General features: G+C 43.6%; 5 protein-coding genes across 6 annotated transcripts; 2 read left to right on the forward strand and 3 right to left on the reverse strand.

Annotated features, from left to right (window-relative positions):
* Positions 1-20,182: 20,182 nt before the first annotated feature.
* Positions 20,183-42,203, reverse strand: LOC139918737 (semaphorin-4G). The gene is made up of 15 exons (XM_071908172.2): positions 42,130-42,203; positions 37,531-37,866; positions 31,787-31,935; positions 30,530-30,592; positions 30,307-30,405; positions 30,037-30,130; positions 29,842-29,955; positions 28,487-28,641; positions 27,159-27,334; positions 25,586-25,730; positions 24,391-24,613; positions 23,849-23,964; positions 23,253-23,407; positions 22,702-22,760; positions 20,183-22,156 (listed from the first exon to the last, which is right to left on the reverse strand). Exons 2-15 carry the CDS (start codon positions 37,736-37,738, stop codon positions 21,147-21,149), a joined length of 2,766 nt encoding a protein of 921 aa, XP_071764273.2. The 5' UTR covers positions 37,739-37,866; positions 42,130-42,203; the 3' UTR covers positions 20,183-21,146.
* Positions 42,204-48,694: 6,491 nt separating this feature from the next.
* On the reverse strand, positions 48,695-52,140 carry LOC139918749 (TIMELESS-interacting protein-like). The gene is made up of 7 exons (XM_078288615.1): positions 52,005-52,140; positions 51,725-51,818; positions 51,306-51,381; positions 51,049-51,171; positions 50,882-50,945; positions 49,823-50,089; positions 48,695-49,110 (listed from the first exon to the last, which is right to left on the reverse strand). Exons 1-7 carry the CDS (start codon positions 52,138-52,140, stop codon positions 48,695-48,697), a joined length of 1,176 nt encoding a protein of 391 aa, XP_078144741.1.
* Positions 52,141-53,102: 962 nt separating this feature from the next.
* LOC139918751 (polymeric immunoglobulin receptor-like) lies at positions 53,103-57,164 on the forward strand. The gene is made up of 5 exons (XM_071908196.2): positions 53,103-53,160; positions 55,388-55,708; positions 56,355-56,684; positions 56,844-56,943; positions 57,071-57,164. The coding sequence occupies exons 1-5, from the start codon at positions 53,103-53,105 to the stop codon at positions 57,162-57,164; spliced, it is 903 nt and encodes a 300-aa protein (XP_071764297.2).
* An 819-nt stretch (positions 57,165-57,983) lies between these two features.
* tp53bp2a (tumor protein p53 binding protein, 2a) lies at positions 57,984-92,002 on the reverse strand. 2 transcript variants are annotated; one of them, XM_071908169.2, is made up of 21 exons: positions 91,871-92,002; positions 91,420-91,574; positions 80,122-80,269; positions 78,821-78,934; positions 77,185-77,255; positions 75,718-75,819; positions 73,957-74,131; positions 73,552-73,733; positions 73,185-73,349; positions 72,882-72,920; positions 71,122-71,169; positions 70,059-70,242; positions 66,741-66,863; positions 66,423-66,544; positions 65,199-65,607; positions 62,155-63,008; positions 61,063-61,200; positions 60,691-60,824; positions 60,304-60,470; positions 59,511-59,710; positions 57,984-59,384 (listed from the first exon to the last, which is right to left on the reverse strand). In XM_071908169.2, the coding sequence occupies exons 2-21, from the start codon at positions 91,444-91,446 to the stop codon at positions 59,343-59,345; spliced, it is 3,444 nt and encodes a 1,147-aa protein (XP_071764270.2). In that variant the 5' UTR covers positions 91,447-91,574; positions 91,871-92,002; the 3' UTR covers positions 57,984-59,342. The 2 variants fall into 2 exon arrangements, with proteins under 2 accessions (XP_071764270.2, XP_071764271.2); XM_071908170.2 differs by lacking the exon at positions 72,882-72,920.
* Positions 92,003-92,663: 661 nt separating this feature from the next.
* Positions 92,664-107,477, forward strand: xpo5 (exportin 5). The gene is made up of 33 exons (XM_071908168.2): positions 92,664-92,824; positions 93,405-93,526; positions 93,633-93,702; positions 93,857-93,994; positions 94,579-94,761; positions 94,985-95,011; positions 95,176-95,361; positions 95,561-95,637; positions 95,727-95,771; positions 95,900-95,999; positions 96,151-96,234; positions 96,379-96,504; positions 96,593-96,683; positions 96,774-96,902; positions 97,332-97,447; positions 97,567-97,722; positions 98,460-98,501; positions 98,591-98,680; positions 98,852-99,051; positions 99,137-99,239; positions 100,233-100,414; positions 100,542-100,642; positions 100,790-100,886; positions 101,080-101,215; positions 101,397-101,495; positions 101,638-101,684; positions 102,223-102,329; positions 103,460-103,519; positions 103,645-103,739; positions 103,849-103,956; positions 104,428-104,565; positions 104,846-105,010; positions 105,299-107,477. The coding sequence occupies exons 1-33, from the start codon at positions 92,723-92,725 to the stop codon at positions 105,443-105,445; spliced, it is 3,669 nt and encodes a 1,222-aa protein (XP_071764269.1). The 5' UTR covers positions 92,664-92,722; the 3' UTR covers positions 105,446-107,477.
* The last annotated feature ends 14,419 nt before the right edge of the window (positions 107,478-121,896 follow it).

Here is a 121,896-nt window from a genome sequence, read left to right on the forward strand (position 1 = left end):
ATTTCTTCTCTGCCGTGTTTCCTGCCTTATTGGAACTGCCCAACCACACAAGAAAAGTTGGCCATCGTGTTTGTTGACAGCAGCAAGTTGGACTAGGCAGCTGGTCTTCCAACATGGCCGCTTGGGGTTCTAGAATGCTTAGTTCTGCAACACCTCTATTCAATATTACTGAAGTTATAAACTGTATCAATTCCTTCATAGTAATATTTTAGATATTCACTCTTTTTTTTTAAACATCAACAATGAATGAGAGTAATAAGTGGATACTGAAATGAAACTCCTCAAATAGAGAGATTTTAAATGCGTCTTGGCAACTACACCACAATGTTCCACTGACCAGGCCAGCCTTCTTTTCAAAATTCTTCCTGCGTAACAACAAGCATAGGGGAGCTAGTGAGGCTAAAGGTGAGCAGCAGGCCCAGGGAGAAACCTTATGAGGAGGCAGTTATCCATCTGACCTTGGCACAGGACAGAAAGTGCCAGCGGCTGCCATTGCCTACCAAGTCGCCTTGCCTATCCTCCTTTGAACTGCTGCATCGTTCAGGTAGGGAGATTCCCCACCCACACTCTCCATATCCTGTCCCCTCATAATCCCTGGAAACACAATATGGGGTCTTCACTTCCCCTCACAATAGACTGCCACCTGTCTGATTCATCCATGAAAGAGGAGCTGTATGAATGCCTGAATGACCTAATTTGTTAGAGGTTTGTATAGATTGATTACCGTGAGGTCTAAAGGGGCAAAATCTCTGTCAGTCAAAGTGAGCCAGCTGCTGCAGTATAAAATCAATCCTGGTTTACATAGAGTTATCTGAACATCTTGACAGAAGAGTGATAGACTAGCTATATATCATGCTAAATATATGGACAGTTTGTAATCTATTACACTACAAAAAAGTCAATTTGGTCTCATATTTAGTCTTAAAATCTTATTTTGCTTAAAACAAGTACAATTATGACAATGGGGGTGAGATAATTCCACCTTTCTCTAATGGTTTCAGATTTTTATTTTCTAGAGATAAGTGACAATATCTGGAAATAAGACAGAATAAGTCAAATCACTATTACTCAAGAAAATTGTTAAACTAAATTGAAACAATTGGGAAAAAAAATGTTTTCACTTGTCTTCACTCAATACCAGATTGAATTGCTTATTAAAATGGATGTGTTTGTAGTGCAGGATTATATTTGCATCATGAATGTGACTTAATCAGAGGTCTACAATATCTGAATAAGCATAAAGGTAGAAACATTTAATATCATGGGGTAATTATTTTCTCATTTTTTAAACTAAGAGAGGCCTTCACCTGTTTATGACCCTTTAGCCTGCAGCCTCCCTGCCTCTGCAGCACACCTTGTGTCTTTGATGTGTAGCCGGAGGTCTCCCAGCCCTGTTGAAGAGTCACTGCTGAACTCCAGCTGACCTCTCTTCCTCTACGTACACCATACCAATTTATTTCCTGCGCCACTGCCAAGAACATAACCCCCACCTCTCCTCCTCCTCTGCCCCCTGTTTCTCCTCCACCTCATCTCTCTCTCTGTTGCCCCCCTCTCTCTCTCTCCAGACTGTCTACCACACCTCAGCCCCTTTTCTTCTCCCTAATCCCTCTCCGTCCGATAACCTCTCACAGAACCTCGCCTCTTCATCTCCTGTCGTTTCCTCTACCCTTCTCCACCATATTCAACCTCCATGTGCTCCATCCCCCATTCCCCATCGCAGCCCTTCTTCTCTCAATCCCTTTCTCCTTTAAATCATCTCCGTGGTTCATTTCAATCTCAGGCTTCGGCAGCCCGCAACTCTAATATGATTTCCAGCTGAAATGAAACGTGCAAATGGGCTGCAGCCTCCTTATCCCCAATGGGTTTCCATTGAATTCTACTTCATTAGGCCAGCAACTGGGGTGGGCGGAGATATGTTTTTTTTGCCGGATTGCAAAAGATGAAAAGTTGAATATTCTCTAGACTTGGGGATTGTGGATAGAGCACTACTTATTTTGCCTTCATCTCAAAATACTTCCCTGGTAGTTTATAGTTTTCATTTATTCCTCTTTCCCTCTTCCAGCATATGCAGAGCAGAGTTCCTACATACATTTTCTGCTGAACTTAGTGTTTTTTTACAGTGAATTTACATCTGTTTGAGTGTATGTGTGTGTGTGTGTGTGTGTGTGTGTGTTTGTGTACTGTCGCAGCTGTGTGTGCTCGCATGCAACCATGTGTGATCAAGTGTGTATTCTAAAAAAAGTCCTTGCCTTCGGCAGCCAGTAAGGTTTGTGCAAGAATGTGTTTATTTCATAATCACTGAGAGGGAGAGGACAGTGGGAACAGCCACATATTTTTCTCTAAGTTTTGGAGTGGTTTTGTTACATGCAAGACCAATGATATGATGTGTTATGTTGACTATGACAATGATGGCATTGTAAAAGCAGTGCATAGTTCGACCTATATTGCTCCAACATGATATAGCTACAAGCCTGCGATCAAGCCAAACTCCCTGACTTCATCTTTTCTCATATCTATACTCGTGTTTGCTTCTCCTCGTTTGACTACTATAGTACAGTATATGTGTCCCCTCTGTAGACTGTGCATGCTGTGTTAGTCAAGTACACATATGCCCCAGCGGCAGCTCTGATACCGTGAGAACGGGGCATGGGGGTCCGAGAGGGGGGGCTCTGAGAAACAACTGAACTGAAACATCTCAGAGCATTAGAGTACTGTTTGGTGTTAACAACTTTATAAAACAAGATGAGACACATTGATAGAGAATTCCTCACGCTTGTGCCTCAGCAGTATTGATATAGTGGAAGTCATTGTTTCCAATCCAGTTTGGTCTGTCTGTCTGTCTGCAGCTGTCTCTGAGAGCCAGAAGCCTGGATCATATGACTCACACACGCTCTGTCCCCTCAGGGTCTTCATCCCTCTCTAGACACCTGACCAAACCCCGACCCTCAGCCTGAACACGACTCCGAAATATCAAAGAGCACTGAGGACTGACTGGTTCTCCTATTCTTTCAGTGCTTTTAACATTCACAAGAACCTGCCAACATTACTACTACCCACTGTTTTTTTCTTATAATCCTATCTTTTATTTCATCATAAGCACAAAAGTTGCTTGTCCAACTTTTGTGCTTGAATTGTTTATGCCTCATTTACCAAGTGGATGAATTGTAGCTATTCAATAAACATTGACGCACAAAATGCATCCACTCTGACCAAACAAAACAACAATGTGGGATTTTGAACAATGCCATTATTCTTCTTCAGGCCCTTTAAATTCATCAAGCGCTCTGACATCATTGTCCTGTACCCAATTAGTGCTCTTCAAAACCTGGAGCTGCATGGCCAGCATCGCAGGCTTCTGGGGAAGTTTATTTACATATTCCATAATGGTCAAATCCGAGGAGGGCAGCATAGCGTGAAACACATTCCCTCAGATCCCAGTTCTGATCTGCGCTTGCTGGCTCATACAATATTGAGTTCTTTGTCTACAAACAGGATCTGTGGCTGGGAAGCAGAGAACTGGGGCAGAAAACAGCTCCATCTCCGCTCCAGCCCCTCTGTTCATACACTGCTGTCTGCTCAGTAGATGGAGAGCCTCCCAGCCCTTTGTTGTCAAGATCTGTCTTGTAAACTAATATGACAGCTCAGTTTGTGCTTCATCAGGAGTCTAATTTTGTGAAATAGTTTGCTATTGTAGCAGTCAGATGCAGTCGGATGAACCGTGTAGTGAAGATGATTATTTAATACTGCCGTTCTACACTTGCTCGTTAGGAGTGTGTCTGTGCAACAAAAATAACCACATAGATAATTTATTCAGTCGTCTGCCACCACTTTGATCTTCCTTTAGTGCTTATCCCGATGCATTTTCCTGCACTTTAATTATTGTCCCATATGCTCATCCCTCCTTCCAGACTGTAGCACTGGAGCTGAACTCTGACCTCATCCAAACCCCCAGACCCATGGGTATGGTAAGGATATCATTAGTACCCATGACTTATCTTGACCCAAACAAAGCCCCACTTTAGGAATAATAAGATGAGCTCATGAACTGTCACCCCAGCAGGGTCGTACTGTGTACATGGAAATCAGATTTTTTTTTTCTCCTCCTTGATGTCCAATGAGAAAAATATGTCCTTTTTAAGATAAGGGTTACACAATGTGTTTTGGTTGAATGTTTCATATACCATAGAGGAAGACAATCACATGAACTCTATCTTACCACCCTCCAGTCTGTCTCTTCTCAAATGAAACACCCCCACATACTGAGGCCAAGGACAAAAGGCAGCTTTAGATTAACCTAATGTTGAATTTATGTCAAAAGGGGGTTGTAAATATGAGTCACCTTCTTGGAAAAAGCATTCTCGTCATCTTCCAACTCTTAATTACAGGTAGTAAAAGTCTTGAATTGGACCTTAATTTCTCTTACCTAGAGAATTTGTCCACATCCATCTCCATTTTACAATTTGCAGCAATACACATTTCATGTTGCAAACCATTTTGCTACCTAATATCAATATGAAGATAAAACTTAAAACCTTTAATGTGAGACAAGACATAATTAAGTAGGACTTTCTTTTTGAGTCTCAAATAAGTTTGACTCACTAAAGGAAAAATCCACCCTAAAAAAACAACTATTGGCGATGTGCCTTGCATTCCTGGGTCCATTTTGTGGTTTGGTGGTGTATGTTTCTTATTCCTGCAGATAACAGGCCAAATGTAGTCAATGTGACGTCACATCAAGATATTTCCAGCACAGCTACAAGTTTGATAGTAGAACATTTTTCAATTATCTAAAACATCAACAGTAAACGTCAGGTTTTGGCGTCTGTTCCTCAGAATCAAAGAGCAAGGGCTTCTTTCTAGTCTCACCATTTTGCACCGACGTTCAGCAATAACAGGGAGAAATCCATCGTAGAAGCAGCAGAGATGGTCAATAGACCAGAATGCAGTGCATCCACAAGACAAGTTGCGTTTAAGAGTAAGAGGCGCGACTCACTTTTTCTCGACTGGAAAAACTCTCACTATCTCTATCGCTATTGCTCTCTCCACCTACACCTGTAACCTACAACTGAATGCAACAAGTTCAGGCACATTGTCTGGCCGTTGTTGAAAGTCATTCTGGGAAATGTAGGAAATCACTAAATGAAGTAGAAGAAGACGGGGTTGAGGGAAAATGGGTACACAGGGAAAATTACAACACTTCATCACAAAATAACTCCTGGAATGTATTGAACATCACAGATTAATGATATAACATTGTATCCGAGGTTTGATTTTTCCTTTAAGTGTCTTTTCTTTGTGATACCAAATCGTCCCTACTCTTACCTCCTTGTGATGTGAACACACTGTAAGCACTGTAGTCACAGCAGAGCAGCGTTTCCAGGCAGCCAGAGGAGATTAAAGCGAACTAACTACCTACAGTAGCTTAACACTCTTCTCAGCCTCAACCTCTATATTCAGGATTCATCGTTTTTTGCAACGGCTCATTTTCCTTACTGAGCTGAAAATGGGATGCCAAGAGCAATCCTCCCTGGATTATTCAAACAGCTACTTCAAAGGAGAGTAATTATAATCCTACATTATTGATATGGGAAAAGCAGTGAGTAAATGTCATAGCAATTAGAAAGGAACTGCCATAGACGTTTTTAAGAGTCCCTTAGGACACGCAGAATGTTAAGACATAGGACAACTACTTTACGGTCCCTTATGTCTTTGTCCTTAGATTAACATTAAAACATATTGCAAGTGTGTTTTAAGTAAGTATGAAGGGTTTTTTTTTTCTGTGACAGAATATCAAAGGTTAAGTAGGTTTAAGCTTACACTCTGTTCAAATTCACACCGATGTGTGACCACACACACACACACACACAAACACTCTTGATTGCTGTATTTAAGACTACATAGTCTAGACTACTACATGTGATACACAGATGTTTAGGCCTATTTACACACATGGTCTGTGTATTTATGGTAGTTCTTTGTATTTTATTACCCCATCATGGATTACTGGAGTGACTGAGAAAGAAACTGTGAAGATAATTCTGTCTCTGTTTTAATTTTTTTGGTACTTTTTTCGTTTTTTTGGTAGGCCAAGTACAGCATCCCAATCTAAGAAGCTTGTGCAACATTTATAGTCGTCCCAGCTTTCCTTCTTATCATATCTGCTCATCCCCTGTACATTCTGCACACATTGTGCATTCATGCATATTCATGGTAAATAGGATACGTGCCGCCAAGGTGCAGTCTTCTTCTGCAAATGTTTGTTCACAGATCACATACATGGCGGAGAAACACTGAAAAATAAATAGCCCTGACCTTTCCCTTATAGTGTGTTCATAAATGTCACTGGTGCCACAATTACTCACCAACAAGTACACACGCATGCACAAGCACACACACACACACACACACACACACACGTGGTTTACGTCATATGTTTTACTGTGTGTTCTTGTATGAAATGAAAATGTTCTGTGCTCTTATATCTTACAGTAAGCTCAATGACCCAGATTAGTGCATGCAGTATGTATGTGTGTGTGTCTGTCAGTGTCTGTGTGTGTGTCCGTGATTGTAGAGTAATTAGCAATAAGTGGCAGTGAATTGTATTGCGCATGTCCCAGAGAGCATAGCGCAGATGGTTATTTTAGTCAAGCAAAGGCTGAGGGCAGCATGCTGTCATATCGCTTATGTTTGACTGGAGGAAAAGGATCCATCCCTGTGTTGTTGTTTTGTTTTTTTTATACAGTAATGATGAGATTACTGCACTTTTTCTGTTCTTAGCCGTCAGCACTGCATGGAAAATAACATTTTGTGCCTCAGTGACCTCGGCGAATTCAGCTCAAAGTTTACTGACCTTTTAAAAGGTTTGAACCCGGATCAAATGCATTCGTCTTCAGACCTTTTCATCTGTCCTTGACCTGATTGCTGTATTGAATCCATTTAATGTGTTTGTGTCACACAGTCGCACGATGTTGTTCACATGGATGTGAGTTTCTACGTGTTTATGAATGCAGTAAAAGGATGTACTGTAGTGTGCTTACGTACATCCAAGATCTGGATATAGTGAAGCTTGGACAGGGACGTGTTGATGGCAGGTGACTTATTGCTGCATGCCACGCAGGCGAGAGCCTGCTACTAACAGGTTTCTAATATCAGAGCAGGGCAAGGACATGACAGCAAGACAGCACACCTCCTAAATCATCTCTACACCTTTTCAAAGCCATACGCGTGTGTAAGGATTGAGACACATGCATGCCTGTATTTGTTTTTAGTGTGTGTCTCCATACTCATTCACACTACATACAGACAAATAATAGGTGTGTTACAGAAACTATATATCTCCAATTATGATATATTTATTTTATTATCATCAACAGCACTGTCTCTCACATGCGGAAAATATCTCTTGACCCTGAAACCAAGCTAATTGAAGACAAAGCATCGATAATGCATTGCAATGTTGCTTTCTCACTTTCTGAAAAGTTGACTGATTGGAGATACTGCAGGATGATGAGGAGAGACGTGCGAACACACAGGCAGACTCAGACAGATGCACGGTTTGTATGGAAAACAGAACGAGGGGTCTTAGTTTAAAACAGCAGCTGTGGAAATGTTATGGTTGGCTGAGGTGATGCAAACAGCGTGACTGTCTCCAGACACTCAGCAGATGTGTGTGAAAACACACAGAGACGTTCAGCTATAGCCTCAGCACTGCTAATGCTGCAGCATGTCCTGACTGGAGCTGTAAATGTTGCCGTTCCAGGGTCCTCGAACTCAGCATCATGAGTCATGTACAGTTACTTTGTTAACGTCACAGTAAAAAGATGCGTGAGTGTGTGTTTGTGTGTGTGTGTGTGTTTATGACTGGGCAGCAGGGTGGCGTATTGGGTAGGGAGACTGGAGGATCCAGGCTCAAGCCCCTGTCCTGCTGAAGTGTCATTGAGCAAGACAGACCAGGGAGTCTGCTCTGTAGCTGAACCTGACCTTTGACCTCCCTGTGGAGGGGGGCGAGAGAAAAGAGAATTTCCCTACAGGGATCAATGAGGTATCACATTGTTATTTTATGATGATGTTCAATTGAATGTGAATGAATGAACAGTAAAATGCCGTCGTTATTACCAGACTGAAGATTTCTGAAGTCAGAATTAAAGCCTGGTGCCAGCCTCGACCCTCACACACACACACACACACACACACACACACAAACACGACCACACACACATACACACATATTGCCACCACTGGAGACAGGATTCCATGGATGGTGATAAAAGGTACTCGATAAAGACATTCAGGATGGGTTGAGCAAAAAAGGAGAGAGAGAGAAAGAGTTTGAAAGAGAGGCTGAGAGAAAGAGGTAAGGAATCTAAGGATACAGTGTATGTGAGAGGTAGAGAAGAGGCCAGAGGAGAGAGGGATGACGGAAGAGGTAAAGAAAAAGAGGGGACGCTGCACTAATGTGGGGAGACAGGGCCAGTCAGGGGAGCATCTGTTTTTAGAGTCTCTCCAACTTTCTCTTCATCCTTCCCCTTCCCCTGACCCCCCCTGCTTTCTAACTACTGCATTTTACCATCTTTTTTTTACCACTTCTGATCACTCCCTCTCTCTTTCTTTCTCTCTCTGTCTCTGTCTCTCTCTCTCTCTCTCTCGCTCTGTTTCTCTCTGTGATTTTGTGTATGTGTCCACAGTGCGCTCTAAAGAGCCTGTGCTTTCCCATCAGAAAGCTAAGACAAGGAGCTGCTCCCGGAGGAGTTGGAGAACAGCGAGTGTAGACAGTTATTTTAGACACCCCAGGGTCAGTCAGGGCCCCTCTGTTTAATAGTAGAAGGCTATAAAAATATCAAAGTGTTATTAAAGTGTGGGCCTGAGAAATAATTCAAAGCATGTGTGTGTGTGTGCGCGTGCGTGCGTGTCTGTGTGGACCATTATTACATAAGAGATTAGCATTTGCAAGGGATGGGGGTTGGGGGCTGGATGCAGAAACAAGGGATGGAAAGCAGCGAGGGGAGGTTTTAGTTTTTCTGACTGTGTCTTCTGTCCTCATTCAGCAGGCGTGGCCATTCCAACAGAGGAAATCTGGAGATGATTTGAGGTCAATCAACCTCAATCACAGAGCAGTGAACCGATAGTTTATGGATTATTTTAAATGGTTTTCATTTATGGCTGGTGGAATTCAGCCACTTGAACTCTGCTCTTCGTAAAAATTTACCAAGTCCCTCTCCGGTTCTGGCTTTCTAAAACGTAATCCCTTCTTGCCGAGTTCACCGTGTTTCCTCTCGTTCTGCCTGGGGAGAGGAGGAGTGTTTGCTGAAAACTAAAACATACTTGTGATGCTCCACCCAACCCCTTTTTCTCTGTTTGCCCAGGCCTTGGTGGCTCCAAGTGGTCTCTCCGGAGGACTACATCATTTCATCTTCGTAGTTCATCATATTACCACACACACACACACACACACACACACACACACACACACACACAGAGATACAAAAAGAGCACGCTCATGTCGTTAGTGAGGCCCACCCTGGGTGCTGACGTAGACACCAAACATTAAACCACAACACCATTAAAACTTACTTCAGCCACAATTGGGAATTCACAGAGAGGCGAAAGTTCAAGTGTTTATCCATTGGGCTTTGGGGAAGGAAAGAGAGAAAACAAGGCCTGAACTGCAGCAATATCAACCCGAGGCTCTCTGACCTTCACTTTCAGGAGGACAAAATAGCAAAGCAAGAACACAAGGGACACAGCTAGCCAATGGTAACTAGAAAACACAAAGTCTCTTTCATCCTTTCTCTGTAGTTTACTGTGTGATGCAAGCAGTATTAAAGTTATAGTGTTAGAGCTCCCTACAGAAGTGCATGATTCAACTTGATCCTTGTAAAAATAGATGGATCACTAGTGAAGTATGATGCTTGCTCCCATTAGCCAGTCTACTAACTGCATCATTGGTTATTGGACCAGGTATCGATTGGGAAAGAGGAGACGGTTTGAGACGGACGCAGCTGCTGCAATGCAGATCTCACAGGACCATGCATCACCGAGTCCAGAGGTAACAAGTGAATTCACAGAGACGCAGAGACGCACACGCATATTCTCTCTCTCTCTCACACACACACACATACATGCACACACACACTAACGAAAGTCATTAACAGTCCCCCGCTGACTAGACACCTGGTAGTAGAACTATTAATCAATCACCGAGGAGTCCACACCTCACAGCAGTGGTACCCACACAGTTTGTACAGTATTATATGCTGCAGTCATGTATAATTTTGTCCTAGTATCATGTTGTGTTGATGCTATGTTGTGTTACGTGTGTGGTAGGGCATGTATGTGTGTGTGTGTGTGTGTGTGTATGTGTATGTATGTGTCTAACTGGGTCAAACCCCTGTGGTGCCTCTCAGATAGTCCACTGGGAGATAAACAGAGAGAGATGAGCTCTAATCCAGGATTGGAGCTGGATCCTCTAACTCAATTAAACATCTCAGTCTTACAGGACACACACACACACACACACACACACACACACACATTCATTCCTAAACCCCCTAACTATAAACCTAACCCTAAAAGCTAAATGCCTAACTCTTAAACTTATCCTCACCTTAACTTAACCCTACACCTAAAACACAAACATATACATATACATGCACACACACATCTCTCACACAGATACACGTACATATGCGCTCTCTCTCTCTCTCTCTCTCTCTCTCTCTCTCCCACTCAAACACACACCCAGGCAGTGACCACCGGGGCCACTGGGTATTAAAGCTCATATCCATGTCATCTGCGTCCTTCTGGCCCATATCGTGATGTCTGTGTGTGATGTAACACCAGTATGTTGGAGATAGTGCTTTATACAGCCTGACGTTCTAATTCCTGGTGTACTGGGTAGATCAGAGTCATTTGATGTTAAAAAAAAAAAAAAGATGTTAAAGAGTAATACTGTGGAGCCACATGGAAAAAAGCACAACTAATAATGTGATACTTTATGGATCTACACATGGAAATTGTCTTTCCACTTTCCCTTCACCTGGAGCTAGTAGGGATTCAGTGTCTTGCTCAATGACACTTCAGCAGGGTGGATGCTGGTTTACACTGGGGATTGAACCTGGGTGCTCCAGTTGAAGGACAGTCTCTCTAACCATTAGGCCAACCTGCTGCCTCCCCCCCACTCTCAGTGTTATGCAAGAGTAGCAATAAGTGTCACTTGGAAAGATTATTCCAGTGAAATAATTTGACAGTGTATTGACGCATAGTGTTGGCAACATGTGCTTCCAATAAATGGCAGGGCAGAATGATGGAAAGAGATGGGAAATTGTGTAAATCAGCAGAACTGAGACACCTGTATGCACCCAGACATACACATACATACTGTATATGCACACAAACACACATGCATGCACACACACACACACACCGTGTCTGACTTCTCCATCCACCCTAAACAAGAATGACACTGAAAAACAGACAAGTGTTCTCGCCGCTGAAGCCTGAAATTGCCTTTCCTTCCTGCTGTTGATTGTGTTTCACACTCAGTGAAACAAGAAGCGGGACCCCATGACAGATTCAGCGTGCGTGTGTGTGAGTGTGTGTGTGTGTGTGCATGTCTGCTCTTGCTCATTTTTGCAACCCTTACACCAATTTGAGAGAGATTTTATATTCTGCTTGCAAGATTGAATTTATGCATCGGAGGGCATACACCCTTCAACAAGAAAGCTTTCTGGTCGGTTAACCGGCCACCGATGTGCTGCTGAGTGAGTTGTGGGCCGGCCTCTCCCCCAGTTGGCAAGGTGGCTCTTCATTGAATCCTATGGGTGTGTAGCGCTGCAAATAAGGTTAAATGTCATTGCAAATCAATTTCTCCACCTCATTGTAACCATCACTCTTTCTCTCAGTTATACTATTTCTCTCAGGTGCTATCCTCTCTTCTCTTTCAATTACCAAGCACATCACAGTGAGTGAAAACAGTGGCCTGTTTTTACTGACTGGGCCTATGTAGCCCCCACAGATCTCAGTCAAATAATGTTTGTAAAGTACCATATTTTTTATAATGATGTTTTAATGTTTTATTTTTGGATTCCTGTAGGGAACTTCCCCCTCCAGAGGGAGGTCAGAGGTCAGGGTCAGGTGTGGTACAGCAGCGCTTCTGGAGCTGGCAGGGATTCGGTGTCAGTGTTGCTCAACGAGACGTTCATCAGGTTGGATGCTTGCTGACACGAGAGATTGATGCCAGGTTATCTGAGTGAAGGTCGGTCTTCCTACTCACTGCACCAACCTGCTGCCTCGTTTTATGCTGCCAGATGGGTCAGGGTTTGCCATATAGGACAGTACAATACAGTACAAGCTTAGACAATGAAAGGAAAGCAACTGAAATTCAGAATACTTAAACTTACAATCTGAATTGTCCTCATGCAGGAAACCTAGCGGTCTAGTACGGTCCAGTCCAGTCAGGTTAAAACAAACACTATGAATTATTTGCAGATACATTTGACCCAGGTCTGTGCTACAATCCCTCCACCATCATAAATATAGAAAGGTAATCCTGCTCCTCCAGCCCAGATGTCATCCAGCCAGGCAGGCAGTGAAGGCTTTACCAGCAGAGCCACACCGCTGGGCACCGAGACTCAGAGAGAATGAAAACCTCACTGATAATAATACGGGCTAGACAGGCCATCTGAAACACAGTTAGATAAGTTACATCTCAGAGCGCATTGCCTCCTTCAGATTATCTCCCCAGCTGTTTGATTTCAGACTCTGAGTCGGTGCCGTGTGGCTTCTGCCAACAGGGAAAATGAGATTAAATGTGTCGACACAGAAGTGAAAAGATGTCCTGAATGAAAAATGTGTTGATTACTTGGTAACAGTGCATCTTTTAACATACATTTGCAGCGGATTTGGCAGTTTACAGTTGTGAAAGGTGGAGTCTCCATGATAAAAGGATTGTCCATTAGCGGGCTGTCTGTGACCTCCAGTGGTAAATAACAGAAGTGCATTTCACATTCATGGAAAGAGTGAACCAAAAGAATTCAGTAGGTGGCGCCATCGGTGTGAGAATGAAATGCGGCAGGGAGTGAGATGATCTCCGAAGTGTCCATGCATATGAGCAACACTCAAATACACACACACACACACACACACACACAAGTAAACACTGGTTACAGAAACACCATGATAAACACAGAGGTGCAAACAGAACTATAGCATACAACACAGAATGCTGAGAGTTTGAACTAAGTCTGTTGACACTCTTCTGTTAGCACAGCTTCAGACATCAAAGGCTGTCAGGTGTGTTAGGCCAAAGGTTGTTTACACACTGTCAATATTTCAAAGGTCCAAAGGTCACTGATCAGTCATTCTGTCTGCTTCCAGGATATTTACAGGTATCCGCAGGTCAGAGGCATTCCTCTTCAAATCTACATAGGTATACAATACCTGAGGAGCAGTCTGTGTTTGTTTAAATCTTAAAATGTTCATGGCAATGAGAAGAGAGTGGCAAAACCACACGTGGGCGTTGGGTTTCAACTGAAACTGCGGCAAGCTGCTATCAAAATAGCTATCTAGATTGAAGGTGTAATCTCAGAAAAACACGCAACACTGGAGTGTGTGTGGTGCCACTGTGGTTGTCAGGCTGATCGTCCAGGTGACGTGTCACTAAGAGACGGTCCCCAGGGTGTGTCCCTGCACTTTCTGAGGGAGACAACTCCAATTTCCTCTCCTATTATTTCCTCGCCTCCTGCTGTGCGAACAGAAAACCACGGGGTACCTTATAGCTGTTGTTTTCAAAAAGCTTTCTTGTAACTTATATTGATTTTGTGGGCTGCTGTGAGGGCAAATCCAACAAAATTGACTTGTTTTTAGGCTACTAAACCAAAAGCCAACAGTGTTTTCTTCAGCCTACCTTACATTGCAAGGGGAGGCTTTGTCACCACAACATAACCAGTAAGCTTCAGATGCCAATTTCCTGGGGATAATAATTTTTTTAATTTCCTAAAATTAACCCGGGCTGTCATGGCATTTCCACACAGAATTGAAACGGGATTCCTGGTTTATCTATAAAGCCGGCCTGTCTCTCTGTGTGACAGGCGTGTGTCTTGTCTGAAGAAGCTGTGACAGCCAGCCAGTGAGCCAGTCAGACCGAGTGGAGGAAACAGATAAAGAGCTGATTGATAGAGGAGTGTGGTGTGTGACAGCAGAGACGCGTGGCTTTTTTGGCGTCAAACCGGTCCGGGAAGAGAGAGGGTGCTGCTTGTTTGCGTGCACCAGCAACAGTATCTGTTTGTTTTGGGAAAGAAGACTGCAATGTGACACACTTCCCTTTGTCAGGGCCGCAGAAGGAGGTCAATAGACAGGCTCCTCCCACTGCTATAATGGTGACATCCACAATGCCATCTGTGAGTCTAAACCAAGCAGAAAGTAACATTATTATGAGCCTATTGATATGGGCTATTGTTAGCTATACAAGGAAATGACAGTGTACTCTACAGACCATTAGTGTTTTTCCTTCAATAACTGACTGAATGGATACAACATTTGGTTTTCTTCTTGCTGTTTATTCATTTTTTGGGTGTGAAACCACAGTGTAAGACTTAGAGACGACTCTGTGTCATGCTTGTCCCAGCAGCATTAGCCGTGCTTCACAGAGGCTCAGGATCCTCTTAGTTCATCCCGACTGTCAGAATGCTAATACCACATCTCTGTCTGTGACATTTCCAAACATTACATGGGTCGAAAAGAGTCGGGCAATTGAGTGTCAATGAATGTGTGATGGAGACAGAGTAGAGGGAAAGAGATAGAGGGAAAGAGAGAGAGAGAGAAGGTAAAAAAAGGGATTGAGAATGCTGCTTGTGTACATGCATCCAAAACATTGAGCTGTCATCTCTCTCCACAGACATTATCAGTCAATTTTTGGTTATCACACACACACACACACACACACGCACGAGACATCGAACTTTGAGCGAGTGCGGTGTTTGTCCTTTCTGTGGAATATTGTATTCTCATTACAGGATAATGTGTGTATTCTGCATTTTTGCACAATAATGGGTAGAATATCATGCAAAAGGTATTTGTCCTTGCCCCAGCTTTAATGAGCCACACTGTCACCCCGACTTTGCTTCCTGATCTCCTCCATGTGAAAAGCTGTGAGGATTTTGGTATCTGTGTGACCGTGCATTAATAATGTGTATTAAGGCGCACGCTTTTACGGGTGTGTGCCTGTGCGTTCTCGTTGTTTATCAAGCTCTCGCCAGCGAACAACAGCATTTGCTGCATTTCCAGGCTCAAGTCTAGATGAGAATTTAGAACAATGAATAAACAGGAGAAAGAGGAGAGAGAGAGAAAAATAAAAGAGAGCAACCAGAAAGAGAAAGATGAGAGGGGGAAACAGGAGGAGTGGGAAGTATAAACCACACAGATCTGATTCCTGTACTTTCCCGCTCTCATCGTCTGTCTTACTGAAGGTTACCTTGATATATGATTGATGTCTACCAGCTAAAATGTATTTTCTATCCTTATCTGTCACCGAAAGCCCTTTCATCTATCACTCCGGGGATGATGCTTATCAAATATCTACGGCTGGATTCACAAAGGAAGAAATCAGGCTTTTCCCTTGGTGTAAATCCAGTCTAGGAGTACAGTAGCTTGTGCTTATCTGAGATCAGTTTTACATGAGGAGTCATTTCAAATGAGAGTGGGTTGTAATGAGTGGAGCTGGATAAATATGGGTCATTGTGTCTGAAAGGCCAAAGAGCTTCTCTCTGGCCGATGGGACAGTAAGTTATCTGTCTTATGAAGATCCACCAGACGAGGGATGACACCACACACATACATACACACTCTCACACACTCTTTTTCTCTCTCTCACACACTCACATAAGGCGAACAATTTTCAACAATTCAATTTCCATGTAAAACAAGACTATGATGTGTCATGGATGATTTGAAACACCAGGAGAAATCCCAACGGAGCATTCCACTTTATTTGGTTTGCACGTTTGAAGTGAGTGAAATGCAGCTGGAGCTGAAAACCTCGCACCTCTTCCGATCTGTCATTCAAGAAGTAGAACAAGCTCTTCCTGTTGGTCTCGATTAAAGGAAGGCACCATTGCATAAGCGACACAACAACCATGACAGTGCTTGTTAAATGAATCACTTGTCAAGCTGCACACACTGCAGGTACCTGACAGATTTATGAATTATTTCCCCGTGGCAGACATGCATCCGCCTGTCTGTACATGACACGGCTGTCCTCTTTATGGGCTTGTTGTCGCGCTGCCTCTAACCTATTGTAACAACTGAGTTATTGTCTGAGTGCTGGGTGTTGCCCTCTCACACAGGAACCTGCGAAAAGGTCATGTGGATCGTGGAAAAATCCGTGGGTGTCGTAGATCGATGTCTGTGGCATTTCCAAAAGATCAGTCGGCGAGGCTGTGACTGAGCGGAAGTTTTGCTCTGTCTTTTACCACAGCTACATCAACTGAGATAAATTCTCACATCTGACGACTGTGCCTGTGCAATAAACAAGACAGAGAGGTATGCAGTATGTTCAGGGTTTGTCGACAACACTGTCCTGAGACACCGTCCTCCGCTTGAATCCTAAACCAACGGTGTTTCACCGACCTACCAGCCACGTTTTCCGTACCACTCTGTGCCACGCTGTGTTACAGCCCAAGGCAGCGCTGCAGGACCCCGGGCCTGGTTCCAATAACACTGCAGATGCCTCCTTCTCCTGAGTGTCTGCCTGTATCTGCTGGCTGACACAGTGTATCCAGCCTACTCTTACATATATCAACACAGGGATCTGTTCCACTGCTTTGACAAGAGAAGGATTCGTTTCTCCTTTCTATCTTGGTGATCAGAAATGTAACAAACTGTAAAAATGACACAAGCAATGATGAACAGAGGAAAGGGTTGAAGTACAAAGTTTTATTTGATTTCAACTCATTACAATTGAAATGCGAAGGAACCCAATGTCCTGTTATTCGTTGTGTTAGTTTAATAAAACAATTTCATTTGCTGTGTACACGAGCATGGTGTGGCATGCATATAGAGAGCAAAACTAACATGTTGACAACTGTGGACATTACTGTGACAAGCTCAGCTGAGCAATCCCTAGTTAATAGGCTATAATGGATAGGTAAATTGGTGTTATCTATCCTCCCATTAGTATAAATGTTAAATTCTGTGGTGCTGGTATAGTCCCTGCATGCTCTTGGCTACCATGCTTCTACAGTGTATCAGATTTGTGCAACACAGGCAAATCGTGACCCAACCCCCCCACTGACGGGAGGGCGTCTCACAAGTGGCATTTAAACAACAACAGTGACAACAACTAACACCTCCAAAACACAAATGTACAAAATTACAAAATAAATATGCTTTTTTTTTCTCCCATCTTTCTGTCTTTAGAGAACTGGTTTGCATTAAAATAGGTTCACACAGTTCTTTTCAAACTTGGCAACCTTGGCATTTTTCATTAACATTAAGAAGAAGTGTGATAGTTATCCTAATTAGTTTTATTTAGTGGCTGTTTTTCTTAACTACAAGAGAAAAAGAACAGTGTTGCACAATTCATCCAGCAAGTGTGAGAAAAAGGTCATTACCCTTCGAGTCTGGTCTGCTAACTTGTCTGAATCAAAGAGAGGCAAAGACGCCGTTTCTGCACACAAAGAACTGCTGTCTGAAGAACAAACATTGCTCAGTAGCGTACTGCAGCTAATAATTTTCATTCCAGTTGTGGGGAAGCAGAGCTCTCGGTGCAGAGACTCGTCACACTGTAGCCCTTATCCCGTCTCTCTCTCTCTTCTGGCTCCGCTGTCCGCTAATGATGTTGAATTCCATTTCACTCCTCATTAGGAGAACGTCTTCGCAGCCCGTCCCGCCATCATCCAACGCTGGGTGGGAGACGGCATTTGAGGGAATGGAGCTAAGAGAGATTCAGACCGACCTGTGCTCATCAGACCTGTACAAAGAAAGAAAGGAAGAAAGAAAGACAGAAAGAGAGAGAGAAAGAAATATGCACGAGAGTCAGCAACATGCGTCTCCATTATAGCCTCCCTTTTGGGTGTTGTTTTGAAGGGCAACACAGAAGAGATGAAAGCAGTCACGGCGCTATAGTTAGCATCAGACCTGACACTAAAACAACTGTGGGCTGGGCCTTTTTCAAACGCGGCTGAAAGTCATTTACATATTAGCAACTCTGATTTAAAGTGTCCTTGTGGGGATAGACTGTGAAAACTTCATAAATAATACCTGTCACCGCTCTCACCTCCTCACATGCTCTGGGATGAGGTGAAAGGGCCTTAATGAAGGCTTCTAATGTTGTGTGTGGCCACTTCCTTCTCCTTTCATGTCTTTGATCAGTGCCACAGACTAGAAAGCTTTGCTCTCCAAGCATCTTGCCTTTGCGAACCGCAGCGGCTCGCATCCCACACCGTGACATCACAGGCCTGTCTCTCCCAGTTCAGATCCAATCAAGTGTGCGTGTGTTGGTGTCACAGGAGCATCTATTGAGGTGTATGTTATGTTTATGTATGCGGTGCATATTTGTGTCTGCTTATTTGTTGGCATTGCTGCGATGTGTATTCATATTTCTGCGAAGTCTACCCTGAGTCTGAGGGTATGAGAAAATAATTGGGAGCTTGAGAGTGCTATATCTCTGGGGGGACATCCCTTCAAGAGATGTGGAGGGATCTCTAACTCCGTCTCTCTCTCTCTCTCTCTTTCTCTCGCCCCTCTTTCTGCAGTGGGGAATAAGGTCAGACTTGTCATAAGACCAGGGTCTAATTAATGCTGCCCTCTGACAGACGAACACCAGCGAGATGCAGCAAGACGAGATGGATAAGGAAAATAAACAGATGAGGGCGAGAGATTGAGTGAGATAATGAGCAGACTTGTTTTAAGATAAAGTGTGATGCAGGTAAAAGAGAAACGGAAACAAGAAAGGGAATATTTGAAAGACAGCAAAAGGTAAGACGACAGCGCTGCTGAAGAGATGACAAGAAACGGATTGAAGCTGAGAACCGGTAGCGTTTCACATTAAGCTCTCATTTCAGCCCTGTAGCCTTGATGTTTTTTAATGTCTCTTCCATGGATGCATTCCTCTCACAAATGAACTACACTCTGTCAGATTTTGTGAAAGAGACTAGATGTGTTTTTTGGCATCACTGAACCTAAACTTTTCGACAAATTATCAACAACGCAGGTGTTAGATAAAGAAGGCTTTGGCTCATGAATGCAAAAAAACACCAATGAGCTACAAAACAACATTCTGCTCTCACTTCTCTTCGCAGCGGTATGTAGCAAGTTCTCAAAATATTGGTGCAGTGAGGCTGCACTCTGACTTCTTGGTCCATTTCTTTAAGTGCTTGCTTGGCAATAAGCCTGTCTGGGAGATGTGTTGGCATGATCCAAACTCTACTTACCTTGGATGCTTGTGGGTTAACGCTGTGCCCCAGAGTTTGTTATTCTGTTATGGCCTCATGCTGGGTCTCACTCAGCGCAGCGGTGGATTCTGGCCCAGCTGGACCACAGTCAATGCACTGTTTTCATTTTATTCATTTTCTCCCAAATAGGTCCAGTAGACACAGCTGTGGCCTCCATATTGAGAAGCATCCAAACAAGAAGTCCCTCTCCGTCTCGTATGCTGGTTGTTGACTTGGTGCAGTGTTGTTAGATTCCCATGTGAGTCTCGTTTCTTGTAGTGTCCCATATGACTCATCTGTTTCCTAAAGGCCTTTAAAACTGGCATTTAAAGTGCTTTAAAATCATTAATACTGTCATATTTCCTCTGGGTCGTCTATTAACACTTTACAATAACCATCATTAACAAATGGTGAATAAACCTAATATTTCTCAGTAAGTATTTAATGCTTAAATAACAATCACTTGATTAATTTCCTTAATTTCCTTTGTTTACTAATTGTTTACTTGTTAACCCTTTACTAAGAACTGTAAGCATCAGCTGCAACTGTATAAGATTATGCTTATTTATGGTTTACAAACAACTTATTTACCATTATTTTGAATTGTGGACCTCAGTTTCAAATGTATGGTAGGGCCCACATAATGCTTATCCATGCTTTGCTGATCAGCTGCTAATAACTTGTTGCATACTTAATTATTTAAAAGTTCAACCTGGTTAATAAAATTACTGACAAATTGTTAACTAGGGCAATCAAAGGTCATTCATTTACTTTCTTAACAGTTGTGATACAATATATGGTTATTTGATTTATTTACGTGTCATTAATAATTAAATAATGCACATTATATACATAATTTGCTATTAATTAAACAAAAACAATGAAGGGAATTAACTAATCATCAATTATTAGTCGGCTAACATTAAATGATAATAAATATGAAATAATGATTAATTCACCATTTATTAGTGATGGTTAATGGAAAGTACTGTCATGAGTTTATATTATTTTGTTTTGGTTATTGCAGTTACATGGTCAATATTAAAACTGAAAACATTGCAACTTAATTCCTTCCTATACCATGTCCATGTCCATTTCCTTCAATATTTATAATGTGTGAATGAAACGTGTTTTAAAAATGCATAGGCCATCTGTGTACTTGTTAATGCAAACAAACATTGGCTAGCTGCCATCCATTTTGAAACGAGCCAATTATCGCTGTCACATATAGCAGCGGTCTTCACATGTATATTCCCATGAGCCTCCTCTCTTCTGTGGAGTCCGGACACCCTGGTCTGGGGATCAGGGCTCTTTCTGGGAATCTCAGGACTCACCCTGGATCAGGCTCCATAACGGGGCGGTTACACTGACCCAGACTTAGCCGTATTTTGTCTGTAGATGGCCTGCTAAGTAATATTGAGGTGAGGTAGATTACACTTTCTTTCCATTTCATGCTTGGCCCCTCACTTTGAGTTCTCGTTCTCACTGTTCTGTTAGAAAATTGGGAAATAGGGTTGACAAACTCCTCGGAGGGTCAAAGAGCAGGAATGTCTAAATGTGGAATTGGAAAAAAAACCTTTTAAAGTCACAAATATAGATAAGACTCTCATTGCTTTAGTCTCTGTTATCAGCAATGATAAGTTGTATGACAGGCACTTCAGCACCAGGTGAGAACGCTTCAGTCCTCCCGCCACAGGGGGAGCTACTGCACACCTCTCTCTACACAGAGCTCTCGTCAGGCCGGGGCAGCAGCTGAGTGTGTTTCCTCTTCTCCAAGATCCTGCTGAGCTCGTCGGTGAAGGAGTAGCAGAGCGGCGACGTGCTCTCAGAGTCGCTCTGCCTCAGCAGCACGTAGCTGTTGCCGTTCATTCTCCTCAGGACGCTGGGCAGAGTGGCCGACAGCCCGCTGGGGAAGTCGCACTCCGGGGAGGGAAGCTGCGGGGTGGGGGGGAGCGGGGGGGCCGGGGGAGGAGGCTCCTTATTGGACGATGAGTGTCCCTGCCCGGGAACGATCTGGAGAAGGCCTCCGTCCTGAGTGTCGCCGTTATGTTGCTTTGAAATTCCGTTACAAACGCCGTTGCCGTTACAGTGACTAGAGATCGTCTTCAGCTCCATGTGGGAGGAGCTACGGTGTTGCTTCCTGTTCCTGCCGTGTCTCTTCCTGTCTGGGTAGGCTGCGGCAGCGGCGCGGAGGGAGTACTTCCCCCTGCGGCCCACTCGCAGGCAGAAGCCCACGTAGAGCAGGACCACGGTGAGGACGATGCACAGCCCCCCGAGGATGGTGATGAGGGACAGGTACATGGCCTCCATGTTCCTCGGGGAGAGCAGCTCCGACCGGGGGAGCAGAGGGGCCGGGGGCGGAGGCAGCGGTCTCTCAGAGGACGGGGGCTCACTGGGCGTTGTCAGAGCGATGGAGGGACTGTAGGGGTCTTCAGTTGGCTCCACAGGTGGGGGAGGAGGAAGGTCCAGGCGGACAGTGACATTGTAGGTAACTATGGCAACCTGAATATTGTTCTCAAGGGCATGGCAGGTGTACTGTCCACTCTGGTCCGGTCGGGCTTCAATGATTAGCAAGCCGTCGGTGCCGGTTCTGAAGCCAGAGTCGAGGCCGTAGCCCTGCAGCTTGCTGCCATCCAGGGTCCACATGGGGGTTGCCAGGTTGGAGCTGAGCTCACACTGCAGCAGCACATCATCCCCCACCCGGACAGAGCGGCTCCGCTGGACGACGTCTGAAACAACGGCAACCCAGGACATATTGAGACACAGTGAGAAAAGTCTGATTGCAAAGTTGGACTATACAGTTGAAATTTAAAAAATGGCCTTTGACCTGTCACTTTATATTTTAATTACAAGACTGAATCTAGAATTATTGAGATATAAACTCAAATGATCATTTTCGTAATTCCAACCATCATAGTACCTTATGTAGAAAAGAACAATGAGGAGACAGAAGATGCTACATTTTATCAGATTGAAATTGTAAAGTGTGTGAAAGAGTTCGCCTGCCTTGAATATCAAACAGCTTTCTCTCCGGAGATAACAAAAAATGTGATTAAAGAAGCAAGGGAGGAGAGGCTTTTGCCAACAGAGTATGCATAATCAAATTTCAAAGAGTCCTTCATGCCATCTGATGACAACTATACATCTTTCTAGTTGTGCCTAACATTCTCTATTTTTAATCTCCCTTTCATCATTCATTGTGATAACAACAACAAAAGAAAACTTTTTTTTTTTTTTTTAGCTTAACCTAGGAGCAGATGAGCTTTCTGCGTACCGTCTTCTGTGTTCTCGCATCCCCTGTTGCCACGCTGGATGTCTTGGATTAAAGCGGATCTGTAGACAGAGAAAACATTACACTCAACACATCGCTCCACCAATCATTCCAAAAATTCCCTATTGGCTGTAACATACAAAGTATCCGCCATTTTTGGTATTGAGAGTTCTATTTCATTCTAACTACACCATTATTCTGTGGTACATTCTATTCTATTCTACTCTATTCTACCACTCGCCCTCCTAGAAATAAGTCTCATATCTTTTATTGCTTCAATAACGGCTTTCTACTGAGTAAGCGTATTCCCTGAGATGAATCAGCACACTGAAAGTTCACCGCTGCATGCTATGTTTACTATCACTGTCAACAACAAGTTTCTGCCGGGCGAGAGCTGACACTGTGACCGGGCACGGTGACACAAGGAATACTTCAGGTTAGTCCGATCAAACAGACAGTAAGGGCACCAGCAGAGATTTAATCACCTGATCCAACCACGCATGCGCTCACACACACACACACACACACACACACGCGCGCGCGTCGGCACCCACCTGTCTGCGTGTGACATTATCTCCACACACTGGGCTCCGTTCCAGGCGCAGTGGGGGTCCCTGGCAAAGATACAGTCATAGCAGGAAGTGTATCTGTGGCAGGTGGAGAGGGGCAGCTGCACCAGGCCTGACGGAGAGCCCACATACACACTCATCTGTGGGGGAGGAGAGGGCAGACATGAGTACTGTAGGGCAGCGATTCTCAGCCTTTTTCATATCAAGGACCCCAAATGTAGTTCACATTCTCATTTGATGAGATTTTGTCTCTCCGACCCAAATCTGAGAATATTGTTATTGTTAGATTTGATTTTGTCCAGAATTCCATGACTATCTGTATTGTAGGTAGAGAGATAACAGATAACAGTAACTATGACCAAAATAGTCATTCTTCTACATTCTCTAATTGTGTTAACGTCTTGTAAATGAAATAATGGTGACGTTCAGCGACTCTTCAATTTGCTGGGGACCCCCTGGAACCCTCTTAAAGGACCCCTGGTGGCCCGGACCCTACATTGAGAACCACTGGTGTAGGAGAGATGTGTGTGTGTGTGTGTGTGTGTGTGAGAGAGAGAGAGAGTGATTGTCAGACACACTACCTGTGTGGCAGAGATGAGCAGACTATTAACAGCCTGTGGCTCCTCAAACAGTTGCAGCTCCTCTATAATGTGGAGCTGACCCTCCACTTCTACAGCCTTGTGTAACCAGCCTTCATCTGTGTGACATGAAACAACACCAGGTTAATAAAACATGGAGAAACCAGACATAAAGCTACTGTTGTTACTTCTTACCTGATGTAATCATTCCACAATGACATAAACCATTCAAATTTTTAGCTGATGTTTTTTAGCTGATGTTTGTATTGAGCAATTGTAATTAGCAAGTATGTTTATTTATCTTTATCTGATTATTTATCTGATGTGTTTTCTTATGGTATGAACTGCGATTCTCGGCCAGCCAATGACATGTTTTCCTAGACTTCTAAGAGGACCACATTGGAAATAAATTTTGGAAACTTTATGTGTTCCTATATCCTACATGATTTTAATGAATGCATGACTGATGGCTGTGCGTTATTTTTGACTATCAAATAAACAAACAAAGACTGCAGAAATGGTGCCAAATATACATGCGTACACACCTGTGCCCATGTACAGTATATGGTATGTTTGTCCGTCTAAGCCCTGGACCATGTGTACAGCCATCTGGGTGTAGTCTGTGGTCCTCCTGAACAACAGGGGGCGTCTGTCCGAAGGCTGGACCTGCTGGGACATCAGCGGGTGCCTCCGGACAAAGTCCAGCACATCATCCGGCAGGGAGGTAGAGAAGTTTATGCCCCTGGCCCTCAGTGCATCTGTTATACACTGCAGGAGAGAGGGATGGAGAGAGGGGATGAGAGGAGGGGTAGTGAGGTAGTAACACTGTATGCTGGTGGAGTGGAGGGAAAAGGAGGGCATTTGTGGCTATCAGATGATTTGCGACGTAGTACTCTGCAGAAGAGTGCGAATAAGAGGGATAGATATATCTGTAAGAATAAAGGGATAGCGGGAAGAGGAGGAGAGGGGATGTAGGGGGACTTAGCTAGATGGTTTGCTGGATACTGGGGGGGAAATTAAGGGATAGAGAAGAAAATGCGAGCGTGTGGAAGAATGAGTTTGGAGAAAATGTGATTTTTCACTTAGTCTCCGCTGAGCCTCTGTGAGTTCAGCAGCCGGCTTGTGCTGACATGCGGGGGACTTAGCTCTCTCTGCACCTGACTAAGGGAACAACTTCGCCTCTCTCTCTTTTGTCCTTTTCAAACGACTTTACCCAACTCCTCTAAGAGGCTTTCACACTCCCAAGTTAAAACCCTTGACCATTTCTCCATTCCATTTAACAGCTAACCACAAAGTTAAAATTAAGTCCTACAAAGTGTTGAAGTGACACTACAGTGGATAATGTCTGCTCTTGCTAATGATGCCATGGCCCTGGCTGCCACACTAAGCCATTGTCACCGAGCTACAGCCTGGAGTTAATCGCCATGGAAATGGGTTTCGGTGACATAAGCCGGCTGTGTTTCGAGCCTCTTCGGTGAGGCTGCCACTCATCCTCCCTATCGCTCCCCCTCCATCTTTCCCTCTGCCTCCCTGCCTTTATGCATCTCTCTTTCCGATAAGTCTCATCTGCACTCTATTGGGGTTTTCTGTTGCGAACGCTGCGGGACGGAGAGGAGGGAGAGATTTAAGATTTTTAATTTTTCTTTGCTTCATCTCAGAATAGCTGACAATAGCTACAGTCGCATATTAGAGATAGGAGGCAGTGCTGCTCTTTGTGTGTGTGTTTGTGTGTGTGTTTACTGTTCCAGGCCGTGGGTCCGGGATCTTCCCAGTGTACTCATTCCATTTGGAGCCGGAGTCCTGGTTCTCCATGTAGGGTCCCTGGAAGGCCTGCTGGACCTCAGACAGGGAGAACCGACACACCGCAGATGCCTTCACGTTCTTCCTAAAGACAGCAACACACACACACACACACACACACACAGTGAGAAAGGCCAGAGCACAAGCCAAGAACAATAACAGCAGTAAACCCAGTGTTGCCATAGAGACAGCAGTAGAAATACAGTACATCACTGACTCACCTAGTCTGAAAGAATGAAAGACACAAAAGGCAAGAAAGCGAGAGGTGTTGTGCGGGGTTGGATGAGCGCTGACAGAGATAAATGTACAAAGCTAATCAGACGTCATACATCTCCGAGAAGAGTGGGAGGGAGGGAGGAGTACAGAGAGGAGAGGGAGGGAGGGAGAGGCAGGAGGGGAGGAGACAAAAGGGAGGGAGAGGGGCACCCCAAGGGATCATGAATTCTTGAGGATCATCTTTGATTGTTTATGTCCTTCAGCTGCTCTCTCCACCACCCATATTCTCTCTATAGCAACGTTTTACTTTGGCGTTACATTTACAGTGTTCAGTACTTATATCCTTATGCTGCGTTCCAGAGATGTCAGAAAGTCGGAAATACCGCTTTCCAAGTAGGAAACTCGCACAGCATTACTTTTAACATATTTAATAATCCTCAAAATACACTTAAATTTGATTTTCAGCATTGCATAAAAAATCCATCCAAACACCTGTGTGGTAAATGGTTATATATATATTAATTTGAAATGTAAAGTTGCACTTACGGTTGCTAACTAGCTAGCTAGCGCTGCTAAATATAATCATAGACATAACATTAGCTGTTACACAGGAAACAGTATTTTGCATTGGGCAAAGAAAATCTTGCGGGTGACCATGTTTCTTCCTTCTTTTTTCTGAGCCGGATCACTGGAACACACAGAGGTTGTAATTCTGACCTACCAACTGAATTTATGACTTCTGACTTTGAAAGGAACGCAGCTTTATATTAGTTTCTGGAGGTTGGGAAGAACTGCTGGTAAACATTGGTGTATTATTCAGTTAGTTAAATCAAAATAACATTTTTTTCTGTGTTCTGGAGTGTTTTAAGTAATGGATAAAGAGATTCGGGAAAAGAGGCTGCACTGGTATGGTGGAAGGGTTTATGGCTAGCAAAGTCATGTCATATAATCACACTGATAAATGGAAATGCCATTTAAAGTTTCTCACCTAAGCCTTTTGCAACTTACCCTTTTTATCAGTCTATCTAAATCTAAATTTTCAATTCATATTCACTCCCCACCCTCTGACTTAAAAATCCTCCACCCAACTTTTCTTTTTTTTCCACATCTTTTGGACAACAAAGTTCCTCTGGCTTTGTCTTTCACCCCTCTCTTTCATCTAGTCCCCTCCTGTCTTCTTCGACTATCTCAGCGCATCGATTGCCGCCTTTCATCTTTGTCTTACTCATTTACATTTGCATCCTCAAAGCCCCTCAATCCCGGCCGGAGATCCGACAACACACACATTCCCACTCACCACTCCAGGCCGAAGATGCCGTAGAAGAGCGTGTCCTGCGGTGTGTGGCCGTGCACGACGAACACGCTGCGCAGCATGTTGAAGTGGAAGTCATACTCGGGCAGAGAACACATCAGCCTGGCCTTGAGGAAGGACGTCCACCTCTTCTGGAGAGTCAAACGCCCCCCCCTGTCCCCCTGAGGGAAGAGGGGTGGAGGAGAAGAGGGAGAAAGGAGAAATAGCAGGGAGAAGAGAGGGTGAGACGAGGTAAGAGCCTGGTATGGACACCAGAGGAATACAGACTGAACACTCGGTTCAAGGTTGCACATAAGGACACGCGAGCCTCCCAAACAGTGCAACAGATGGCAAGGCAAGGCAATAACAGTAAGTTCAGTAAGGTTATGGCTTCCCTAAGGTAAGGCTCCCTTTTGCAATCTACAGGTTTGTGTGTGTGTGTGTGTGTGCGTGCGTGTGTGTGATTGTCAAAGCCTGTTAGGAATTCACTCCCCACACTGAGTGCTTTCTACCTTGAGGTGTGCTGCAGCCTGCTGTGGGCACACACACACACACACACACACACACACACACACACACACACACACACACGTATAGCCTGTGCAGACACATCAAAACACCCATTCGTGATACAAAAAAACGAGGGTGGACAAGTTCTGGAGGGTTCACAATGGAAATGCTTGACTCAAGGCAGTGATTCATTTGGAAACCCGATGACAAAGTACTACCAGAGCCGATAAGACGTAGTGAGCTGTCTCTTTTCAAGCCCGGCTCTTTGACATCAGCTTGCTCTCCACACGCCCTTTACTTTTTAAGTTTAAAGTCTATTCAGCCACTGGCAAATGGCAAATGTCACTCCTCATGCATGCAGTCACAAGGCATTTTTATTAATACAACAAAAAAAAAATGCTGTCAGGCAGTCGAGGGGAGAACTTGTAAGCTGACTGTACAGTGAGGACAGAATGACACGGTTCTTAAATTGTACAGTAAATCCAGATGGGTTTCACTATTGATAACTCTTTCCAGGACAGCGGGAAATGTAAATCGTTCACATTTTAGGCGGTCAATCATCTGCCAATCAGCAGAGGACGCTGAGCGGTCCGCGCCTCTCTCAGCACCCGCAGCCATCTATCCCTCTCTCACTGACTCTCCAAGCCATTCATCAGCTACAGTGTCTGCTCCTCTAATTACCCCGGAGCCTTGTTACCAGTACGTTCCCTGTTCCATCCCTCATCCTGACACGAGGCGTCACTCCCTGCTACAAATATCTCCCGAGTCCCGACCTTTCTCTCTCTCTCTCTCTCTCTCTCTCTCTCTCTCTCGTCTCCCCTCACCTTACAAACCCGTGCCACCCGAGCCACCCTGCTGTGGCTGTAGGTCGTTGTCTGCTCTTGGCTCCTCTCTGTGAAGAAGAAGTAGATCTTGTCATCGTCTCCGGTGCCGCTGCCCTCGCTCTCCCTCACCAGCGCCGAGCCCACAAAGTCCGCCTCTGTACGGGGGAGAAACAGATGCATTAGTTCAAACTGGATTTTTTTTTTTGTTGCTTGAATGAGTTAGCATAACCCTTTTCACCTCTTATTGAGTGATTAACCACTGACTACATTTACATGAACTGAGTAACCCAGCTATTGGCCATGCTCCGGTTTAGCTTTTATTCTGGTTAAGCTGTTTACATGAACCTTTGCTACCCTGAGATTTAGTATCCCAGTTGCCATGAATACGAATTTATAGAATAGTCCTGTCTGCTTGATCATCCCAATAGTAATGGTAAGCTTTGCTCACTGCCGTTTTTTTTGTTGATATCAAAATTTACCTATAACACTGGATGAGTCTGAGTTTGCCCAGACAACAAAAACTAAAAGTGAAAGGAGTAACATGTTTACATGCTTCAGTAACTTGTTTAATGTTGAAGTAAGCCAGGCATCTTAACTGGGTTTCTCATAATCAGAGTATGAGCTGGCAATGGTATGAGAACTCCCATTACTTTTACTTCATGGAAAATCTTTAAGTATCTTTAATGGTGACCTCATGCTGCTGCACCTGTAGGTGTAAATATAAATTCCAACCAATAAAACCATCACAGATTTTTGAACAATCCGGCCCCTCCACCCCTAACCCCTAACCCTCCCATCAAATAAAACTGCCTTTCTCTCCCTGACTTATATCCCATTGGTTTGCACTTTTGAATGATCCCTCCCTGCGTTATGTCTCACCCCAACATCCTGTTTCAACAGCAAATACATCAAATCAAGGAAGTAAAGATGTCATTTCATGGGGTCTTTGACATGTGTCGATCCAAAACTGGTTAATAACAGAAGTCTCTGTGTATGTAAACGTAGCCACTGATAGCGGAATGATTTAAGCATTAGTGGAACCATCAGTAACTGATGTAATGACAGTAAAATAACTTTCTTGATCCCCACACAGAATTTCCTTCTTGCTTTCCCCCCTCCATGGTAAGTCAAAGCACAGGCTGAGCCACAGAACAGCACCACTGGAGCTGGTAGGGATTCAGTGTCTTGCTCAAGGGCACTTCAGCAGGACAGATGCCTGCCGACACGGGGGCTTAAGCCGAGGTCGCCCGGCTGAAGGGCAGAGGCTCTAACCACTAGTCCGCCCTGCCGCCCAAACATGGCAACAGGCCTGCATCATCATTCCAGCGGATTAACTTGCCATCCAGCGTACTCACCGTTCAGCCAGCGCGTGGGAGCGTCTTCCGTCTTCAGCGTGGGAGACGGAGAGTTACGGCGGATATCTGGAAAGCTCCGAAACTCGTACTGAGAGGCCGTAAACATCTGCTGGTCTGGAGGAAAACCAGTTTATCAATTGAGGAGCAGATTAATGAAACAATGGAAGTGATCGGTAACTGTCGGTGGGGTCTTACCTATCATGAGGCCAGTGTAGCCAGTCGTTGGGCCATAGGGACACTTGTCTCTGCCCTCTTCAGTCCGAGATGACATCACAAACCTCTCCTCATCCTATACGGGACAAAACATTTGGGTAAAGCAAAGGACCGGAGAGAGAGAAAATCTATTCAGTGAATGTACAGCGCAAACAGAATGTATTAGCACTGCTGTAGTATTCTGTAAGAAATTAAATATTGAATGGATTTGACACTACTGAAAGGATTGTGATGTATTGTGCATGGCCTTACTATGTATGCACAGAGGGGACTGAAGGCATGAGTCCCACACATATAGAGATGAGTGGAGTTGAACCGCTGGAGGAAGCGGATGTGATTAAAACACTCCGTCTGGAAGGCAAAGACAAAGACAGAAAAATATTACAGTGTGGGGAGGAATATCAATAGTGGGGAGAGAACAAAAGATAAAAAGATAAAAAGAAAAGGACTGAGGGAAAAACAACTAAATGCTTACCTTATTGTCTTTTCCCTTGCTCAGACACTGACGTTTTTGCTCCGGGGAAGCCTCCCACTCAATCTAATACACACCACATAACATACAGCAGGAAAGAAAAAGCACACAGAGTTGAATGGTTTCATATTATTGGCTCACATCTGTTTTTTTTTAAGAAAAATACCACAATTCAGAGAACAGATAAAAAGAGAGTAAATAAGTAAAAATAGTGTGTACCTGACCCTAGTAATTCATATTGAATAATGTTGCCATCACAGCACCTAAATCTTCTGTGTAGTAACATCAGCATGTTTTTTTAACTCTTATGTAACCCAGAGATATTCTTATTTACGGCAGCAGCTGGGGGAGTGGCTGCGAGGGAGGGAGTGATATGCACACACACCAGCGGTCATACCTTGGGAGCTACAGCAGCGCTGCATTAACATAAATGGCGGAACAGTTTTATGTCAGGCTGTCACCAGGTAACAAGCACAGCGGCATGTCAGGTGAAAGAGGGTGTTGAGTTTCTGTGGTTACTTAAAGGGACTGTCGACTTTAATGACATTGTCCTCTCTGTCTAGAACATACAGTAGTTCAAGGACTGAGGACTAGACTCAATCACAGACACTGCTGACATTTTGAAGAAATGGAAGTGGACAATATTGACACAAGCTTGTATGGGAATGGGCAAATGGGACATAATCAATGCTGACAAAATTATAGACAAAAAAAAAGAAAAAATAGGCACTCGAGCTGCCTTATGTTCCGTCATAATCATCACGATATATTAAACATAACCAGTTATGCTAATGAGCTCAGTAATTGAGCTAATTAATGCATTCATTAATGCATTAATTAGCAAATATTTCTGTCACCATATGTATTCACATAACACGTGGATGGTGTTTACATGAATCTCCATATCTTTAAGCATTGTTATTAGAGTTATAGTAGTTTCAAGAAAATCAGTTTTTCCTCAATAATATGCAAATTATGCAGCAAGGTGCTCCAAAATCGAATCTGATCATCTACTCTATATGAGGAACCTGTACGGTGTTGCTGTTCACAAGCAACTTCACAAGCTGTTCACAAGCAATGAAACGCTGTTTTTCACAAGCTGCTCATCCACGCTGCCTCAAAATGATGCGAGTGTCTCATTGACTTAAGATATGCTCTTGCATCACTGCGTTGTAGAATGCAAATGAAGCCGTGGCAGACTTGCAAACACGGTAGTGCAGTCACACACATGCAGCCGCGCACATAAGCAAACACACTCACAGTCAGAGCCGCGCTGGCTGAGATGTCAGAGGCATTGAGAGAGAAAGCAGCCCCCCGGGCCCCGACGTAGAGACGCTCACTGTCAGCCTCCAGCAACATAGTGCTGTAGTTGACTGCAGAGGACTGGAAACGCCTACAACCCTGGAGACCTGTGGGAGAAGAGGAGAGGAGAGGAGAGGAGAGGAGAGGAGAGGAGAGGAGAGGAGAGGAGAGGAGAGGAGAGGAGAGGAGAGGAGAGGAGAGGAGACAGGAGGGGGCAGATGGGGAGGATAGAGAAGAAGGATGGGTTGTTAATGAAGGTGACCTTTTGTAACCCCCTGACACAGCTGCTGCTGTATCTATTTATGCAAAATGGCTCATACTTTCCTAAAAAAAAAAAAACTACTTCTCACACATTCGCACAACACTCATGCTTTTTAATGGCTGATTCAGCAGTATGATAGCCATTGTAATTAGCACTCCAGTGGAGGAGCTGTGAAATAGTAGAGATGACTACTAACAATCAGTGGGAGCAGCCATGATGACGACAGCCAGTTTAACCTTTTCCACAGAAACAAATAACTGTTTGTGTCTTGTGCAACACGTGTTGCAGTACAGAATTTTAATTTTGTTGTGATGCCCTCTCAACTCATTTCATTATGCGCATGTATTATGATTCGACAATGCATGTGCCTCTCGTTCGTATGGCTACACCCCTTCACACCTGAACACTGCTCAGTATAAACACAGTCTTCTACTGCTGACCACGGTCCATCTCTACCAGAACACCTAGGGGGTTAAGTGTCTTGTTCAAAGGGCAACTTAATTGTAGCTGTCAGGGAAGGAACGACTCTTTCACTTTCACCGCCCACATTTTCCGAGACAGTCCAGGAATTTAAAGTCACTAGCTTCTGGTTACAAACCTGCTTATTCACCCTCTGCATTACTGCTGCCCCAGTGATTCTGTGCATCCAGAGCCTTGAAGGAAAAATCCACCTTCGGATACTCTTACACTGTTATATATATCATCAATCTGTGATGTTCAATGCATTCCGGGAGTTATTTTGTGATGAAGTGTTGCAGTTTATTTGTGTACCCACTTTCCCTCGACCTGCCTCGTCTACTTTTACTTAAGTTCAGTCAGACAACTCACGAATTGAATATAAACATTTTTAAGGAGAATAAATGTAAATACAGTTTTTATTTTTGGCGTCAAGGCTCTGTTTCGTATCACTCCCCGCGAAGCATAATTTAATGGAGGGCCAAAAGCGAGAGCAGGGAAAGATCAAATGCACCACCCACCCCACCCCCCACCCCCACCCCCCATGGAGAAACAGAGCCCACAGGTGGATGCTGGGGTGGCGGTGGGGTGACAGATGCATTTAATAGGCAGCAGCAGCAACAGGGGCAGCAGGGTGGGCAGCAGCAGAGAATGAGCGAGTGAGCTTGACAAATAGACCGCCCAATTGGTGATGGCAAATCCGCACGCTCAACTGACACATCAGCTGATCTGGAGCTGCCCAGAATGTCCCAGAATGCCTTTCGACAACGCCCAGAGAATGGATGTGAACGTGTAGCTTTCAGTGTGTAGGTGCAGAGAGAAATACTGATAGCGATAGCATAGTCAGAGAAAGTCAGTATCTCTGCCTTTTCTACGATGGATGATTGTTTGAACGTCGGTGCAAAATAGCGAGTCTAGAAAGAAGCTCTTGCTCTTTGATTCTGATGGTTGACGCCAAAACATTTACTGTTGATGTTGTAGATAGCTGAAAAAATTCCTGCTATCAAACTCCATTGTGGCTGCGCTGGATATCTCATCACATCGTCGTCATGTTTGGCCAGTTATCATGGGAATAAGAAGAAAAATACACCACCAAAACACCAAAACGGGCCGAGAAATGCAAAGTACAACGCCAATGACTGTTTTTTTTAACAGTATTAAAGTGTTTCAGGGTGGATTTTTCCTTTAAGACTGTTTATCTACTGACTTTCTCACTCTTCTCATTCTAATGCGCTGACCAGAAATGAAATTACACCCACACTATGGACAATATAAGCAGAGGGATTATGCTTATCCTACACGGCTCTGCTGAGTGAGAACAGGATAATGAAGAGAAGCCCAGCGCCGCATCAGATTTCAGACACACAAATCTAGTAAGACTGTGTGGATTTCTTGGGTTGGAGGCTGTTATATCACAATATGTGTATGTCCCTGTCCACTTTTCCAGGCTATATTGGGTTGCAGCTGTTTGACAGGACAAGATACTAATGAGGTTCACTCACACAAACACTCGGCATTGAGAACACACACACACACACACACACACACACACACACACACACACAGATACACACTCACACTCTCTCACAAAATGTCAAAACTTTGCTAGCTGCAGTCATGAGCTGCCTTAAGGTTATGCAAGCTCCAAACATGATGTATCAAGACTCCACTTAGCTTGCATAAACATGACACCACCGTCAATACACACATACACACACACACACACACACACACATCAAAGACACAGAGAACCTCTAGGCATGGAGCAAGGATACTCAGCCGCTTGATCAAACAGTGTTACAACCATAACAATGGCTGCACAAGACAACTGTGATGTTGTGAGCAAACAATGTTGCTTGATAAAAATGACGGCAAAGTTGTTAATGCAATGTCTGATTTAAACATCTGATGTGACTAATGCTGAGCGGAGTTCTGTAGCCATGACTTTACCATCAACTGAGGTGTTTCTGACAGCAATTAGCCATAAAATCAGCGAGGCTCAATAGTGAGCCACTTTTGATCCCTATCGATGAGTACAGTAGCTCGACATGCCCAAACAGAAGTGTCAAACTTTCTTTCTCCTCAGCCGATCCCCTACTCTCTTCAGTATAAATCTCCCTGAAGACTGCATGGTTATCAAGTAAGCTGTCATTAAGATTCCTATCTGCTGCTGCAAAAATCCCATCCACTCCGCTCATTTCATCAGCATCAGTCAGTTCCCATCCCGCACTCCTTCTAGGTGATGATGTCTCTACTCGGTTACTCCCTCGTTCCCGGCAGGAGGAAGTGTAGTGTTGGCTGACCGCTGTATGGGATTTTCTGAGGTCATCAGAACAATAACTGTCCTACGTGAGCGCACACACCGACCCTATTGAGCGTCTCATTGTGAGCGGAGACAATGGATGTTCGCAGAGACAATAGCTAAGTTTCCTGGCGGAGACTCTGGGTGTAATCCTAGCACTAAGACACACAATATCCTCTCCGCATGTGAGGGGCTGACAGCTGGAGCCAGGTAATGCAAAGCAGCCTCGCTAACCCCTCAGGCTCCGACCAGCAGCGGGGGGAGGGAAAGGGGGGGGGGGGGGGGGAACACTGGAGGATAGAGTGACACAGCAGGTGAGATTTACCTGCAGATTAAGGCTCCCGCTGGGCTACATTAACCCTGTACGATGATGAAATTAAATTCAGCAGCACATTCTATAGCCAAAGCCGACCAGATTATAGGAGAAGAGGCAAATTCTCTTAATATCTTATAGGGAAAGAGAGAGAGAGAGAGAGAGAGAGAGAGAGAGACCCAGATGATATTATTTACTGAGCAAACACTTTGAGGGACCTCAGCTGATGTGGACAGAACATAGTGTTCAGACACACACACACACACACACACACACACACACACACACACACACACACACACAAGCACATCAAAGTCACTGAGAACCTCGAGGCGCAGGCCTGGGATGCGACAGCTCAACATACTCACACACAAACGTCAGGCCTGTTTAGAGTATTCTGACATACGTACAGAACGCCGGCCGCTATTGAATCAGCAATCTGAAAGTTAAATTCACCTACTAGAGCTCAAATTCTGAACTCACAAAATCAAACACTGGCAGAGGACACTGACAGGTTGAAATTAGTGTGAAATCTGCGGGTCCATTCATAATGAAAAGGTTTCTAAATGTAACACTTTCCCATTTCACCATCTCACTCTCAGCCGTCTCTCCCTCTCTGTCGGTTTTTCGCTTTTCAGCTTCTCAAAACTGAGCACTGGAACTCGTCAAACTAATAACCCAAAACAATCCCCCCCCCCCCCCCCCCCCCCCCCCATATTTTTTCACCTTGTTTATGTGAACGGAGTGAAGTACTGAGCATCGCAACAAGGAGTGAACGGAGGTGTGTGTGTGTGTGCGCGAGTGTGTGTGTGCGACTGTGCGCGTGCATGCGTGATTTAACTACCCCATGCAGGTTTGGAGGCTTTGCCTTAGGTTGCTAAGAAACACAGAGATTAAAGGGATTAGTGGTAAGTTTGCATATCGAAGTCTTCTCATGGCGAGGAGGGAAGGAAAAGAAACAAAGAAAGAAAGGTAAAGGGATGGTGAAGGAAGCAAAGGAAGATAATGAAAATTTAAAAAAACGCACAAACTAATGAAGAAAAAAATGGAGGAGAAGGGAAAGAGCTTAAGTGCTATGGTTGAAAGATGGAAGGCAGAGGGGGAGCGGATGAGAGATGGATGGGGCGGTAGACAGGGAGATGAGTCGTGTAGGAGGACTTGTGGGCTGGCTTACGCACTAAGTGTTGATTTAGAGAAATTGAGATAAGGGTAGTGGGGACGGGGGGAGTGATAGAGAGAGGAGTAACAGAAAAAGAAAAGATAGATAATGAAGGCAAGTGGGGATAGCGCTGATTTACTGTGAGGGAGGGAGGAGAAGGGGAAAGGAAGACTATTGTCCCACCAGTATGATATGATAAGGGAGTTGAAAATTGGCAAATTTGTGGCGAAGTCATGGACCGGAGACGTGAGCAAATCGCATTCACACGTCTTATATATCCACAAATAAGGGATGCTGAGTCCAGGATCAGATAACAGTGCTGCCACAAAAGGATACACACACACACACACACACACACACACACCCGTTAAAAGAAAAATACTGTATACCACAGCCCTGCGCCATACTACAACAGTTGTCATGGTTACGGTGCTTCTCAACTACCTACAGTGGTGTCAGTCTCTCTGGATGCTTTGCAGTGATCCAAGTGTAAGCACTTCAGTAGTCTGCTTCTGTCTCTGGAGGATTGATCTGCTATATTCCTCAGGCTAGATGCCAAGCATCAGTCATACAAGCCAATTGAATAATAATCCAACGTTCGATAAAAATGTTGTAAGCGGTAAGAGTTACCAGAAGAAGGTGAGTGTGTGTGTGTGTGTTTGTGTTGTTTGTGCCCATCGGTGTGCACACAAATGAGGTTCAAAGGAGTGAAAAGAGAGTGAGAGTAAGAGAAATGGGAAAAGAGATGTGTCAGGAGAGTGGGAGACTGTAAGAGATGGGGGAGAGAGACAGAAAGACAAGAAGGAAATAAGGGAGAGAGTGAAAACAAGATAGAGAGAGAGAGAGAGAGGGAGAGAGAGGGAGAGAGAGAAGGCGGCGGCTGCAATATTACAGAAAGAACAGGAAAGAATATGTGAAGAGCTTCTTTCCTAAGTGAGATATCCACCATTCTCTTGCAAAATGATTGCTGGCATGAATGTAAAGCAGAGTGTACATTAGTATTAAAGTCATCTTAACATCTTTAACTACAAAACACATAAATGTTTGAGGACAGAATCGTTTGTGTTTCTGAAACATTGACGATTCGATTGATGAATTTCATGTACCAAAAAACTGTTCCAAAATTGATATACAGCATTTTGGAATGAAACCCTACTTCAATTAGTATGTATACAGTGTGTGTGTGTGTGTGTGTGTGTGTGCTCCTCACCGCTGGCCAGCACAGTGATGCGCGGCGTGACGTCCATGTCCAGGGGCGTTCTGAAGGGATAGGCGGCCGCCACACACACACAGCAGCTCAGCAGCAGGAGCCGCAGCGCGGACGGCGGCGCGGAGGATCGAGCCGCCTGCATCTCCGCCGAGCGTCTCACGGGACACGCACTCTCCGACCGGGGTGGTATGCGCGCATCCAAAGACATTCACACACACATATTCACCTCCAAAGGACTCACATACACCCACACACACACACACACACACACCCACACACTCACACACTAGCAGGCGAGCAGGCAGCTGTAGAAGGGATTGAAGGTTGTGGAGAAAGCTGAAAAAAAAAAGAAAAAACACACACACAAAACCAACAGTGTTAGTCACGTCTGTACTAGGAGAAACACAGAACGATGCACATGTGGGCATTGCGCTTCAAAATGAAACAACAATATGAGTCTTGTCTGTCAGGGCCAGAGGGGAAGTGGAGAAAGAGTACAAGCCGGTCCAGATGAGTGGCACACTTCAAACACAGGAGATTAGCTGATCTGGAGGAAATCACAAGGATGATGACACAGACATGAAAGAGACGCAAACTGTATGTGCTCAATAAAATATTGGGGGCTTCTGCAGATCAATGGGGGCTGCGAGACTGGGCGGGAAAAGTAAAGCCATCTCCCAATCTGTGTGTGTGTGTGTGTGTGTGTGTGTGTGCAGCAGCTGCCCAGACATCAACACATCAGTGAAAATATCATTAACCAAACAATGGCTGTCAAACAGAACTATGTGTCGATATCACAAGCAAACACTTGAGGATCAAACGGCGATGTGGAGCGATCCGCATCCACGAGGTGTGAAACCAGTTCAAACAGCAGAAACTGGAGCAGAAGACGTACCTGAGAGGGAGGAAATCCACGGGGGGAAAAGATTGTGAAATGTGATATCTCTCTAAGATGTGTGGTGGCGTGAATGGTAATGTTGTTCCGGCAGAACAACGGGACCCCCCTTCGGAAGAGTGAATGGAGAGCGTGAGTGCTGGAGAGAGAGATGTGGGGAGACAGCAAGAGAGAGAGAGAGAGAGAGGGAGAGAGAGAGAGAGAGAGAGAGAAAGAGAGAGAGAGAGAGAGAGAGAGAGAGAAAGCAGAGATGGAGAGCGAAGGGGTGGGGGTTGGTGGGGGGGCAATGTCACCATCACATGCACCAGTGCACACACACACACACACACACACTGAGAATACATTGACAGACACATTCTGTGGAGCATCACCAACCTTGTCCCATTTTATTTAGAGGGTGACATGGTGACATCTCTTTCTCTCTCTTTCTCCCTTCCCAAAACACACACACACACACACACACACACACACAGTGACACTCACTCTAAACACTCTCCCTCTGTCTTTAAAATGCTCTCCCTATTCCAAATGTAAACACTCACACACTCTTTAGCGCTTTCCATTAAACAAACTGAGAAAGGGAGGAGCCTGCCTCTTGCACCCTAAAGAGCTGTGAGTGCACCGAGCCTTCTTGCTCTTTACACACACACACACACACACACACACACACACACGTTACACACACATCCACGAAACAACACAGCAGAATAGTGAAGCCATTAACGCAAGTGTGTGTGTGTGTGTGTGTGTGTGTGTGTGTGTGTGTGGCTGCACTGTTATAGTAAGTCCTAGCAGTCCCTTAAGGCTGACACCATGACAACGGCTGGCTTGAGCGTTGCATAACATTAAGGACACCCACAGCGGCATGCAGGTGTAGATAAGAGCCACACTGTAGATACAGTGTTGGTGTAGTAACAGTACGATGACAGGGAATACTGTAGGAGAACTAAACAGCTGTCAGGGCTACAGGCAGTATCCACAGTTTCAATGGCAGAACAGCAGCTGTGTTTATGGGATATTGTCGCTGTTGTCGCATGAAAACCTCATAAACTGCAATTTTGGTGATTTTCATTAGCTTTAACTGACGGTCTTCTATGAGTTTAGAAAATCCCACGACCCCTTGGGCTTCTGAAACCCGTTCAAAACCCATTGGACGACCTCAAAAATGTATGGTGGTCAATCTGGAAACAAGGCGGTTCTTGTAAGTTCCTGAAACGATATTTGGGAGATACAAGGTTTTCACCCAACAGCGACGTTTCATTCGGGGGGTTTTTCTGCACAGCTCTACCATGCTTCCAATATCATAAGTATACTGTGGGAGCGCCAATTATTTCAGCTGGGCATTCTCTGTCAGGATGTGCTGCCTCTCCAAAGGCCTGTCAGACGATATAAAGGTTTGTCAAGTGGCCCTCTAAGGCTTGTCAAAGCCCATCTTAAAAGGTGGCAGAGAAGGTGCGCTGAGGAGCTCTTTATGAGTCATTTATCTGAAATCCTCATATCAGGTTGAGTTGAAATAACTCAAATTGGGCTGTCGGGGTATAAATCCCATCAATCAGTCAGTGAGTGAGTCATTCACAGTGGTCCTGACAGGGTCTTGGTAATCCTGAGAGGAAGAGGAGTCCATTCAAATGAAAATGTTTCACAGACACATGACAGGGAGAGAAAGGAATGGAGAGAGGGAGACAGAGAGGGCAGTGAATAAGGCGTAAGAAGGCGGTCAGAATAAAGTGTAGAAGTGCAGAGGGAAGTGCTAATAATTGTGACATTTCCAAGTCCCTGTCATCTAAAATCCATCACTCCATGACGGTGCGCTGAGTATCCTGGACCCCCCTAAATGCAGAGGCTTTCAATTGTTAATTGGCCACTGAATACACCAGTCAAAACTGTGAGATACGTAGAAAGAGAGAGATCTCGAAAAATAAAATGAGGAGGACCCAGAGGAAATTACAGCGACTGTACCACTCATGTACTGACCTAACCTTTCTAATCTGCCTTCCCCCTGATCTCGCCGCCAACTCCGAGTCCCAAGACATTCATCCACGGAAATGGATTTTATCAGGCAATTATAAAGTGTCTATAAACTTGGGTTGAATAGAAGAGATTGGAGCAGTGCCGTGACAGCTCCATCAACAGACAACACTGGCCCCAAATGACTCCATACTCCCTCTTTTTTTGAGTTGTATGTGTGTGTGTGTGTTACAAATGGTAGAAAAGATGACAGTCAAAGCCATTGAACTGTGCTCCAACTGAGAGACACACGGCTTTATGACGCTCTTGTTCCTGACAGACAAAAGAAAGCTAACCGGAGACTGAACTGTATCTGTTCCATGCAAGTCTACTGTATTCGACTTTGTTTTTTAGCTGTATAGTCTTTACTGCTTCATACGGCCTTTCACAGCGTACAGGAGCAGCCTGTGAGCGTAACACTGGGCTCTTTAAACTGTCCGAACACACTAGGTTTATACTGATTGTTCACAATGCGACAGAGGAGAAGAAGCAGTGAATGGTCAATGCACTGTGTTGGAAATACACTAATTTAGAATGAGGGTGAAACAGAGAAAAAATGAACAGGATTTGAGCATAAACAGCAATATCCACATAACATTATTGGTATTACTTTTTCAGGAAATCAACTGTTTTTTCAGAAAAGCATTAATCTGTCGTTTTTTGGTAAAAGACCCTATCTTCACATCAGTTTCACATTATGTATACTATGAAATATGTCAGGCTCAAAAGGTGGGTGAACTGGGTTTAGGCGGGTTCACCCTCCACATGCCTGGTGATATGTAATGATTACATCAGACCTACAAAGACCATCAGCTCATCTGAATATGAACAGGCTGATCACCCATTTTGACACCAATCAATGACTGAGTAACCACTTGGCTCTTCCTCCAGCACCTTCACATCATCAGCGTGTCTTTACAGCTGATTTACTCTAATCATCGCTGGCCAGTTGACATCCCACACACACATCGGATGTTAAGTGTGAATCATACAGCTGTATTATGCATATTACCCAATCCGTGCTCATCCCTCTGTTGATGTCTGACGGGTTGAAAGTCATTCCAGCACCGCGGCCCCAGATGACTTGTAATTTAGTCATGCAGTAATGTGAAGCAGGAAGGCACAGCGGGGAGTATGGGTGAGCGGCACAAAGGGCTGCATAAGTATTTTAAATATAGCCAACACAATTTCACATAGTCCCATAGTCAATGATACAGTTCCGCACAGCACTGCGTTAGTCTGAATTCAATTAGTTACATTTGCTAATTAGGAGGCCTATTGGGCACTTAAGGGGGCAGGCCTTCTTATTTAAGTGAATCATTTTGTTAGGTTACATTACAGTTGTAATAGACACTGCTGTCTATCGCCTGTCTTTTGTCTTGTTGTGTAATCCGTATTCACATCGGGCAGTGGGCTACTAGGTTGCGCAGCAGGTAGCCAAACCACAGAGCAACTAACGAGAAACAACCAGTAATCCTATAATATGTTTTAGAAGAATGCTATACAGATATCACAGCGAAACTATTGTAGGAATATTACAGAGATACAATAGGAGACAAAAAAATACCATAAAGTACGATATGGTCACTGTAAACTCATTATTGAGTTAAACACACACTGTAGGCTACACGTCCCTACAGTGATTTTTCGTGGGTGTGTATATGCAAGCAGCAGTCGCGTAATGTTCAGTGTCTTACCTGAATCATGTGGAGATTTCTTGAAGCGAGAGAGGGGACTTGATGTTCCCTTGCGCTCCAGATTATCCAAGTGGACTTTGCCCACAGAGGCAGGCAGGCAGGCGCGCGCACTGACACACTGACAGTGTTTCTGACTCGCGGATCCTCTCCAGCCCCTCGCCGTCACAGGTGGCCCGCCCTCCTCGCCTCTTCACTTTTCCCCATCAGCCTGCCGACACTGAACCCGGCCGCCCGCTCAGTCCATCAGCTGAATGCCATTCGATGGTGTGGACGTTTTCTGGTTCACTGCCACACTTGCTTTGGGTGTATGTGGAGAAATATTCTGCACAGTTACAGTGTTATGTGGCAAAGTGACAAGGGCGCGTTCAACTTGTCCCACTCATTGTACAAGAAGGTCCAGTAGGTGTCTTACTGACACCTACTGGATACAGAGGGAATTACACACAACCAGGTTTGTTGGATTACAAAAAACAATGCCCCTCCAACAAATAAATATCATACATTTTTCATGGAGATAGTAAGTGACGTATTTATTAAAAAATGTCCTACAATTGACTTGATTTCTTTGCATATTGTCCATTCCATAAAAAACCTTTGTGTAATTATTGTATTTATTCAGCCTCTACTATTGAACTAAACCTCAATGTTGCATTAATGTCTCCTTATACTGAAATTGAATTACAGCTGACAGAAAACATCATTTTGAACAGAGAGAAAATACCATACCTAGTAAAAATATGATTTTCCAGCATGTTTCGTTTGACGTGCATTGTCACTCAATAGCAACAATTCTATAAATTTCCCACCTTAATTAGTCAAGAAAAACAGACACATTTCCCCCCACATAGTTCTTAAATAATTCATGCACCAAGGGTTAAAGGTCAGCGACAACTGATGTTTATTTACCTACAGAAGAAGGCAGGGTGTTTGAAACAAATTAAGAAAGTCACTAACTCTTGTTTAGGTAATTTCTTCAGGAAAACACATTTGGTTTGCTCCTCCTCCCCTCCAGGCCCTTGGGTGAAAATATTATGTTTTGGATCTCTAGATTAGGTGAGATTCATGAAGCGGAGCTTGCGAGACAGATCCCATATTCCAGTGAATTTGAATCTTATGCACACAGGCGCTCAAGGCTTAATGAAGCTGCCTGTGAGGGAAGCTGGCTCTATCACTCTCCCATGTTCCTGTTCCCCAGAGATTCACTAACCAAGTCAAATACCTCGACGCACAGGCCTCATAAATGAGATTTTAGTCATTATTTTATACAGATCAACAGCAAGAGCATAGATCAGGCCATTTTGTGATGATAACAACTTGCAGGTCATTACATCACAGCTCATACTGACACAAAGGATTCATACTAGTGTGCTGTGGAGATCAATGACAGGTCTGATTATGAAGGGAAACAATACCAGCTATCTGTCATTCTACGTAGCCTATGACTCTGCTGCTTTCATTTAAACAGAACTTTCAATCAATTATGGATGTATTTATCAATTATGAATGAACTTAGTCATGTTCAATGGACAGTGTTGATGCAGAATTTCCCCTTTTATCTCACTCTGAATTAGCATGCAAGATGGATTGTGTGCAGTGTGTATGGGTTTATCTATCGTCTGTTAACCCCAGAGTTATATGTGGGACAACAGAAGTTCACTGGAGTCGATGGAGGGAGCGTCACTGTCTACAGTTACCATAGCAACAGTGGGGCCGTGTAGTGGTGCAGCATGGGTAGCTCATAGGTGGACACATACTCTGGAAATTTTAGATTACTAGCTGCAGCATCCGTGGTTTTTCAGTGTGTCCTTGCTAACACCAATAGAAAATCCATGATCGTGACTACGAATAGATTGAGCTGTTCCACTCTGCCTGCTGTTCTGTTGTAATATGGGAAAGCTGCAGAAGCCTGTTTATATCAGCATCACCCCACAGTACACAACTTGAGTTCTTTTATCAGCACCAACATGACTGTGTGTCTATATATAAAAAAAACTTCAGCACAAACTTGAACTTCAAGCCAGTCAGTTGAAATTCCAGTCATGAATTGTTTATTTTTTCCAGCAGCAGGCAACTTGATGTCAATATATCTTGTATATGCTGAAATCTGTTTTTCAAGAAGCTGTTGGCATCTCCCCACTTATTTTCTGGGTTTACACTGGGTTGTATTACTGCACATTAGGATTAAGAGATGTGAGAAGGAATACCTATGAGTAAATCATGTCAATATGACATTTTCATCCACTTATTACTGCCTCATTCATACCTTACATGCACAGCAGCATCTGCTCAACTCATGACCCAGTGAGTTTCTGGTGTAACAAATGATGAACCTGTGGTGAGCACAGACAGTCAGCAGCAATCAGTTCAGCTCTGTAATTTACTGACCCTGCAGAAGATGAAACACCACAAATTGATATTATGGAGGATAAAGACTGGCAGAGGTTAGGCATATTGATTACACAATTTAAAGGTATTTCATTCTCAGAAAATGACGTGAAATTTGTAGTGATTTGTAGTTTTTGAGTTATGAACATTTGTTCAACACTAATGCAAAACTGTTTTACAGCACTTTTCTCTCTTTTCAACAGCTTTGTCCTTTACACATTTTTAAACTGTCACTATTCCCACAATTTTCACACTACATACATATATTTTACATCAAACTGTTCAGCTATTTCTTCTGTCACTCACTAAGTGATAGCATTTGTAGTTTTTGAGCTATGATGGTTTGTTCAACACTAGTGCTGTACTGTTTTTGGCTCTTATGAACAGATTTTTTCTGTTTACATTTATTTAAACAGTCACAATTTCCACATATACTGCTGCTGCTGCTACAACTACTACACATACTATTTCAACTACTTAAACTACTTCAGATACTAATTGTCTGTCTAAATAAGCTGTCTAACAGACCTGTCTAACTAACTGACCTGTTTAACTTGCATGTACTGTATTCTTATACTTCCAGCTGCCCACACATTTTCTCCAGGAACTGTTTTTGTAGTTAATCCTGTTTAAAGTGCTGTGCTGCTAATTAGTGTTCCCGCCCCCCCACCCCTAACAGATTCTGCAAATTAATTAGCTCAATTCCCATCTTTCTCAGATTTTCCTTCAGTCAGTACCTCTCATTCTGATACAGATTACAATGTAATAACACATGCTCTACTGTCTCCATAACTTGACATTCACCTCACCTCCCTGTATTATGTTTCCCTATCCAGTATAATGTTGAGTTTAAACCACTGTGACCTATTTGTAACCTTGTATTTACAACTTCTTCCCTTGTATTTTGCCCTCTTGTTTTACTGGATCCAGCCTTCCTCTGGATATTGTACAGGTGCTTTCCCTTCTTTTCTCTCTCCCAACTCTGCTGCCATCTCTTGATCATTTCTGTCAATATAAAAGCTTCAGCTTCTGACTTACTAAATAGGACCTCAATCTCCACCCTTTCTTGCTTCGTGAAGTGTCTGTTCAGCTGTAACATCAGCACTCTGCTTCCCCTCTATCCCAAATGGAGCCCAAATGAACTTGATCTTAATCCCTAATCGAATTATTTGTGTATGAATGTGTAAGCCTTCATTTAAAATACCCTGTCTGCTATGCAATGTTTGTGTCTGTAGTCTAGACTTAACTAGTGCTGAGCTTGAATCAGAGCATATACACACTTTCATTGGTTGGTTTCTTTCCACCCAATGCAAAGCTAACACTATTGCCACCATTTCCGCTGAATATACTGAAAACTGAGATGATGCGCTTTGTCAGATGGCCTCTAGAAGGTGTCTTTGACTGCAAGATGCAGTGTTTCCCATACAGAGGCACAAAATCAAAAGTTGTTAGTGTATAGAAATTGGTCTTAATCGATCTCTGATGCGCGCATGAAATGCACAAATTAGACCATTTCATATTTAGATTTACTTTCACCCTTCAAATCAGGAGTTCGGTTTAGCAATGTCTCACTGTACATTGACCAATAATTTCCTTTCCCTTGCTCATACCTGCATACTTTTTTTTAATGTAAATTTACATCCTTTCTTTCAGCCTTCAGTTTTGTAAACAAGTGGGCCACCAATTCCAATGAACTGGTAAACCTGGCCCAAACTGCTTTACCATGGTTTGACAATATTGTATTATTTGCTCATCAAAGTAAATATAAATATGGTGAATGTAATAATTTGGTTTGACTTTGATTTTCTTAATATTTGAACAAAATCTCAAGTCACATCTCTCCCTCTGTTGAGAACCACTGGCCTGCAGAACATCCTCTCTCTCTCTCTCTCTCTCAGGTTGTATTTGCTGGTGTTTACTCAAAGTCGAAGCACAATTTCAGGTGTGAGGTGATGGCAGATTTTTTCCACATGCTGAATTTGAGAGATGTTCATTCATTTTGATTGGTTATTCTTTTGCATCCTAATTTGAAAAAAATACTTTTCATTTCTCATATTTGTTACAGTATATACATCCTCAGTGTGTCTTTGGTTGAAAGGATGACTGTTCAATAGCTGTATGTTCACTCTTGGTAGATCCATATCTGAAATGACAAGTCTCCCACCAAACAAACACACAGAACTACTTCTTCTGACACAAGCACATGCAAGAGAACTTCTCCTACTTCAAATACTTTCAGCAAGCAAGCTACCAATTGCACATGTACATTAGGTGCAAGTAAGTAGTATCTTAGATCCAAAAAAGTTCTGGAAAGTGGTCAGAGTTATGGAAGATAGGTACCCGTCCTCCCGGTTTCCTATGTCCCTTGACTCTGATGGTACAATAGTTTCAGACAAGGTGCGCAGAGGTCTTCAATCGCCATTTCATCACATCTGGGTTCTTATTTGATTCTACCAACCCCCCTGAGCCCCCCAATTCTGTTAGCCTGTCTGAAGCTGTGACTTTACACAGTGCGATCCCACCTTCGTTACATTCTTTCAGTTTTCGTACTGTCACTGAGGATGAAGTGCTGGATGAGCTACTTAAGGTAGACCCTAAAAACCCATCTGGGTCTGATGACCTTGACCCTTACTATTTCAAGGTTGCTGCTCCCATAATTGCTGCCACAGTTTCTTATCTCTTTAATCTATCTGTCAAGAATTCCCTCAACTTCCCTCCATTCCCAGCTCTTCCACTCCTACCAATTATGCTCCACCTTTAAAGGTAGTGAAGACGCGCCCCACTCCCTCTCTAGGCAACTGGGAAACCCGATAGGAGACCACATCCAGCCACGCCAATCCCTGGCTGCACACCTCTCCTTTTCCCACTCTTTGTATGCGTGTTTGACTGAAGTGAGTGTTGAAAATCATGTATTGTGTTGATAAGAGGCTAAATTACATTATCAGTTTGCTATGTTGGAGAAATATTCAATTTTCAAATTCAAATATACTCTGTTTATCCCCGGGGGGGGGGGGGGGGGACAACAAGCAGGACAACAAAACAGCACACATTCATCATACACATACAAAATAGAAATTAGATAAATGACTGAATGAAATGAAATGGGATGTGATTACCTGCCAGCAGTCAATTTGAACTTAGTATTTTCTTTACTATCCATTCACACTGCTGAAATCCCTTGTTCGTGGAAAGCTGCTATATTTTACCTTTGTTTAAAGGGGGTGATCAGACTGATCCTAATTGTTACAGGCCTATTTTTATCTTGCCTTGTATAGCTAAGATTTTGGAAAAATGTATAAATAGGAAACTAACATCATAACTTGACACTTATAGTATTATCTCTGGTATGCAATCTGGTTTCTGTTCTGGGCATGGATTTTGGGCATTTTCATAAACTGCAGGGCCCAGAGACACTCTAATTGCGCAGAGGATGAGCTAAATGTAGAGTAGCATGGCAGCTCCACTTCCATATTTGCGTTTGTCAACAGTATTTAAATTGCAGAACCACACAATTGATATGTTAAAATCATAAAAACAACTATCGATCCAATACAGCTAGCCTATATTTTTTCTATAACACTGTCTCTGTCCAGCTGTCTTAAATGCTCTGCATACAATGTTGACTGCAGTGCCACTTACAATTCTCTACAGGAATAAAACAATACAGGCAGAGCATTATTTTATTTGATATTTTATTTATTTAGGGGTGTGTGTGGGAATGGTGGGTTTAAAATGGGTGTTAGGGTGCTTTACAAATCTTCTGAGCTTGGAAGGCTTCCTGGGGGCCTCTTTCTCCATGTCGCAGACCTTGAGCTTCATGGCCTGCTCCTCCATTTCTTTGACGAGAACCTCCTTCTCGTCCTTTGCTGTCTGGATACTCAAGTCTTTCTCTTTCTGGAGCATCTTCAGAGTCTCCATTTCTTGGAGGAGGCCCACCTTCTCCTCCTTCTCTTCCTTGAGCTTGATGGTAAGCTCTGTGTTCAAGGCCTTCTCTGCATGGAGCCTTTTCAGCTCCTCAGTTCTCTGGTCTAGTGCCTTCAGCAGTTCGGAGCCCCTGAGCTTCATGGCCTCCAGCTTGCTTATGGCCTCCTCATTCTGGACCGTTTGCTTTTGGTGTGCCTCCTCCATCTCACAGGCCATGTGCTTCATGGCCTGCCCGTGGTCGCTGTGGAGCTTTTCTTTAAGCCTGTCCATTTAGAAGGACTTCCTTCTCCTTCTTCTCAGCCTTAAGCTCAGTGGCCTGCTGGCATGTGGAGAGGCCCATCTGTTTGTGCCGAAGTCTGAGTTGCTCCATTTTTTGGTGGAGGATCTCCTTCTCCTTCTGCTCTGCCTTAAGCTTAGCAGCCAGGTCGCTTGTGGAGAGGGCCATCTTTCTCTGGATGTGATCCATTTCCTGGCGAAGGCCTTTATTCTTCATCTCACAGCCGTCAAGCTTGAGGGTCTGCTCCTCCTTCTCCTTACGAAGGGCCTCCTTCATGACCTCGCAGGCCTCAAGCTTGACGGCCTGCTCCTCCAGTTCTTGGCGGAGGTCACCCTTCTCTGCCTGAGGAAGTGTTGCAGGCATTCCTGTCCAACGCTGGATCCTCTTTCTCAACACTGGAATGTACAGATACCCAGCTTGGATCAAGACCAAGTACAACACTCCTTGAATCATCAAGAGCTCCAAGCCCATCCCCTATCATCAATGCAACTGAGCCCAGTGTCAGTCGGCAGCCTTTCAAAAAGGCTCAGAAAAGCACCAAATCTGCTGAGACTGAAATAGAGCTCCAGAAGCTTGTGATGCTTAGAGAGATGTCCAAAACCGTACGGTCTGGCTTCAAGAATCCTGAAAATACAGAGTCTACATTAAGGTGGCAGCTGAGGTGAGACAAATTCATGATCCAACATTAAGAACAAGAGCTTAGAAAAATGTAATGACTATTTTGTATGACATACAAGAGCAAGATCAGAATATGACCCGCAATGCACACACAGAAGCAGGAACACCATACACACCCCAAGGTGTGTTTCATGTATACCCTCAAGTGCAAATTCAGCCACCACCATCACCCTACCACCACTCATACATTCCACCTCAAGTTCCACAGCACCAGCCAAATTTAATGCAACTGCTTCAAGACAGTGAGGCAGAGGTAGATGGTTAATGTTAAAATAGAAATGCATAATGTGCCTTTTACGTTAAAAAGATGACATTATGTTCAGTTGAGTTTGAAGATGTTCTAATGTGACATTTGTTTTGACCTCATCTTGTACATTCTGATCACTATGGGAGGAGCGGGAGGAGCAGAACGAACAGTGTGTTTCTAACCTGTCTGCTGCTGCTGCTTGCGGGCCAGCCTCCTCTCAAGAGCCATCTGTCTGTTCAGCTCCATGCGTTTCCTCTGCTCCTCGGTCATGGAGGGGGCGGGTGGAGCCGGGGTGGAGGGGGCGGGTGGAGCCGGGGTGGAGGGGGCGGGTGGAGCCGGGGTGGAGTGGACCGGACGTTCGGGGACTTCAGGGACTTCAGGGAAACCGCCTCCGCTAAACGGGTCTGGGTCTCCGAAGATGTGCGCCTCAGGAGACGCCTCTTCCTCATCTGGATTAAATGTCTGAAATTAACATTTTGGCTCACTTTCCAAGAGCTAGTAAACGAAAAACTACCTGACAAGAATCATTTTCACTGAACAAAATAATTGTACAGCTGTTTTCGATGCTATTTTGTGTCTAGAATCAGGTTCTGTGTGAAGCATTCAATATAGAGACAAGAGCAGGTTTGTTGAATTTTAGTTTACTCACTCATACAATGGATCTTTTTTTTTTATCCTAGCCTTTATTTTTTTACTTTGGCCTTACGCCTGCTATGTGTTGTCACATGGGAATAACAGAGTTTCAACTAATGTTAGGCTAGTTAATGATCAAGACAGCAGAGAAACAGAAGTTTAGACGCCACTGCTTTGTCAGCCAATCAACAGCCTCTTTGATACAGAGCCATTGATTTGCTTGGCTCGCAGTCAGAGAGAAGACCACAGACTGTGTATAACCAAGGAATTGAAATGTTACTGTCTCAAGAAATTACCAACCAGGGTGGTGGGTGGCACTTCGATTTCACTGCATAGTCAAAATTTTACCAGCATTTGGCGGGTGTTAATTTCAGAACCCTACCTAGATTGTGCACTTTGTGTTTCAGACAATTTTGATTGCGAAATATATTTTTAAAAAACCTGTTCTGGTTTGGATTAATTAAACAGCTTGTGAAATCAACCTATACTCCCGTAGAAACATGAAAATTTAACTGGATAGGATTTGCACAGTAAGACTCTAGAGTAAGTATTTTGCTCCTGATGATTCTTGACACAGTGGATATTACTAGCATGTTTTTATCTCTTACCATCTTTACCAATGAAGTCCTCATGTGTCAGTGGCATGTCCAGTCGTATTCGCTTGAGACAAGTCTGAGGTGGGAAAGGCAAAGAATTTCAAACACTGCACTGTTAGAAATCTGACATGCTGAATATTGACAAGAAGCGTGCAAAGAGAAACCCATCTTCGTCTCACCTGTACTTCTTTTTTGGCGCCTAGCTTCTCAATTTTGTCAATGAAATCATCAAACTGCAGTTTGGGGTACAATCTATGGGCCCAGTTCTCCATCTTCTGCATCAGGAGCCGCAGGTCCTCAGCCTGATTGGACAGACACGCACACACACGCACACACGGCCATATATTCATGACATTCAGAATAACTACAGTAACTAACTACTCAAAAGTTGCCCGTTTCTGTTGACTGTGCTCAGAGATCCATTGTCAGCTCTTACCTCGTGCCCTTTGCCTTTAAAACGAACATTATCAAACAGTGTGCGCAGAGCTGGAAGTCCTCTTTCTGAGATTAGCCTGGAAAGAAAAGACTCTCTCAGTGTCAAATGTTTAATGTTTGAGCTGTAACTTTGACCATCAACTAATCACAAATGTAAACTAGAAGGGCACTCGGAGAGCGCAGACCTCCGCCAAGGTTCGTGCTATTATTGCTTGTTCGTGAGTGATCCCTTCCACGAAGTTTCATGAAAATCGGGCCAGTAGTAGCGGAGGTAACAATTTAAAGTCATTGTTAGGAGCGTCCTTGTGGCTCAACCTTATACCGCAGATACCATGTACTCACAGTAGTAAATAGCACAATGTACTTTTTTAGCTGCATCGATTCATGTTCTCTACGATGATATAAAGAGGATCAAAGTACCTCTGAGAGTCCACCTTGGGCTGTGGTCTCTTCACTCCTTTCCTTTTAGCAGCAGGAACATCAGCCAGCTTGGACTGCTCCCCTTCTTCCTCGCCTGCATCAGCCAAGCCAGATAACACAGGCTGTCAGCATCATTTTGTTCACAATTAACACCAGACAGACACCCTTCTACAGGCCAATAACACAGACTGACTTACAGACAAGTGGCTGTATCTGCAGAGAGGAGACACTGTATTGTAACCGTTTAACACATGCAATTAATTCTCAGCATCCTCCTCACCATTTGCGAAAGGGTCAGCCTCTTCTCCTCCCCCCTGGCCCGGGGAGTGAGGTGGTGGGAGGGGAGGGAAGGTTTCATCTTCTATGTGGTCGTAGTCAGGAATGTTAAACATGCCGTTTTCCAGCGGATCCAGCATGGCGTGGAGGGCTTCTGGAGAGGAGAGGGAGCAGCGACATTTTCAACCAGGGTCCTGTTTACCCCATCTTTTTTCTTTCCATCATAAATATATACACGTCTCATTACGGATTGAGTGTCAATATGTTGTAAAAGACATGCTTTTGGGGTTGATTCCTGGAGAGACCACTGGCCCATTAGGACTGTATTGGAAAGCCACACACAGGCAAACAAGATATTAAGTAGCTCTATGAAGAGATTTTGGTCAGAATTGATCAGTATGATGGAAAGAAATTGAAAAATTAGGATCCAGGTTTGAAAACGGATGGATTTATGCTTTAACTTATCAAGTAGCCTGATCAGTTGTTAACAGTAGTCTGAACAGTCTGGGAAGCTACAGCAGGTCTGTGGTAATGATAAGTTAATTAAAAGTAGAAATGTGATTTTCAAGTTCTCAACTTTATGTACTGACAGATATCAAGAACCAATACATTTTCAGGACTGAACATGAACTCTACCCACCAGCCAAATGCTTGATAGGTTTGTCTAAATAATGCTGGTTTCTCTACTCTACCAGACACACTGACTGGTAACTAACCAACATTTTAAGATAAGATAAGATAAGATAGCACTTTATTAATCCCCTTGGGGAAATTCAGGTGCCACAGCAGCAACTGGCAGACCAGTACCAAGGAGGGAGTTGGAAGGTGTTGTAAAGGTGTTTGTACCCACTAAACGTTTCAGTAAATCTGGGCCTAAAGCCTTTTACATAAAGGGGATTCTCATTCATTGATTCTTATTGATTCTTGAATCGAAATCCAATAACTGTCCATGCCAAATTTAATGAGTTAAATTTGGGTTTGGTCCACAAAGGTTTCATCCTCGGTGGTAAACTAGTCAGTTATTTTAAAATCTCAAAACTGACCACTTTATCTGAGACTTGAAACACATAAAGGCGCTAAACTCAACAAAGTTACTGCCAAGATGGAAAGCTCAAAACTATCAGCCATTCCTCCTGTTCCACCTGCACAGAGAAGCCACGGTAAGCGGAGTAACGTTAGCTACAATGGATAGCAGGTTCACCTCTTTGTCTAATGAGTATGTGCCTTCACTAACTTTATCTAAGTGTAAACACTGGGCTTCTGGCAAAGCTAGGCTGCTACCAGCTGACTGACGGAAGATAGTTTGGCCAACACTGAAGCTAAACTCCCGCGCTATAAACTAGAAGCTGGTGATGTCTTGAAACGAAAACTTTACGAAAGATTCAACTTAAAACCACAAGTCTCCAACATGATAGTAGCTGACAAGATACGACATTATTATTAAAATGAAGTAGTTACGATTAAAGTGTTCTTCTTCTTTAGTTTTGAGGCGGTTGACATTCAGCTGAAAGGTGCATTACCGCCACCTACTGGGCTCTAGCAACCACTGTATATTACCTACACGTCCTATGACTACTAATACTACTACTACTACTACTACTACTACTACTACTACTGCTCAAAGTGCTACAACTACTACTGCTACTACTACCTACTACCTACTTCTACCTTTACTATTACTTGTGCTATTGCCCCTACCGCTGCCACTTGTGCTACTACTGCTACTGCTATTATTACTATACTGTTGTTATACTGCTATATATTACTACTACTTCTAATACTGCTACTACTAGGCTACTGCCACTACTACTACTGCTACTACTACTTCTAATACTGCCACTACTACTACTGCTACTACTGCTATTAAACTTTACTGTGATTCACATATTTATTGTGTACAGAGAGCAGTGATACTGAGCGGATGCTGACTAGCACTTCTGTGATTATGGCCATATTATCAACTCAACTCTCTTATTAAACACTGTTGTACTTTACTCTTTACTCATCTTACAGTGATTATGTTGGTTATACATCCTGTGGCCCTCTTCAATTCTTTCTCCTCCATGCTGAGGGCCAAACCCCTGAAAATGATCCTGACATGACCTACACGGTACTGTGATTAGCAAAAAGCAGATAGTGTTGAAATGTCAGCAGCACAGAGAATTTGAAGGTTTGCTCTCATACTGATGGTGGTTTGTATGTATTTATGTCTCAACAGCACAAAGCATTTACCTTAGTTACAATGTTACTTTTACAAACAATTTGTTAATTTCATGAATGCATTACAATGGTTATACAGCTATTCTTGAATAGATGGAAAACTTAATTGGGGAAAAAAGTAGCTTTAAAAACATACTAAAGTAAATCAGGTATAGCATAAACTATAAATAATGAGCTAAAATCTGTCAAAACTAAGACAGGATCCCTTCACTGCCACAGATGAGATGTACACAGCAGGGTGGAGAAGGTAATATTGTGTGGCAGTGAATTTGACTTATTTTTGGTTCACTGTTAGATTGCTGCTATTTCCATGTTGCTGTCATATTGTTATGTATAAACTACTATAAGCATACCATGGCTGTGTCACTTCCATCTGTCTCTGCCTCACCGGGAAGCTGAGTGAGGAGACAGCTGGGCTGCAGCTCGGCGCCGTCACATCAGATACCTGCCGCTTCACGCCTCCTGTGCACTTTCACACAAATGAGAGGAAGAAATGAAAATGAATCTAATAAGACCATGTGTATTTAATTATTCAGCAGTTATTCAGTGCCTATCTGCTGTATGATGGGTTTTTGTTTTTCGCTTTGGACAGAGACCTCTATGTCTTCATCATGGGATCCATTTCTTCTCAAAGTGATATCAAGCCTATGCTGCCCCTATCTGGGAGTGAAATAAAAATCAGCCTTGCCAGAGTTTTTGCTTGTGTTGTACAGAATGGGAAGGGGAGGGGAAAACAGAGGGAGAGGGAAATATAATAAAATGCAATAAAAAAAAAAAAAGTGTAATCAGTAAAAATAAGGCAGCATTACCCACTCCTCCTCTCCACACACAAGCATGTAGATTAAAAACAGCCCACACAGCACTTTGTTTTTGCCACAGAGGGGAGCATGTGCAGCGGGGAGCTAACCTGAAATCAGATTTTACTCAGGAAGTGAAGTCTTTGGGCCAAACGTGTGGCATACCTCTTCTGGTTTTGTCTACAGACAATCAGAGCTGAGAAACAAATTCACCCAATGGCTCCTCATCTCTTTCTCTCCTTCATCCTTATTTCCAGACTATGGGGTAAGAGTCACACATTACTGGGATGATCCACTCCAAGGATTTGATGCAGTACATGATTCACAGTATTTTTTTACTGTTTTTTTTCTGTTTTTCTGCTGGCCACAGGTGCTGACTGTGTTGTCAAGGTGCCTGTGCAGAGAGGCGGCTCAGTCACCATCCCATGTTCATATGATCAGGAGTACGTCCACCACGTCAAATACATATGTAAAGGGGTTACGCAGGTATGGGGTTTTTGCTCTTGTTTCATACGGTCTGACAGTAGGAAAACAGATCAGGCCTCAGTGTCGGATGACGCCATCCAACGAGTTTTCACAGTGACTCTGACTGAAATGGACCTGAAAGACTCAGGAAATTACTGGTGTGCTGTAGAGATTGATTGGGGACGTGATTATGAGGGAACACATTACCAACTATCTGTCAGCCCGGGTAAGTTTATCATTCATAATCATTCATTTGTGATCAATGCACAAATCACGTTTGATGTATATGGAATATATACACGTTATTGTATTTTTTTTCCTAATCTCTCTGATAATGCAAATAATAGTTAAATATTTATGCAGTATATTATGCTATATAGCCCTTTTACAATAGTCAGCATACTGCATCATGTATACTGTATATCACTGTTTTAAGACTGATGCTCATCATTATGCTTTTCTTTAAAGTCATATAAGAGATTCAGTCAAAAATCCCTTACAAAAAAGTCACATGTGAAAACCCACATGTGAATTCAAAGCACATGTGCTTTTTTGGACACGTTGGTTTTTTCCCATTGACATTTTCACATGAGAATTCTCTCTTTGCATGTGAAATGAAGTTTTCACATGTGAAACAAATAAGCTACGGACATATCTAATGGCATGTGAAAATTTGAAAAAAAAAGTTTACATATGAAAAAAAAACACTTCTAGTAACTAAAAATTTTCATCTTGTGATGTCAAAACGCGACACAAAAAATTGTTCACATGTGAAAACCAACATGTGTCCAGAAAGCACATGTGTGTTGCATTCACATGTGGGTTTTCTCATGTGACTTTTTTTGTTTTTTTGTGTCTATCTCTGTGCCCAGGAACTCCACAGCTGTATGTGGAGCAACAAAACTTCATGGGACTCGATGGCGGGAGTGTCACTGTCCAGTGTTACTATAGCAACTCTGGGCCCATGAAGTGGTGCAGGATGGGCAGCTCGTGTGTGGAGAAATATTTTGGAACATTACATGGAGCAACAGTAGCTTTACAGCGAATTCTTGATAACACTGATAGAAAAGTCATGATTGTCACCATGAGTGAATTGCATCCTGGGAACAGTGGGTGGCATCTGTGTTCAATAGGAGACCTACAGATACCTGTCCATGTCACTGTGATGTCACGAAGCTCACCTCAGAGCAAAACCCTCCCTAGTAAGTGGAAGAACACAGTTTCCTTAAAATAGTTATATAACATACTGTGATATTTTCAGGATTCACCGGGCATTTTTGGGCTCTATAATTGTAAAAATTGTGCAAAGTCTGTAAAGAAATAGATAATGCTTCTCTCTGCTTTCTCAATCATGTTACCAGGTCAGACTACTTGTGAAACGACAAGTTTGAGCGTTGAATCAACAACCACAAATTTCACATCTCATTCCTCAGCCGTCATCACAAGCCATGGACCACAAAGGTTTGTTTGTTTGTTTGAGTGACCAACTGTGCAGGATATGAACGTGTCTACTTTTGATTCATGCCACCTGCCTGGAGAGTAACTACTGCAATAACAAGCCTGGGAATATTATATTTTCTAAAAACAGGTTTGGGCTATTGCTCCTTGTGCCGAAAACTGCTGTCCTTGTCCTCCTGTGCATCATCTTTGCTGTGGTGAACTCCATGGAAGAACCAAGTTAGACAAATCTCAACGATGTGGGATTGAGGAGTCCGCCTGCTAATATTACTTCTCTCCCCTTCTTCTCCATTTTGTTTACATGTTTTCCACCTAATTGTGAAAGCAAAAGTGCTCAAATCTTTCATTTATATGAATCTATCTATATGTATGTCTTATTCTGCGATTCCCTTTCGTATGTTCTCATCGAAACATTTCAACCCCCACATCAGCCATGGTTTGCTTTGCTACTAAACAGTGAAAATGAATCGGCCTAGGCCTGCTTGTAACTATACTGTCATTGTAAAGTAGCTAACAAGGATTAGTCATCAAATGTCCGTGCAATCTTCGGACCCTACTGCAAGTAACAGGAAACTCTAGTCAGTGTGGTCTATTGTCTGAAACCAGTGTTGTACAGATCCACGTCACTGTAAGCTTCACATGCATTTTGTGGTGGCCTGTTCCTACCACAGCCTCATTTCCAGTTTTGAATTCACATGCTTCTGGGCCTGATAGCTTCACTTTCTGTCCAGCAGAGGGCAGCAACACACCGTCCTCTAACCTCATGCTGGACAGGAGAATAAGGCACTGAAACTCACTGCTCATTTTACACTACGCTGTGGTTAGATTTTCTTATGTAGAACATTCAGTGTTAAATACAGTGTTAAGTAATCCAAAAGACAAAAAAAAAAATTCTTAAAGAACACAAGGTGTATGGACAGCCACAGATCTACTAAACTTAGCATAAAATGAATCTGGCGTCTATAACTCCTTACCATAACAATAAGAGAAATAATTAGATAACAGCTTCCAGTTGTAGCTCAGTAACAACAATACACTGTAAACTTAGTACAAAGTATTTTATTGTAAATGTTTGAAATACTACATGTGCGGTTATAGTTTTGACAAAAAGACAAAGGAAAAAAAAAATAAAGGTAACAAAAATAAATACATCTGCACTGACAGATATGTGATGAGCAGAGTTTCAGGAACTGAAACTGAGAGTGAATGATACGTTTCATCATTTTTTTGCTTGAGAGACATGGTTTGACTTAGAAAACATCATCTGCCCTTTTAATGTAGAGAGTGTCATCTCTTAATTACTACAAAAAGTCAAGGTTTCTGGGATTAGGCTTGCCTTCTGACATCATCTTATCCTTCTGGAATGGCTGTAATAAAATTCTTAAAAGTCAAACTGCATGACATCTCCTTCTTGGGCAAGTGGTCTCTTAACTTAGGATTTCCAAAGCCTGTTTTCACAACAATATCATACCTGTAGTAACATTTCACTAGTTGCTGTGACGACAATACATGTATACACAGTGTCTATGGTATCTCAACCACATCGCCAGTGAAGAAAAACAGACTGGCTTTCCTGGCATCATTGACCACAGAATCAATAGCGATAGTTCATTCAAAAGTTTCACTGCTGTTTTTTCAACAACACATACACCAATCATTTAATTTTCTATTTATTTAACTAGAACAGTGGTAGTCGCAAGTGAAAATGTACACCTCCAGTGCGGTTATGCAGAGGCATAGTCACTCAACAAAGATAATGACAAGTACCAAGCGCCAAAAGATTGTCATGGTAACAGAAACAGAGCATTTCAAAAGCATCACCAGCATCATCATCATCATCATCATCATCATCATCATCATCATCATCATCATCATCATCATCCACTCACTCATCTTATGCACGGTTGCGCCCCAATTGTATGAGACCAGAAAATAAGCAGTAACCCAGAAGATAAGACAAGCTTCAAAAGACTACTCAAAAGTGTAAAAATTCACTTTCTAGCATAAAAATACTGTTTGTTCCATTTACATCCCAACATTTGAATTTTGATCACTTTATAAACTGTTCAAGACACTTAAATCTGATTACAAAAAAAAAAAAAAAAAAAAAGTAAAAAAAGAAAAGTAATGCCATTAGTGTCTTAGGTACACAGTACACAGAGTGGTCTGGAAAAATAAGTGTGGAAATCCTCTGCTGTAGATACAGAAAAGTGCCAGTTGGGCCAGAGAGTTCATAGTCATTCAAGATCCTTCATGTTGTTTGGTCTGTCCTTGATTCTTCATTTGATTGTTGGCCTATTCTCTCCCAGTCTATTAAAGCCTGTATATATGTGTGTGTGTGTGTGTGTGTGTGTGTTGGAGAGTCCGTCTGGCAGATTGGAATATCCAGGGATCTTCATGTTTTAAGCCAGGCTTCTCTGTCTTGGCTTTATTCTGGGGTACAGCTGTTAGGACAACAGGAAGACACGTCAATTCATAAATCAACTCTTCTAGATTTAAGAAACAGTTTATCAATGTCATTACATTTTCCCCCACTCGTATGTTTTGAAGTTAGGAGATCTGGCTCTCACCCCTAGCAGGTTGCGGGGAATGTAACCCTCGGTGTCGCCCATGCGCGCCCACCACCACTCGATCTCGTCCTCGTCCTCTCTGCGGATGATGGTCATGCAGTCGCCCTCGCGGAACGTCAGCTCATCGGGGTTCTCGCCGCCGTAGTCCCACAGGCCGTAGACCACGCCCCTGTTCATGATGCCCATCTTCTCCTGCACACCTGAGGATGGACAGAAGGGGATCAATATACATCGAAAAGTAAATATCAGCACAAGCAGATTATAAGCATAGTCAAATTCTCATTCTCAGCCACACAGGAACATATACACAGCATACACTACCAGTCAAAAGTTTGGACACACCGCATTTTTCTTTATTTTTACTATTTTTCACATTTTAGAATAATAGTAAAGACATCAAAACTATGAAATAACACAAATGGAATTATGCAGTGACCAAAAAAGTGTTCAATCAAAACTATCTTCTATTTTAGATTCTTTAAAGTAGCCGTCCTTTGCCTTGATGGAAAGGCAAAGGCTTTGGAAAGAAATTCATACATAGGCATCAACTTCACTATTTATATTTGTCTAAAAAAACAAATTTCAAGCATTTAAGCATAAGCCTTTAGATCAAAATGGCTTTAAGATTATGAAAAACATAGTACATTCAATCAGGTGTGTCCAAACTTTTGACTGGTAGTGTACATCACCGTAAAAAGAAGAAAAAAAGAAACGGCATGCATAACACAATTCACTCCCTCTCCACTCGCTCTCTCTCTCGCACACACAAATAACTTAATTAGTCTTCACTGACCGTAGAGGAACTGCGAGCACTGGGTGTAGCCCTCCTCCATCTCTTCACATTTATCAGCTGCTGTTTGCATGTCGCTGTAAGTCATAGCAAACACTGCCGCCCCAGACTCCACCAGGAACTTGCACACTTGCACATTGTTGCAGGAGGCGGCGCAGTGAAGAGGCGTCCTGAGGTAGAGGGGGGAGGGGTGAAAAAGGAGAGGGGAGAGGAGAGAAGTAAAGGGGAAATGGGAAAGGGAGAGAGAAGGATGAGGAATCGGGAGGGTGGGGGGAGAAAAGGAGTTTACAAATGCACTGATCCGGGGAGAGACAGGAGAAAATGTTGTGCAGCTGGGGTGATTTGCACTGCCACTGTACAGCGGAGCTGTGTTATCGCCAGTTAACTTACCAGCCGTCGCTGTCAGCAGCGTTAACATTGACGCCGAACTGGACCAGGAACTTGACGATCTCTGTATGCCCGGCACAGACGGCATTGTGTAGAGCAGTGATGCCTTCATCGTTGGGCTGGCTGGGATCCTCCACCTGTGATTGAGAAATTAAGAGCAAACAGAGACGCACTTGGTCAAAACTGAATTTCAGTGTCAACATATTTTCAGCAAAATAATATAGGCATTTTGAAAGAAAATTTGGTATTTTTAATAGAAATTACTTTGTACATCTATCTACAGTTAGTTAAAGAGCCAGGTTACATTACAAATTCTGACCAACATAAAGTGAGAGGTTTACATGATGTGTGTATCTTGTGGAGAAGAAGTCTTACCTCGTAGATGATCCTCTGCACCAGGTCAAACTCTCCCTCCAGAGAGGAGTCCAGCAGCAAAGCTAGTGGGTTGAATTTGACCCTCATGTCGTGGTCGATGCGCTCAGAGCCAGCCTTGCGCAAGTTGGTCCTCTTTCCCTACAGACACAATCACACAGGTGAGAAGAAGTCCAGCCCTTCTGAGAGAAAAAAAAAGCTTTGTTGCACACCAGTGATCTCCAACAGCCACTAACACCCCGAGAAGAGAAACGAGACTGTTAAAGTCTCATCGCGATGTCTGTCCTGTCCTGCCCAGGTGAAAAGTGTTCACTCTCTGCTGTGTTCACTTTGGACTGAAGGCGGAGAAGAGGAGGGACTCGTTTCTCCGGCTCCTAGTTCATCGCTAAGCCAGCTTAGCACCACAAGCAGTATGAAACAAATTGATTTCACTAAACCATGATTATGCAAGCTGATTAGGGATAGTTCACCTCCAGTTAAGTGAAAAAAGGCCCCTTTTAGTTTTTAAATGGGTCTCGAATGGAACCAGTGGGTTTAGGTGACATGAGGTGGGGACCAGGGAGGGAGAAATGAGTCAGAACACCGATTTCTCATTGGTCCACCCTTTTAGGGTAAGACCTTTCCACCTCACAGTTAAACCCTCTTATGGAGGATCAATACAGGCTTGGTGTTTATTTTCAACATAGAACATAGCTAAATAAATAGAGGGGAGGTGGGGTATCCGCTTAATATAAGCTGAATAGGGCCCACTTTCTCCCCAAACAATAGCAGCACTTGATAGGGATTATTTAATTATATAACTTCAGATCAGGTCATTGCTGCTGTTGACCAGCAGGTCATTAAAAGGAGAATGTGGAGTCTGGAGCCTGGACTAGCAGAATAACCCATGACCTGCCACTGTGGAACTAACAAACAACATCTGAGGGAGTTAATAAACACATACAGTACACCAGCATACAAAAGGATAATCTATACTATGGATTCAAGACATTACTAAGTCCCCTGATGTCCTGAGACGTGCCCTACACAAAGTAGGCTACAGAGAGCCACATCATTGTGATTCAGCAGTTTCATTCAGCAGACACTGATCCATACCGGTGGCAGAGTGACTTGTCCAGTGACCTCTGGTGCCTTCATGTTAAAGGTGTCCTCCCCTAAGCTCTCCTGCTCTGCTCCGCTGGGGTATGGAGGAGGTGGGTAGGGGGGGAACTCTTCCAGGAAGCCCTCTGGCGGAGGAGGGGGCAGGCTGGGCATCGTCTCCTCCAGGCCGGCAGGGGGCGGTGCTGGGAAGAGAGTGTCATCTGGCCTAGGGGCTGGGTGGGCTGGGGGAGGAGGGGGGATAATGTCCTCGCTCTCTGGGATGGCTGAAGGTGGGTTGGTCTGTTCAGCAGGGGCTGGAATGGGGACATTAGGACCCGGGATCTGAACTGGGATCTGTCCTTCCTCCAGAGTCTGGCCACCCTCTGATTGGCTGTTCTCTACACCACTCAGGGTGCCAGGAGGCCCCGGCCCCACCAATCCCTCTGCTGCTCTCTCTGCTTCACCAGGATAGGTGGGAGTGGTTGGTGTGATCACAGTTTCCATAGCGGCCAGCGTGGTTTTCTGGTAGAGCAGTTTCTGGATGTTGGGCCCCGCAGGGCCCTCCGGCTCAGTGATGGAGCTGCGTTTCTTGAGCGGCCTTGGGGCGTTGTAGAGCTTCTTCCTCAGGGCCTCCAGGTCCCCGTCGCTCTGGTGGCGGTAGGGGTTGGAAATGAAGGGAAGGAGCTTGGTGGGGCTGAGGGGCCGGGGAATGCGCTCCGTCTCTGGCTGGGGGCCCTCTGATGGGCTGGGGCCTGCCTGGGGGGCTCCGCTGTGGTCCACCTCAGACTCCAGGGCAGGGGAGCGGCGCTCCAGATAAGGGTTCTCTGGATGCTGGGAACCTCCACTTGGGATCACTGGTTTGCCATAAACTACATACAAGCACATAGACAGACAGCAAACAAGTTAAAATGTGATGACTGTGGATGTATTCTTGCTTTACTGGTTAAATGTAACCCATTAAAAAGAGTTTCTCTAAATATCATTGCCAAATGAATAATGAAGCACTTATGAGCTACTTTCTTGGCCCCATTTTGCCGTTTCCCTCCCTGCTCCTTTTAATTTATAACTTACCAGTGCAGTCAAAAGGATTTCTAAAACTTTCACAGCAAATCAAGCCTGACAACTTCAATGGTATGTGGAAACACAATGCATAATTTTAAGGCCCATATTCATAAAAAACCAACAGCATTGCAGTACGTAAAATCTGTGGCTTGGTAATTTGAACATAATCATAAATGTAATGGGGCTGCGAGTACCGTGACAGAGCCACATTACCACTGTAATTTCAGTGGACCGCGTACTAGATCTGTCAGCATGGCAGAGAAAGACAAAATTCTACCCAGCAGAGCTCCATATTTTAAGAAAAGAAGTATTGGTACATAATTCAAACTTGCTTGGAAAAGACATGAGGGTTATTCACAAAACCCACTTTATGGGCTAAGACCCAGGGGCGTATATTCACTAAACCCTATGCTAAGGCAAAATCCCTGCATCTAATGCCATTTGCCACCAAAACTTCCAAACCTGGTTACATTCACTAAATTTCTGGGGACAACGTGGAGCAATGACTGATGACTTATAAGATCAAATTTGGCCACAAAAGCACAAACTGTCAAACTTACCCAGTAATTCCTGTTTATGAACAACAAAACACCACCGTGACAGTTTCAGGTTTCTAACCCCCTATGGCTACTGCTTATAACATTAAAAGTTATATTTCATGTGCACCAGAATACGTCATTGCAATTCATTTCACAGTGCTAGCGTGCATTACAAGAAAATCCTATAAATAGAATCAGGCTGGAGAAAATTTGTTCCATTTCATTTCCACAATTCCAGCCAGCAACCAGCATGTATGGTTGCTCATGACTGTGTTTGAGAAGGGAAGAGGTAACAGATGGCTTAGCCTCTCTAGCTGCTCATCTGGTCAGTGGCGTGTGAATATGTTCATGCTGAGTATCTTCAGCGGGACGGCAGAGGGGCAGATTCACCTTACAGGGAATACATCAGAATGACACAAGACACTTCAGCCTTGTGTACTCCCTCTCTTAGATTTTGATATGACATCAACAGAGCTATATGCATAAAACATCTGAAGAGAGGAATAATTGCTTAAGATCACTGGTCAGGTCAAACAACCACACTAACTTCAGTAGTCTTTAGAGGCAAAGTCTTCTTGGATCAGCAGTCCTATCCCTAACCCTAACCCACACATCCAGCTGGTCATATTCCTCCAGTATTAGGGCTGTAACTAACAATTATTTTCATTATCAAGTAATCTATCTTTTCAATTCATCGATTAATTATCTACTCAATTAAATGTCAAAAATAATGACAAATGACAAATCACAAATTACCAGGTTCCAAAGTGATCTTAAAATTGCTGACCAGTAGCCAAAAAAACGATTTTACTAATTTTACAATGATATGAAATGGAGAAAAGCAAGCAAACCTTTCCATTTGTGAGGCTTTAACCAGCTTCACAAATATTTTTACTTGATAAATGACTAACGATTAATTATCAGAATTTTAATCAATTAATTTTCTGTCGATCGACTAATCGATTAATCAACTAATCGCTTTACTAATCGCACTATCCAGCATTAGTCTTAGGATTTCATATCTCCATCCAGTTCACTCAGGAGGAAACGTCCCACAGCAGCTGATACAACTTCAATCTAAACATGAAGCAAAGAAAATCAACATGTGTAGCATTTTTTCTTTTAGATAATGTGGGTTACAGTACTTTCATGTTTTATTCAAAGTGAGTTGTTCTGCTTCTGCACATAATGCATTTAATTGCTTTCACTGAGGCTTGATGTAAAGTTGGGTTAAGTATTGTACTTAGAGGGAAACCAGGAAGAGTAATGGATATGTCCACGTTTGGACCGGCTCTATTTCTGAGTGTACCATCCAGAAAATCAGAGGAGAAAGACATCCCATTCATCTCTGTGTTCACAGGAGGTCGAGATACTCAACTTTAGATAAAGCTACAGCCTCAAAATCATCATTCAGGCATGAATCTAAAAAAAAAAGTTACAAAAACTGAAGAGTCTTACCACTGATAAATCCATTGCCGCGCGTCTGGGACCTGTTGAGAGCCCCCTGCACACCAGGCTGGAAGGCCTTCCCTGGGCCAGGGTGCTGGGTGTACATGGAGTAGATGGAGCTGGCAGCAAGGGTCTGCGGCTTACTCAGACTGGAGTCTTTAGAGGAGGGCAGCTCTGGGGTGAAGGGCCTCACCGTGGCCGCAGGTGGGGCATCCTGCTTGGAGGGCAGGGGGAGCGTCTGGCTCTGAGAGGGTGGGAGGGGGCTGCGGCCCTGGGCGGCCTGCGGCTGCTGGCTGTGGGGCTTGGCTTTGGGGAAGGTGCCGGTGTTGAGGGCTGGCTTGCCGTACGGCCCGGCAGCAGGGCCTTTGGGTTTGCTGGGGACAGGCGGGGGCACCTTGACTGGGGCCTTGGCAGCAGACTGGAGAGATGAGGGGACAGAGACAGGGATAGAAGTTAGATGCCTGGGTTTATTATTGCTGATGATTAACACATCATGGCCAGGGATTTGTTTCTCATTTAATTCCAGGCTGGTCAAGGACAGCATAGATGATTAGGACATTTTGAGTAGATGCTTATTAAAATGATTTACAATAAGGGTGATTACTCAATTTCGCCACTTAAAAGGAGAATACTGGTGTCATTTAGAGTTACAGCCCAATTAGTGCTGTCTTTGGGCTTGGTTTACATTTCCCCCAGTCATTTTGTCGTTTTTAAAATGGAAACTTTACGGTGTCAACCTGGCTTGACATTAACTGCTGTCCCAGCCACAAATAAGGATACATGGATGTGACAATTAAGTTTGCAAGGCAACACGTTTTGACAGTAAGCGGAGCGTAACGTAATGCGTGCATTGATATGAAAACACAACTTGGGCATAATGAAATATCGATAAAACACAAACTTTGACCCAAAAAAACCCAAAACAAGTTATGGCTTCATGTTTACTGTAAATGATTATCTAGCTGTTGAAGTTATTTTTCATACTGTACAAGAATGAACAGAAGCCAATGGCTTCTTCTGAAGGTAGGACAACCAAACCCTGATATCTTCAACTTTGCTGACTATACAGACATCACCAGGATTAATATAGTGAGGGGCAAACTAGACAACTGGCAAACTTAAAAAAAAAAAAAAAAAACAAGACACTCAGGTACACATGTGCATACAGCACTTCAAGAACAAGAGGTGATGAACGAGTAGTAGCGATAGGAGTGCGTTTTATTTCCTTCTCACCTGAGCGTCCCTGACCAGGTCATCACTGCTCTGGTTCTTGCGGAGGGAGGTGGCGGGAGCCTCGGTGGGCTCAAACATGGAAAACGGACGTACCTTCCTGTCCCTCTTCAATTCCGTCTCATCTAACCACATACAACACACACAGACAGCAATCAGTTTCATCTGTAGACCACATGTTCAGACACAGAGTGATTCTATAAAAAGACAGAACAAAAGCCTCTTTGGAGGCTGCGTTATCGACAGTTAATGTTTGGTCACAGTTATACAGTCTTGCAGTGCCGTTGCTGTGGCAAGGCTGCATGTGTGTATGTCTGTTACCTTGTTCTGCCTTGGGGCTGGAGTGAGAGGTCATTCGTGGCAGTGTTGAAGATGGACCATGACCATTGGTGTTGGACTCTGGACCTGAAGAGCCCCACTCTGCCAGTTTGGATGACTGAAGGCCTGAGGGACAGATAAAGAGGAGGGGAGAGAAGATGGAAAGAAAGAGGCGGAGGGGGTGTTTGGCTATTAATGTGTACCATAGGATCTTCCATAGAAGTAAAGAGAATACAAAGTATCAAAACACAAAGTGAAAACAAGCTTCAGCTGTAATCTGCCCAGATGAAAAGAAAGTCGCAAAGAACAACAGAGGGAACAATGTATTTTGTGGCAGAACAAATGACATGTGACAGTGATTTTGCTTCTTTCTTTACTCATCATTGTCTCTTTGGTTGATTGACTAATGGCCCAGCCAATAGCCTTGCATGTCCTTGGACATCGACAGTCGGATGAGCCACAAAAGCTGGGCTTTTGGCAACTGGCAAGATTAGCATCACATTAAAGATGGTAATATAATGACCATTTCCATCGCACTGCCTGCAGATCGTAGTTGAATGCATTCTCCCTCTCAAGAGGTACACACACACACACACACACACACACACACACACACACACACACACACACACACACACACACTTAGCGTAAGAGACCTGATTGAGTTGGTCAGAATCCACACAGAACGTCAGTTTAACTGAAGGTTATGCGTTTGTTCCAACTGACCCATTTAGAGCGGCAGAAAGAGAGCCGAGGAGAAAGCTCAACAACACGCTTTAACAAACAGCAGCACAACAAACAAATACGACCGAAGATCTGGCTAAGAAATGATGAAAACAATATCTAATCTTTTCATCTTTTTCAGTGGCAATCACTCACAGGAAGAATAAACACACATCAAAACACACAAGGAAAACACAAAAACATGACCGTAGAGAATCTACACAGAGGATAAAACACACCACACACAAACAGAAGTGTGTACCTTTTCTCTTAGCCCGCAGCTCTTTCAGAGGCTTAAGCAAGAACATGGCTTCTGAGGAAGATGCACACGAGAGACAAGAAAACCAAAGTAGCCTTAAATATCCAGATCTCCCTTTGCTCTAGACATGCCGCTGGCTAGGCCCAGGCAGGGGCCCCCCCGAGGGGCCACACAGAGACCAGCACAATCCCAGGAGCCTGCCTGATGCTCTGCACAACGGCCCTGCTGGAGAGGAACTGGGGACGGGTGTAAGCCAGGAGCAGATTCCTCTGCACCCCCCCCCCCCAATCTCGCCTCTTCTTTCCATACTGCATATCGGCTCATCATGCGGAAGTAATTGCATGCAACATCATGGCAGACTGGGAAAAACCTGTTACTTTTAGTTCCTGCCTTTCTCCAGTTCTAACCTATGTGGAATCACGGAAAAGGAAAAGATGGGCTGATGAGGAGGAGAGGAAGAGAGAGCGGGAGAGGGGGGAGGGGGAGGGAGGAGGAAGGCTGGGGGGAGGGTCCCTTATGCTGTTGTTTTGTAATGACTAATTTTGGTGTCAGATCATTCATTTTTAATGACATCAAGCTCTCTGCTGGCCCACTACCCACTGGGGGATTCATTTAAGAGAGAGCGAGTGAGGGAGTTAGACTTATTGCGTAGAGGGAAGCACGAACAGCATCTCTAAATGGGATATGTCTCCACTCTGCTCCGCCTTTCCCTCCGTTACACAGCACACTTACTACTGTAATCTGTGGGCAGAGCGGGCCTGCAGGCACAGCATGAACAACAACAACAAAAACAGCCCCAGCTTACTCTATACCAACTCTGGTACAGGGTGTTTAAAAAGGAAAATATCTAGCTTTAGTTGCTCTTGCTTTCAAAAAAGCAAAGTTAGGAGTGTAAAGAACTGTAAAACTCTTTGACTTTTAGAACAGTTACACTGTGAACAGCAAAATTGTCAGTATTAACTCGCCTTGCAGTCAGGACTGACCTAAAAAAAAAAATGTGTACTCAGTTTCATGCTACTCTATTGTTGTCCATTCACTCTGTCTGTAAGTCAACACTCAAACAAAGACTTCTTTACCACAATCGGGTCTAGTTTAGACAGTGAGTATAGAGGCAGGCAACAATGAAAGTAATGGGACCTTTGTTCACAGTGGCCTGCACTCCATCCCCATCTGGTGGTAAGACCTGGCCGTTACAGGGGTATTAATCTTGAGATATTTGCTAATTTGCCCACGTATGGACAACTCTCTCTAGTGGAGCATGAGGGGATGAAAAGAAGAGCACAAACACACACCATAGCAATAGTTGCAGTTAACACCATAGCTGCCTCAATCTAGGGATGTGCACAACTCCAGATTCTGGTAGTCGATTAATCTATAATTGCTGTTACGGATAATCGATTAATCGGTGACAGTTTTATGACCAGTGCCACTGAGCAAAGCATTTGTTATCATTGCTCAGACTGAATTTTCTTCATTCCAAGTCTTATCAGTTTGTATTTACAGTTGTAAAACATAGGGATACCTTTAATTTCTTTCCAACAAAAGCATTTATAACGGTCCAGCTAAAAGTTGAAAAGATAAAGTCAGAAAAAAACAAATCAACTAGCACATTGGATCGTCGATTATTTAGTTCTCAGGCAATTAGTTGACTAATCGATTATTTGGACACATACCTAGTTCAACCACTGCAAAACACATATCAAAAGTGCTTCAAGAAAATTCAGGCGAGTGAATAGAAGTTGCTGATGATCAGGTTCATATTTCAGCAGTTCTAGGCCACAACACACCATCCAGGATGTGGAATAACTAGCTACCTTCTGAGCTCAGGGTGACATCGTAACCAGGAGGTGTCCCAGACTCCTCTGCTCCTGCTGGGGGCAGGACAGTCCTGTCACATTTCAACTCTTAAAGAGAAAACATGGCTCCATGTGGAGGTAGACAAGTGAGACCTTGTAAAGGAACAACAATGCACAGCAGTGGAGAAGAAAAAACTCACTTCTCTCTCCTTGACTAATATTCTATTTTTATCTAGCACTTCGCCCTTACATTATTGTTCAATGGTCACAGAAATATTGTAAGGGCCTTAAAGCCGTGACCTTTGCACTCCTTACTATTTGTTGCTTGCAATACTGGTGATCTAGGTATTAAAGCTTGAACTGCTTGCACTGAAGTCCCCCTGGATTACCGCATCAGCTAAATGACTAAAGTGTAAATGTAAAATGAGAAAAGGGAGAAAGTGAAGGCCTGATGCTAAGTTTGGTCCCGGCTGAGACCTGGTCAGCAGAAAGCTCAGTGAGAGGTGAGAGGCTGCAGGCTGCGTGTCTCATCTGGCTGCTCACCTGTGCTGGCCTTGCTCTGCGGGTCGTGGGCTGGTAGGGTGGCAGTGCCGTCTGGGTAGGCTGGTTTGACGAGCAGGTCGTGTCTCACTGGGCCCCGGGGCATGGTGGACGACTGGATGTACGGACCGACCGCCGCCACGCGAGACGGACCCGACTGCTGACCGGCTGGGCCATCAGAGGGCAGCTGGACAGCGACAGGGAGGGAGAGGGAGAGAAGAAGAGGGGTTTGTTAGAGAGGCAGGGATCTGTGAGAGTAATGGAAATATCTAGTGTCAACGGGAGTGGAATGGACGGCAGAGAGAGAATTTACTATTCAGACAGATAAAAACATGACAAACGGGAGCCAAAAGCTGACCTGTTAGTTTAGAAGTGATTACAAAAAAATTGTTGCACTCCACAGATCTGACTGGCTGAGTCCTCTACAAAGCTGTTGTAAAATACCCAATATTGCTTGAAGAAGAAAAAGTGATTATGATTATTGATTAAAGATGAAGATTTATTGAACAATTGCGTTCTTTCTTTTTTTAATACCATGGTGCATTAACACCATTTTATAAAAGCAAGATGCTTGTCAAAGCTATTCAACACTGTGCTCTGCAGTGATTTTAGAAGATCTAACAGGGTTTTGGGCACTTGGACGGAGCATCTACAACCCACACAGCCAGTAAGACATCTCATTAATTTGAGACTTAAATACAGAGTGCTTGAAGTTAGATGATAGTACCTTTATCATAGATACAATGGCTTAATGAAGAAACAAATGCCCTTATGCTATCCAAACCCCACATACAGCCTGATCAACTTTCACTTCAAGCTCAGGCCAAGTATTCCCCAACAATCTTTCAAAATTAAACTCGCCCACTGGACGAAAACCCATCTATCACAGCTGAGGAGATTAAGACAAGCCATGTCCCTTTAAAACAAGATGGACTTGACTCCCATTGCCTGTCAAGAGTATGGGGAAAAATGAACAAATCCCACTGTTGTGCCGAGTCATGCTGTAGAGATCAGATTAGAGAAAGAAAGAGACACAAATGTGCAGCTCCAATACTAGGTTAGTTACCTGGAGATGAGTGTCTTTTGAAGCCCTCTCTTTACCAGGATAGCCATTCTTGAGAAAACAAAAGCACAAACATGCAACAGCAGTTCAAAATACCAAACAATCCCCTTTTACCAATCTAATATTTTCCTAATCTTCTCTTGTTTCCTGAACTACGTGACTTAAGGCAGTGTGAGATGACTCTAGGCTGGCCTCTCTCAGAGCGCCTCTCTTCACTCAGTGTGGTTATACATGCTTGCTGGGTGATGTCAGACAGACCCTTGCTGTTTGGTTGGCGGAGAGAGCAGCCTGGACGGAGTGTGTCTTTGTGCTGGTGTGAAAAAGGGCCACTCATTATGATTCCAGGCAGAGTGTGGGTAAATCACCTCCTCACTGGGGCCTTTTCAGCCCTTCATCTCCAAAACACACACACACACACACACACACACACACACACACACACACACACACACACCTTTCCCTCCTCAGCTCCTACTTCATTATATGGCAACAAGACATCAAAAGAGAAGGTGGGCTTCTTCAATGATGGATTCTCCCACTTTCAGGGTGCAAGTTGTTCATTTATCTAAAAGGATTCAAGTACGGCTTCAAAAGGATATTTGAAATTTCCATTGTGGCATTAATTATTTATGTACGAACTTATAGGGCGCTTTAGACCTTGTAGGCCATATTTGCTTAGTAAACACTGCATGCAGCATACTAAACAGGCTATTTTTCCTTATCTACAATACAGAACAAGTATTTTCTGATGACACTGAATACAAACATCTTTGTGCTCTATATTAAGAAGTGATAAATCAGCATTGAATAATAACAAATATCAACAATGTAATCTTTATGGTTAATTGGTTGAATGTTAATTTGATTAAGAGAAAGAAAGTTAACGTGGAAGGTCACCGAATCACCTTAATTATGTTTGACAGGCAGTCAACCTGATTGGGAAAGCAAAATTAGTGAAATTGCTGCATATTACAGAAGATAACGGAAATTCATTCATGTTATTTAAGAAGATGAGCAAGAAAGAAAATCATCCGTCGACCATTCATTCTGATTATGTTTCTTTTTCGGCCACTCATCCCTTGCATCCTTGATTCTCCCTATGCATCAAATTCTCATTCAAACTACAGCACATTGAATATGTTAATTTCCCCTCCTCACAAACTATTTCAAAGAGGAGTTTGTTTACTCTTATTTAACAGTCCCATGGCAACTCTAGTGTTCAAAACAGCTCAAGGAGAGAGGAGAGAGGAGCAGAGGAGCAGGGAGACACCAGGCAGTGAGCTCAGAGCCAAAACATTAACACCCAGGGGGACTACGATCATAAAGTACTGGATATCACTAGCTAAAGTCAACTAATATCTAGTATTTGTTTAATTGTATTCTGTTGTAAATAATAAAATGTATTCTAGAATGCCTACCCAGCTCTGATTGTTTTACAAGAAAAAGTTAGAGTAAGCAGCCAGAAAAGATAGCATCTCCCCTGACATTCCTGCCTGTCTGCCTACACTCATTACTCCTCTCTCCCAGGAGTTGTTTCTGCCAAATGGGATTGAAGACACAGCTGAGTGAAGCGGGATCGTAAACTCAGACGCAACTCTGTGCGACATGATCAAAACAATGATCAATCCCCACCTTCAGACATTTCAGACAGAGAGAGATCAAAGGAAGACAAAGACAGATCAGAGATCAGAGATGACTCCTTCGTGTGAGGTGGTCATTAAGTTTTCCCATAAAGAGAGGATAGCGAGGTTGAGGTGCCTTACGTTGGCATGGGCCGGCTCTGAGTGCCAGGGAATCTGAGGCTTCCGGAGGTAAAGAGAGATACAGACAAACAGCCTTAGTTCTCTCTGACCACTAGGGGGAGCTCTGGGTGAAACCATTTCCATCATTTATAAGCAGATATATGAATATTAGTGTGCTGACAAATTGCGTGGCTCACATCAACAACAACAACTACGTCAACACCTTTGACAAATGTCGAAAATGACATGCACGTGTGTCCTGCATCAAAATTATGTGTATGTGTTTTGTGTTGTGATGTTGTGTGTGTGTGTAAAAATACTCACAGGCAGGTTCTCTTTCTGCTGCAGTGCCGCCTTCTTCTTCCACAGTCGATCTCGGAGCTCGCTGACACGTTTGTCCATGGCAGCCACCTCCAGGTTGCGCTTGTTCAGACTCTCTCTCTGCTGCTGCAGCTTAGTGTTTTGCTCCTGGTTGAGCTTGTTCCTCAGCTGGAGAGGACAAGGTGTAAGGACAGAGGAAGACGAGAAGCAGTTCAGCATCTGTGCTTATTTTAACAAATTATTGATTAGATTTGGAGTTCAATGTGGCTGTTGAACTTCATTCTATACGTTTTATTGCTGTAGTAGTATTGTGGGAGTGTGACACACCGTGGCCATACACATTAATGTTTACCCTGACACACACACACACCTGCAGCTCCTTGTAAAGGCGGTCCAGTTCAGCCACGGAGCTCTGGTTGTCATGGAAGTTGTCCATCTTGCCGTTCTTGAGCATCTCCAGCTGTCGACTGAGCTCCTCCACCTTGGACACAGCCACCACCAGCTCCCTCTGCTTCTGCTGGAACAGGTTGTTCATCTGCTCAATCTCCTCCACTGGAGAGGGATGAAGAGGAGTGGGAGGAGGGGGAGGTACAATTGAAATTGGGTAATTATTTAATAGCATTCACCTATTAAAATCACCTATATATTGAGAAAGAATAAAAAAAATCCTATGCATCCGTTCATTCAACAACTCTTAGTACTTCCACCTATCCAGTCATCCAATCCTCATAGCAGCCATCCATTCTTTGATCCATAAGCCATCATGTGAGCTCACCCAGTTTGCCATTGCTGAGGCGTTTCTGCTCCACCTGGCCCTTGAGGGCCCGGACCTTCTTCAGCCGACTTTCCTGGTTCTCCACGTTCTCCCGGAGGCGCTGCAGCTTCTCCTGCTCAGAGGCCTGCTGCTGCTGCCGCTGCTCCTGCTGCTTCAGGTAGCGAAGCCGCTGCTCCTGGTGAGACAAGAGAGGGGAGACGGAGAGGGAAGAGAGAGGGAAGCAGAGAGCAGAGGTCAGGGATGTAATTACACCAACACATTCCTATGAAGTTACATTTATTAGTTCTCCATTTATTAGCAACTGAGGGATTTTTGTTCTTCATAAGGCATAGATACTGAGAGGAGCAAAGAAGAAATGACAGGTAGGCTATGGTGCTCCTGTTGTGGGACACAGAAGTAAAAGAACCTCTCCTGGAGACAGAGGGTGAAGGGAATGTAAAAGTGAAATCCTGACAGAGGAGATGGACAAAGGAAGATGGGGAAAAAACATGGGAAAGCTGCATATCATCTGAAGAGAGAGGCCTAACATAAGACTGTGCCCTTAAGCAAGGCACTGAACCACCAACTGCTCCAGTGAAGTCGTTCAGTGGCCAACAATACAAGTAAAGGGCAGTTCCCACGTGTGAGAGAGTGAATGTGTGTAACCCCTCTTCCCCTTGCAGCTACTCACCCAGGCTGTTGCTGTAAATGTATGTATTTTTAGTGAACTTGCCTAGTTGAATAAGGGGTGAGAAAACTTCCTGTGCAGCTCCAACAGCATTATGTCATTCAATCAAATCATCCAAAAGTACTGAACTACCACACAGTGTGTGATAAACACAGAGGAGACAGAGCCTCCTGAACAGGTTCCCAGACAAGTACAATACAGCCTTTATCCAGCACTGTTGCAGGTGATGTGTGTTGATGGTAATGCCTGTTTGTTTACTTGGCTGGTGTGCAAGTGTAGATGACTGCTTAAGATTACATTCCTCAGCTTGCTCTGTTATCCTCAGGCATACATATTAACAATGTTTGGATCGGCACGCAACTCAGCTTGAGTGGCTAAGGGACACAAACCAGGTGCACCCTGCAGGCTATATTCAAGGAGGGAGAGGGAGAGAGTGAGAAAGGGAGAGAGATTGCTCTCTATGAAGAAATGTTTTCTGGTTTATAGACAAAAGTGAAACAGGATTTTAAAATAATCTAAATACGTCCGGATCAGCAGAACGGACAGAACATTTTAAGGTGCCGCCGCAAGAACTGAAAAAAACACAATGGAGGAAAAAAGGACCAGCCAAAGACTGAATTATATCACTCCTGCTTTATGTCAAATGTCTTTCTTGCCATTGCCAATAAATCCTGAGCCTAGCAAGAAATAAAGCCTGAGTGTAGCAAGAGGATAGTGATTTAGGAACACAAGAACAGTTAGATGGTCACAGTAAGGCAGCCAGTTCTCCCAGTGACGACTCCAGGCTTCTCAAATAACAAAGACTGCACCTGCAGCTGTCCACAATTCATTTCACCTGCTCTTAAACTCTGTCTACCTCACCCTCCACATGCACTCCATCTTCATTTCCAGAAGTGTGCTGGTTCTGCCTCAATACCTTTGTTGTGTGTACCGTGTCCCCACTTTCTCCCCGTCACCCACCCTTTAATCTTCCCCTCTCCTCTGCTGCCTTTTACTTTCATCTCCATCTCTTTTAACCTCTTCCTCTCTCGCATCCACCCATCTCTCTGCCAATTCCTGTCTCCTCTTTCATCTGCCTCTTCCTCTCTCTGTACCTTGGAAGCGAGTAGTTGTTGTTGAGCGTCTATCTGCTGCTGCTGCCTGGCAGCCATCTCTTGCAGCTCGGCCAGGGTCATGTCCATCCGGGGAGTCGCCACCTGGGCAGGGACAAACAGATAGAGGGACAGAGAGAGTCGGCATAAATACACATACACACATCGACACACATGCATCCTTGTATTATAGAAGTTGAGGGACAGTGTCCTGTGGAACATCAAACTGCCTTGAACTGTCGCTTCAAACTTGGTTTGATTTTGGGAGCGTCAGAGTACCAGTTTTTTGTGGTTTCAGGAGCCGCAGTGCAAAAAGAAAAGGGTAAAATAATGTTTTTTTTCTCCAGGAGGCGATATTCTTGACTATAATTATCTAAATTGGCATGTCCATGTTTTATTACTTTCTAATTCGCAGTCATACATTACTGGCCATTTTTGGATTTTGTTAATTAGTTCCCTTTGGCAGCTCATCTAGTCGGCTAGTTCGTCAAGTTTTATAGAACAGATAGACTATATGCCAGGTTATAGAATGAATGTCATGCTAAAATATATTACATACATCGCGGTGGCGAAGTACAAATGCCAGTGCCTTGGCGCTGACGCTTTACATCTCCCACCTGCATCTCCCATGCTGCATTGCAGCGTCAAACAAGGTGCGTCAAATGACTCGCATCGAAAGTCACATCGAGTGCGTTTAGGCCAGTAAATGACCCTCACAAGTGAAAACATTTCCTGGTCTTTTGTTCTTGTGGGGACATTGGGACACGATTGAAAACATAGCATACTACTTGAAACTACTTGAATAACATAACTAGCCGACATAATACTCATATGAAACCCAGTGTAGGGAAAATGTGTCTTTGTATAACTGCATTTAAAAAAAAAATCCCCATTCCAAATCACACATGGAATTTGTTTGCGCGTCTCAGGACATATGAGTAACCAAACTTGTTTTCCTCTCTCTTGCTCCTAACCTTTCAACACTCTGCTGTTCTCCCATGAAGAGCAGGAAAACACAACAGTATAAAACAGTGAGTCTTGCAGAGAAATAAGCCAGACACAGCAACAAGTGCTGAGAGGATATGACTGATAACTCATGTGTCCCTACAAATGCATTCTTCATCTGTGTTAATATAATTTGAATCCCAAGTTAGTCTTAAAGTTACTTCCTGATGGTCTTTTAAAAAAACTGCCAATAATTATTTAGATGTAATGGCATAGCATAATAATTGCATTTTTATAGACATAGCCATTCTCATGTTATCAAAAATTAGATATTCATCATTTGTATACATTCTTCTAAATGTTTGCTGGCATGAAAGAGAGGTTTTATCGCTGTGCAAATAAATATTGAACTTAAATAGTAACATGATACCATTGTCTTTATTTTTTTTAATATTGAGCAACAAGTGAGTATAATTTTGTTTCAAAATGGCTTCATATGACTAAAAAGAAGACATAGGAACTTACCCCATTCTCCATCCTTCTGTCCGGAGGGCCCTTTACTCCGTTTCTCTTGGGCTCGGAGCCTCTTGACCCTCCTGAATAACCAACAGCACGAAACAAGACCCAGTCAGACATCACACACTACTGCAGAGCTGCATCAAAGGTGACTGCCGCTTTTTAGTCCAAACCAAGAAACTCTTGGGAAAACTGTTTGCCTTATCAGACAGCTGTGAAAAATGATAGGAACTTCCTCTTTGTCTTTGCCTGTCACTCTCTCTCTCTCTGCCTCACTCTCTCTCTATCCCTCTGACCAACAACCACACACACTTAGGTGTATGCCTTTCTTTAGGTTTGCTCCAGTGGAGGGTATAGGTCAATGGGAGGTTAGGCAAATGCAGACTGGCTTGTGCTGAATGAGCTAAGCCCCTTCGGGAAACAAGAGGGATCAGTGTTGCTTTGTGACTTGCAATAATCTCAGGATTTAACCTAATACACAACGTTCTGTGGGCGGGTCCCATAAATGTGTGTGTGTGCTTGTCTGTGTACACGAGTGCACATATATCCATCCATGCCATTGGTGTTTGACAGCTGGGGGGTCTTAGGGAGCTGGCGAACCAGATCCCATCCTTAAAGCGCTGGCCCATGACCAAAGCCCTTTAGCTTATATAATGGTTTTGGATGACCCTTGACATAAGTATGTTAAATACATGGACTGCCTCAGTGTCAGTGAGGCAGACAAGACCATGCTAAGCCTACAGAAGACACATACAGTATGAAAACACTTTGCTAGCTCCACACAGTAAAGAACAAAACCTGGTGGGGAAGAACATGCTTCAGGGAAATGAGAACATCCAGCATGATGTCTACCTAATTGACTGCATACTACTGTTAGGTCCATTAGTACAACTCTATCCCCATAACATGCTCTGATAATACATGTGAAGAATACAGGCTAGCACCAACTGTGCCCACTTTTAATAACAATAAGCTAACACACAACTGTGTTACAAACACAGAGCTGAGCTAACAGTGTGGGAAAACAAGAGCAGGCTAAGATAACAGGAAGGGAAAACAGCCATCTAATCCCTGTGCCAGACTCAAGCTGTGAGGGGTAAGAGGGCTTAGTTACGCAACTGGGGGCTGAGAGGATAGCGCACGACCGAAATACTAGAGTTTTCTGTGTTCCTAAGAAAACTGAAAAGTAACAGGCTTATGACGACGTGACTGGGACACCCTGCCTTCGAGCCAGGCCTCCAACATTAGGGCTAAATAAGGCTTGTCCAGGGATTTGAAGCCTGCTAATATAAATCCATGCCTGGATCAAGGGAGTCTTAGAATACATTTTCCAAACCTTTGTATTGTAGGGAGAAGGAGAGGCAATCTGGTTCTTTCGCAACTTCTCAAAATTTTTGTTATGTAAAATGCTTTTCATAACGGCTTACCTGGAGCAAGGATGTGTGTAATGTCTAGAGGTTACGGGCATTTTACTAAGTGGGTGTCAAATGTCATTTCTCTGAGGACAGCCCTTTCCCAAGCCACGGCTCTTATGTAAGAGGAGTGTTCCTGCCTTCAACCATGGAAATCCTTGCTACTGTTTCATTATCAGGTGTGTGTGATGGTTGGTGTGTGTGTGCACACGTACATGGAGGTGGACACTCACCCGATTCCCTGCTGGGGGCTCGGTCGTGACGCAGGAAGAAGCGCACCTCAGCCCTGTGCTGTCCCCATCGCTGGAGCACATCCAGCATCCTCTCCCCCTCGCCTACAGGTCGCTCTGCAGAGGGAACACATAATACCAGGTCAGCCGTTAGACCAGGAGGTGAAAACACATACCCATGGGCTCAAGAAATTTACAAGTACACTAGACAGGAGAGGGAGAAATAAACCACAAAGTAAACGTATTATTACCTTATTTAAGGATTAAAACACTTGACAATATCAATGTCTGTGAAGTGTTTGTGTGTGTGGCGCTTGCTTTGTGAATCCTGTCCAACCACAATAGCCTGACTCTGCTGGCCTACATGCAGAGGAGATTCATTTCAACAGGACATCCGCCATCTAGTTGATCTTCCTGAGGAATGACCTCGGGGAAACAACTGTGATGTGTTGTCAATTATTCCGGCTGGTGCTGAGCCAAAGAGCTCATCATTCATTCTTCTAACTCTTTTCTGCAACCTCCTTACAACCGTTTCATTATATAAATGGACCGACATATTACAGTCGAGTGGAGGTCAATGAAACTGAACATTTACAATGGCATGACTACACAACAAATTAATAGGCACTGTAAGATAGAGATTATAATAGATTTATATCTCATTTTGATGCAGAACATGGTTATGTTATTTTCAAGGACAGTGAGTTGAATGTCGTCTGCAGTGAGAGTGCAAAATGAGACAATCTTTTCAGCAGTCAGCAGTCTTTTTTCAGGCTACTTGTGGAAGTACTCAAACACAATAATTGTCCCTCTTTTCAGTCTCTTACGGCAGCATTACCATGGAAACGGCTACGAAGCCTGGGTCCTTGAGCTCTGATTGAGAATACTTCCTGACTCTCGGGGAGATTCAAAAATGGGGAAGGCATGAAACCTTAACCCCCCCACTCCCCTCCCACCTGAGAGATCTGGGAGATGTCTGTGTGCTTGTGTTTGTTAGAGGGATTATACACTCTACTTCATTTGCATTGCAGACCCACAAGACAGCCAAAGATTAGCCCGTCAAAAAGAAATCACCAAGCATGTTGGCTACAGAACCAGTCCCCATATATCTTCTACTTTAGAAAAGTGATCTCACTGTAATTAAAGGGGAGGGGTGAGGGGAGAAGACAAAGAAGTGTCTGTGCACTACCTCCTGTCCCTTGTCATACAGCCCTATTACACACGCAAAATAGCTTGTGATTTAAAACCTGATGTTGTGTAGATGGAAGAAGATAGAGAATGGGCAAGCTAGCGCCGACACTCACCAGATCCACGCCACATCTCGGCCAGGTGGCAGTCCGTCTCTCCCGGCTCCTTGCACAGCTCCACCACGTCCCGGCACAGCGTCTCCGGGGTAACGGGCACCTCGGTAAAATGCTGGTCATTGTTACTGAGGTACACTGTCAGGAACATCTGGAGGTGGAGAGAGAGGAGGGAGGGGAGGGGGGAGAGGGCATATTAGATAGAGGAAGGAAAAACCAACATGAGATAGAGGCTCTTGATGGCCTTGGTGGAAACAAAGTGTACACTGTAATTCTCTGTAATTGGTGTCTAATTTCCCTGTGTGTGTGTGTGTGTGTGTGTGTGTGTGTTTCACTGATATCAGTCTCTGTCCCACCCCTCATTCCTCTATGTCAACAGAGAAACCAGAGGCCGTCTCCCAGCATTCCATTCCACCCTGAGCCGTCTACTGCTAACTAGCACTGTCACCACTGTGAGAGACCCCCCCCTCACCCCCGAGCCTCCAACACACACACACACACACACACACACACACACACACACACACACACACACATTAAATACCCCTGTCAAGCACTCTGAAGGAGCAAGACACTGAGGACTCTGTCTGGAGAAGCTGGATCTGAGTGTCTGTGTCTGACTGACAGATGGTTGAGACTGGCTTAGGGCTATCTAAAAAGGACTGGACTATCTCAATGAGGCTGTCACTGATATAAGTGGAATGTGAAAACCTTCAACCATGACTAAATCAAGCAGAAAGATTAACTGTCTAACATCCAGCAGCTAGCATCCTTAATGCTAGAATTCCTGTCACATTATGTACTGAACCTAGGCTATGACAGCCAGTATATTCCTTAAAAAACCGATCAACCGATTCAATCATAACAAACATTAAAAAAAAAATTCTCAGATCACTACATGAAGATTTCTGTGGGATTTTATGAATCTTGACAATTAGCTAGGCATCAGGAGTCAAATTTAATAAAAGAAAGTATGTCTTGTACACATGGGCCTTCACAGGCAATTTAAAAATGCACATCTGGGAGTGAAGACTCGTATTCAGCCCTACATGATTCTCTAAAAGCTAGACAAACCCTGACACTGAAAGCTAAAAATCCCGTCTGTGTGTTGTCACAGATGTGCGCTTAAGAGGCTTTTAGGGCCCTGCTGGAATATGCTCCATGCTGTAATCTGATCATCAGTTTGGACTGACAGCTTCGATAAGGCTGTAATAAAACCAATATTATACCACAGGTGCCCTGGGGCATGGCATGACCTGAACTTACTGAACCTTTTCTATCTGCGCCAGACTTTGGCATAGTGTGACATCTTCAATGGAGTCGCAAGAGAGCAAGAGATCAAGAACAGCCCAAGAACTAGAATAAACTGTAAAGAGCAGAATCATCAGAATCATTGTTAGAATATTGTTGTTGTTCCCCTCTCTCAGTGTCCCAAACCCCCAGGATGGACTGTCAGGTTTTTTATTCTCAATATGTCGGCGTGAACGGCCGTGCCTACAGGGGCTATGCTGGGAACATCAGGTCAGCGGGGTCACAGGCACAAAGGGCCGAGGGGGCCGAGCAGCAGAGCAGCTGCAGCCCTGACGGGAAAACAAAGGTAGTCGGAGGGGTTTTAGAGCTGTGGGGTGCAGTGAGAGAAGGCGCAATACTCTCAAGCTACATGCCTTTATCCCTTTTATTCTTCAAAATGTAGCTTACTGAGTGAGTGGGCAGGTGAAAAGTTTCCCCCAAAAATCTCCTTGGCAACAGATGCAGCCAGAAAGGTCTGTATTTCCAATGTGATGAGGTGAAGGTGGGAGCGAGGGGTGGGGTGGTCTGACTCAGAGGGTCTGACTCAACCAACTGCTTTGTTCCATAGGAATGCAAATTAATGACCCCCCCTAAACCCCCCCACCCCCCACCCCCCAAATGGAGCAAATGAGCAGTGAGTCATCCTGGTCAGTAATATACAGTACAGAAAGCTGTAAATAGATGTCGTCCCTGTTCCACTGGTTCTCGTCACTAGCCATGGAAGACCACCCCAGAGAACAAAGACCACAGATCTGGATCAACCAAGATCTCTCTTTCCTGTCCCCTAATCAGAATAGTTTTACTGTACTTTGTATGTAGTTGAGAACTAAATTAAAATGACAGTCGCCACTGTGAAAGGAGCTGTCAAAAAACAAGCCATCAATTTCATATAGGAATAAAATGCTCTTCAAATCTGACTTCAGTGAAGGATTCCAGAAAAGTAATTTAGAGATCAGTGCAGGGCAGCTGACATCATCACAACTTCCCAGCAATGCAGGACATTCAAATGACCCTGTAAATATTTGGAGAGTGAAAGAGAGACAGCAGAGCGAGTGCAGGGGTGAGGGGTGGGGCGGCTGTGAGAGAGGGAAAGAGAGAGAGAGAGAGAGAGAGAGAGAGAGAAGACAGCAAAATAAGGGGAGGAGGATGGAGTCTTGGGGGTGGCAAAGCCTATGTGAAAGGCCCATTCTCTTCAGCACTAAAGTTAATGATCCAGGGCTGCCACTGGCCACTCCTAGCCTCCATCTAGATGAGTTAGCACTTTGCTGCGTTTGCTGCTGACCTTCATCCACCTCCTGCACGCTCTCGCTGGCTCGCTCCACAGACATAAACCACCCTGCATGCGAGATACCAGAATACATTATTAGAAAAGAGCGTGTGTGTGTTTGGGGGGCTGGGGGAAAGGGATAGTAAAATGCCTAATTTTGACATTAGGCTATATCCTAGCCTATAATCGGTTACTTAAGCTAATGGCTAGTGCATCGGGCCAATTTAGATTTTGCTACAACTGTAGATGATTCACTCTGACACACATCTCTGCATATCAATATTGCTTGGGGGCAGATATTCAAGCTGCAGAACCACATCTGCAAGCTTGATGAAGGGGAAAGTAACTGCCTACAGTTGGGTCCACCTAGACAGAGACAGGTGAGTACAATACCCCGAGACTCGGCTTTCTCTTAGGCAAGCAACTCCAGAGTGCATTAAATATTCATAGATAGCACACTGAGGGAAATTAAAACAGCTCAATAACAACCTGATAGGCCTGTTTCATAGGAACAAAGCAGAACAAACAAACAAACAATCTGTAGAGCTACAGCTAGCCACCTTACAAAACCAGGGACCTGAACCCATTTGGCTTTTACATAACAAAGTTTGTCAGAAATGTGGTGCACTTGGCTTACGTCTATCAGAGTGAATGAAAGAAGCAACTGCTGAATCGCACTTCCTTCCTACCTGCGACAGGGCAAGGCGATTGCCCTGGGGAAAGAGGAGGGAACGTGCTGCACCATAGCGATACATTTCTAATTCCATCACAGCATCAGCTAGGTGAAAGCTACTGAGGCGCTGTGTCCCAGGCTTTGGGACAAAGTGTGACAGCTTAGAGCATACTCACAATACAGACAGTGCAAAGAATGTGGCTGTGAGTACTGTAGCCTGAGCTGTAGAGAACCTCAAAGCAGAGCAGCTATAAGGCTGGGTCACTGGGGCTATATCTCAGGGATTAAGTTAATCCTCCATATAAAAATATAGCCTCGCACTAGACTACTGACTCAGTCTTACAATAGTAACCTTGAACTCAATAGCCTGGGGCTAGGCTACAGGCACTATGTCTCTAGTTTTGAGACTAGAGAATATCCTTGTGAGTAACCTTCAATAGGTAAGGAGTCAATTTCTTACAATAGCAAAAACAGTGTCATCAAAGCAACTGCATACATCTTGTGTCTATACCAGTAGTTCTCAAGCAAGCCTGTGTCATCAGTATGCAAGTTTTCATTCCAATCAAACACTTCACCAGCTGATTTTACTGATTAGTTCCTGGCTGAAGGTGTGCAAATCGGTGAAATCAGCTACTAGTGTAGTGATTGGTTGGAAGGAAAACCTGCATCCTCTTGCGCCTTGATGGCACATGCTGAGAACCATTGGTCTAGACACAGTAACACAGACGGAGTGTGTGTGTCTCAGAGATGAAAGGCAGCAACATCAAACCCTCAGACAACAGACACTGTAAGAGCACATCTAAGAGGAAGAGAGTGGCTGCAGCTGACAGCACTACCTTGACCTGCCCTGTCAAAAAGGACGTAGGGGTTGAGAAAGAGATAAACAGACAGAGAGAGACACACAGAGGGAAACAAAGACATAAGGGTTCATGCAGGTTACTGCAGGCAAACAGGCTTCCTTAGAAAGCTCCTGTGTCTGTCTATCCTGCCTGAAGTTGAACAAGCCCCAATCCTCCTAGGAGGGCCATTCTATGCCAGATCTACTGACTATAACTGGCACAAACACCCAACTGCCCACAAGATCCTGATTTGACCCTTTATATCCTAATTTGGCTCCCTTCTCCCACACCATAGGCCTCAGTAGATGCCACTGATTGCTCTTGACTATGCGTCCCGTCCTTAGCTGCCAGAAAGAAAGTAGGCCTATGGGGAACAGGCTTTTCAGGCCTCTCTGGTTGTTTAGGCAGAGGACTGAGACGACTAGAGTTTAAAGATCAACATTTTACACACAGCCAATTACAAGAAGGAGCACTGTATGTGTGTGTGTGGCATTCCCACTGAGCAGAATAATGATCAGATAAGGTTCACGTGCGCTCCAGCACAGGAGTGGTGCCGCACATAAGCAGAGAGCAGTTGGTAGAGAATTGTTGGCTTAAAGCCCCTACGGGTAGAATATTTACCTCTCAAATTAAGTTTGATAGCATAGTATAATGGCTGTAGAAAAGTTAGACCATCGCGTGAAAATTGCTTTGTTCTTATTGTGTTGCTCTATATGTTTATTCTATACGTCTCCGGGTACAATTTCCCGTGAACCAAAACAAGATGATGACGATCTCACTCTACTTGTTCGTAGGCGAACAAACACCAGTACAGATGCTGTACAGTCCCATGGCACCTAGCTAGGTGTGCAGTGTCAACTGTCACTCCAGTCCTGGAATAATCAGAATAACCACATCATTCACCCAATGTATTGTCAAGAAGAATGTATCCACTCTACTATATTGCTACGCTCCAGTAGGTTAGCTGTATTCAGTTGCCTGTTTGCCAAAATGTTTCCTTAGCCTTGGGCAAACCTAATAAATTCCACACCTGTAACGCCAAGCTGCTCTGCTAGCTCAATGTAGTTGTAACCAAAATACTCGCTGGCAATGCGCATTTGTCTTCTCTCTGCAGAGGCGGGGAACAAGTGGTGAGTTGTCTTTGCGATAGTGATGTAAAACACTACCACTGGGGATTCAAGAGGTCACCAAAGTCATTAAGTTTCAAATTCTACTGATAGCAGCTTTGCAAACGCATTGGAATAGACTGAATTAAATTCATAAACAAGTTAGAGGAGTGAGCCTTTGTTGATGTTGCTTCTGAGAAATTATTATAAAGTCAACTTCACATTGGCCTAATAGCCCATTCTCTCCTTGTGAGGGTCAAGTCCTCTGCATTAATCTCTGGAGATCTTTGTACAAACTCAATTGCTCTCTTATTAAGTTAAAGAGTGTTCAAAACTGACTGCCACTGCAGTTTCCTATCTCCAGGAATAAACAGAGTACAAGGGGTTGTAATGGAATTACTCTGCAGTATCAGGGTACTAAAAAATGAAAGCCCATTCCATCGTAGGGAATAAACATCAATACAGCTATAAAGATCCATGCTGACCTTGAAGGCATTTTATAATCCTGGTTTGGCGGGGACTGGAAAAACTGCAGTAAGAGATCCTGAAATGGGCTGATGTGCCCTGTTACTAATGAGTGTTTCCTACTCAAATCAGTTTTCAAAGTACTTGCTTGCTTGTTGGTCAACAATGTTTCTGTTTAACAACGAGAAAACAAATAGCCTAGAATCTGACTCCAGAGAGCCTTATGCTATATCTCCTTTCTCCTCTGTGATAAAGACCAAGCCATCCATTTTACATTTACTGTTTAGCGATTTAGCTGACACCCCAAGTGCAGTAGAATAAGCTTAAATTCCTAGATTATAAATATTACAAGCAACCAATAGTAAAGAGCGCAGGGGCCAGAGCCATAATGCCCTGACAATAGTGTGACCGTAGAATGGCCATGTAAGAGATACGTGACAAGACAATAAAAAGAAGAGCTAAGGAGAGAAGTAGAAAGAAGTTTTCCCAAGATAAGAGAAAACAGCATGCTTGACATTAAGTACTGATAGAAACAGGGGCCTTATTTATTTATAAGATACAATTTCACATGGGAAATGGTTGACACAAACACTGTGGCATTAATCAAAGTTTTAGGATATGAGCTATGAGTATGTTTGTTTTTTTTAAACAGCATTAAGATCATGTATAAACCTTTGATGATTTCTAGAGGCATAAAGCACAATATTTAAATGTTTGATCCGATAGACATTATTTGCCTTCTTAAGTATTACTAATTATCATTCGTAATTACTATTAAGTGTTCTTGTGAAACATATAGCGCAATGAAGAACAAAGGCTTATCTGATGAAGACTGTGATATACAGTTGGTTTGACTACTGTTGACAAAAAGCACTTATTGTAAGTCGCTTTGGACAAAAGCATCTGCTAATTGACGTAATGTAATGTAACAAAAACTACTATGCACAGTCTTCAACATGCATTCTTTCACACTACAGTGTAAATGAGGAAGAGAAATATAATTTAAACTTATCTCTACAGAAACTAGCATAAGAAGTGATGCTTAAGTGATGCTGTTTTCAGTTTTGTGTGTTGAGTGTTGTGATTGTCTGTTTAGTCCCATATAGTGAACTTGCAAAGTAGGCCCATGCCGTTTGCATGTGTTATTATGGTCCCAGTTAGATCTGATTACAGCCACTTAAATAGTGAAGTTGCAACCTGTACAGAAGGTCTAGGCGTAAATGAAACCAGGACTATGGAAAGCACTTATGATAATGATCTTAGGTGTTGGGCTACTGTAAAACTGAAACAATCATTAAACATGACGACAATCACTTTCAGTAATAGTCACAGCAATTTGGATCAACCACAGCATGCTCTGAACACACACCTACTAAAATTTTAGATTTTTGAAAATATGGCTGAATATATAAAAGCAACATATGAAGAGATTCCTCAGTGATGCTTTGAAAGAGCAGGGCTACAGTCAGGACAAATAAGCCAGAGTGTCAGATAGGATTGATACTACAGAGTTGAAGTGACTGCCACAGATGCACAGCATCAGATTTAAAGCCTAGGGGAGAGCTGGGGCATCTGGGAAAGTAGAGGGTGTGAGGCAGGGTGACAGCAGTAGAAGATAACAGGGGCCACATCCTTGACCATGTGTGGAGGGGTCCCAGCACGGGCTGCGGGGCCTTCTGTCCACACACACACTTTCCATTATAGATATTGCTGTGGTAAGCAATCGAGCCAACTAGGTCTTGTTGAGCGAGTCACCTCTGAATCTGATTACTGCGAGTTTATAAGACAAGCCGCTCCAGACACTGCAGCAGCATCTTCCTCCATGCGCGCCTCTGTCCTCCCTGCCACAGCCTGTGCTTCAAGAGTTGACACAGTTCCAGCATGGCAGTCCTTCAAAAAGGCAAGGCAGCAGAAAACTCCCTCACAGCTTTATGCATTATTCCTCTTCATCTCTATCTGCTGCATTAGGAGAATGAGGGGGCGAGGGAGAAAAGGTCAGGGGTAACAGGCAGCAGAACGCATCAGAATGCACAATAGCCTAATTCAGCTGCAACATTTAGGAAAAAAAATACAGCTCTTACAACACGCAGAAGCTGCAGTGAGTTGTGACTCTTCGATCAGGACAACCTCCTCTCTCTGTCTGCACTGCAGTGCTTAGCCTATCATTTCATAATCCGCTATCTCTGCGTACTCTGCCGTTCCTGGTCTACTTGATGTGACGGTTTAAACTTTGTGCTTCATGTGGGAGATAAGGGAAATGGGAGTCAGAATTAAGCAGAAGGGAGAGGATGTATCTTCCTTCCAAGTCCTCGCACTGCTTGGATGAAATCAATCAGTAACAAAAAGGCTACAATCACAGACTAGAGATTTCACAACTTGGACCCATGTCTATAAATATTACAGTAAATCGACGTTGTCCTAAATCCTATCTTGTGGTTTGTATCACACCAAAACACTGGAATAATTCAACGACTGGGTATACGGAAACATTCACAGCGAAAAGATATGGCCAACTTGTATGGGAATTATGCAAACCAATCCTTCATCAAACCAAATCTCAAGAGGGAAACAAAAAAGGAAAGAGCTAGCGAATCAAAATGTGGGAAAATTACGCTAATTGGCTTCCTCAAACAATGGACACTAAAGAAATGGCTTTATGGCGTCTAATCTGTCATATGCAGAAGAAAGAGCTCAGTGAAGCAGGGGAGCGGGTAAATGGAGGAAGAGTGTGAGTTTCCCAGAAGTGTTAACTAGTTTCAGGCTGATTCCCAGACCACCCTGGTACACTTCTCAACCATGGACTCTCTGCCCCCCATGGGCAGACTAGTGTTTCAGCCTCAGAAGTTACTGTCACAGTGTCCTCGCTGTGTGAAAGGCTGTCTTTTTGGAATTGTACCACTTTAAAGCGCACTTCCCCTTTTCACCTGGATTCCTCACAGATGTCAGCCGTTCAATATTCCGGGGCAGGTAAGCTGATACCTGCTCAGGTGACTCTGGTGTGTTTTCTCTCAGGAAACAGGCTAATGTGACACTAGTATTATGTGGCAATAGGGGACTGTGCAGTATAACACTAAGGCCTTTCCTTTTTTCCATAACAAATGCTCAGTCCTGTGGAGTTATTACATAGAAAAACAGCTTTCTGTGATGGGTGTTTTGCCAGAGCAATTCACAAGCCTATTTTTAACCACTCTGGTTTAGTTTTATAATTAATTCTTCTTAAAGCAGACAGAAGTTCAAAACATTGGCGTTGCATGTCCTTGGCTATCCCTTATGTGACCGTCTGCTTATGTAACTAGCAGAGACCCTCCCACAGAGTAAACACAAAGCCTGTGGTGGCCGCAGAGAAAGCCTGCTCAGGTTTCTGTTGACATACACAGCAAAGTCAGGCTACCCAGAGCATTACCTCATTTTCCCACCATCATAACACCGCCGCGAAGTCTAGCAATAGCGAGATTTGCTGTGGTCTAAGCCAGACAATGCACAGCTTAAGATGTGTGTGGTCAAAGAACCCACAACTAAATATGCCGTCCGGGCACACAATTTTTTTTATTGGCTTGAAAATCTACACATCAAGCAATTCTTGCCATGGGAGAAGAAGAGAGTTTGAGAGTTTGCCTACCTCTGCAACATTTGAAATCCAAAATATTGATGAAACTCTGCCCATATAAACTTACTAATGGAACAAAAAAATAAATCAATACAAATTATTTTTGTCAAATGTTGCCAAAATAGTCTAATGAATAAAATGTATCTTTAAAAACAGTACACCAGAGTGACATATGGAGTAATAAACCAGCAGGGAAGGCTAAACAAAATGTGGCATCAATCAGCGTCAGCAGAACAAAGACTGGTTTGACTGGAGATAAGGGTGAAGCAGGGTGAGAGTTGCACCTTGTAATGGTTCAATAAAGGGCGAGCATCCCTTATCAGGGTGCTGCCACAGCACAGGCACACACAATGTGCTCTCCCACGACACGACATGCCGTAAAAAGACTCCCTGGAACTCATTGTGTTCAGGAAACAGTGACCCCCCTATTTACCATCCCAGCCAGCAATTATGGCACTACTACATTCAAACTCCCCACACGCCCCTCGCCTGTACAAGCAGGGTCATGGGATATTTGTACAGGCTCAGACAATGCATCACGTCAGACATGGCTATATAGAGACCATTTTCTGCTGATCAGGCTGACAGCACAGACACGTTAAAGAGCCAGGCTATATCTCACTCAAACACAACACACACACATATACTTGGGCGAGGGGGAAAAGACCAAGGTCTTGTGCGAGAGAGAGAGATCTCATAGGAAAACATGTCAGGGTGCCAATTTATATTGATGTCCGTGAGAATGAAGCGTGGTGATAACAAATGGCTGTGTGAGAATAGCAGAGCTAGGTCACGCAACAGACGGGAGTCATCCCTCTGTCTCCACGGTTAAGATGATTAATTCACTGATCCAGCTGTTTTACTGGAAGGGGAGGTCTGAGAGCAAAAGAGAGGCACTGGCAGACACCGAGCACACTTGCGCACAAAATGAAGCAGTCTTTCAATTTGTCAGGACGAACACTATCATTAACAAAGTGTAACCTAGCATTGTAGCCTATACCACTTAACACAATTCTTCAACAAAAAATACAAGATCCAAAATTAACCAGAGATGAAACACAAAAATATCATAGTGTTGCAAACATTAAGGCTGTCCCTTCTTCTATGAACTAAACAATCTCCTCAGGTAAATCAATCCCAGCCTTATGAATTCGGCTGGGTTGAACACTAACCAGCTACCCGTCCAGCCCCTCTCTACTTAATTTCACTTCACAAGCTGCTTTGGACTTTGCTCTGCCGCCAGCAGGCAAAGTCCCTAAGAAGGAAGAAGACTGCATTTTTCAAAACCATCCACCTGTCACTATCATAATTTGCTGGGATGATTCCTCTACAGTGCGCACATACACACACACACACACACACACACACACACACACACACACACACAAACCACTGTTCTCTCTACACACATCAAGAAGTGCTGAGAGACGGAGCCTAGCACTGCAGTAAAAGCAATGGACCTCTGATGATGATGATGGCATGGCAGCAGTCCAGAGCCAGGGCTTAGCGTAGTGCCAGCCTGACTTGACAGGTAGCTTGTTATGGGGTCTTAGCAGGCTGGATGGGTACATATTATACAGCCCACAACTGAATAGATGAAGTGACTGAATGCATGAGTAATTAAGATAATGACAAGCTTGTCAGACGCTCGTTAATTGTCTTGATATAAGCCATGCATAGATATCATGTATAAGACAGTCTAGAAAACAGGCATTTTGCTGAAGAAAATGTGGAATGACTGGTTTCACGATTTAAATGCAAGTTGACCGTGTATGCACTGAATGACCCACACAGCAAATAAATGACATGTACATGCAGTTCACACAAACACACGACTGAAATGATAAACTCCACAGCAGAAGAAAGTCGGGACTGCAGTCGAGGTGGGAAACGGCACAAAGTAGCAACTGCATCAACTTGCCACGTCAATTTAAATGTCCAGGTAAAATATTAGCAATGTTGAGGGCTGTGTACGCTGTTATGTGTCGAAAGACAGAAAGCAGTAGGCTGTGGGGCAAAGTCATAACTTGTTAGTGAAAGAAACATAAACTCACCGGCATCATTTTAGCTTCGTACCGCATTTAGCTAACCAACAGAGCATGAATCCCACTGGTAGTTTCGACGAAAGCGATGGGACTGCGATCACTTTAATCCCGTAGCCTAAACCCACGATGGGCAAGGCGACTTTCTCCTGCTTCGGGGTCCTGTCCTGCATTTAAAACACAGTACACCGTTGTTGGCTGAATTCAGCCAAAATACAAAAAATAAACAGACACTATAGCTGATTGTATTTTCTGCCGTGGACCTGTTGCAACAAATAACGAGGCCTTCACGACAAAGTTTCCGTTGTAGTTGTTTGAGCATCGCTTGGAAGTTTGTAGCCTCACTGTGACAGCGATGCATTTATTAAACAACTCATATTATGGTCGGATACTACAAATGACAAAACAAACAAACAAACACAACTATCCGGTAATTATTGTAAATTATCTAGGTTATACTTGCCCGAGGACGCGTCGTTGTTCAGTCCGAAACCCCGTTGACAGTGTTGCTCGGTTAGGTTGCAGCCTATCCCAGAGTGACGTAGTGAGAGGAAACTCATTCCACATTGGAATTTAAGCCCCGCCTCCCTTTTGGATCAAGGAAAACACCCCCGCCGGACTTGTCTGTTATGAAAGTTGTCCCTTTTACTCTGTGCGAAACCCTTTTTGAAATAACAACTCTAATTTTCACACAAGTGTGCCTCGCTTCAAGATAACTGAGTTGGTCAACAACATCAGTGACTATTCTAAGGGAACTGGGCGAGGAAAGGGGAGATAGGGACGTTGGCTAAATCAGAGAGTAGGTGAAGTAAGAGCTCTCACTCTGCCCACAAAGTATTGGCATTAAATGAAAAGTTGAGAGATACACCCTATTGTTGTACCTATCCCCCGTTAAAACAGCTGGGGATATTTCGGCAAACTTACACACACAGACTGACAATATTGTTAACACTCAGAGCTAAAATTGACGTTTTTGCCATGAGTAGTATTCGAGAAAACGTGTCGCCTCGTTTTTCAGGAGAAGAGCGCATGTGTGAAGGTTAACATTTACTTTCGCGGACCGGAGGGGGCACCTTTACTACTGAGTGATCCCTCTTTTTAAACATAGATTATCTTAAACTAGAGGCGGTGGGAACTCCAACTCCCAGACTCCTCGTCAACGGCGAGCGAAAGGTTCCAGCGAGCAGGCAGCACGAGCTGTGCTTGTGCACGTTGGTGGTTTCCAAGGCGCACGCAGTCCACTGTCCTGCAGGTGTTTTGCATAAGGGTGACACTCGCTTTCGTCTTATTGTACTCCCAGACGCTACCTGAACTCATGGCGGAACAGGTGGCTGCCATGTGTGAGCAGCTTATCAAAGCTGTGAATGTGATGATGGATGCAGAAACAAGCCAAATATACCGACTGGAGGCCCTAAAGGTATCATCGTGATGCTGGAGATGCTAGCTAGCTAATACTAGCTAACTGCTTTTTGCATTTAGTGGAATGTTGTTTTGAAACTAGGAGCTGGTGTTTTTTTTAGCTGAAATAGAAAATCCAGTTTCATCAGTAGCGTTACTACCAATAGAACTGCATATACAGTTGATTCACTAGTAGCTAAATTAGCAGTGATGACAGCCCGGTGCTTAGCAAGCTAGCATGCCGTGATTATCACCACATCCATTGCGGACTGTCAGATCATTCATTCATGGGGCTCACAATAACTGTTTTAGTACTGATAGCTCTGTGGAGGTTTTATGGAAGACGACTAAGGAAGGCCGGTTATGTTACTATGGGAAATGTTGCACCTAATTATGTGATAGTTGGCAACTTAGCCTTATGCTCCATGCTATGCAGTTATGTTAAATGCTGTTCAGGTAGCTGCTACTGCAAACTCTTACCACGACATTTGTAATATAACATTTCATGTAACATAAACTTCAATTATAATGTCATTGATCAAATGATGTACCATTTAGCTTACTGTCTATAAATTGACAAGCTCTTTTTATTACAACAGTTTTGTGAAGAGTTCAAAGAGACCTGCTCTTTTTGTGTCCCGTGTGGCTTACGATTAGCTGAGAAATCCCAGACAGCTGTAGTGAGGCACTTTGGTCTGCAAATCCTGGAACACGTTGTCAAGTGAGTATAGTTCATACATGTTAAAGTATAACGTGATTACATGATAAAAGCCGCATATGCTTCAGAAGTTGAAAGAATGGTGTTCTTCTTTTCTCTCTGAGAGCAGGTTCAGATGGAACAACATGCCACAGCAAGAAAAAGTCCAGTTGAAGGACTGTGCTATGCAGCTGTTGAATGTAAGTCTGACAGGGTAATAGAGAGGCTGTTATCAATGTACCAGACCTGACCTGACATGCAAATGAACCATGTGCCACATGTTAGAAAAATGTAAGTCTTCCTGAATGTTAGAACAGTAGACACCTCTCTGATACCTGTTTTGAATCTTATCAGGGAACTCATCCTATCCTGGAGGAGGAGAGCCACATCAAAGACGTCCTGTCACGTATCATAGTGGAGATGATAAAGCGAGAATGGCCTCAACACTGGCCAGATATGCTGGAAGAGATGGAGACTCTCACCAGCCTAGGGGTGAGTGACTCTGGAAATGGGCTTTTACTGCATACCAGTCATTTCCTTGCTGCGTTGCATGAAATTTGAATACAATGATGTAATCACTCACATGCAAATGAGGACCAATCATGGATGTGTCATATTCATATCCACGTGGCTTCGTCATGTTGTACCACATCGGCAGATGGATTAGCAACACAGGTCAGGGTTCTTACAAAAGGCTTCATTTCAAAAGGCTTTTGAAATGTCATGGAAATCTGTTTATTTGTTTGTTTTTATTTTTATTTTTTCCTACTAGTCAACACTGAGCTTGGCCACTGGTAGATCATATCACCTTTCAAGGACTGTGAACTGAAATAACATCTTTCCAATTTCCAAGTCCAACTTGATAATTTCATCTGTCCACAATATGAGCCGGGTCATTCAAAACAGGTTTTCAGCAAAAATTTTTGCATTTCAACGTAGACAGTGACAAATATTCATACATGAAATTTCCCTTTTATGTTAAGAAGTAGTCAAAGACTCTGATTAGCTATATTGTGCAGGAACCTTGACTGATGTATCTGGAGAAAGTAAAACTGAAATTAGATTTCCTCTCCCAGGAGGCTCAGACGGAGCTGGTGATGTTGATCCTGCTGCGGCTGGTAGAGGATGTGATCACCTTCCAGACGCTGCCCACCCAGAGACGCAGAGACATCCAGCAGACCCTCACCCAAAACATGGACAGCATCTTCAGCTTCATGCTGGCCATCCTGCAGCTCAATGTCGACGACTACCGCAAACTGGTCAGTGGGGACTTAAGCTCCACCTGCACTGTTGGCTTCTTTTATTGACTTTTGGTGAAATAAGGAGCAGTGTAGAGAGCGATGAGATATTTCTCTTCATTTTAACTTCGCTGTCATGTATTGCCACCTAGGGGCAATACTTTGTCATAAGTGTTAATTCAAAAAGTGTAAATCGAATAATGTGTTTCCAATTTTTTTTCCTGATTTTGTTTTTCTCATCCAGAACAGCATACCTGGACAGGAATTGCAGGTGAGAAAACATCACTGGTTCTCTGCTCTGAAATATACCTCTTATGGGCGTGCCTATTAATTTTATAACTGGTGTCATCTGACTGTTTTTGTCACTCTTCTCACCTTCCTCCCTTCCTTTTCTCCTTTTCTTCCTTTGCTCTATCCTCCTGTCTTGACATACAGGCCAAAGCTCATTGTCGAGTCGCTGTGGCAACTCTGAACACACTTGCAGGCTACATAGACTGGGTGGCCCTTGCGCACATTACCAATGATAACTGTCGCCTGCTGGAGATGCTGTGTCTGCTGCTGAGCGAGTCAGAGCTGCAGCTGGAGGCGGTGGAGTGCCTGCTCATCGCCATCAGCCGGAAGGTGGGTCACAGTGCAACACGTGTGTTGAAAAAGGTACATTCAGTATGAAACTACCCGTCATTGATTGTAGAACCATTGTAGGAGCTATACAAAAGTGTGGGGGAAGTTTCGAGCCTGTGGATACTTGTCTAGTACTTGTTTGTCTTAGAGGTGACAATACAAAGCATGTGTAAGCACTTGTTGTGTCATCCTGCCACAGGGCAAGCTGGAGGACAGGAAGCCATTCATGCTGCTGTTTGATGATGTGGCCATCCACTACATCCTTTCTGCAGCCCAGTGAGTACAGCTGCTGTAGTCTGGTTCTGTGTATCATCCCTCATTATACCCATTAAGTGTTGTTGACTGGCATGTGTCTGTTGTCGCAGGTCAGCAGATGGAGCGGCGATATGTAACAAATCCTCTCAAACACAGTAAGTAACGTCACGCACTTACACATTGTGCATCACACACTGACAGAGGTTGGACAGACATAGAAATGGGCTTATTCAGTGTAGCCAATACACCTGGCTGTGTTCAAAGACTTGTGTGTCTGCTTCAGACCAGTGGAGGTGGTGGGAGTGGTCGAGCGACGCTACATCTTCCTGAAGAGGCTCTGTCAGGTCCTGTGCGCCCTGGGAAGCCAACTCTGCTCATTAGTGGTGAGTCTACTCTGATTTCGCCACACACTGATTCCTTTATCGACACAATCTTTTTTACGGGCTTGATATGTACAGTGAGAGAGCCGTTTACCACAAAAGTTCCTATCCATGTTTGTACTGATCAGTGGAAAATATCACGTTCTGTCCACAGGGTTCAGATGTAGAGGTTGATGTACCTGCAAACCTCAGCAAGTACATGGAAGCCTTCTTAGCCTTCACTACACACCCCAGTCAGGTGAGACAAAAATTTGAAAGGTTTTACCTGATGTTTCACCCATAATGCCCCTTGCAAAACAGTGCATTTGATTGAATAAAATCAGAATATGAATCCCGAAGCTGTTTGTTTAGTCCCTCCTCTAATTGTCCCTCTCTTCTCCAGTTTTTAAAGTCCTCCACTCAGGGCAGTTGGGGAGCTTTGTTCAGACATGAGATTCTGTCGAAGGACTCAGTAGTTCGGGAGATGGCCATCAAGTACCTCAGAACAACCATGACCAACCTAGTCAAGGTACTGAGACGGTGGTATCAGTAGTGCCATACCCAGTGCACATGGCAGCCAAAAGGTTTGTTAATATCAGTTTTGTCCTTCTCTCCAGGCTGGGTTTCCATCCAGAAATGATAACCCGAGCTGTGAGTACTCCCGTGTGGACTTTGACAGCGACGAGGACTTCAACTCATTCTTTCACTGTAAGTATTATAGATTTAGTTTCCACTTCAATTACTACTGATGCTATGTGTTATGTCTTTTCTTTCATGATCTGTTCTGATGCTCCCCAGCTTTCCGAGCGCAGCAGGGAGAGGTGGTGAGGAACGCGTGTCGCATTGCTCCTCTGGAGGCCTTCAAGATAGCAGCAGAATGGTTACAGTATCAGATCGCCAGACCCATCGACACTGGGAACACCACATGTAAGTGTGGTTTGTCCTCACTTTTGACAACTTGATGTGTTGTCAGAGAAGGAAATTGATAACCCTGTATGATTCTTTCCGTCTGTTTGTGGTGGATGCGGTTAGTCTCACTAGCAAAATATGCAGCAGTATGAAACTGATTTGGGGCTGGGGGGCGGTAGTCCCAGTTGGTTAGATTATTTCGAGCAAATCTCTCAGCCCAGTCAGCTAGAACAGACTATCATTGATAGTGAAGTAGGAGTCGTGTATGTGGGAGCAAAAAGAGTTTATTTCCTCTCAGCTGACAACTCAAATTAAGAGCTTGCTCATAGCCAGCAGAAAAAATAAGTTTTCTTAAGATTTATACATCTTGATGTCTGTGAATTCTCACACGCAGCGAATTGATCTTCTCATCCTCTCCTTAACCTCTCTGTCTCTATTCCATGCTAGCTAAGACGGCCGAGGGCATGTGCTCCATCCTGTCCCCGTCAGCGGTCCAGTGGGACGCCATGACAGTCTTCACAGAGTGTGTGTTCGGTCAGACCTTCAAAAATCTGGAGGAGGAGGTATCAGGAACACTGTTAAGAAACAATACGAACCTGCTTAAATGATAGATGATGATGATGATGATGATGACAATTCTGATACAAAGGTTTGCCCACTCCTTTTGCCTCCTCCTCTGTAGAAGTTGCCCATAGATCAGGGCATGGAGCTCCTGCAGGCCGTGCTGAACTACGACACCAAAGACCCACTCATCCTGTCCTGTGTCCTCACCAACGTCTCTGCCCTCTTCCCCTTTGTCATACACAGACCTCACTTCCTGCCCCAGGTCCTCTTCAAGGTCAGCTCAGCCATTCTTACTGTACATTATGTGTGTGTGTGTGTGTGTGTGTGTGTACCATACATACTGTATATATACATATATGGTTTGGAAACGGAAGCACGTAACAATATATGAATAGCACCGACTATCGGGCCTCTTTAGAACTCTGTTAGCTGCCTGATGCTTCTTTGAAATCTCAAATATAAAAGTGGTGACTGTCAAATCCCTAAGCCGACATATACATTACATTCAATTTAAAGTCCCTAACGGCATTTTGAGAGCATCTTGTTTCCTTTAATGTGATGTATTTCTTGCTGAAACAGGATATTGGGGCGGGATATAACGAGAGTTGATCATTCAAAAGTGTAAACCAATGGGATATCAGTTAGGGAGAGAAAGAAAGTTTTATTTGGTGGGAGGGGCAGGATCTGTGATGGTATTATCGGTTGGAATGTTTATTCACACCTACTGCTACACCATGTGGTAATCATTTAAGACATGTTGATTTCCAGAAAGTAAAGGTATTGGAATTTTATAATTCTTTGGCATTTATTGTTAAATAGGTGTTTAATATGACATGGATTAGCTAACAAGGTGAAAAAGTCATTTTTTGACACTCCTGTGTACCTGCCTTTGTGATTTATTTACCTAAAAGTCTTTTGTCATTTTAGCTTTCTAGTGCATGGATCTTTGTACGTGGATGTTTATCTATATTTGCACTGTATTGAACTGCCCTTATTCTTTTGGCCCTACAGCTGTTTGCTGCCATCACATTTGAGGTTGTCCAAGACAGCAAGGTGAGTTGTTTTTTCAAACACAAACATCAGGACTTCACTCACTACTACATCCAAGACCAAGAAATTAATCTTCCAGTTGACGTCTGCAGGCGCCTCGGAGCCGAGCTGTAAAGAATGTGAGGAGACATGCCTGCTCTTCCATCATCAAGATGTGCCGGGATTACCCACAGTTCGTTTTGGTAAGTAAATATCCTTGTGTTACAGTTGAAGCAAATCAGTACCCAGCCTCCTTTTTGATTCCAGCTGTTTTCAGGTGATGGAACAAGAACACATACATGGATAAAGTAAAGGCATGGATAAAAGGGTGTGTTTGCTAATATGATTTACTTTGTTCACATTTTCCTCCCCAGCCGTGTTTTGACATGGTCTACAGCCATGTGAAGAAGCTGTTCTCCAACGAGGCCACGTTGACCCAGATGGAGAAATGTGCCCTGATGGAGGCCCTGGTGCTGATCAGTAACCAGTTCAAAGACTTCGCCAAGCAGAAGGCCTTCCTAGAGGAGCTCATGGCCTCGGTGGTCGCACAGTGGACTTCAGATGAAATGAGGCAGTGCGTTTCTTTTCTCTCTCACACTATACTTAACTTAATGTTGTTACGGAGACGTGACTGTTGTCTCTTTCTCCATGTGTTTCAGTGTGCTGTGGGACCCTGCACTGTTCCTGTCATTTGTTGGTGCTGATCAGGTGGTCAGTGAGCAAAGCAAAGATACAGACACAGCGGGCATTAATAGGGCACGGGTAAGGGTGTGTGTGTGTGTAAACTGAGTTAGTGTCTGTATGAGCGCTCCAGGGATTAAAGTTTTCTGTCATGATGACAGATTTCCATCATTTGGATGTCAGGAAGGCGGTATAATATGAGATCAGTGTAGACCTGCAAGAAAAATGATGATATAGTGCGTGTAAGAGAAATGGTCAAAAACACACAGGCTGAATGCGCCTGCATTGCCCGACTGCCCATCCCATTTAATTTGCAGCTTGTTCAGGTGGGTGGAGCACCTTCCTGCCCGCTGTCATCTCCAACAAACCTAGTGATAGTCTACATATTTAACTTTATACAAAATATATTCTAAGAGCAATCTATTCTCAAATATTATCTTTTGGCCTGGTTTTATGTAGACTATTGTGCCTACATAAAATATAGGTCAAGTCAACCTTGATTGTAGGATTGTAGGAGACACAATCCCACACATCAAATTCACTGATTTTGCACTTGGTCCATTTCCAATCCAGCAATCTCTCAAAAAAGCGTATGCGAAAACATAAGTAGAACTCATGATCCTACAACATGCTTTAAACTTCTTCTGTTTTTAGCATTGTGTGAAAGACAGTAATTTGGCACTTTTTAGTTGCCAGAGATATGTAAAGTTGCCCAATACTCTTTGGTGAACATGAGTGCATTGCCATTTATGGATGTTGCTCGTACTTTCCAGTTTGATTTGACTAGTCACACTGTACTGATAATTGTGAAGGACGATTCCCATAAAACCCTAATGATTGAGGCTGTTTGACATAAAAGTGGAGCTTAATTTACCCAACAAAAAGTTTCACTCACAAGATTTTTGTTTTGTTTTGCTTTAACCCCTGGAGGTCACATGTCCTCCACTCTGAGGCACCATCATCTCGTTGCCCTTGCAGTTTATGTTGTGTGCATAAGAAATGGGTCGTGGTAAACTATGACAATGTAACTTTTATTGAACTGTTCTTTTATCCCTCATGTTCGGCTCTGTCCAGTTGAGTTTCTGTGTGTACACCATCTTGGGGGTGGTGAAGAGGGCTCGCTGGCCTGCAGACCTGGAGGAGGCCAAGGCTGGGGGCTTTGTGGTGGGCTACACCCAAACTGGATCCCCCATCTACAGAAACCCGTGCACCGCTCAGGTCCTTGCCCTGCTGCCCAACCTGCTGGCTCTTATCAGGTAGTCCTGCCATGTCCCACCACATTCTGTATGTCTATGTGTGTGCATAGCTCTGTTTCTATTATTATTATATTGAGGGTCACCAGTCTCTCTTTCTCTTCTCTGTGTTTCTCTACTCTCACTGAAGAACTCAAAACAGTCTGTTCCTGCCGGAGAACATGGCTCGTCTGAGTGAGACTTTCTCCAGGGCCGGCGAGTTGATGGATGCAGAAAAGAACTTGGTTCTTGGTGAGAGGGGCTTTCTTTGCCAGTGGTTCAGCTCATTTTTGATGTTGATTCTTTGCCGGTTTTGCTTTATTGATTTCTTGCCCATAGTGAGCCATCATCTGAAGAGGTTATCGTGGTGAAACCTGCTCAATGCCATGCTTTCTCTAGGTCTTCCTCAGCCTCTGCTGGATGTTTATGACTCTCCTCTGTATAAAACCAACCTGGATCGCATGCAAGGATTTTTCTGCACATTATATGACAACTGGTGAGAAGTGTGTAGTAGCAGTAGGATCTTTTTTTTCCCAACTTTGATTTTTTCTGTATGCCCCTTCCCTCTACAAATCATCATTTTAATGATAAAAAAAATTATACTGTCTCTGTGTGCTTCTTTTATCTGTCCCTTACACACTGTTGCAGATTTAACTATGCCCCCTCTACTGCTCTCTCTCCCTCTGTAGTTTCCATATCCTGGGAAATGCAGGTCTGTCCCTGCAGCAAGACTTCTACACCATCGAGGGGTTGGCTGAACAAATAGTTGGCGCCGCCTTTGTCAACCTCGACCATGTGCCTGACCACAGAGTTCGCCCTATAATTCATATCCTTATTTTCTTTTTCCTCTGTTTGATCCACCAATCCTCACTATTTCCATACTCGATTCAGTGGTTTGGTGACATACCCTTGGGTAGATGGAAACAGCAGTAGCTGTATCTGAGTTTAATTAACAACAAAGTTGAACTATTGCTGTATTTGACATCATTTTTCCTTAACCTGTGCACGGGTGTTTCTGAAGCAGCTGGTGCTATCGTGTCCTCAGGAGTACTACAACAGTCTGCTCTGCCCCCTGCTGGGCCCTCTGTTCGCCTACATGCTGCAGGTCAGGATCTCCACACTCCCCGCTGTGTAACATTATCATTATAGTGTCACAAACAGCGAGATTAATCAGCCAGCGCTCTTATAATGAGTCTCAGTTGTTTTGATGCCAGTGGTTATAGCTTTGTTTCTCCTTCGTATTGCAGAGACTCAATGCCAAGTGGCAGGTCATCAACCAGAGGAGCTCTAATAAGTAAGTTAGTGTGTGTGTGTGTGTGTGTGTGATTGTGTGTCTGCACATGCTCTTTTATGTGTATGGATGGATCTGTGCTTATGAATTAGAATTGCAGTAATTGAAGTAACTTGACCTGGCAATGGGTCTGCTTTATAAAACTGATAGTTCCTTTAGGTTCTTAGTTGGGATTGGCTCTGATAGTCTCATTCAAATCTGTCATAAAACACCCACTAAATGAACACCTATTATCACATAACCGTTAAATATTAATGCCCTAACCAAAAATCACCACTCGTACTAGAATTACTTTTTTTCCCCCTGAAGAATAACATTTAATTACCATTTATTGATTGAAAATAAAAGATGTATTGAACATTTGTGTTTCGATGGTATGTTACTGCCATTTTGTAAAAGCACAGCTAAGAGGTGTGATCATTGCAAAACATGGCCTCCGGTGGCTTATTGATTAATTGTTTGGTGGCTCACTGTGTCTAAGCTGAATACTGGGTATGTGGATGCAGTGGCACTGGTGAACTGTCCACCTCTTTGTGTTCAGTGGTGAGGACGAGGAGGAGGTGGTGTGTGAGGAGAGCCAGGTGACGCAGGAGATGTTGGAGGAGCAGATGGTGCGCCTGGTCACCAGAGAGGTGCTGGATCTTCTCAGTAAGTCTCAGTAACTCTATTGCCCCGCCCCCCTCCAGTAACCTCACCCAGAACATTTTCAAACACACCCAGCAAGCAGTCGTTGAATTACAAGGCGTTAAAGAAGAACTGAAAAACTGACAACGTACAAAGCTGTTGTAAAATATCTGATAAACACGTAGCCACATTTGCGTTAATTTAAAGATTCATTTTCTGCCCAAAACACACCACAGACACAGTACTTAAAGCAGAGGAATTTAAGTAAATTTTAATTAATTTGGGGGTTTGACAATGGCGGAATGGTAAGTTAGTTTCTAGCATTGCAGTAATTACAATGTGCCACTTAGCAAGCACCATTACTTTATGAAGGCAATATAAAATACTTTCACGGCCTCTCATGGCCTCTTGTGGCTTATTGCTTAACAAGTAAAGATCCTGTTCAGTCCCACAGTGTATTTATGGTTTTGCTAGCTACAGTAGCTAAAAACCATTTCAAATCTCTTGGAAAAAGTCCAAATATCAGCCATAATCCATCTCAGACAGGGTTATGAATTGTTATCAAAAAGTCCTACCTTTTGGTAGATAAGTTGGGAATTTCCAATAGTATACATCCAAAATTACAAAACAAAAATGATTTTGCCGTACACCGTGATGAAGCGCAGAGGTATAGAGGGGTGAAGTGTCTCACACCTCACTGACTGGCCTGAATTTGCCTCTTGCTGCCCCGGGCACCATGGCAACAACATCATGGGGAAAAACTCATCCCTGTCTATCAAATCAGGCACAAGCTTGAAAATGTGAAAGTAGTGATAAGGTCACTGAAGGGGACGCTGAAACGACTCCCTTTATCCTCCTCTTGTCCTGCTAGAATAGAAGTGTGGGATTCTGGCTGTTTTCTCAACTCTAAAATCCTCTTAACCCCACTGTGCACTTCCAAACTAAAATAATCCCCCTGAGACATTTGGCCTATGGGGGTGATATTTCGCCATTACTGTATTGACCAGGTACTGAAAATGCTAAAAGGTAAGAGGTGTGGCATTTTAAGAATATAGCACACAACTGCCTGATCAGCGTTTATTCTAAGCCCCTGTGGGAACCAGGGAGTTGAGTTATTGGGCGGTTGGTCGTAATATTGCTCTTCTCCCTTCTAGCTGTGAGCTGTATTTCCAGAAAAGTGCCTGAACCAGCGGGGAATAAGGAAGAAGTGGAGGGTAAGAGTCAAGTGAGAAAATCTGAATCTAATAGGTTGCTTTTATTTCTCTGTTGTAAGTTTGTTTCTGGTTTTTTTTCTGATGACGGGTGTTTCATGGTTTCGTATGGAAATGTGTGCTTGTAGAGGAAGACATGATGACAGACTCGGGCCAGTCGGTGTCTCCCTCCCAGCCCACGGACGAGCTGACTGAGCTGGGGAAATGTCTAGTGAAACACGAGGTCAGCCTCAGACGCACCGCATTACTTCCTCAGAGGACGGCATAATCAGATGTTCATCTCATCACAGGCTGTATATACTTATTCCAGTTTTCTGTGTCTGACTGTCCAGAACATCTACACGAACCTGTTGACCATCTCCTTCACCTCTCTCTCGTGGAAGGACACGACTAACTGTCACCGCACCGCGTCCATGGTCTGCTGGAGCCTGCTGCGACAGGTACAACACAACAAACTCCCACTACAAGCCTGCATCTATCTTTCTACCACAAGTACCCTCCCATCTGTGTGAATACGGCTCTAGTTTATGCTGTCTTTTGAACCAAAGTTACCTTTAAAATGATTTTGTACTGACAGTAACTTGATGTAAACAGTTAGTTTTTGATATATTTTCAGTAAGAAATGACTAGAAATGGGTTTTTAAAGTCAAATCTTTTTAAAATTGTCATGCCCCCAGACCACACTAGATATGATGCGTCTCAAACCTTTTGACCCCTGATGTGTTTGTATCCCTGTTTAATGTTCTATTTCGCATTTCAAGACAATTAATAAAGTATAATTCAAGATTTCATATTTTTGTCATATTAATAGACTTTGGTATGTCGAGCTTTTTGAATTCCTTGAATGCTGAACCTTATTAAGCCACATTATTTCTAAAATCCTCCTCCCACATCTGCTCTCATCTGTTCAGGTGGTCGGGGGTAACCTTCTCCCTGAGGCGGTCACATGGTTCTACACCAGTGTTCTGAGGGCCCTGCAGATGCACGGGCAGCACGAGGTCTGCAACTGTGCTCTCACACAGCTGGCCATGCTCATCTACGAAAGTCTGGTGAGACTAACAGCAGCCCCCCCAGTTCCTTCCATATCTGCTCTTAATTTCTGCCTTGGTTTGGTCCACTCTTCCTCTAAGAGTCTCAGTAGGCATCTAGGACTGGGAAAAGCAAATGTATCTGTTACTGTGGAAGTTGTTTATTTTTTAGGGTGTAATATAATATATTCTCAATTTAGTTATCTGGGGAATTTTGAAAATTATTTCTCAGCATACGTCTGTTAAATCCCATCCTCACCCTGCTTGTGCACGCATCTATCTGTCTGTCCATCCATCTTAGCGGCCCCGCTACATGGAGCTGAGAGCAGTGATGGCCCAGATCCCTAACATCAGTGAGGACTCTCTGAACCATTTTGATCAGAGGCTGCTGGACCCCAACGCCCAGAAGTTCGGGGAAAAGAAGAAGAAAGACTTTTTCAAGAAGCTCATCTCGGGAACTGTGGGGGTAATGCCACATTTTGCCACTAGAGGGCAGTGCTTCTCTAATATGGTCACTGCAGACAGCTCATCAAATATGACCACAGGTTTAGGCCTAATAGTGCAAGTCATTACACACTAGTGTGATTTTGGCTGCGTTGTAAATTTTCTGCGCTAGGCGGCAAAAAATGTACAGCAACTCAACAGGCCTGTACAATTTAATGAAATTCCTTCCTTTATGGAAGATGAGACACTTTGCTCTTTACGATGTTGGATAGCTCGGTGTAACTTCTCTTCTCTCTGTCCCCCTCCACAGAAAGCTCTGTGCCAGCAGTTCAGAAAGGAGGTTCATATCCGGAATCTTCCATCCCTCTTCAAAAAGCCCAAGCCAGAGAAAGACGTGCTGAACAATGAAGCATTGGGTCTGGCTGCTCTCTTCTCCCCATTGCCTGACACCCTGTAGGAGCACATTGCAGCTCTAATGGACTTCATACCGGACCGTAGAAGCAGTCATACGTACACACCAGGGTTTCCCCTACCATGCTCCAGCCAGGGCGGTGTCGCGCTAGCTACCGTATCTGTCAGCACTCCCATTTTTCTATGAAGGGTGTCTTATTTTAGCCCTTATTGTGCTCCAGTAATGTCATTACTGCTGTTAATTTCCTGTATTTCACAGCAAATCTCATTCATAAGTAATGAGTCTTTCCACCAGCCATTTGCACTGGTGAGTATCAATGCAGCAGATCCTCTTTAAATCGCATTGCGTGTTTCTTCTGCATTCCATTGTGTGTTTCAGTAAAGGAGCCATATGGGCTATGAAAATTTGTACAGAATATTTCCAGACAAATAACAGTCTATCTCTCTAAGAAATTGTGCCAGGGACAAGTTTTAAATAGCAAACTAACTGTCAAGATAACTTTATTATATAGCAGAAACTTTATTGAGCCACCAGACTACCTGAAAGAACAATTCTGTATATGTCACTTTGCACTGTTGCATTTTTGGTCATTTTTCATTTCAAGGGGCAATATTAACCCATCGCCCAGCATCATGCAAAACTAAGCATATCATAGACTTGAACCAGGGAATCGCATTGAGAACCCAGCTGGCGTCTTAGATATTCAGCATAGAAATTGGCATTTTATGATATTCAAACATAAATAAGGCCAAAGACTATAGTGATAGGAGTAGCCTGTTCGGATACTTTCAAGTGAAGGGGTGTGTTGTGTGTTTGTGGTGAGGTTGGGATTTATTGTGCTTGAAAATCTCCCTTATTTTCAGAAGTCAGTGTTGGCAGATACGGCTTTGCAGCGTTAAGGCTGGGGAGCATGTTGTGTGGCCACCCTACCGCCATCAGGGCTCTTGTGCCTCAGCCGAAAAAAGAAAATTCTCGGGGAAACCCTGGGACACACATTTCACCATTTACCTAAATTTACTGTGACTGGATAAGCTCAAACTCAGTTTTTGATCCTGAAGGATTTCCTAATGGTACCTCAGGTACGACGTCATCCCCTATGAAGAATGGGGTGAAGAAACTCCACACATTATGGTAACATACCATTAAGACAAAGGCAACTGGAATGTGCTCACAAATGGTTGCCATAGATTTACAGTAAATATGAACAACTGTTTGCAGTTGTCTTACAGATGTAGTTGGTAATGGCAATGATGAATTGTTTTTACCACACACTTCTTCATATTTCACCCATAGCACAAACTGTACAGCCTAAGTACTGTTTTGAATTTTTTAAAAATTCAAATCACATACCATACTACAATTAACCAATTGTGTGCCAAAACACTCAACATATCAGTTATTCACCTGCACTATCTGTTAAATTGGATTTTGAAGACCATGACCAGACATGAGTAACAAGACTTAATACCATATAACTAAAAAAAAAAAAAAAAAAAGATTGATATGGGTGGACTCAACAGTTAATGTGTAGCCTAAACCAAGTCATTATGTTGTGTTTGAGCTGTTCAGTTGGTGACGACTGTATGGGATATCCAAATGTTTTTCACAGGTGTCTTTTTGTTTTTGCACTGGTATTTCCAGCTATGAAAAAAAAGATGAACCAGCACTACATTCCTTCGTTGTTAAAGGGATAGTTTTGTTTTAGGCATATGTTTGTTGGATGTGTGTTTTGATTTTTTGTTTTTTAACCATATATTGTGTAGGTTCAGCCCCAAATAAATGGGAGTTTCCTTCATTTTGGCTTAGAGTGAGCCCTTCACTTCTTTCCATGCATACAGAGGGGTCTGCATAATAGATTATATTGTATTGAATATGGATTCATATCACACCCAGACACATGAGATTAGGACATTTTGTGAAACTTTGGATTTCTAACTAAATTACCTCCATGTCCTTGTGATGAATATTTGTTCACGTGTGGCCATGTTTTTTTAAATGCTCGTTTGGTTCAACACTAAAAAAATCTCTTGTATAAAGGGGAAAATAGGCTATTTAAAAGTGTAGTGGTGTTTATATTTTGCCGTTTTTGAATAAAAATGATTTGAACGTTAATCAAGACCAAAATTCATTTTTCTATTTTTTTTCTTTTAGGGTAAAGAGGAAAAAAACTTTTCACAATCCGTTATACATCTCTGAAGCTGACATATTATGCACACAAACATGCAGAATGATGAAAATACGTGCAGGTGTGCAAACTGCCGTGGTTCGCGTTGTAGGCTACCTAACAACGCCCCTTAGCTGTGGTAAAATCACCGTGTTATGGCCTTGAGTGGCTTATTGATTTCCTAAGTGCGGTAACACACCATTGTGATAACAAAAGATACATGTTCAAGGCATATTTTTAGTTTTGAATCAATAATTAAATTATTTTTCCGCCTAGCTGCTGAACAGCAGCTAAGCAACGTGGTTGCTACGCGACATAAGTAGGCCTGCTGGTATGAGTGGTAGCCTAATTTGCAGTGGGCGCATTAGGAAGCTATTTGAATTAACAGTGATGCGGTCACAGGTGTGCGTTTATCGGGTATTTTAAACCGGCTTCGAACGTGACTAAGCCAATCAGAACTGAGGACCGGAACTATCCGTTTCCTAAAGGCTACTTCAGAAACGTCTTCTTCGTTAGTTTCAAAGATGACCCTGTTCATTACGTTCTGTATTGTCGCCTGTGCGCTGACCGGGCGCTTTGTTGCCGCTGGTCAAGTGATGACCGGTCAGCCACATGCGGTCTCACAAAACAGCACCGGTGTTTTAAGGGCAGCACGCTTTGCTGTGAGTGAATTTAACAGAGCCAACCTCGAAGACTCGTGTGCCTACAAAATCATCAACATAACATCGGCCAAAATTCAGGTAAAACTTTATTCGACTGTCAGCGTTGTAGTCAGTAATAGAGGGAAATTTGAATCATGCTTAACAAGAGCACTGTCGTTATTTCGTAGATGGTCGCGGGGATAAACTACATCCTAGAAGTGCAACTGGGACGCACCGTGTGCAAGAAACGGGACACTGCTAACATAGAGCCATGTGTTTTCCAAACTGACTCCAAGGTAGGTGGTTCATGAAGACTTATAACGTTATAGGCTGTACTCCCAGAAAATAAGGTACAGGGTGCTACAACTCTTTAGTCTACTAAATCTTCTGACGGTGTGCTTATGGCAATGTGGAAAATTGATGTAAAGAGGATGCAATAATTTGCCATTTATTTCAGAAACTTCAGTGCCATTTCATCGTTACTGAAATCCCTTGGGAAGATGCATCTGTACTTTCACAGAAAAACTGTACTTGAACTCTTGACTGAAATTATTCTAACTCATTTGGTGGTGGTGTTGCCAAGTAAACAGTTCTTGCCAAGGCGTTTTGCTTCCCAGCTGTGTTGTTTGTTTTTGTGTATGTGTGCACTTGCTCACTCTCACGCCTAGTAAGTTAAAATTTCAGTATGCCTGTTCTGTCAAATAGTGCTCGTTGGTGTCCTGTTCATATAGGCTGTTCAGTATTTATCTATGCATACCATGATTTTAAATTCAATGGTCGCCATACTATGTGCCACTTGTTACAGCATATATTTGAATGGGTTCAGTGACCTGCAATCACATTACATTATAGGGAGGAAAATGGCATAGCTATTCAGTGAGTGACCGGGCGGCTTTGCGGTGCCTCATCTCTCAGTGTGTGTCCTGGCAGATGTAAGGCTCTGGTTGCGTGTCAAGCTTGGTCAGACACATGGCTGCTAACGGAGACAAGGGCTGCACCTCTCCACACTGCCACAGTCTCCAGAAGGGCTCTGTATGGAGGATTACAGGCATTTTCAGATTACTGCTCAGCAAGACTGAACTGTCTGCCACTCTGACCCCTTTTTTTTTTTTTTTATTTGTATTTTTTTTAAACAGGGGGGTAAAAAGAATGCACAGCTCACTTAAAAACATGCGCAAATAAACACACAGCCGTTGTAGGACGGCACTCATGTCAAACATGATGATGTGTAAAGAGAGTATAGTTTGTCTTTTTTTGGGGGGTGAGGGGGGTTTTATACAGCCACTCCATCCAGTAAAATTAGAGCCCTTTTTTTTTTTTTTTTTTTTTCCGCTGAGCCACATTTTGGCATCGCCCTTTCAAAAGAAGAAACTGCGGAACTGTCATGGAGCATTAGTGATGATGGTAAAATGGTGTGTAAGATGTAAGAGTGAGGGATGCAGCCAAGTGGCGTGGGTGCAAAAGGGGTTACGTCTGGGCTTGGCTTTGATAACTGTAAACAGCCGTATGGATAAGCGGCTCACACACACACACACACACCCTCTCACCCAGCGCCTAATGTCTCTAATTATGGATGTCTTAATCAAACCAAGCAAAACATAAAGAATTGGCTGGCACAGTGGATTAGGTAGCAGGGGTTAGGAATGTGGGGGAAGGGGATACTCCTTAATGTGGGATGACTAACATCGAAGCTCTAGTGCCAGGAGTATGCCCTGTCCATCTGCCATCCCACTCACCCACCCACCCACTGACACACAAACATGCGCGTACACACACACACGTGTGTTTTTTGTGCGCGTACACACACTCATATACTCCACCCCACTCTCTGGCCCTACCCCTGTCCTCACTTAGCCTGGGCAGCAGATGGTGAGGGGTAAGGCTTGTAGCCCCCCTCCCCATTCCAAGCCACCCCCACCCCTCTACCCCCCCCATTTTCCCCCACAACTCCACCCCACCCCACCCCTCTTTGTGTTGTTGAAGAGCCCTAGTGTTGAAAGGCGAGCCCCAGCTTGCCCCCTCCATCCTTGGCCGGCTGCCATTGGCGGGACTCAGTCAGGTGTCCTAATGCTTCAGTTAGGGGAGGAAACGCTGGTTAATCTGCCCATCGCGTGCCACCGGCCATGGCCTGGCCTCTTTGTGTCTGGCACCCCTCTGATCAATCCCTCCACCCCTTCATCTGTCTTTCCCCCTTCTCTTCCAACCCGATTTCTCTACCCCAAGACTGTCATCCTTTCTTAAAGGACATCCCCTCTTCCTCTCCTTTATTCTGGATGTCTTGTAACTCCATCTCTCATTTGTCACCATCACTTAAAAGACAATACCAGTGTTTCTGACACGTGTGTCCCATGTCATTGTTGCATTTAGTTGATAAATGTGACTATTTTTGCGTCCATTTCTACTAGTGACCTCTTGTCCATTTTGTGCTGACTCATCACTGCCACAGGCTGCCAGTGTATCTAAAAATGTACCTTAAAGAAAAAATGGTGCCTGTGGAATATTATGGTAAACTTTATCATTTCTCTGCTGCTTCTGACCAACCTAGATAATTTTTAATTGCATACCATGTGTTAAGATGAATAACTCAAAGCCCCATTACATTTTGCTGCTCATAGGATCCTATTCATCTCTAACTGCCATCAAGTATCCTGTTGACGGCCATCTTTGTCAATCCAAAGCTCCAAAGTCTTGTGAAATAGTGTTGGCCAATTACCATATAGACAAATGGAATACTTGAAGCTATGAATTAATACAAAATTGCTACAAATTAATTTAAAAAAGTAAAAAAAAATGGTCTGCGATATTTAACCCATGGAAACATAAGAATGGAATGGAGCCCACACGTCAAAACAGGTTTTGTCCCTTAATCAGCTTTATTGTGTATTTTTATTTTTTCTCATAATCTGCTCTCTCAATCTCTTATGCATCATCCCATAGACTTTCACTTACCTTGCTGTATGGAGGCAACATGAGCCAGTTCTTGGCACTGATCAGGATGGATGGTGTTTAGGTGTTTCTTGCTAGAGGTTCATACGGCGTTGTTGCGTAACCAGAGAGGGTCATTACCATTTGACCCCTCCTGACCTTCTTTTTGATTGACCCTGGGCTTGGTCACCGCTTCAGAGCACGGGCAGGAGTATAAGGTCAGAGTTCAAAGTGCATCCTCAGCTGTGCTGCCATGGAAACGGCAGCGGTTGCTCTTCTGATGGTCTCCTTTGTACTAAGGACAGTTACAGCTGTTCATTTATAGACTATATGATAGGGTTTCTGTTGCTGTTATGATACGGTTTCACTTTGAAAGGTTTTTTTTTTTTATAGCTCCAAAACTAGAATAATTTACTTGGCATATGAGCAAATTTTTTGCAAAGCTTCATCCTAACTCAAAATAATCAACTAGATGGATTGAAGTCAAATTTAGAAATATTAAATACAAAGAGAGATGATAGCTCCTATTATAATCATTGATACCTCTTGAGTTTTTGTCTCTGTTTTTTTGTCTACCTGGGGCTTAAATAGCAATCTGCAATTTTTGCCCTGTCCTAGTATCATCCTTGTCCGGCTTATTACATTTGACTGATTAATTTTTACGTGCAATGATTTGTCTTTTGGAGCCTCCATCACAAGTGTGGTGTGTGCAGCAAGGCATAGATCCTCCTCTCCAAAGTGTTGTGACCAAAGCTTCGGCGTCCGCCATTGTGGTCAATCGAACTACACCCGTGGTTTGTTTTTCCACTTCCTGTTTATGACCATTGTGAAGGGTTTCCTAGCAATCAGTGCTGCGGCGGGGGGAGAAAAATCAATACTTAGAATGTAACGTGTGGCCAATGGAATAAGGGAATGATTTATGTAGGGATGGCTACTCCCCGAATCAGATGGGATTTGTGCTTGGTGGCCGGAAGAGTGGAGGGGAGGAGGGGTGGTGGCACACACACACCCAGAGGAAGAAGAACTGTAAAAGCTTAAAAAAAAGTGCGCTACGCTACTGTTGATAATGGCACTACTCCTCCTCTCCTCTCCTGCTGTCCCTCTTCTCTCTTTTCATCCCTCAAACCCACCATGCTCTCTGACTGTCCCGCTTAATCCCAGCCGTAGTATTATGAGACTAAAGACTGATGGGACACACACACACCCATACACACCCACACCAGGAGTCTAGCAGGTCGTGGACCACCAGCCAGAAACAGCATATGTCTGTCTCCTCTCCAGATTAATGAGACCATGTTAATATTACCGTACAGTCAGAGAGGAGGGGATAGGGGCAAAGGGGTAGGGAGGGGCGGGAGGAGAGAGGTAGAGGGAGAGTGTAAGAGGCTAGTAGACAGACTGAGATCCAGGGGGAAGCACGAGGCAAGGAGAACGAGAACAAGTCTGGGAGGGAGAGAGAGGAAGAGGGAGAGAGAGCAAGTCTTGGAAAGAAACAGAAGATGGAAGTGTGGAGGCGGGAAAGAGCGAGAGAAGCGAGGATATAACAACCATAGAAAAATATGTGTGTGTATGTGTGTGTGTTTGCTTTATTGCGGTGGCCCCACCTACCCCTCCATCCTGTTAAGGAGGCACAGTCCTAAGGAGGAGGGGTAGGATCCCCTCCCTCAGCCACCGACACACACACACACACATGCTCTCTATCTCTCTCTCTCACACACACACACACTCCTCCGTGAGAGAGCAGTCGCTGAAGAGCTCTGGATAGACCATGCAAGGTTCTGCAGGTGTCCCACCCTCTCTTCTCACATGGATGCTTTGGAAGGTACTATTTTCATTTCTTTCTTTCTCCTTTCTATCTGTCTTTTCTGTCCTCATTTTTCTTCTGTTTCTTCGGTAGTCTCTTACCTTTTATGGTTAGAGACTTCCTCTCCTTATGAGTCAGAGTAATCCCGTAGCCTCTGCTGCTAATGTCTACGTGTGTTTGTGTGTGTGTGTGTGTGTGATTCTATGTGTGTGTGTGTGTGATTTTATGTGTGTGACTGAATCCCTGCTTGTATGGTTGTTTACAAGCTCTACTGTAGCAACTTTAGCTGAGTGGATCCTATTAGCTGCATGTGTTTCAGCTCGAGTTTTTTAATATTATATCGCAATGACGCCTTTGTCGAAACCAATTTTATAGGGGTGATAGGTTTAGATGCTTGCTACTTTATTTAGTATTGCACTTTATGTTTATTTGTCACTTTGGTGCTCAACTCTTCAGGGTGGAGAAAGACAAAGCGCATTATGCATGTATGCCTTGTGTACACCCTCTTTATATGCGTATCCATGATGTTTGGTTTGAGGCATTTAGTCAAATCAATTCTAGTGGAATCTACATGGCATAATATTTGCAATAACAGCAAGAGGTCATTATTGTTTTTTTATGATATGATGATGGTGGTGTGTGTGAAAGAGATGAACAGAGTGAGTTTTGTGAGATTTATTTGTGGGGGTTGATGGTGGTCACATTGCACATTTATTGAACAGCAATGCAATTAAAACACAAATTAGTCAGTTGAATTGCGGACATGCTGCATATTTATTGTTTATCATAAAAAAGTAGTAGTTGTGTGTCGCACAAAAGACTTAGTTAAAAGCCATACCAGATTTATATCTTTCATTAGAGAGAAATAAGTCGGAGAGATGGGGACACTTGGATCATCAAAGCATCAAATAAAAAAGCCAATAATCCCAAAAGTCAAAGCATGCGGTGTGTGTGCGTGCGCACACCAGTGTGTGAGAGGGGGAGAGAGAGAGCGAGTGAGTGACTGTGTGTGTGAGCACAAGTCTTACATGTAGCGTGCTGTCCTGGCAAAAAACTGATACGCCCCTCTTTTCCTCATGTAATAGAGCTAGAGCTACAGTGTAAAGCAACACTCCTTTGAGTAGACTGTTAAAAATATTCACCATGGATATTTTATAGCTATATGCAACAGCATATTAAGTTCTGTATGTGCTACACTTCTATATTTGCTATATTTCTATCTTGGGCTATTTGAAATATTGAGCTTTAGGGTGATTTTGCTAGGATGACTAAGCTAAAATGCTGGTGTTATTTTGGTGTGGTTAGGCTACCCAATAGTTTGAGAATTTTTGAAATGAATGAGACACTTTATACTGCTTCTTAGTATTCTTGTGTTTGTTCGGGACACATTAATGACTGTACAGTCTGTACATGACCATATTTTTCACACTGTTAATGTCTTCAGGATAGTCCCTCTTGTAGTGCCAGTGGTATTCATTTGTCCAGGTCATTTCTCCCCGCTTTGGAAACCAAAATGGAGGCCATTTGTTCAAAAAGACCTGACAAATAACCTCCAAATCCATCCTGCAAATCTGTTCCTCCAACAATATCTCCCCCTCAACCCTTTCTTCTGCTCCTCCTTCTGGTTAAAGCAGCGTCCTCTCCCCCTCTTTTAGGCCTGTATTGACCTGTTAATAGTATTATCCACAGAGCGTGTGGCAGGGCCAGGGTCACCTCCCTCTAGGGTTTGGATGGTCAGCCCTCTGGCCACAGTTTGGTCAGAGAGTGGCCAATAGGACCAAAGCTGTGGTCATCCTTCAATCTCTTTCCTTTCACACCAGAGGTCGCAGGAGTCAAAGGGTAATAAGTTTAACCCCTCGAGGGGTGAGAAGTCAGAGGTCACACACAAGGCTATAGGGAAAAGGTTTGCATCATCAATCAGTGGCACTCCTGGTTATAGCTGTGCGTATCGATGACACATGCTCGTTTCTGCCAATCTCATTTGCATGGCATGCTAAGCACAATGGTGCAGTCCTCATAATCATAAAGCCCCATCCATTTCCTGAAGAGAAATATAAATTTGTATTGTGAATAAGGCTATAGATTAAATTATTTTCTGTTTTAACATTTGTAAATGCCATCTGCTTTTTTAAATCGAAAATGTATTTTCATTGCAGGAATTTTAAGTTTTTTGAAATTTTGTGATACCTTTTAATGCCTTAAGACTTATATTGATACCAAAAATCAGTATGGTACAATAGATACAATTTTTCAATATCCAGCTAGTTTAACCATTATGTATTATTTAATTTTCAAAGATGTAGACTGGTTTTCTATGGAAGTCAGTTCTCTTGCGGCTTTAACATGCTAGACCTTGAATACCATGGTGCACTGAATGGGAATCACTGAAAAAGAGGGCTGTCAATATATTGGTCTTGGAAAATAAACAAGGACAGACTTGATTTGAACGATCAGTATTGTTTTTTTGTGTTCACTTTGTTACAGTCGTCACACGATTTTCTGCCATAACGGATTGTCACAAGTGTCTTGAAATACATTAAATTATTCAACCTTTAAAGGAGATCTCAACCTCAATGTTTTATGACATTTTCTTAAATTCTACCGAAGATGAATGAGTGTATCCCTCCATGTGAATCTTAAATGGTGCTGTGCTGATGTTTCAGCATCTCCCAGAGGTCTCCTCTCCCTGGCTGCTGTTAGCGATGTGTCAGCATTAAGCTAGGCCTGCCTGCTAGGTTGCTGGGGCCGTGGTGGCGACCAGCCCAGACTGGCCAACAGCCAGACCAGACATGTCTTGGCACCAGACAACAGAGACGTGACAGGAGCAAGGATGGGGAAAAAAACGTGTGCTCGTACAGTATGCGGTATTGTCGATGTGTATCACCTTTTTTTTTTGTATTTTAAAGATTATTCTCATGGCATTTCTCCTTTATTCGACAGTGTTCAGTGAAGAGAGACAGGAAAGGTGGGAGAGAGAGCAGGAGATGACATGCGACAAAGGTCCCAGGACGGACTCCATCGCAGGACGTCGTGGTTACATGGTAAGCGCCTTAGCCCACTGAGCCCCGAGATTCCATGTGCACATTACATATATGGGTTGTGGTGCATATGCGTTAGAGTGAGTACACTACCGAATGTGTGCATGCCCACTTAAGTGTGTGTGAATAAGAGAGATGTACATGTTGCTCAGTCAGCTATTGCACCGACAGAGACCATCAATCACGAATGCATGGTGAGCCGCATTGCTCTCTTGCTGGTCCCTCAAGTCCCTTCTCTGGCTGGAATTACACAGCACTTTACCTGCACAGGCCCTGTCGCCCAACACTGCATTTTTCTCCACTTTTACTGTCTATACTCTGCACTATAACTCACGCTGCAGCTTTGCTCTGTGCCACTTTTTTTTTTTTTTTAACTATCATGATGAGAGGTGAAACCGTGTGGTGTAGCCTACTATACCTAGCCAAATACAATGTGATTTCCCTTGTGTGTGCCAGGGTTCGATTCCCAGCTGCTGTAATGTCTGCGCTAAGATCCTTCTATGTCTATAATGCTCTTGGCTTCCTCGCTGTCTTAACAAAAGAGAAACATACAAAATAGAAGGATGGAGGACGGCACCCTCTCCTTGCGCTTTGCATAGTAATATCACCCGTTCTGTACATGAATAGTATGAATACAGTTGCATCGTATGTTTTTATTGTAGGTCTTACCCTCACTGTAACTACTGTATTGCTGTATCAGCTGCACATGGCTGGAGTTCCCTCCACATGCCCGCTTGACATCTTGTTTCCCTGCATGTAACTGATGTCACTTGCTATGCGGCTCTGCGTGTGCCTCACACCCATATGCAACTCCCCACTTCCTTTATCCTTTTGTATGATCACTACACCGACGGCTACAATATGTCCTATGCCTTGTGCCCTGTACCACTATATACAGGATATCTACTTTTGTTCCTTTACGTCTTTCTACAACATCCCCTCATTTGATGCTTCTTCTTCCTTCAAAGACTTGAAAAGTTGCACATTGCATTTGACTAAGCAAGGACTCCATCAAATTTACTATAGGTGTATGGTATGGGCAACGGCCAGCTGCATTTGATAGATGAGGGAGCAGACCTTGGGTTTTGGATAAGAGATGAAGGAGGGTAGGCCGAGGGCTCTATGCATTTTGTAATAGCGGTGAAGGTTTCAGAGGGTGCGTGTGATAAGCAGCAGGTGCAACGGTTATTACTGCGATAAGAGCAGGTGATCAAGCATGTGGTCAAGGTCCCCTCTCTCAGACAGTTTGGTCAGCTGAGAAGTTCACTTTTCATTCATCTCTTGTATTACAAAAGAGACTAACATACTCCTGGAGAAAAACAGACTAGATTAATTAATGCATTATTTACCCTGCGTCCCCCAAACTACAACATAGACTTTTATCTGTCTCCGTTTAGAGTGGAGACAGCCTTTTTATTCTAATTAGGCTAAATTGCATGTATAGAAAAATACAAAAGGTGATTAAAGAAGAAATGTTCCGAAATTATTTGATTGAGAGCTGGAGGCGTCTATGAAGGTACCTACAGTTGGGGGGGGTTCTGCTTTTTTGGGGGGGATTTTATGTTTTTTCTTTTTTCTTTTTGTTTTGTTTTTTCAGATGAGTGTAGGAGGAAACCTGCCCTCTGATGGGGGCTGCTGAAGGGATGCGGTACTCGGGTTGTCATGGAATGCTCTTTGCAAAGGTCACCTATTACCGCTTGCTATGTCGTGATGTGGCCAATAAACCAGCCAATAACTGACCGTGTGAAACATGGACTAATTAAAATGTGTTGTCCAGGGTTGTAGTATCAGGATTGCAAATATAATGCCATTGAAAGAGATAAGAGATGGAAAATAATCCTTGCGATACTGAATACAGCTTTCATATGAGACGTTTAAGAGCAGAGGGGCGATATTCTTTTGGGAAGATGCTTCGAGTTTACATGTGCTTATTCCAGTAAGCTTTGTAACAAGTACTGAAGTTTAAGATTGGGTGATATCGTATTTAGAATATGCTGTTTCAGGTGAGGGGAGAAGGTGACGATTAGATGGCGAGGCCTCATTCAGAGTCGGCGCTGTCCATGAAATCCAGGTGATGAACGAGGACCTTGGAATGACCAGAGGCCTATAACACAATGCTCCCTGGGAAAAGGCCAGTCCTCCAATAGGCCTAAATCGACTCCCCACTCATTTACATGAGACATAAATTCACATTTAAATGGCAGAAAATTGCCCGGGTGGCTGATACACTGGGGCCTATGAAATTATAATAATAGTCAGCCGTGTGAGTGTGTGTGTGTGTGTGTGTGTGTGTATATGGAGTAAGATTGGAGAGATGTGTGGAGGAATTATGTGTCCAATAACTGAGATGGGATGTAAATATGGTCCATACAGTCAGTAGTCTGATGTGCCATCGGCCCATTTCATCTGAGACTGCACTGCAAGGGCTAAATGGCAGCCAGTCCCACACCGGACGGATTGGCAATTTAAAACTGGTCTCCATAGTACCATAGTGAAGGGTTTTATTTGAAATTAAGAGTCTTGTGTAAATGGAGGGTTTGCCTGCCAGCAGAACAGCAGGTTAAATCAGCCGCATGTGTTGTGCGTGTATTGTAAAATCTTCCTGTAAGATTAGTAATCCTCATGTATTGTTTGATTTTTGAAAAAGCGAGAATCCAGCATCATACATCGTAGAACACAAAAATTTCCCGCAAGATTAATCACTGACATTCTTCAAAGTATAGCCCATTGCATGCACATCATTGCCCCCGTACATTACATGCCGTATATGGCTGTGTACTGGATGAAATTGCCCCCAATACACAGATTCTGTGCAGGTTGGTACTGTTAGTTTCCATTTACTCTGCCAAAGACCTCCCTCTATTTTTCCCTCCCTCCATCCTACTATCCCTCTGTCCCTCCCTTTCTTCCCTAGTGCCTTCTATTCTTTCTTCCACATCTACAGTAGGGCTCCTCTAACGGAAAGGCCGGGACAAATACACATGTCACATCAGTTCACGGAGATCTCAATTGTTTGTAGGCAGTGTGCACCTCTGAGAGGTCTACGGGTTGTCTGTGTTTCTCAGCATGCCTCCGATACGCAAAGGCAACCCCACCCCTCCACACACACACACACACACACACACACACACGTCCGTACTACTGTGCACTCACACATAGTGTACATCCACACTCAGGTTTATTCACTCACACATGCTGTACTAGTGTCTCCGTCTCAATCTGATCCCACGTCCTTCAGTCCAAACTGGACCATCAACAAACAGTACAATATGGCTCACCAGGAGGCCCCTTACAGACCTGTTTCATAATTTGGGCTGCTCTGCCCATTGTACCGGCCTCCTTTGATAAATTTACCTCCAACTGATACATTGCGTCTCTCTTTTTGTTGGAGGAAGACAATTGCTTGTACAGTAGAGGAGCACTGCCTTAATGAAGTGCTAAAGCAGACACATTGGCTACAGGGCACAAGGGTCATCTTTCGGGCTTAACGTTAGATGACAGCTAACGGATTAGACAACATTGTGAAAGGACGGAGACTAAAGTTCATATGGTGATATCATTATTTTATTGTCTTGCCCTGTATTGTATGTGGAAGTCAGTAAAGCGTAAAACTGACCCGTTGAAAATGGAATTTGAAATTGACATTGATGAGTCACAGTGAGAGACTAACTGAAGAAAACAATGATTCATGGTGAATAGCACTGGGTCAGTACCAATCCAGTAATATGCAGTGTGATCCTGACGTCCCCAGCTTAAGGGCTGAGACCCTGTGGTGTCTCCTCTTATGAAAATGATTTACCTCGGGGGGTCCTAATCAAACTAAAGCAAGTAGAACAATACCTAATTCCTAATTTTAAATTTGAAAAAATGAATATTGGGCTGAACAAATTCACTAGAAAAAACATGCAGCTCTGATATTCCCAGTTGTCATCCACCATCTTAAAAGAGAAGTTTAATTTGCGTCCCCCTGAGACATGAAACATGTTTTATGTGCTCTGTCATATAGCAAACATCAGTGTAGCGTAAAACATGCAATATTTACATTTGTTTAAATAACATGTTGGTAGAAATTTTCTGATATATTGCATCAGTCACCTGAAAGGATCGGGAGCCCCTGCAATAAATGGTCAAAATATGGAGTTTGAGTAACACTTTTTTTTTTTTTTTTATAAACTTATCTCATAAGGACTTAATATTTTCAGTAGTAGCGAAGCAATGATTCAAGTTCAATTCAAGTTCGTGAATATCAGTACAGATTGACCATCTCCTCCCTCTCCGCCCTTTCTGCACTCCCTTGTCTCTCCCAATGCTCTGGCTGTGTTGCTCTTTATGCTCTTAAGTCCGGCCATGCAGCAGGGCCAGCAGAAGCCCAAAACCACTGAGAGGGCAGGGCAGGCTACAGGTTGAGGCATAAAGAGAGAGCCTACCTAGGGTAATGTGAAGTTTTACAAAACTCAAATCATTAAATGGTAAAATGACATTAGCAGTAACTAAGATTTTTTTCTATTAAAGATTTAAAAGGAAGCCGTTTCACTGATATCCCATAGTAGATATCTTGCAATGTTTCCTTTTGAAAACCAGATAATGTGGATTATAAGCACAGCTATTGTTCGCATAGCATTAAACTTGGACAGCTTTAAAATGTGAGACTGAAAGTAAGCCTTGGTTATTAAAGGCCTAAACATTTCTTTAAATTGGAGAATTGATATCAAATCAGTAAAATCATCTTTATTCACCATAATAGCAGTATAGCATGATTTTTATGCTAAACTGTTAGGGGGGGCAAGGTGGGGGGGGCTCATGATGTTGGGACAGATGGCATTTAGCTCTAGCTGTGCCGGGCTCAGTGGGACCCGAAGCTTAAGAGGTTAGGCCTGTCAAAACCACTCTGTTCATTCACTGCCTAACAAAGTGTGGACTGTCAGCCTGTTCCGTTTAATAAACTTAAGATTTTTCTTTTGTCAACGCCTGAACAACACTTTGCAACTCGATGACCTGAATATCCCAACATGCATTTAGGCTCGCTGGAAAAGATAGCACCTCTGGCAAAAGACTTTTCAAATGTGTGAACATATGTCTGGTTTTGCCTATTGAACTGAAATAGGTAATAATGTTTTGTTAATGAAACAGAATAAGGTTTGGTCAGGAAACATTTTGACCATGAACAATGCATGACCATGATGAACATTTCTTTTAATATGTTTCTATGTTACAACATGTACATTTTTTTGTAAGAATCCACCATGAAATGACCTTCTAAAAAAGGATAAAAGACCATTGAATATCCTTATGGATGTCAGCAAGATATAGCATATAAGTGACAGCTTTTATACACTGGTCCATATGATTTTTTTTGTGGCACACTTAAACACACTGTACACAGAGCCATACAAAATATGAAGCTTTCAAACCAATATTTGACCACAAGAGGGGGACATACTGTAACATGCGAAGTGATCCTCCACCATACTGTACACGGCCCACACTGGAATCTGTAGCAACGCTTTGACTATTTTGGACTCCAAAAACCTGAAAAACAACTAATACTTATGTTTGTCAGAATATCTCAAACTATCAAATGATTATGCAGTCTGTTATAATTATTCAAAGGCTCTAAATTTATGTTTGACTTTGCCATCTCGTTCTCCCCTCTCCCCCATCTCCCAATTTGTTTCAGCGCTCGGTGGGGTCAAAGGCTGAAGGCTGGTGAGTCGTGACCTTAGTAAGAGGCCTGGGTGACACTTGACCCCTAACTGGGCGTGAGGCTGACCCTGGAGGATACAACTCAACAATGGGAGGCACGTGCCTTGGCCTTGTCACCATGGTAACAGAGGACCTTTTCGGAAAAGGGGGGTAGGGTCATAGCTTGGTCTTTATCCCGATCGGTGTTAACCATCTGCTGCCAATTGACTCCCATAGAAACA

The sequence above is a fragment of the Centroberyx gerrardi genome, chromosome 15 (genome assembly GCF_048128805.1).
Source record: "Centroberyx gerrardi isolate f3 chromosome 15, fCenGer3.hap1.cur.20231027, whole genome shotgun sequence".
Taxonomy (NCBI): domain Eukaryota; kingdom Metazoa; phylum Chordata; class Actinopteri; order Beryciformes; family Berycidae; genus Centroberyx; species Centroberyx gerrardi.

What these genes read in the sequence shown, in the direction of transcription:
- LOC139918749 (XM_078288615.1), bottom strand. Translation starts at nt 52,140, where the DNA reads ATGCTGGATCCGCTGGAAAACGGCATGTTTAACATTCCTGACTACGAC. An exon ending in GCGCCAAAAAAGAAGTACAG is followed by an intron (nt 50,946 to 51,048) that starts GTGAGACGAAGA and finishes TTCCCACCTCAG; the next exon opens with ACTTGTCTCAAGCGAATACG. An exon ending in CAAGCAGCAGCAGCAGACAG is followed by an intron (nt 49,111 to 49,822) that starts GTTAGAAACACA and finishes TGTACATTCCAG; the next exon opens with TGTTGAGAAAGAGGATCCAG.
- LOC139918737 (XM_071908172.2), bottom strand. Translation starts at nt 37,738, where the DNA reads ATGTCTTTGGATGCGCGCATACCACCCCGGTCGGAGAGTGCGTGTCCC. An exon ending in GTCCCCTCTGTGCATACATA is followed by an intron (nt 30,131 to 30,306) that starts GTAAGGCCATGC and finishes TGTCCCGTATAG; the next exon opens with GATGAGGAGAGGTTTGTGAT. An exon ending in CGGACCCACGGCCTGGAACA is followed by an intron (nt 24,614 to 25,585) that starts GTAAACACACAC and finishes TCTCTCCTGCAG; the next exon opens with TGTATAACAGATGCACTGAG.
- xpo5 (XM_071908168.2), top strand. Translation starts at nt 92,723, where the DNA reads ATGGCGGAACAGGTGGCTGCCATGTGTGAGCAGCTTATCAAAGCTGTG. An exon ending in ATCCTGGAACACGTTGTCAA is followed by an intron (nt 93,527 to 93,632) that starts GTGAGTATAGTT and finishes CTCTGAGAGCAG; the next exon opens with GTTCAGATGGAACAACATGC. An exon ending in GTGCTATGCAGCTGTTGAAT is followed by an intron (nt 93,703 to 93,856) that starts GTAAGTCTGACA and finishes GAATCTTATCAG; the next exon opens with GGAACTCATCCTATCCTGGA.
- tp53bp2a (XM_071908169.2), bottom strand. Translation starts at nt 91,446, where the DNA reads ATGCGGTACGAAGCTAAAATGATGCCG. An exon ending in ACAGAAGGATGGAGAATGGG is followed by an intron (nt 75,820 to 77,184) that starts GTAAGTTCCTAT and finishes GTCCCTGCCCAG; the next exon opens with GTGGCGACTCCCCGGATGGA. An exon ending in ACCTGGTCAGGGACGCTCAG is followed by an intron (nt 65,608 to 66,422) that starts GTGAGAAGGAAA and finishes TCATCTCTCCAG; the next exon opens with TCTGCTGCCAAGGCCCCAGT.
- LOC139918751 (XM_071908196.2), top strand. Translation starts at nt 53,103, where the DNA reads ATGGAAAGCTCAAAACTATCAGCCATTCCTCCTGTTCCACCTGCACAG. An exon ending in TCAGAGCAAAACCCTCCCTA is followed by an intron (nt 56,685 to 56,843) that starts GTAAGTGGAAGA and finishes TCATGTTACCAG; the next exon opens with GTCAGACTACTTGTGAAACG. An exon ending in ACAAGCCATGGACCACAAAG is followed by an intron (nt 56,944 to 57,070) that starts GTTTGTTTGTTT and finishes TTCTAAAAACAG; the next exon opens with GTTTGGGCTATTGCTCCTTG.